This window comes from Haliotis rubra, unplaced genomic scaffold, assembly GCF_003918875.1.
Source record: "Haliotis rubra isolate DU_JTF1 unplaced genomic scaffold, ASM391887v1 Scf218, whole genome shotgun sequence".
Taxonomy (NCBI): domain Eukaryota; kingdom Metazoa; phylum Mollusca; class Gastropoda; order Lepetellida; family Haliotidae; genus Haliotis; species Haliotis rubra.
In genome coordinates, this window is record NW_025766203.1 from 1414929 (window position 1) to 1524343 (window position 109415).

Below are 109415 nucleotides of genomic sequence, written 5' to 3' on the forward strand. Positions count from 1 at the left end.
CTGTTATGGTTTAGAAATTACCGAGATAAAGGTCTTGTGAGTCCAGGTCTTGTAAGGTCTTGTAACCAGCAAAATAGAACACACACAAGTCTATGATATTCAATAATATACTGAATAAACAATAAACAAGGCTGCAATGAATGACAGTACAGACTGCCAATATAATACTACTGGAGCACAAATCTAAAATATTAACTCACCAAAGTCATGATATTTCTGGAAAACAGATGTACTGACTGTAGATTGTTGACAGCTGTTGAAAGTTCAATGTAGACGAGGCCTCTTGAAAGTTATGAAACGTCAATGTTAACAAACAGACGAGCGTAAATCCAAAGTAGTAGTAGTCCCCCTCTACATCTCAACAACCATCCCATTTCATATGCCTATTATACAGTTCCAGAGACGGAAAGAGTTCCTTCCGTTCCCCAACCCTAAACCTAAAAAACCCTAAATCTAACTTCAATTTTGAACTTCGATATATATTAATTTATAAATATTATTTGGGATAGGGGAACGGGAGGAACTCCTTACCCCAGAGACTTCCAGCACTTCCAGCCACGCTTCATTACGACCATTTTGATCACACTAGGATCATATAATAATTACTGGAATGAATCCCAATTTTCCGCCGAAAGCAACAACAACTTCAAAGAGGAGGTAACTCTAACTCCTAAGCCTACTCTTTTAACAGGTGAAATTATATAGCCCAAGTTCAAGATTTGAGTTCAAATCCATACTCAGCGTTTGAAACTTTTGTGACCCATAATTACTAAGAGTTAATTAATGTGACATTTTAATTAACAAAAACATATCCTCAGAACACAACAATGTTCGAAATAACTGCCTGCCCACCAGCTGGTTGTCATGGGGCCAGTAGAAAATATCACAAGCAAGCTCGTCTGGCTTGTTGATTTCTCTGTGCTTATTTCATATACATCGTCATAACTCGGTTCTTGGGGTCCATGGATGATCCCCCGCGTTATGAAAGACGAGCATTATACCTAACATGACACAAAGGCCAAGTAAAATCGTATTTTCCATTTGCATGCACTGCATACGTGCTATTTCGCGTATTGTGCCCACTCAAACCTAGGTCGTATCGTCGGGGGTGAACAAACAAACTTTGTAAATGATAATAGGAAACTTGCAATCAAAGATAACTAGACATGATTATTCAATTGTCGTTCCGGTTATGCTACCTGTTATGCAACTAATCCGGAATATCAATCAAATGTGCACACAAGTTTTGCTCCAGTCAACTGGTGATTCAGTTAAAAACGATCCAAAAATATTACTACAAAGAATTTCTGTTCCATTATCAGAATGTTTTAAATCTTAGTCGGTTATTTTAACAGGGATAATAAATATTGCTATAGTCTTAGTATAAAGTATTTTTACGTACATATTTAACATAATGACACAGACACAGGCTTAGCACTTTGGGTACGCAGGTGGAGACATTTTACGTATGGAATAGATTGACAAGTCACCGTTGACTTCCAACGGTACGTGCCACTTTGAGCGCAAGACCAAAATGTTGGCAATTAATTGTCAAATATGACTTCAATGAGTAACAAGGCAGGTCTCTGGGTCCATGGATCACGATATGTTAATCAGTTCGTGAATGCTGAGAATAATGTGAAATTGGTGCTATAGGAGCGAAAAGCGGACACTTATGAACTTTGAACACGCATGTAAATCCTGGTTACCGGGCCTCTCATAATATAGAGGCCCTCTTTATTAACTAATGAGAGGCCCCGGGAACCAGGATGGCGCATGGAATGAGGCAAAATGAGGCAGTGTTTACTCGCGTAGCTGTACCTGAACATTACCCCGTGAAGGTTGACGGTTGCTTTTATCCATTGTTTCTTCTTAGTCAGGTAATTAAATTTCAGAGCTAATCAGTCAATTATGTATGTTCACTGTCGCGTCAATGAATCGCGTGGTAACTGTTATATCAGCAACAGATATTGAGCTTTTAAACCAGAACTGTTGTATACCCAGTGCAGACTATGTTACGCTATAATCATAGAATCACTCGTAAAATCCTGACATAATCTTATAGAAAAGATGGGATGTTCTGATGGTGTCAACTTTGTATGATCTCCAACCTTTGGTGTCGGTATTTTAATCTGATAAACACCAGATTATATTACTCAGACCAAATTGCCACAATAAGTAATCCAAGCCAGACACTTTACAGTCAGGAAAAAACAAATGCAGAGAACTACCAATTGGAATTGTCATTTTTCAGGTTCGCCATAATTCACAATGGAATTCACAAATGGAACTTCAAAACTCTCTGGAAGAAAACAAAGACAAAATGTTATATCAACAATGTTTACTGTTGAGATTATACATTGTCATGAGAAGTCGCCTAATTACACTTCACTTCTCTGATTAAATATTAAATGAAAATAATTTCGTACCCATGAAACACACAATCCCCGGAGATGCTAGAGTACACACAATTCCGGAAAAAAGCAGAATCTCGCATGTAGTGTACCCCACCCAACTGTTAGTACAAAGTACACGATGGAAGAGGGACCCATTCATGTCCCACATCTCCTGGAGTTGCAGTGCTTTTGTCACAAGGAGTCGCGTGATGATGTCATGGCAACAACGTCGTGAAGGATGTCGAGGCTCGCTTGACACTGGTTCCCACAGGGGTTCGAATCACTGTTTGGACAATAATTTTATTTTAAAAAATCTAGATTTTTGCAATCGTATATTGTTTTATATGTTATGAGTAACTTATATTTCAAAATTGAAAGAATTCGGTGAAGAAATGGATTTTTAGAAAATTACCCCCGCTACACTCATTACAAAAAATACACCTTGTGTGAAATATAAGTTACTCATAACATATAAAAACAACATACGGTTGCAAAAATCTAGATTTTTTTTTTTAAATTATTATCCAAACAGGGATTCGAACGCCTGAGCTGGTTCCACACACACCAGGCAACGCCGTGCACCAAAATGTCATCGGACCATGTCGATGTGTTTTAATTTCGTCACCGGGCGGTGGGGAAGCCTATTGGTTAAAGCCGTCTCTCGTCACGCCGAAGACCCGGGTTCGATTCCCCACATGGGCACAATGTGTGAAGCCCATTTCTGGTGTCCCCCGCCGGAATATTGCTAAAAGCGGCGTAAAACCATCATCACTCACACTCACTTCGGTGATCCTCCAATTCGTGGAATATCACATTGTCATGTAATCCTGAGCATTTTCCGACGATGAATTATGTCTGCCATGACTGGCATGAGCGACCCTTCAAAACGTTAACCACACCTTCCACGTCGACGCCATGCCTGACACCTCTTCCCAAGCCGTCGACATCCACGTCAGTTGTAATTGTCGGGGACCCTATTATGTAGTGCAAATAATTTGGCGAGTACTCTATTTCATGGCTTCAATCTTATGCAGCCTACAGTTGTAGTGGAAACGTACGTTCCAACCTTAAAGACATAAAACACTTCAACACATACCCAGCGACACAGATGCTAACATCAACGTCATAACGTCATCCACCCTTGAAGATCCGGGTTAGAATTGATCTTCAGTAACCTATGCTTGTCGTAAGAGGCGACTAACGGGATCGGGTGGTCAGGCTCGCTGACTTGGTTAACACATGTCATCATATCCCTAACTGCGTAGATCGATGCTCATGCTGTTCATCATTGGATTGTCCGGTCCAGATCCCCGCCGTGCAGCTGGACTATTGCTGAGTGCGGCGTAAAACTAAACTCACTTACTCACTCACTCATAACTACACTTGTTGAACGTTTAGTGTCGCTGATTAAACTGAACCAAATTTATGAAAACATAACTTCCACCTCCTGTTGCTTGAGATCGTGGGAAATGCTCACTGCCCACTGCAGTGTCTGCCACACAACATAGCTTTGCCATGATCTGTCCCAACGTAAAACTATCGGACGCAAGCATTCAGGACTAAGTAACACTTTATTATACTGCATATGCTATTAATAACAATCAACGTACTTATAACACGCTGGCCTTTATACACTCGGTGCATACTTTAACGCTATTACTACAGCATGATAACTCACCAACATAAATGGGGAAATGATCGGAATGTCCACATAACGACCAAATTATTGAACAACGATTCTTTCTGTCCGATAATACAGAGGGTAGATGGCTTCTGTATTACATTATTCATACAATTCTAACCAATAAATAATTATTTCATTACAAATTAATTCTATTTTAGAATGATCAATTTTTACATACTGCAATGTTTGCATGTTCCGGTATTACACGAATGCATACATGTAAATCCGTTTTAGCATGACCAATTGAAAAATAATTGTGACTTAGTTAAAACTAGACCCCCAATTGGTCGTCCTTGGTTTTAACGAAAGACGAATCGACATTTTAAGCTTGATATTCTTAATAACAAAAGAATATGGATTGTATACTCCAGAAAGCTATCAAAGATTCAAGTAACTCAAATCAAAACTTTATATACGAGATACATAAATATAAAACATATTCTTCTTTGCAAATATATGACTTTTTGGTTGTCCCGCCACAAAATCCTTACATAATTTTATCATTAGAATACCTTTAACAGATGACAAGATTACCCGGGCATACGATCCATGCATGTATATTGATATAAGATAAAATGAACTGAACCCATAAAACAGAAATAAAGTGGACAAGGAAATTACTCCTGGCAATGGAATAGTGGGCACTTGACTCTTATTCTCAGTCTCCCTAGGAGTATACATACAGGGTAGAGCAAACGTTATTGTATTTAGGCATGTTACTGCTATCCCCAGGTAAACAAGAGCAAAATGTACAAGTGGTTGCTTGGTTGATAAGTAGCTTAGTTTGGGGGCCCATCTTGATGTTACTGAGTGGGTGAGTTTGGTTTTACGCCGCTTTTAGCAATATACCAGCTATATCACGGCGGGGGACACCAGAAATGGGCTTCACACATTGTACCCATGGTCTTCGGCGAACCCGGGTCTTCGGCGTGACGAGCGAACGCTTTAACCACTAGGCTACTCTACCGCCCCCTTGATGTTACTGATTTCAGTTGGCAGACACTATTCTGTAAACCGAGTGAAATATTCTGAAAACAGAAATGTACTCTATTGGTTGATGACAAAAGACTTGCGATGTTCGGGATACATGTATATACTCACCGCCAAAAGAAATGCGAATAGTGTGAAATCATGATACTAACCTTTTTCACAAATACAACGGTAACTCGAAACAATCTGTGTTTATTTTCCACATGACATGAAAATCCAATAAATTAATATGGAAACTACATAACGCTTGACTTTAGGGGTTGCCGTTTTTAGGGAAACAAATGTTAGCGTCAATAACGGGTGTGACCTCCTTTGGCATTTCTTGAGAATATTTCGCTCATATGACGACGTGCATGCGTGTGTATGTGTATGTACGGCTGCTTGTACTAGCCCAGACTTAAGCTGGTTTTATAGTGCTAGCCCACTGAGATACCATGCCGCAGTGAAGCATTAATGCCCCACTCAGACACATTATACTGACTCCGAGCCGATCAGTCCTTGTTGTACCCAGTAATGCCGAGCGCCAGGCAGGGACCAACAAGTACCATATTTTAACGTCTTTTTGTCTGACGCGGTCGGGGATCGAACCCGCGACCTTCCTCTCTCCGGGCGGACGCTCTAACCACTACACCACGGAGGCGATCCCCAATGCTGTTGAAGAGACGTCGAATGAACCTCCTGGGAATGTTGTTGCGTCAACAACACTCTGTTGAAGTTGACGTACTCGCTGTTGGTAAATTTGTCTTTCCATCTCATCTCAGAGATGTTCAATAGGATTCAAATCCGGGCTTAGAGCTGGCCAATCCATGGTCTGGTTGTTGTTGTTCTGCTGGAATGACTGCGTCAGTCTGGTTGTGTGCGGTCTCGCGTTGTCTTGCTGAAAAAACAAGATGACCCCTTTGAGCAAAAAACGGACGAATTACTGTCTCAACACTTCGTCGATGTAGCGCTGCGCAGCAACACCCCTACCACGACCTTGCCCATTGTTCTGAAAGATTGCATGTTGAAAATCACGTCCCCAGCTTATGGCACCCTAAAACATGCGGTATCGATACAAAAGTGACTTTCATCTGAGAAGACGATGTTCTGCCACTATCATTGGCGCCATGCTCCGATGGACTGCTGTGTCTTTGCGAGGATCAAAGATTTTAAAAAATATTGTTTTTGAGATGACTCCCGACACAAAATCCTTCATAGTACAATACATCATGACATGTATGGTACTGTGAAGCATTTCGAGTCGGGGGTCACCTCAAATTTATATATATATATATTTTTAAACTAACTTAGACAGGATTGATTTCATGATCTAATAACACGTGTGTCATAGTACAGGCGACATTACAGTAATCATTGTATGCGAGGACCCTGTTGTTTTCGTAGAGAGAGAGACCACTTAGAAAGCATGAAATATTCAATTTATGTGTCTAGTACATTTTGTACAATGTGAGAAAGCAAGAAGAAAGGTCATTATTACGCATATGTAAAAAATGTTTCGAAACAGTAAACGTCATCTCTTTGAAAAAAATAGCAGTCCTTTGTAAAAACTTGATTGAGTTTGTGTTGCGTTGTTGTTGTTTTTGCATTTAGTGACGGCTTGGTTGTTTTCAGAACTGTTTTTATCACTTACAGTCTAAAGATACACCACTTAATTTATCCTGCCTACTGAACGTTCTTTAGTCTTTAGTTGCAAAGCAGTACAAGTCAAGCACATCCTCCTTAACTGGTATCCACGTGGACATTTGGTGTTCATAATGTCAACCACTTGTTTGCCTGACGCAGTCTCGATAACGCACAGCAGCCGGTAGTGAGACAGCTGATATTTCTGATCGGGTTGTTAACCATCCACTCTCTGAGCAAGTCTTTAGATAATCCCCATACCTTTACTCATGATGGGTATGACAAAACACGCACCCTCTACAGCACAGACACATATATAGTGACAAAATCTTATACTTCCATTTTCCGCCCTCTCCCAAGGGCAGAACGGACCTCAGACAGACAATGCCATATCACTGCCAGTTGTGTGTCTGTTATGTTGTATTCGCAGTGCATCGTTGTGTCTCAAAGTCAGACAGAAACTTCAGATAATGGGGTTATTTCATTCACTCTGATTATGTGGATTTCACCCAACTGAAATACGTCTCAGACCCGTATCCTGCCAGACTTTCACGAAAGACCCGCCGTGGTTGACAGAATTATTAACAAGCTAAAGTATTGTTATAATTTAAATGAGCACATTCGATAGTACTGTTTTATGCCAGTCTCATATGTAAATGAGGAAGATAGGGTGTTAGGAACAGAGGGGAGTAGTATGGGGACACCATAAACATGGTCTTCACATAATACCCATGTGTGGAATCGAACCTGGGTCCTCGACGTGACGAGCAATCTCTTTAACCACTAGGATACCCAACTGTCCCCAGAAAGGGTATATACCTTAAGCAAAATGTTTAAAGTAATGAAATACGTATTTCACAACATTTTCAAGATTCGTCGATAAAAACGACATCCATGTGATTTGAATATAATTCACGAGAAAGTGAATAAGCAATTCCTTTCTAAAATATCAATATAGCCTTCAGCTGTGCCTAGTGTCTTTTACAAGTATATATTTTAGTTTGTGTCTGTTGACAACCTACTTACTTCATACTTTGACGACACGCCATGAAATCTGCAAAGGCAAACGTTATACACTAAAAAGAAATTTCTTTCAAGAGGGCTTCAGTTTAGTTTTATTCGATTCAAATTACCTGATGATATTTTAAGTATTATTCTCCTACTGTTACTATTTAAAAGAACTATTTGTAACTGAACAGTCGTACCAATGGTGTGAAATATTTCCGTTATGTCAACAAGGATCAGTTCCTGACATATCAGACCATCAATGAATTCCCGAAAAATTCCAAAGCTTAATATTTCTATTTCTCAACGCATGACTACCTCCATAAATTATAGTTTTATTGTTTCAGGAACATATCAACGTTCTTCAGACCGTTTAAATAGAATTTATCACAGAAGCAAACAAAACTTAGACCCACCCGAGGCCATATTTCTGAACTCTTGCAACTAGATCTGGTTGCAAATATGATAAACACTTTCTGACAGAAACACACGTGCATTTTGCTGTCATCCACCTCTACACGGTGCGCAGAACACCATACGAAATGCTTCATCGTTGGCTTATCTCGTGACGAGTACACAATAACATCACCACAACGCCTTTGATGCCTGCGTAATGGCAGACACCCCTTGGCACCTTCGTGTCGTTATCAGAGATTCCCACCCATGTCTGGAGATCTTCTGTATGTAATACTACATTGTATAAGGGGCATTGTCGCATTCTTGTGTTTTCGCACTCATGGCTTTTATAAACATTAAACAAATGAAAGTTGTTCGAAGACGTGTGTTGTGTCCTGTTTTCGCACATGCTACGTTTTGACTGTTTACGGCAAGTCGACAACGTGATGACGTGAGAACATGAGAACGCGAAGTTGTCCCTTACAGTATTCCATATTTCTTGGAACAGTGATGCCTGAGACTGGAAAACGTTTTTAGATAAATGTGTTTATCATCAAATTTCTGTTCTTTTATCTTAAAAAGACATAAACAATCCAGATGAATTAACTTTGAGGTGTAAGTGTGTAATTTGTTTGGTACAGGTGTAAACATCCCATCTGGTCATGCAGCAGATTACAACCGATGTTTAATAGTCTTCCATAAAGAGATACCTCCCACTTTCGTTCTTCCTGCTATCTTAAAAGTGTATACACTTTTCCCAGTAGCATATCCCTCTCTTAGGGTCAAGCGAAGCTTGTTACCTTGGCAGAATTGTCCAATTGGCATGTCAGGATCCTGTTATCGTGGGTTCGAATCCCATATTTTTTCTTATGGTCTCTGGATTGTTTGTTATATCCATGATGTTTCATTTCAACAGAGAGGTGAATATGAACACATTCTTCGGCTTACCCTTTCTCACTATCATAACGCATTGTTATATATTTATAATTCCTTTCAAAGCAGGGTTAAATCGAACTGACTCTCTGTCACCAGTTCTTCTTTGCACGTAATAATGAGAAATCTCAGAATAAAAGGTTAGAATTATCAAATATCAATGAAACATGCACACAACAAGAGCATGGTCGTTTGTTGGAGCGTTGATGGCAATTAAGGTTCCAGCTTTTGCCATATATTAACAAACCTTCTTGTTCAAGTTATTTTCTTTAATGCTGTTAACGTGTGCGGAGGCAACATATAAATTGATTGTGTGTGATTTTATGCCGTACCTAGCAATAATCCGCCCATAGCACATTGCTTCACAATGTTGGTAATTAATTCCGGAACATGCAAACTAGTGATTCATACTCCCACAATTGATCCACACTTTGAGGCTTCGATGCCTCTTAATGTTTCCTGGTCAAGCCGCTCACCAATCATCATGAACCAATTCTCATTTACACAATTTAGCAGAGCCTTTATTATAAGAAAGTTATTTATATCCTGGAATTACAACATCGAAAACACAGGTTGGAACCAATTACCTCTGAGTCATGTTCTTGTAGCGGAAATATCGGTGTTATTAAAATTATGTAATAGCAGGACATTGATCAATAAAAGCAGTCTGAACGTAAATTTTATACACACATATATATTGTATATATGTAATAGAGGAATGAGGCTTCTATCAAGAAAGTGTATATTAACAAAGATAAGAGCATTTAAATTGTTTATTGATTGAAGCTGTAGTTTACGTAGTGGGCAATCATGTAAGTCGTTTTGGTAGTCCCATGTAACTTTAATTGTTCCAACAATACTTACCAATATTTGGTGATCTCGGTGATGCATAACTGATTGTGCAATTTCTTATGCAGATCATGCATCATTTTTATCATCTTAAACCTGTTGTCTGAATACACATATACGTACAAGAACATTCCCATACAACCTATATTCACAACACGCACTAACAATTTACACATCCCCTCGAGTGTTTAACCCAAGAATGAACAAACACACCTCAAATTCCAGAAAATGCAATCCGGCCCATTACGCCATACTGGCAACTTGTGTCTCCCGTACAGCGGAGGAGGCCCCACAGAAAGGTGATTTGCAATATGTCTGATTGAGGATAATTGGCCTTCAGAACGTGCCGAGAATGTGAGCGTTTGACGTGCAGGCTCGGCATAATTGCTTGTGCAACCTCTGTTGATGGATGAATCCCAGCTCAGAAACTGAAACTTTCAGGTGTCATTATACCGACAGGCAATCTCTGTAGGATTTGGTGTAGAGAGTGTGGACAAATTGGAGTATACCTCAAGTATTCCTCAGCTGTGATATGTAAGTATTTATATATATGTATGGCACTAGGTCAGGAGTGCTTGGATGTGCCAACGATCGTGTCCATATATATGTAGACCATAGGCGTTTCATTAGAAGTGTGTATGTGCGCGTTGTCATTTCATATCTTTGGATGCATCCCACCAATGCCGATTTCATGCTGAAAGTTTAAAAACTAGGTAACCCTATCTGTTCGCTTTATCCGATGTTAGCTATACCATCAACATTAGCATCGGTTATGAAGCAACTGTATTGGATTTGCTGTAAGTATGAACAGCTTCAAAATTCACAGGGAAATATATTTAATTTGATAAGCATTTGATGTTGCATACGTGTTTATCATTGATTTCGAGAGGTTTGAATGTAATTGTTGTGCTGAAGGTGTTGTATTGAGGTCTGTTTTATTATGGTAGAGGTTAAGATATGTAGGTGTATTATTCCGATACATAAGCACTGATTATGGTTCTAAATATAACATGCATACATCCCTGACGTTTAGGTGAGCATACATTTCCGCTTTGATTGATTTCAAACATGCATATCCCATGTCGTTAGTTATGTGGTAACGTGATCATAGAAATGGCGTTAATTGTTAATCGGCCACTTAGGGACGAATACAGGAAAGATCCACTTTATATCCGTCCAGTTTTAATTTAAAGAAACTTGGTTACAATTAATAGAGAATTTATTTACCTTTGAAAATCCGGGTTAGAATAATTATTGGTCTTCAGCAACCCATGCTTCTCGTAGTCGACTATCGGGATCGGGGTTGGATGTGGGTGTGGGTGTGTGTGTGTGCGGGGGGGGGGGGAGGCTTGCGACTTGGTTGACACACTTCCTTGTATCCCAGTTGCAGAGGTGGATGCTTATGCTGCTGATCATTGGATTGTCTGGTCCAGACTTGTTTATTTACAGGCAGCAGCCATATTCCTCGAATATTGCTTAGTTTTGATTTTAGAACACACATTTATTGGCAATATTTGCTTATACTATTTTTATTCGAACATGATCAATACGTTGATCACTGGATTGTCTTGGCCAGACTCCATTTGTACAAACCTGCCGCCATAAGGCTGGAATATTCCTGAGTAAACTAAACTCTCTCCCTCCCTCCTCCTCTCCCTCCTCGCCCCTCTCCTCTCTCTCTCTCTCTCTCTCTTCTCTCTCTCTCTCTCTCTCTCTCTCTCTCTCTCTCTCTCTCTCTCTCTCTCTCTCTCTCTCTCACACACACAATGCTTTGAAGAGTTTTCGAACTGTAACACTGTGTGTCGGCTTGATTTGGGAGGAATTGAAGAAGTGTGAGGACGGGAGGGATACATTATCTAGAAACAGAACTGAATGGGATTTGAACGTTCATAGCTTTCTGACTCGCATAAATAATGCAATTCAGCACAACTTGTCCATTGTTGGATATCATACTGTGTGGATGGTACGAAATTGCAACAGCTGGGCCTTTATTGAGCAATTGTATGAAACACTCGCTCTGGAAATCACTTAAACCTTAGCATAGTCTTTTCTCGTATCGTTTTTGTTTGCCCATATTTATTCATGCATGTGTACAGCCGTGCATGTATTTGCTTGAGAAATAAAAATCGAACCTCTGCCTGCATATTACCACTTTTGACAATGAGACATTCGTTCCACTTTACGTCACAAGTAGTGCACCAATACCGCTCTTAACCACAAGATATCTCCGTTCCATGTTAACACAACAACGTGCGGCAAACCCGATACCCTGACGCCAGTCCTCTTAAATATTTACCAGGAAATGATACCTAAGGATCAAACAACGATCGTTATAGGGATCTGAACATTCTGTTTTTTGAAAAGCCTTACTGGAAAATATCAATTAATGCAGGAAGGGTAAGCAACATTTTGCCCAATGTAATGTAAAAAGTATTATCGATACAAATGTTGAAATACGTTGAGTCGAGATCAAACGTTGCCATCTATTGTTTTCCGACATGGCTTCATTTATTCCATGATGTTGAACACAGCTCTGTTTTCATAAATATTTAAGCTTTAAATTGAATTTGTCGATATTTATCTCCACTTTGGTACTTGGCGCTCATGATATTTTCACGGAACTTAGACAGGATTGAATCTTTATCTTATAACATGTGTGTCATAGAACAGGCGACATTGCAGTAATCATTGTATGCGAGGACCGTGTTGTTTTCGTAGAGAGAGACTACTTAAAAGGCATGAAATATTCATTTTTTGTGTCTAGCACATTTTGTACAATGTGAGAAAGCAAGAAGAAAGGTCATTATTACATATGTAAAAAATGTTTCGAAACAGTAAATGTCATCTCTTTGACAAAATGGCAGTCCTTCGTAAAAACTTTATTGAGTTTGTGTTGCGTTGTTTTTGTTGCATTTACTGACGTGTTCCTGCTGCATCGATTATTTTAGTTGACGCAATTAAAGAAGAAGAAGAGAAGAAGAAACTTAGTTTATTACCGTGTCACATATTTACCAGACATAAAAATATATTTCACTGGCAAGTTGTAGAAAATATCCGGCCTATTCAGGCCTACGAGACACGATTATACATTAAAATTGCGTAAAATATATAAAGTGTAAAATTCATAAAATAATTGGCAATATTACCAAGATTATGATACATAAAATACAAAATAACTGCACAGAACAATTGCACCTTGTGGATAACTAAAGCATTTTATCAATATTATTATTGTTATTACCTTGACTGAATGCAATTACGAACGATGTTTAAGACGACGTTCATGCATATTGAAAACCCCTACGGCTAAAGCGTTACAGTTAATAGTATCTTTCATTATAGCAATGAAGAGGTCTGAGACAGATAATGGTGACAGTGAATTATTATAAAGCTTCTTAACCATATCAGCACGGATAGCTGTATTGAGGTTACATTTCATCAGAAAGTGAAATTCATCTTCAATCCTCATCCTCAATAAAGAGACGGCTTGGCTGCTTTCATAACTGTTTTTATCACTTACAGTCTAAAGATACACCAGTTAATTTATGCTGCTTACTGAACGTCCTTTAGACTTTAGTTGTAACTAAGTACAAATCAAGCACATCCTCCTTAACGTGTATCCACGTGGATATTAGGTGTTCATTATGTCAACCACTTGTTTGCATGTACCAGTCTCGATTACGCAGCCCGTAGTGAGACAGCTGATATTTCTGATATGGTTGTTAAACATTCACTCACTAAGTAGGTAAGAATGCCACATGGGCCCCGTTCAACAAAGCGATCGTAGCGCTAAGATGATCGTAACTCCCATACTTTAACATACACCTACGACAGTCGTAGTGCTAAGATGATCGTAACTCCCATACTTTAACATACATTTACGACTGTCGTAGCTACGATCTGTTTTGTAAACTAAACGCACTCACTCACTCTTAAATCTTACACTTCCATTCTCTGCGTTAGCCACCCTCCCCTTCTGTCCCATGGAGGCGGATCTCAGACAGGCAAGGCCATATCAATGCCAATTGTGTGTCTGGCATGTTATATTCACTGTGCACCATTGTGTCTCAAAGTCAGACAGAAACTGCAGATAAAGGGGTTAGTTCATTGAACTTCATTCACTCTGATTATGTGGATTTTACCCAACTAAACAACGTCTCAGACCCGTATCTTGTCAGGCTTTCACGAAAGACCCGCCGTGGTTGACAGAATTATTAACAAGCTAATGTATTCTTATCAGTTAAAATGCCCACAATTTAAAGTACTCTTTTATACCAGTCTCATGTGTAAATGGAGGAAGATAGGGGATCGGTACTCGGTCCGCTTCTTTTCATAGCATACACGACCGATGTTGCAGACGTAATTGACAAACATGGCATTTGCCATCATTCGTTTGCAGATGACACCCAACTTCAGAAAAACTCAACTCCCAAGGACTTTCACACTGGTCTTCATAAAATAACAGACTGTACTAAAGATGTCAAGTCATGGATGACAAACAACTTGCTAAAGTTAAATGATGACAAAACTGAGGTGATGGTTGTTGGATCCAGGCAAATGCAAATACGAATTACCACTAGTACTGTTCTGGTAGCAGATGCAGAGATACAACCAGTGGACTCTGTTAAAGACCTTGGAGTTACACTTGACTCACACCTGGCGATGGACACTCATGTAAATCAACTCTGCAGAATATGCTTCTTTCATCTACGAGCCATTGGCAGAATACGTCATGTCATCAGTCGTGATGCAGCACACAGTCTGGTCCAGGGACTTGTTATATCAAGAATTGATTACTGTAATAGCCTCCTTTTTGGTATTTCTCAGAAGCTGCTATCAAAATTGCAAAATGTCCAAAATACAGCCTCCCGAATCATAAGCAGAACTTCAAAGCGCTACCACATAACACCTGTCATGAAAAACCTCCACTGGCTGCCTGTTAAATCAAGAATTGACTTTAAAATATTGTGTTTTGTTTACAAATGCCTCAATGGCAAAGGCCCAGAATACTTGAAAGAACTTCTTACCCCATACACTCCAGAAAGACAGATCCGTTCTCAGAATCTGAACCTTCTCTCTGTGCCTCGGTTCAAACTGCAAACTTTTTGGAAGGAAATCTTTTGCCTGCTCTGCCCCTCTACTCTGGAACTCTCTCCCTATCACAATTAAGTAAGCAGTTGACTTTAATTCCTTCAAACGACTTCTCAAGACTCATCTGTTTTCACTGCATTATGACTAACTACTAGTCCCTCATTGTGTATATGTATATTATCCACCCACTTTGTTCGCGCTTTGAGCATGGGCCTTGTGCATGGAAAAGGCGCATAATAAGTTCACATTTATTATTATTATTATAGGGCGTTAGGAACAGAGGGAGGGAGTAGTGTGGGGGGACACCAGAAACATGGTCTTCACATAGTACCCATGTGTGGAATCAAACAAGGGTCCTCGACGTGAAGCACAATATCTTTAACCTCTAGGATACCCCATCACCCACTACACCCCCCAAGGGTCTACACATTTAGCAAAATCTTTACATGAATGAAAATACACGTGTCACAACAAGTTTTACATTTTCAAGATTCATGTTAAAATCGACATCCATTAAATTTGAAAATAATTCACTTCAAATGTAATTGTAATTGCTTTCTAAAATAATCGATATAGCCTTCAACTGTGCTTAACATTCTATTACAAGTGTATATTTTAGTTTGTGTTTTTGGACAACTTAACACACGCCATGAAATCTACAAAGACAAACGTTAAAGACTACAAAGACATTTGCTTTCAAGAGGGCTTCATTTTAGCTTAATTCATTTTATTACTTCATAATACTTTAATACTTAAAGTATTATGAAGTAATAAAATGCTAATCCTACTATTACCATTTAAAAGAACTATTTGTAACTGAACAGTTGTACCAAGTCACCGCACACTGATCTGGCATGGTGTGAAATATTTCCGTTATGTCAACAAGGATCAGTTCCTGACATATCAGACCATCAACAAATTCCCGAAAAATTCCAAAGCTTAATATTTCTATTTCTCAACGCATGGGTACCTTCATAAATAATAGTTTTATTGTTTCAGAAACATATCAGCGTTTTTCAGACCGTTTAAATAGAATTTATCACAGAAGCAAACAAAACTTAGACCCGCCCGAGGCCATATTTCTGAACTCTTGCAATTAGATCTGGTTGCAAATAAGATAAGCACTTCCTGACAGAAAGACATAGGCATTTTGCTGTCATCCACCTCTACGTGGTGTGCGGAACACCATACGCGTCATCGTTGGCTTATCTCGTGACAAGTACACAATAACATCACCACAACGCCTTTGATGCCTGCACAATGGCAGACACCCCTTGGCACCTTCGTGTCGTTATCAGAGATTCCCACCCATGTCTAGAGATGTTCTGTATGTAATACTATAAGGGGCATTGTCGCATTCTTGTGTTTTCGCACTCATGGCTTTTATAAACATTAAACAAATGTAAGTTGTTTGAAGACATGTGTTGTATCCTGTTTTCGCACATCCTACGTTTTGACTGTTTACAACAAGTCGACAACGTGATGACGTAAGAACGTGAGAACGCGAAGTTGTTCCTTACAGTATTCCATATTTCTTGGAACAGAAATGCCTGAGATTGCAGAAAGTTTTTAGATAAATGTGTTTATCATCAAATTTCTGTTCTTTTATCTTAAAAAGACATAAACAATCCAGATGAATTAACTTTGAGGTGTTAGTGTGTGATTTATTTGGTACAGGTGTAAACATCCCATCTGGTCATGCAGCAGATTACAACCGATGTTTAATAGTCTTCCATAAAGAGATACCTCCCACTTTTGTTCTTCCCAGTAGCATATCCCTCTCTTAAGGTTAAGCGAAGCTTGTTACCTTGGCAGATTTGTCCAATTGGCATGTCAGGATCCTGTTATTGTGGGTTCGAATCCCATATTTTTTTCTTATGGTCTCTGGATTGTTTGTTATATCCGTGATGTTTCATCTCAACACAGTGGTGAATATGAACACATTCTTCGGCTTACCCTTTCTCAATATCATAACGCATTGTTATATATTTATAATTCCTTTCAAAGCAGGGTTAAACCAAAATGACTCTCTGGTAACCAGTTTTTCTTTGCACGTAATAATGAGAGATCGCAGAATAAAAGAATAGAATTATCAAATATCAATGACACGTGCACACAACAAGAACATGGTCGTTTGTTGGAGCGTTGATGGCAATGAAGGTTCCAGCTTTTCCCATACATTAACAAACCTTCTTGTTCAAGTTATTTTCTTTAATTCTGTTAACGTGTGCGGAGGCAACATATAGATTGATTGTGTGTGATTTTATGCCGTACCTAGCAATAATCCGCCCATAGCACACCGCTTTACAATGTTGGTAATTAATTCCGGAACATGCAAACTAGTGATTCATACTCCCACAATTGATCCACACTTTGAGGCTTCGATGCCTCTTAATGTTTTCTGGTCAAGCCGCTCACCAATCATACTCATCGTTCAATTATATTGGTGAACCAGTTCTCATTTACACAATTTAGCAGAGCCTTTATTATAAGAAATCTATTTATATCCTGGAATTACAACATCGAAAACACATGTTAAAACAGATTACCTCTGACTCATGTTCTTGTAGCCGTGTTGTTAAAATTATGTAATAGCAGGATATTGATCAATAAAAGCAGTCTGAACGTAAATTCTATACACACATATGTATCTTGTATGCAATAGAGGAACGAGGCTTCTATCAAGAAATTGTATATTAACAAAGATAAGAGCATTTAATTTGTTTATTGATTGAAGCTGTAGTTTACGTAGTGGGCCAGTCATGTAAGTCGTTTTGGTAGTCTCATGTAACTTTAATTGTTCCCTCAATACTTACCAATATTTGGTTCCCGGTGATCCATAACTGATTGTGCAATTTCTTATGCAGATCATGCATCATTTTTATCATCTTAAACCTGTTGTCTGAATACACATATACGTACAGGAACATTCCCATACAACCTATATTCACAACACGCACTAACAATTTACACATCCCCTCGAGTGTTTAACCCAAGTATGAACAAACACACCTCCAATGCCAGAAAATGCAATCCGGCCCATTACGCCATGCTGGCAACGTACAGCGGAGGAGGCCCCACAGAAAGGTGATTTGCAATATGTCTGATTGAGGATAATTGGCCTTCAGAACGTGCCGAGAATGTGAGCGTTTGACGTGCAGGCTCGGCATAATTGCTTGTGCAACCTCTGTTGATGGAGGAATCCCAGCTCAGAAACTGAAACTTTCAGGTGTCATTATACCGACAGGCAACCACTGTAGGATTTGGTGTAGAGAGAGTGGACAAATTGGAGTATACCTCAAGTATTCCTCAGCTGTGATATGTAAGTATTTATATATATGTATGGCACCAGGTCAGGAGTGCTTGGGTGTGCCAACGATATATGTAGACCATAGGCGTTTCATTAGATGTCGTTATGTGGGTTTGGCCATTTCATATCTTAGAATGCATCCCACCAATGCTGATATCATGCTGAAATTAGGTTGACTTTATCTGTTCGCTTTATTCGATGTTAGCTATAACATCAACATTAGCATCGGTTATGGAGCAAATGCATTGGATTTGCTGTAAGTATGAACAGCTTCAAAGTTTCACAGCGAAATATACTTAATTGGATGAGCATTTATTGTTGCATACGTGTTTATCATTGATTTCGAGAGGTTTGAATATATCGTTGTGCTGAAGGTATTGTAATGGGTTTAAAACATGAAGGTGTATTATTCCGATAGATAAGCACTGATTATGGTTCTAATTATAACATGCATACACCCCTGACGTTTAGGTGAGCATATATTTCCGCTTTGATTGTTTTCAAACATGCATATTTCCATGTCGTTTTTTATGTGGTAACGTGATCATAGAAATGGAGTTAATTGCTAATCGGTTACTTAGGGATGAATATAGGAAAGGTCCACATTATATCTGTCCAGTTTTAATCAAAAGATACCTGTAAAGGTCATGGTTCCAAGTAATAGAAAAAAACATGCAGAATTAGAATAATTATTGGCCTTCAGCAACCCATGCTTGTTGTAATAGTCGACTAACGGGATCGGGTGGTGAGGCTCGATGACTGGGTTGACACATGACATCATATCTTAGTTGCATAGATGGATGCTTATGCTGCTGATCATTGGACTTTCCCTAACATGACTTTGATATTGTCCTACAATAGTATACCATAGTTTTGATATTATAATGCATATACTGACAATATTTGCTTAGGTTAACTTATATTCGAACATGATCAATCTGTAGACGAGCTGGTGAGTGGGCTCATGTTCATGATGTTGATCACTGGATTGTCTGGTCCACACTCGTCCAGACTGCCGCCATGTACCTGGAATACTGCTGAGTGAAGCGTGAAACTAAACACACACAGCCACACACAGCCACACACACACACACACACACACACACACACACACACACACACACAGAGAGAGAGACAGACACACACACACACACACACACACACACACTCCAATGCTTTGAACAGTATTTCAGCTGTAACACTTTGTGTCGGCTTGATGTGGGAGGAATTAAAGAAGTGTGAGCACGGAAGGGATGAATTATGTAGAAACATTACCGAATGGGATTTGAACGTTCACAGGTTTCTGACTCGCATAAGTAATGCAACTCAGCACAACTTGTCCATTGTTGCTTATCATTGTGTGTTGATGGTTCGAAATTTGCAACAGTTGTGCCTATATTAAGCAGCTGTATGAAACCCTCGCTCTGGAAATCAGTACAACCTTAACATGGTCTTTTCTTTTGCCGGTGAGTACTTACTCCAACTTTTCAAGCAGCAAGGCCATCCTACCACTAACGTCAGTGTCATGCAGCAATGACACCAACTGCATTCTCAAAGAGGACACCGACTGAAACCTCCTGGAGGCAGGACACCCTGACAACAAGCATATGCTCCACCGTCACCGTCACCGACAACTTCTGACTCCGGGGACCCGTGAACATCCGGGTTAGAATTGGTCTTCAGCAAGCCATGCTTGTCATAAGAGGCGACTAACGGGATCGGGTGGTCAGACTCGTGGACTTGGTTGACATATGCCATAGTATCCCAGTTGCCTAGATCGATGCTCATGCTGTTGATCACTGGATTGTCTGATCCAGACTTCATTATTTACAGACCGCCGCCATGTAGCGTTCAACAACAAACAAACAAATAAAATTTAAATTCATTAAATGATCTAAAGAGTGAGTGAGTGAGTTTAGTTTTACGCCGCACTCAGCAATATTTCAGCTATATGGCGACGGTCTGTAAATAATCGAGTCCAGTGATCAACAGCATGAGCATCGACCTGGGCAATTAGGAACCGATGACATGTGTCAACCAAGCCAGCGAGCCTGACCACCAGATCCCCCTACTTGCCTCTTACGACAAGCATGGGTTACTGAAGGTTCATTCTAATCCGGACCTTCACCGGTTATGATCTAAAGACATATCGCTTTAAATGTTGCATTATAAATTTTCATTCTATTTATGAAAACTATCTCTAACTTGGCTCTGATACTGCCTACAATAGCATTCCATAGTTTTATATTTTAGAACACATATATTGACAAAATATACTAAGGTATCTTAAACTCGAACTGTAGAAGAGTTGGTGAGTGGGCTCATGCTCATGATGTTGATCACTGGATTGTCTGGTCCAGACTCGATGGCATCCATAAATAATGCAATTCAGCACAACTTGTCTATAGCTGCTTATTATAGTGGGTTGATGGTACGAAATTGCAACAGCTGGGTCTATATTGAGCAGTTGTATGAAACACTCGCACTGGAAATCACTAAAACCTTAAAATAGTCCTTTCTCGTATCGTTTTTGTTTGCCCATATTTATACATGCATGTGTACAGCCGTGCATATATTTGCTTAAGAAATAAAAATCGAACCTCTGCCTGCATGTTACCAATTTTGACAATGAGACATTCGTTCCACTTTACGTCACAAGTAGTGCACAATACCACTCTTTACCACAAGCTGTCTCTCTTCCATGTTAACATGACAACGCGCGGCAAACACGACACCCTGACGTCAGTCCTCTTAAATATTTACCAGGAAATGATACCAAGGATCAAACAACGATCGTGATAGGGATCTGAACATTTTGTTTTTGGAAAAAGCCTTACTGGAAAATATCAATTAATGCAGGAAGGGTAAGCAACATTTTGCCCAATGTAATATAAAAAGCATTATCGATACAAATGTTGAAATACGTTGAGTCGAGATCAAACGTTGCCATCTATTGTTTTCCGATATGGCTTCATTTATTCCATGATGTTGAACACAACTCTGTTTTCATAAATATTTAAGCTTTAAATTGAATTTGTCGATATTTGTCTCCACGTTGGTTCTTGGCGCTCATGATATTTTCACGGAACTTAGACAGAATTGATTTCTTGATCTAATAACACGTGTGTCATAGAACAGGCGACATTACAGTAATCATTGTATGCGAGGACCGTGTTGTTTTCGTAGAGAGAGACTACTTAAAAGGCATGAACTATTCATTTTATGTGTCTGGCACATTTTGTACAATGTGAGAGAGCAAGAAGAAAGGTCATTATTACGCATATGTAAAAAAATGTTTCGAAACAGTAAACGTCATCTCTTTGACAAAATGGCAGTCCTTTGTAAAAACTTGATTGAGTTTGTGTTGCGTTGTTGTTGATTTTGCATTTAGTGACGGCTTGGTTGTTTTCAGAACTGTTTTTATCACTTGCAGTCTAAAGATACACCACTTAATTTATCCTGCCTACTGAACGTTCTTTAGTCTTTAGTTGCAAAGCAGTACAAGTCAAGCACATCCTCCTTAACTGGTATCCACGTGGACATTTGGTGTTCATAATGTCAACCACTTGTTTGCCTGACGCAGTCTCGATAACGCACAGCAGCCGGTAGTGAGACAGCTGATATTTCTGATCGGGTTGTTAACCATCCACTCTCTGAGCAAGTCTTTAGATAATCCCCATACCTTTACTCATGACGGGTATGACAAAACACGCACCCTCTACAGCACAGACACATATATAGTGACATAAAGCATCTTAAATCTGATACTTCCATTTCCTGCCCTCTCCCTAGGACAGAACGGATCTCAGACAGACAATGCCATATAAATGCCAGTTGTGTGTCTGTTATGTTGTATTCGCAGTGCATCGTTGTGTCTCAAAGTCAGACAGAAACTTCAGATAATGGGGTTATTTCATTCACTCTGATTATGTGGATTTCACCCAACTGAAATACGTCTCAGACCCGTATCCTGTCAGGCTTTCACGAAAGACCCGCCGCGGTTGACAGAATTATTAACAAGCTAAAGCATTGTTATAATTTAAATGAGCACATTCGATAGTACTGTTTTATGCCAGTCTCATATGTAAATGAGGAAGATAGGGTGTTAGGAACAGAGGGGAGTAGTATGAGGGACACCAGAAACATGGTCTTCACATAATACCCATGTGTGGAATCGAACCTGGGTCCTCGACGTGACGAGCAATCTCTTTAACCACTAGGACACCCAACCGTCCCCAGAAAGGGTATATATCTTAAGCAAACTGTTTAAAGTAATGAAATACGTTATAATTTAAATGAGCACATTCGATAGTACTGTTTTATGCCAGTCTCATATGTAAATGAGGAAGATAGGGTGTAAGGAACAGGAAAATGTTTAAAGTAATGAAATACGTATGTCACAACATTTTCAAGATTCGTCGATAAAATCGACATCCATGTGATTTGAATATAATTCAAGACAAAGTGAATAAGCAATTCCTTTCTAAAATGTCGATATAGCCTTCAGATGTGCCTATCATTCTTTTACAAGTGTATATTTTAGTTTGTGTTTGTTGACAACCTACCTACTTCATACTTGAAATCTGCAAAGGCAAACGTTAAACACTACAAAGAAATTTGCTTTCAAGGGGGCTTCAGTTTAGTTTTATTTGATTCAAAGTACCTGATGATACTCTAAGCATTATTCTCCTACTGTTACCATTTAAAAGAACCATTTGTAACTGAACAGACGTACCAAGTCACCGGACACTGATTTAGCATGGTGTGAAATATTTCCGTTATGTCAACAAGGATCAGTTCCTGACATATCAGACCATCAATAAATTCCTGAAAAATTCCAAAGCTTAATATTTCTATTTCACAACGCATGACTACCTCCATAAATAATAGTTTTATTGTTTCAGAAACATATCAACGTTTTTCAGACCGTTTAAATAGAATTTATCAAAGAAGCAAACAAAACTTAGACCCGCCCGAGGCCATATTTCTGAACTCTTGCAATTAGATCTGGTTGCAAATAAGATAAGCACTTCCTGACAGAAAGACATAGGCATTTTGCTGTCATCCACCTTTACACGGTGTGCAGAACACCATACGAAACGCTTCATCGTTGGCATATCTCGTGACAAGTACACAATAACATAACCACAACGCCTTTGATGTCTGCGTAATGGCAGACACCCCTTGGCACCTTCGTGTCGTTATCAGAGATTCCCACCCATGTCTGGAGATGTTCTGTATGTAATACTATAAGGGGCATTGTCGCATTCTTGTGTTTTCGCACTCATGGCTTTTATAAACATTAAACAAATGAAAGTTGTTTGAAGACGTGTTTTTGTCCTGTTTTCGCACATCCTACGTTTTGACTGTTTACGGCAAGTCGACAACGTGATGACGTAAGAACGTGAGAACGCGACGTTGTCCCTTACAGTATTCCATATTTCTTGGAACAGAGATGCCTGAGATTGGAGAACGTTTTTAGATAAATGTGTTTATCATCAAATTTCTGTTCTTTTATCTTCAAAAGACATAAACCATCCAGATGAATTAACTTTGAGGTGTGAGTGTGTAATTGTCTTTGGTAATGGTGTAAACATCCCATCTGGTCATGCAGCAGATTACAACCGATGTTTAATAGTCTTCAATAAAGAGATACCTCCCACTTTTCTTATTCCTGCTATCTTAAAAGTGTATACACTTTTCCCAGTAGCATATCCCTCTCTTAGGGTCAAGCGCAGCTAAGTTACCTTGACAGAATGTACCCAATTGGCATGTCAGGATCCTGTTATCGTGGGTTCGAATCCCATAGTTTTTCTTATGGTCTCTGGATTGTTTGTTATATCCGTGATGTTCTTAATTTCAACACAGTGGTGAATATGAACACATTCTTCGGCTTACCCTTTCTCACTATCATAACGCATTGTTATATATTTATAATTCCTTTCAAAGCAGGGTTAAATCGAACTGACTCTCCGTCGCCATGTTTTCTTTGCACGTAATAATGAGAAATCGCAGAATTAAAGGTTAGAATTATCAAAATATCAATGACACGTGCACACAACAAGAACATGGTCGTTTGTTGGAGCGTTGATGGCAATGAAGGTTCCAGCTTTTCCCATACATTAACAAACCTTCCTGTTCAAGTTATTTTCTTTAATTCTGTTAACGTGTGCCAAGGCAACATATAAATTGATTGTGTGTGATTTTATGCCGTACCTAGCAATAATCCGCCCATAGCACACCGCTTCACAATGTTGGTAATTAATTCCGGAACATGCAAACTAGTGATTCATACTCCCACAATTGATCCACACTTTGAGGCTTCGATGCCTCTTAATGTTTTCTGGTCAAGCCGCTCACCAATCATACTCATCGTTCAGTTATATTGGTGAACCAATTCTCATTTACACAATTTAGCAGAGCCTTTTTTGTAAGAAAGCTATTTATATCCTGGAATTACAACATCGAAAACACAGGTTGAAACCAATTATCTCTGAGTCATGTTCTTGTAGCGGAAATATCGGTGTTATTAAAATTATGTAATAGCAGGACATTGATCAATAAAAGCAGTCTGAACGTAAATTTTATACACACATATATATTGTAAATATGTAATAGAGGAACGAGGCTTCTATCAAGAAAGTGTATATTAACAAAGATAAGAGCATTTAATTTGTTTATAGATTGAAGCTGTAGTTTACGTAGTGGGCCAGTCATGTAAGTCGTTTTGGTAGTCCCATGTAACTTTAATTGTTACAACAATACTTACCAATATTTGGTTCCCGGTGATGCATAACTGATTGTGCAATTTCTTATGCAGATCATGCATCATTTTTATCATCTTAAAACTGTTTTCTGAATACACATATACGTACAGGAACATTCCGATACAACCTATATTCACAACACGCACGAACAATTTACACATCCCCTCGAGTGTTTAGCCCAAATATGAACAAACACAGCTCCAATGCCAGAAAATGCAATCCGGCCCATTACGCCATACTGGCAACTTGTGTCTCCCGTACAGCGGAGGAGGCCCCACAGAAAGGTGATTTGCAATATGTCTGATTGAGGATAATTGGCCTTCAAGAACGTGCCGAGAATGTGAGCGTTTGACGTGCAGGCTCGGCATAATTGCTTGTGCAACCTCTGTTGATGGATGAATCCAAGCTCAGGAACTGAAACTTTAAGGTGTCATTATACCGACAGGCAATCCCTGTAGGATTTGGTGTAGAGAGTGTGGACAAATTGGAGTATACCTCAAGTATTTCTCAGCTGTAATATGTAAGTATTTATATATATGTATGGCACTAGGTCAGGAGTGTTTGGATGTGCCAACGATCGTGTCCATATATATGTAGACCATAGGCGTTTCATTAGATGTCGTTATGTGGGTTTGGCCGTTTCATATCTTAGAATGCATCCCACCAATGCTGATATCATGCTGAATTTTAAAAATATAGGTTGACTTTATCTGTACCTGTTCGCTTTATGCGATGTTAGCTATAACATCAACATTAGCATCGGTTATGGAGCAACTGCATTCGATGAACGTCATTTAATGCAATACTGAGCTTCACTGACATTGACATTGGCTTATCTAAGCCCTCGTGGGTGTGGTGCTTGCAAGTCAAGATGGTAATTGGATGGAATCTTGGATGAGATCAAACTGTGAATCACGGGAAAGAACACAACGAACAGTTTGACATCTTAGAGCAATTGCGCAACCATGCCCATTTCATGTTGACGGGATAATTTCATATAAACAATGCTAGTAAATATTCAAATTACAGATAACAAAATGTCAGATGGTTTTCAGTCATCACATGGTGATCTTTTAGTTTGTGAGATGTGTTGTTTATATGCTACATGAACTTTAAAACTTTTACAGGCAACGCCAAACTGTCATCATCTCGGCTGGGGTGCTTCGACAATAATGTCAAGTGGTGCATGGGACAACAAATCATAAATTCCTATTTGAACTAAAATGTAGTTTGAAATAAAACGATTTTCCCGACAGAGAGTAGTATATCATCAGTGGCATAACAGATGCTGATGAAATCTTTAGTAGGATATGTGCACATAAAAATGATAAAGAGAAGTAATTTGTACATAAAAGCTTAATTTCCCTATTTCGATGTGCATTTTAACCTGTTCTTCCACGTCGCTGAGAGATTTGATTTATGAAATCTATAGCTCAAAATGCGTGGGCGTATTTCAGTTATTAGGAATATCACATTTTAACAACCGTAAATGTTGACCTGGGCGGCAAATGCTGCATTTTGTAACGATTGCTGTATGATTAATTGCCCTTATATCTTGACAGCAAAATGACATGCATTATCTACAGAAAAAAGTAAATACCAGCATATCAGCTGACTGCACAGAATACTCGGATCTTGTTGGTTTGTTGTTTTATACCTCCCTCAGCATAAGAATCGATACACACGATTGGGATACGATGACATGTGTCAACCAAGTCAGCGAGCCTGTCCACCCGATCCCGTTAGTCGCTTCTTACAAGTATGGGTTGCTGGAGACCATTTCTAACCATGGTATTGACGGGTCCCCGGAGTCAGAATCTGGGTCACTCCGATCCTGAACAATCACCAGTATAGCAAACTGAGGTCAGCATTATGGCATAACGGCTGACAGGATTGCATACCTTAGTTGCTAGGATCCGCTCACCGTTGTATTTCAGGTGTGTCCTTTATGATCCTTGGTTTGTAGTCGTTATGCCCGACTCACACATTTAACAAAGACGATGAATGTTTACGTGTTGAATCATTTGGGTTATATTCCAATATCCCAGCTAACAATTTTACGTTGTCACAACGTTCTGCTTTCGTTGTTGCAACGTTATTCTGTGGATTCACATTTACGTTGTCACATCGTTGTGGCCTGACATTGTGATACGTCATTTTTACGTCGCCACAAGGTAACGTTATGTGATGCTAACGTATTTACGTTGTCTTAACGCTTTATGTAACGTAAATAGTTGAATAGTTGTCCCAGCAGTGAACAGTACATAAGAAACAAAGTAAACTTTCACTTCAATATTTATTCGTCAATTTGCACGTTGTTTTGGTCGTATATTTTCTGAAGCTGTATCTGAATAGTGAAGAAAGAATCTCAAAGTGAAAAGTTTACAGAAAAATCTATCGTGACAAGTTGTGAGGTGAGGTGAGGTGAAATTGGGTTTCACGTCGTGCTTGAGAATATTTCGCTCATATGACGACGTGCATGCGTGTGTATGTGTAGGTGCGGCTGCTTGTACTAACCCAGACTTAAGCTGGTTTTATAGTGCTAGCCCACTGAGATACCATGCCGCAGTGAAGCATGAATACCCCACTCAGACACATTATACTGACTCCGAGCCGACCAGTCCTTGTTGTTCCCATTAATGCCGAGCGCCAGGCAGGGACCAACAAGTACCATATTTTAACGTCTTTCGGTATGACGCGGTCGGGGGTTGAACCCGCGACCTTCCGCTCTCCGGGCGGACGCTCTAACCACTACACCACGGAGGCGGTCCGTGACAAGTTGTATGAAACGTTGTTATAACGTTTCGAGGAGCCCAAAGTATAACGTTTCCTCAACGTAAAGTTGCACCGTTGTTATCACGTTGTGACATAACGTTAAAAACATACGTAATACTAACGTTGTGTCATGACGTTATCAATCTAAAACGTTGTGTGTTGCTGGGATGAAGCCAACAAGCTGTTATGCTTGTGGATGCTCGCAGTCACACCAGGAATTACTACATATCACAGCGTGAACAAGTACACTGATTATTAAGTTTCACATTATTTATGTGTATTTATAATCATTAACAACTAGTTTTGGTAATCTATAGTCAACAATGCAGGGAACAATATCGTTACCAGGTAACACCTAAAGCCTAAGCTGAAAATATTGCTCCAACCCAGCAGATGAACCTGGAATGACACGGCCACAGTTACCGACAGTGTCTGTTGTACTTCCTGCAGGTTTAACCGATATAATTGGATCTAAACATGTACCTCTCTAGATATATAATCGACATTCATAAAAACAATCTCTGTTTGAGTTTTGAGGGCGGTGGGGTAGCCTAGTGGTGTAAGCGTCACGCAGAAGACACGGGTTCGATTCCCAACATGGGTACAATGTGTGAAACCCATTTCTGGTGCCCCCGCCGTGATATTGCTGGAATATTGCTAAAAGCGGCGTAAAACTAAACTCACTTACACTGTTTGAGTTTAGATCTTCTGTTTTTGTTTGCCTCTGAGAAATGTGTTTAAAATCAAATGTATTTGCGAGATGATCGATATAATTGTGTTCAAGAACTTTAAATTGGTTGTCTCATACTGTTTCCCCATAACCAATCCAATTACAGTTATTAGAGATATAAATGGTAATGAATATTTACGCAATGGAGTCAGAACCCCTATTACCTCTGATAATAAACTTCACCGTAGAGCTCTCAACAAACATACCACTAACTAAAACTTCATGTCATGTGACTTTGTCTGTGTCACGTGATACAAAAGTAGACGCATTCCTGCTTGATTGACGTCCGTGAATGACCCGCAGCCTGCGAGAGAGGAGAGTCAATCCTGGCTTTAATCATTATAAGCCTGCCAGCATTGCACTCCCGGGATGCCATCCGTTATATGCAATATGCGAGAGCTGGTATATTACATTTAGTGAGATGAACTGGACGGAATCACCCCATGCTGTGAGTATGATCTGTTTGACATTCAGAAACCTTGTAAACTTTACCAGCTGTTATTTGTTGAGGATGGCAAGAAGCAACAGTCACGCTTGACGGACCGTTTCCTTCGGAAATGCTGCGTCTCTCATGCATGCCGTAAGAATCGATGTCGTCTTGTCATTTCCAGGTAAAATGTATGTATATTGCATAGAGGGCGAGCACCTGGGCTCGAATGAGCATACGTAGTGTTTTAATGTTTCTACAGTGCAATCAGGCAAGCGAAACCAGTGTATGAATGCGTCATCAGTGAGGTATATATCTAATATGGTATTTTTAGTATTGATTCATTTTTCCTGTATCATGTGCCATACTATTTGCCAAAACACAGGACTCAGTCTCGTGTAAACAAATGACATAAAAGTATCATTGGCTTCATCAGGAATCAGATGGCGTGTAAGTATGTTCGTAAATATTTGACAATAATCTTTTTTTATAAAAGTGCATATTTTAAAACACTATGAAGTTTCTTCAAAACAATTACATAGTAATAACGCCTTCCAATTTTTTTTTATAAACAGCCTATTTAATTTTGGGCGACTTTATAGTTTTAGTTTCATCGAAACATCAAAATAGTAATAACTCCTGGCTAAATATTCATAAATTGCATTTTAAATCTTGAACGACGTAATAGATTGACGTAATAATTTGCATTCAAACCTTTGCTACTATACGAACGATGATAATCTACAAACTGTTCCCATAACTACAATCTTATGCAATATGCATCTGTTGGATATATCTATTGCTCAGGATTATTCCAGGCCGTTTATTGTGGTAGACACCAACAAGACCAACAATCTCTACGCTCTGCCGAAGATATTCAATACTCTCCATCACGCAATGTGATGAAGTTAGTCCCCTCCATCCCAAACAAAACACTCCCTTATGGAAGTGGCCCAACGAACCAATAGAAACAGTGTTGACAGAGTAAAACGATATGTGCATACCATGTTTCAGATATATGAATGATGTGTCCAATCAATATGGCCCTGTTACACGATCAGTAGATTGTATAGAACATGTCAATCGCACACAAATACTGGACACAAATCATATTAAGTCATCCAGATCTAGTTTACATCCATTGTGTAAAACGCAATGAAGTATGCATACCATTTTGTCTTGTAACAGTCAAGGAAACAATTCAATCTAAAAAGCATTATTTCATGAGCGAGATCGTCTCCACATGATATGGCGACACTTAACGGTACCTGGATATTGTGATATATGACAACAGTTGAAGTGCCAGTTGTGTAACGTAATCCTGCTATAGGCACTGCCTCTATTCACTATTCTCAAACGCTAGGCGCTATGCTGTTTTCCTACTGTGTAGCATTAAATATAGATGCACGTGTTCAGTTTGTTTGGGGCTAACGAGTCCATGTGGAACTTGCTTCTGTAGATTGTCCTCGTTTTTGCTCCCTTCTGATGTGTAGAGCCAGAGTTGCATGGCCTCGGTCGGAGCACAGACTTTTTTGTTCTTTGGAATATACAGGTGTAGACATGACTATTTGGCGATTTTGATATTCTGTCGGATCGTTATTTACAGAGAGCCAAACCATTTGGCTTCTAAACACGTCGTTTTTGTAAATATCGACTTCATGCTTCCACGTTTGGAATGTCCAAGGAATGACAAGGATCGTTTGACAATTTGTATCTCTCAAACCGTGGTCTTCAACTTGAGAGACAGTCTCCAACCAATTGGCTACCCAGCTCATTTTTACCTATATATACTGAGAGAAACAAATAAAGGATCACAGGAAACTGCAAGCGTTTCCAGTTTTCTGAATGGCACTGTGGTGAAAAGTGGAAAATAATAAAGGAATTTCCTGTAATCTTTTATTTGTTTCTCTCAGTATATTACATATTGTGTCATGGTATATACTAAAAGGCCATTAGGGTAGGCCTCAACGTTTATATTCGTTCTAAACCACAAGATCGATTGCTGCAATTGATGGTATGTCTGGAGCAATTTCTGGTTTCTGCTAACGCGATATTGCTGGGATATCTCAACACTAGTTAAAACTATATTTACTAATTAATTGGGTTGCTTTGAATGAACTAAATCATTATGTTTCCGTTCCAATCTATGTTATAATTCGAAATTGGTTCTTCTTTTCATCATAGCCAGTCTGGAAGATGTCAGATAATGACATTTTGAGGAATCTTCAAACAATACCATAAAAAATAGTGATATAATATCATTACCCGATTTCTTAATTTCCACAAGCATAAATAAAAAGTTCGGAACTGATTATGAGGAACTGAAGATAACCAGAACATTCATATTGATCTCTTGACACTATCCAATGCAATTTGACGCCAATCCCATTTCCAATGAATACACGCGTATTATCGCTCCCTTGGGACGTGGATCCAGTCCTTATTACAGCTGTTTTCAGAGTGATGCTGTAAATTTTATGAATAATAAATGCATAATATATTTTCGTTGGGTAATTTAGAATTGATTTATCTTTCCGGTTTTAGTACCGTGAAATGACTTGAAGGTAATCTCTAAAGTTTGATTACTTTTAGCCTTGAACTCTTGGCAGCAAGTAACTTTTGGTATGTTTGGAATACGATTTCTCTTTCGAAGCAATTTCGATCCTTGATGTGAATCACAGGATTGTCTAGTCCACACCGCTGTCACTTAGCAGGCATGCTGCTGAGTGCGATGTGAAAGAGTGAGTTGAGTGAGTGAGTGAGTTATGTTTTACGCTGCACTCAGCAATATTCCAGCTTTATGGCGGCGGTCTGTAAATAATCGAGTCTGGACCAGACAATCCAGTGATCAACAGCATGAGCATCGATCTGCGCAACTGGGAACCGATGACATGTCAACCAAGTCAGCGACCTGATCACGTTAGTCGCCTCTTACGACAAGCATGGGTAACTGAAGATCAATATTCTATCCCTGACCTTCACGGGTGCGGTGTGAAAGAACAAATAAACAATACAATCGACGGAGAGATAAATTATAAACTAATATGCCAATTTACTGTATTGTCATATAGGTGCAGAGTTGCTGAATGCAGCCTTAGACAAAACAATTTCAACAAACAAATCGAATCAATTTGGTAACAGTAACGTGAAACTATAACCAATATACGAGTTGTTTGTACAGTACTTAATCCTTTTTTGTTACGTGTTTAACGCAGGAGTTCATCTGAATATTCCTTTTTAATTGACTGAAAACGTCCTATAATGCTAAAAATGTCTGTTTTGACACCACAGTTGCATTGTCGCAGTTGCATTGTCACAACGGCGTTCTTGAGTTTTCCAAAATGTTCATTGATATGTGTTTCTCGAATAGAGCATCTTGTTGATCTGCTTTGCACACACTTTGACGTTTATTACAGCAGATTCCCAGACACATTGTTGATCTAGTTTGCTATATTGTGTATGCTGTCGTGGACAGCCTCGTGATGATCGTGTGAGCAGTGCCTTTCTTAGAACACATTGTGTATTCTGTTGTGAACAGTCTCATGATGATCGTGTAAGCAGTGCCTTTCCTAGAACACATTGTGTATTCTGTTGTGAACAGTCTCATGATGATCGTGTAAGCAAAGCCTTTCCTGGAACACATTATGTATTCTGTTGTGGACAGTCTCATGATGATCGTGTAAGCAATGCTTTTCCTAGAACACATTGTGTATTCTGTTGTGGACAGTCTCATGATGATCGTTCCTAGCAATGTGTATTTTGTGGACTAGAACACATTATGTATTCTGTTGTGGACAGTCTCATGATGATCGTATAAGCAATGCCTTTCCTAGAACACATTGTGTGGATTCTGTTGTGGTGTAAGCAGTCTCATTGTGTATTCTGATGACCGTGTAAGCAAAGCCTTTCCTGGAACACATTGTGTATTCTGTTGTGAACAGTCTCATGATGATCGTGTAAGCAATTACTTTCCTAGAACACATTGTGTATTCTGTTGTGGACAGTCTCATGATGATCGTGTAAGCAATTACTTTCCTAGAACACATTACGTATTCTGTTGTGGACAGTCTCATGATGATCGTGTAAGCAATGCCTTTCCTAGAACACATTGTGTATTCTGTTGTGGGCAGTCTCATGATGATCGTGTAAGCAATGCCTTTCCCTAGAACACATTGTGTATTCTGTTGTGGACAGTCTCATGATGATCGTGTAAGCAATGCCTTTCCTAGAACACATTGTGTATGTATTCTGTTGTGGACAGTCTCATGATGATCGTGATAAGCAATGCCTTTCCTAGAACACATTGTGTATTCTGTTGTGGACAGTCTCATGATGATCGTATAAGCAATGCCTTTCCTAGAACACATTGTGTATTCTGTTGTGGACAGTCTCATGATGATCGTGTAAGCAATGCCTTTCCTAGAACACATTGTGTATTCTGTTGTGGACAGTCTCATGATGATCGTGTAAGCAATGCCTTTCCTAGAACACATTATGTATTCTGTTGTGGACAGTCTGTTGTGGACATGATGATCGTGTAAGCAATGCCTTTCCTAGAACATTGAACACATTGATCGTATTCCTAGAACACATTGTGTATTCTGTCTCACAGTGATCTGATCGTGTAAGCAATGCCTTTCCTAGAACACATTGTGTATTCTGTTGTGGACAGTCTCATGATGATCGTGTAAGCAATGCCTTTCCTAGAACACATTTGTGTATTCTGTTGTGGACAGTCTCATGATGATCGTGTAAGCAATGCCTTTCCTAGAACACATTATGTATTCTGTTGTGGACAGTCTCATGATGATCGTGTAAGCAAAGCCTTTCCTAGAACACATTGTGTATTCTGTTGTGGACAGTCTCATGATGATCGTGTAAGCAATGCCTTTCCTAGAACACATTGTGTATTCTGTTGTGGACAGTCTCATGATGATCGTGTAAGCAATGCCTTTCCTAGAACACATTGTGTATTCTGTTGTGGACAGTCTCATGATGATCGTATAAGCAGTGCCTTTCCTAGAAGCAGTGCCTTTCCCTGGAACACATTATGTATTCTGTTGTGGACAGTCTCATGATGATCGTGTAAGCAATGCCTTTCCCTAGAACACATTGTGTATTCTGTTGTGGACAGTCTCATGATGATCGTGTAAGCAATGCCTTTCCTAGAACACATTGTGTATTCTGTTGTGGACAGTCTCATGATGATCGTGTAAGCAATGCCTTTCCTAGAACACATTGTGTATTCTGTTGTGGACAGTCTCATGATGATCGTGTGAGCAGTGCCTTTCCTAGAACACATTGTGTATTCTGTTGTGGACAGTCTCATGATGATCGTGTAAGCAATGCCTTTCCTAGAACACATTGTGTATTCTGTTGTGGACAGTCTCATGATGATCGTGTAAGCAATGCCTTTCCTAGAACACATTGTGTATTCTGTTGTGGACAGTCTCATGATGATCGTGTAAGCAGTGCCTTTCCTAGAACACATTGTGTATTCTGTTGTGGACAGTCCTCATGATGATCGTGTAAGCAATGCCTTTCCTAGAACACATTGTGTATTAGAACATAGGAGTTCATGACTGTTCATCATATATTTCCTGTTATAGATCATACATGTTATCTGTTTTGCAGACACTTTGCTGTTCGTAGCAGCCGTTTCGTGTGCGAGTAAGTGATGTTTATCGGTTTTATTGATGTGCGTTTTAGCTGTTACCTGTACAAGAACAATACGTTGGCTCGCGTTATCAGTAGCTGTCTTTCACACTTATAATAGGTGAGGTGAAGTTGGGTTTAACATCGTGCTTGAGAATATTTCGCTTATATGACGACGTGCATGCATGTGTATGTGTATGTGCGGCTGCTTGTATTAACCCAGATTTAAGCTGGTTTTTATAGTGCTAGCCCACTGAGATACCATGCTGCAGTGAAGCATGAATACCCCACTCAGACACATTATACTGACTCCGAGCCGACCAGTCCTTGTTGTACCCATTAATGCCGAGCGCCATACAGGGACCAACAAGTACCATATTTTAACGTCTTTTGGTATGACGCAGCCGGGGATCGAACCCGCGACCTTCCGCTCTCCGGGCGGACGCTGTTACCACTACACCACGGAGGTGGTCACACTTATATTAAATGTCTTATGATAATGCACACGTAAAGGTCAACATAGTCATATAATATATTCACAACATATATACCTATATATGTACAGTTGCTGGCCATAAGTGAGTCATCATTAGTGAAATGTCCATAGACTTACATGTTAATTAACTGTTACAAGAATAATTTTCATAAATTTAATAGAAGTCATTTCGTTTTGATATTTTGCAAACATCTTTGAAATCATCTTCAGCTACGTGTACATAATTTCCTTTCATCTTTCCGTTGATTAGTTATCGAGTGACACCTGATTAAGCACCATAGGTACATACAACTTTTAATCTATCCCATAGACAGCCATGTTAACACTGACTGGTATGTCTAATATGTGTTGTTTAAACATAGTAGCAGTTTTCTTAATAATCATCGGAAAATTGAATGGAAATTATGTGTACGCAGCTGAGATGATTTCCCAGCTGGTAGGTAAGCACTAAAAGCAATTCGACCGAAACTACATTTATGAAAATTATTCTTGTAAGAGTTAATTAACATGTATGATGACTCACTTATTGCCAGCTACTGTACCTAATACTCAATGAACTTCAATATAATACAAACCTGTTTAAAAGTAAACCTACTCAAATTCAACTGAATTCAACCATAGCATGAAAACGAGTTGCAGTCTAAAGACATGTAAATGTTTCTTGAATAAAAGCCACGTAACATAAGGTTTATTGTGTCATTGAAGCGCTTTCCGTATGCCAAATACGACCATGCAATGAAAATCAATATCCTGAATGAATATTTCTTCATCCTGCCCTGCTATGTATAACCCAGCACTGAAGGAGTATGACAAGGGAGCGGTTCTCGTTAGCACATATTTTTATCTTCCATCCTAACAATTCGTCAAACGTCAAATTATTTTCTCTTCAAATTAAACGATATAATATGGCAATATTCTTCTCAAGATTGCAGTCGTTTTAAATCAGTGTTTGTGTATGTATATAAGCTACAGCTATGACGTAACAACATTCGTTTTTCGTGTAATGGATGTCTACTTTCATACTTTCATGGTAATAGTTTCATGGTAATACAGCTATAAATGGGATGTATAACAATGTAAATGTACAAACTAGCTGCATTGAAACACTAAAAAGTATTTAAATATTTATGAACTGATGAAAGATTGGAACTCCTGAGTCCTCTGATTAAAAGGGACATCGTGGTGGGTAATATACAAAAGCAAAGGTCAGTGTACTTGCATACATGTTTCCTATATTTATGACTTTTGTGTATTTATTGAATATCATCCATAGGGTCTTAAAACGTTGATATTCATATGTTATAAGTTCAACTGTTATCTACTTCGTGCAGTTTGATCCAGTAGAGTGCGTAGAACGTTTTTTTCCTGGGAGCTGAGATAATTATTTGACACATTCCGCAAACGCAGGCGTCTCGCAGATAAGCGTTAGCCTTTCACTACAGCAGTCAGTGTTTACTCGAAACAGCTAAGTGATACGAATGAGATCAATCTGGTTGAACTGGGTACTGACCTTCCCCGCCCTTGATAATGCTGACAGAAGTCATTGCATATATCTTTTGTAATTATATTCAGCCACAGTGACATTTCCACAGTTTGTCTCACAGGAAGGATTATGGTAAGCTGTATGAACTATTTCTCGTTTCACCAACATCTCCCTGAATGGGCCTGAGACCCACACAGACTCTTCCTGTCACATCGATACACCAATGGCAATGACGACTGCGACCTGCAGGGAAAACAGGGATACTTCACTATCCCTGACATGTGTTAACAGTAGGGCAAAAGAATATTCCCTAAACTCAGAACGAGTGTTAAAGGTAGCGCGAGACATGATCACACCCACATTCCTGGAAGAGATCACCCAAACACTCTAGACGAGTGCTAACGCGAGGAAAAGGTAACTTGGCCTAAACATTCCTGTTGGGTGTTACGGGTGCTGTAACACACAAGATCTCCCAAAAGTTGTTGACAAGTGCTAACGGGAAGGCAAGATAACATGGCCTAAACATTCCTGTTGAATGTTACGGGTGCTGTAACACACAAGATCTCCCAAACTCTCTAGTAACGGGACAAGATAACATGGCCTAAACATTCCTGTTGATCTCACACAAGATCTCCCAAACTCTCTGAACGAGTGCTAACGGGAAGGCAAGATAACATGGCCTAAACATTCCTGTTGAACGGGTGCTGTAACACACAATATCTCCTCTTTGACAAGTGCTAACGGGAAGGCAAGATAACATGGCTGTTGAACGGGTGCTGTAACACACAAGATCTCTCTAAACTCTCTAGACGAGTGCTAACGGGAAGGCAAGATAACATGGCCTAAACATTCCTGTTGAATGTGTTACGGGTGCTGTAATAAAGGGACAAGATCTCCTAAAAATTCCTGTTGAGTGTTCGAGTGCTAACGGGAAGGCAAGATAACATGGCCTAAACATTCCTGTTGAATGTTACGATCTCCCAAACTCTCTAGACGAGTGGTAACGGGAAGGCAAGATGCTGTAACACACAATATCTCACAAACTCTCTTGACAAGTGCTAACGGGAAGGCAAGATAACATGGCCTAAACATTCCTGTTGGGTGTTACGGGTGCTGTAACACACAAGATCTCCCAAACTCTCTAGACGAGTGCTAACGGGAAGGCAAGATAACATGGCCTAAACATTCCTGTTGAATGTTACGGGTGCTGTAATACACAAGATCTCTCAAACTCTCTAGACGAGTGCTAACGGGAAGGCAAGATAACATGGCCTAAACATTCCTGTTGAGTGTTACGGGTGCTGTAACACACAAGATTTCACAAACTCTCACGACGAGTGTTAACGGGAAGGCAAGATAACAAAGCCCAAACATTCCTGACGAGCGTCACCCATGCTGCAAGACAAGATCTCCCAAACACTCTTGACAACATGACAACAGATTACTTGAATTTTCTAGAGAATACAAAGCAACTAACTGAATGCATGTCCATGATTTATTAATCGACACTCGATAATAAATCGTGGTTGCATGCTGGGCTCCATCCCGATGCTATTTCTCATATTTACCTTCAGGCTCAAGGCAGATTATATCTTGCATAATAGAATGCATACATCAAGGCCATATATCATCGAAATACCGCTGCAGCGAGTCATCGCACACCAGAACCTATCCCCAATGCTCTACTACATTTGGCAGATTGTATTGTCGATGTCATGCCACCAGTCATTATTATAAAGTGCACTGCAGCAAGAGGCGGTTATACATGACTAATGACGAGCAGTGGCCATGTAAAGTACAAACCTTGACGGTAAAGCCCACCGGTTGTGTTTGCGATTGCAAATGGACCTTTGACCTTAGGATTTTACCAGTATGTTTGATCTCTCATTAATAATACACCGGCATGAGAATGTATGGAATCGTTGGTGTACTCCGGGCATAGACATTTACTGAACGACATACAAGGCAGCCTAATTGAGCTGGTTCTGTAACCCGGTAATGTCAGACAATATTCTGTCCAGTGTGTACAGTTCAACTCAAACAGGAGAATAATTCCAAACTTTGGCACAATCTAATCAAAGTTTGCTGATTTTGCAATCTGGTGAGATTAATTGCGAATATTTAAAAGTACAAAAATGTAAAAAAGGAATGTTTCACATCGTCGTTCCGGTCATGTCCAATCCAGTGGATAAATGGTTCTTTTACCGGGTTCGGTATTTTGCCATGACATATTTTTCTTGCAATTTTAAATTTTACTTCTTGCTGTGGAGCCTCCACTTTTAACGGCAATTTGCCATATAAGGAAATAAGAATCAGAATCATCACTTCCGGTGGTTCTCCGACACTAAGATGACACGCATGTCTATCGCTGTAAAACCTCATTTGGTTTCCCTAAAATCAAACTCCTCACAACAATATATTAACATGAGATACTGGGATGCACAGGGAATACGTTTTGTATGACACATTCTTGTTAATCTTGAATGATATTTTGAAAATAATCACAAATTTGATAATGACTGACACATCCGTTATATACTCAATAAAATTCAACGTTTTTCGATAATATATGCATTATGTATTTATGTAAACCTGGGTCATAAAATGCTCCCGTTGGGACCTAAACGCGGCCAATATATTCTTTATAAGTATATAATGTCCCATTAATCATAGGGAAATTGATCGTAATTGTTCTTATCTTGAATTCAGTGAGATCATGAGATTACTGCTACTTTGTTCCAGAGCGCAGTCGTTTTCAAAACAATATTTTTATTGATTGAATTGATTCCAGTGACGAAATGCTCATACTGTAATTTGGCTGTGATTGAATAACACGTTTTTCTGCAAGTGAAAAACGCGTTCTGCTACTTCCTGTGGCGCTGTGACCTATGGAACTCAAGGTATGCAGTTAATATCATAGGTCTAACTGCCCTCGTTGCTGACCTAGTCGTCTAGGCGCGGCAGTTCGATGTGAATAGTCGCGGCCTATTGGCGTGCTAGAAACCTATGATCATGGGTTCATATTCGAGTTGACTTGGTAGCTGTACTCGCGGGTAAATTGTTTAAATATGCTCTTCAAAAAAAGAAACTATACATGTCGTTTTGGAGTTTACTTACTGAGTGCATATAACAGATTCAAACATGATATTATTGCTCAATTACGGCAAAAATAATTCCATAATGATAATGGAAAAAAGCCTTTCCACATTCGAAAGAAATTGAAATGAGATTCGATTGTACAATTCCGAATAAAAAACGACAATATGTTTATGAATCACTATCAGCTAATGATGATACCAGGTGAGCGTATCCTGCCCGACCCGAGACAACTATCATACACAAACGATAAGGCTAGTCAACTGTTCGACTGAATAAAACATGGGATTGTATGGTACTGCAGCAAACATCAGACATTATTCTGTCAATGATGCGTCAAATTTGGAAAGGTACCCTGCATGTCTATAAACCCAATTGAAAGGTTTACTGAGGCCTTGAATGTTTTAACCTTGATCGAACAACTTCTGAGCAAGAGTCATATGTCTCGCTTTCACATCTTGATTAACAAAGATTAAATGTACCTCAAAAGACGTGAAATGTAAACACCAAAGGCTGGAACTGTTGGAATATTGCTCGACATGAAGGGAAAGTTGACTATTGGAATGTTGAAGTCATCCCTCTTGTCATGCAGCCTTATTGTTTCGTATCATTATTGCTAATATTGCCGCAGATAAGCTAAGTTGGGGGAGAGTGTATCCCTTTGGCGACAACACCCTCTTTTTGTCCAGTATTTTTGTCACTCTCAATCTTTTTTTACCCGTAAAGGTCCGGGTTAGAACATTGATCTTCAGTAACCCATGCTTGTCGCAAGAGGCGACTAACGGGATTGGATGGTCAGGCTCACTGACTTGGTTGACAGATGTCATCGGTTCCCAATTGCGCATATCGATGCTCATGCTGTTGATCACTGGATTGTCTGGTCCCGACTCGAATATTTACAGACCGCTGCCATATAGCTGGAATATTGCTGAGTGCAGCGTAAAACTAAACTCACTGACTCACTCAATCTTTATGTATAGATCTAAATATGAAAGGCGGTCCCACTTGTCTCCCTTATTTCAAGTTCAGGTGGGTATAACATATGTTATATTTGGGATTACACAATGTTACATTTGACAACTTTCTAAATGACATTGTGTATTCAGGTGGGCAAATCAGACGACGAGAATTGGATATTTGCCTGTTACTGAAAGATTGAATGCTTAGTTTAGTTTCTAGTACCATTCTGACCTTCATCATAAACATGTGTAACCGCTGTCAAATACATCTGGCAACCACCACAAACACACGCAAAGGCATGTCAAGGTTCAGTAGGAAATTCCATCTCATCTCTCACGAACGGTTCATATTTGGAAATGGGATTTTAACCTATTATTGTGGATTTTGTCACATTTGCCTCTCTACATAGCAACATGCTGTGCCTCCGACCAAAAAGCAACATTATAACAACGAAACGTCTTTTTTCATAAAAAATTAATGCACGCAGTTTACAGCCTGTTTCACACGGGAATATACAATGTTGATTGGGTAATTAGGCCAGTTTACATGAGCTTCGGCCTACACTTATGCCCATTACATGAACTAAGGTTGATCTCTGCAAGACCTTACCAATGTAATTTACTCATTGTAAAGGCACATTAACACCAAGCATAGCCACATAAACGATGTATTTCTTATCGGACAAGCGGTCTAGAACTTGTGTTCATAATAACATGCTATGCATGTAAAGTTTCCGATGGTTCTGAGTTGCAGTTTGGAAGGCAGTCCAAAGCGAGTTCTTAAAATGCGTCTCTGCAGTTCCACGCCGTCCAGACTATGTACAATATATAACTTACTAAAAGAGGCCTTTTCCATATTTCACGCATTAGGAGTGAGGGTGCTTACTTTTACGGAGCACACAGCAATATTCCAGCTGTATGGCGGCGATCTGTAAATAATCGAGTCTGGACCAGACAATCCAGTGATCAACAGCATGATTATCGATCTACCCAATTGGGATGCGATGACATCTGTCAACCAAGTCAGCGAGTCTGACCACCCGATCCCGTTAGTCGCATCCTACTACAAACATGGGTTGCTGAAGATCAATTCAAACCCGGATCTTCACGGGTGGACGTATTAGGGACATACAATATGTATATGTGATTCCCGAGTTTGGACCGCCTCCGTGGTGTAGTGGTTAGAGCGTCCGCCCGGAGAGCGGAAGGTCGCGGGTTCGATCCCCGACCGCGTCATACCAAAAGACGTTAAAATATGGTACTTGTTGGTCCCTGCCTGGCGCTCGGCATTAATGGGTACAACAAGGACTGGTCGGCTCGGAGTCAGTATAATGTGTCTGAGTGGGGTATTCATGCTTCACTGCGGCATGGTATCTCAGTGGGCTAGCACTATAAAACCAGCTTAAGCCTGGGCTATTACAAGCAGCCACACCTACACATACTTACGCATGCACGTCGGCATATGAGCGAAATATTCTCAAGCACGACGTTAAACCCAATTTCACCTCACCCCACCTCACCCGAGTTTGACTTCCACCATGTACTCCCGTGGTTTTTGTTCAGTTGAACAGCAGTACTGCCTTTGTATAAGTGTGTGATAAGTGATATCGAGGGGGAAGGATGCACTCACCTTTTCGAAGAGTGAGTGAGTGAGTGAGTTTAGATTTACGCCGCACTCAGCAATATTCCAGCTATATGGCGGCGGTCTGTAAATAATCCAGTCTGGACCAGACAATCCAGTGATCAACAGCATGAACATCGATCTGCGCAAATGGGATTCGATGACATGTGTCAACCAAGTCAGCGAGCCTGACCACCCGATCCCGTTAGTGGCCTCTTACGACAAGCCGCGCGATACATTAGACGCCGTTCCCGGCCAGCATGACTTGGGACTGGGATTGTAAACTTTCATCCAATCAATACATGAGTGTATGGGTTGGTTTTTAATGCTCCTAGTTTGTTTGAGAAATCTCTCAAAATCAAACTCCAGTGTTAATGTGAATGTGAATGTGTAGGACAATGACGAGGTATTCATATACAATTAATATACATAGATTCACTCCAGCTGTGGACTCAATGCACACCTTCTCACGCTTGTAAACACAGAAAATGGAAAATAATTGCACAGATACAAGCAGTACTTAAAACGCGTTACATCATCGATGAACGAAATTTTGCCACGAATGCAAGCATCTTCCGAAAGAGCCTCCAAATTAAATAGATTCCAAATAGATCCCAGTCTACAAGGCTATCAGTGAGTACTTTTAACCATTTCACCCGATGAAGTCTTTACTAACGAACTAACGTGGAGTGGAATGTTAAATATCAAGGAGCAAGTATGGTAATGACGTCAGTAGTCAGATCGTGTACACTGTGTAGTTGTTGAAGATGAGGTATTGTCTGACACTGCTGAAGCCGAGATACATCAATGTCGCTATCAGGTCGCCTTAACCCGATAGCTGTAAATACGGTCCAATTTACAAAGCATTTCACATTTGATTTGGTTATTTATTAAACAAATAGTTGGTCACGAATACCAAATTGGTACGATCATTCTCGTCTTTTGATGGCATTACTTTTTTCAATATGAACGCCAACGGAAACGCAAAAAAGCATGTTTTACGTATTTGCCTCAAGATGGCCCGGGTCTTTATTCCAATGAAGGAAAAGTCCAATTACTTCGGATTCTGTACAACATATTCATATTGATTTTTCATGTAAATTGGTTTGTAATTATATATCGCCATAATCTTAGATATTATGTCATTTTCAATGTAGCCATTAGTTGGCATTTTACGTTTAATTAATTTTTTGTATAAACAACATATGACGCATTTATGTATTCATTTATTAATCGATTTGACGTTATACCGTCAACAAAGATTGGAGTGAAATTACTGAGATGAAATTTTCGAATGATGGAACAATTTGCTAGTGTATGTTTTTTTCAATTGAGCGCCAGACAGCGCGAAGTTGACGTGAACATTTTGCTTTCATTGTAAGCAAATACTTTTGAATGATTGTGTCGACTGTAAAGAGAGATTCTTTGAAAACATACGGGTATCATTAATTAGATTCATATTAATTAATTTCTCTGACGCCTGCTGATACCTCCTATGGTGTCGTCTCATTATTTAGCTAAGGCAGAGAATATGACAATATTTATGTAACTTACAGAAATAGATTAATTGTAATGTGTTTTGGAAGTCGTTTTATTGAAGAAATAGACGTGTACTGTTTTCTACAACAACAAGGGTTTCCGAGCATGAAGATATTAAATCCTTCGGGTTCCGATTTTAGTTTATGCATGTTTTTAACTGAACTTTTACAAATTATTTTAACCATATTCAGCAGGGGTCATGGTTGGACAATATGGAACTGAAGTAATTCTTGACATAATTCATTATAAAAGTCTTAGATATTTATACGAACAAGCATGCAGCAGAAGATGATTCATTTAGAAAAGGGGTTCTCACCTTCAGGATAAGGTCTTTAAGAATTTAAATACTATGTACACACTTAGGAACAAAAGTTGACAACGAGTTAGTACAATGACGGCCTGCTTGCTCTACCTTTCTACTCAGTTTGGCACATTACTGATCTCCTGGACAGTAATATAATCTTTGCAAAGGCAAAATATCATGTGTCTATTTTCAAAAACACAACTAAATGTATCAGATACTCTCAAGAAGATTTCAGTTGGTGTCGAGATACAAAATTACCTCCATATTTGCCTACTTACGGACGTATTCAAAACATAAATGAGGACTGAGGACACACGGCAGTCCTGGACCATAATTGTTGAATATTTTATTTTTTCAAACAAAACCAAATCTAGATTATATAACATGTTGTGTGGTCAACATCAACGCTGTTAGAACTAAATAGTTTATTAAACGATTTCTAGGCACAAGCTAGGGAACAAATTCGGGGATTATAACTCGGTGACCCTACACACAGAGCCAGAGGTGGGGGTCAATTTGGGTCTGACGTTGCGGTACAAGATTGCTGAACATGAAAAGCGTGTGCGTGTGTGCGTGCGTGTGCATGCGTGTGTTTGTGGACGCTTCTACTTGTTAAGACTAACGCCGGCCGAGGACAGGACATGATAGGATAGGATAGGATAGGATAGGATAGGATAGGATAGGATAGGATAGGATAGGATAGGATAGGATAGGATAGGATAGGATAGGATAGGATAGGATAGGATAGTAATAGTTTAATGCCTATTCAGGAAAATGTGTTAGAAGTCTACATCAGCAGAGCTACTGACACATCAGAGAGATACAAAACATGATTACATAAATTCATTGCATTTGTTTAAAAGAGATATGGTACTTGGAATAACGGATGTACGGGTTCTCTAAGTGTTCACAATTGGAACTTGTTGTGGCGGCCTGAGGGGTTGAGGTTGTATTGCGAATTTAAGTAGTGAGTACGGTCAGATATAATTTTGACAGCTTGATTCACGATTTGCCGCCCATATATTGAGGATACACATTCAAATATGACTCCAGCGATTTTACTTGCAGTGTTAAAAAGTTTAGATTTTAGATGAACTGGGAGAGACCCGTACCAACAATGGAAGGGAAATGTTAAAATACTCTGAATAAATGCTGCATAAAATGATGGCATCACAGATGGAATAGTATTAAAAGATCTCAGTTTACTCATGAGATGAAGACGTTGCTTACACTTGTTGTATAGGGCTTCAGTGTTAGAATGTTACCTTCCTAACATGGATACCCGAGCGCCAGGCAAGGTATCAACAAGTAACATCTTTTAATTTGTTCGGGGACTGAACTATCGGCGTTTCGCTCTCCGACGGATATCCTACCCCTAAGACCAAGAACCCGGTCTGAATATATCAAAGGTGGCCCTCACACACATTATTTTGACATTTGAAAGGTACAATTGTATTGCTATTTGTATCATTCAAAAGTATCAGCCTAGCATACATATATAGTATGGCCAGAAATATTGAGAATTTTAGGAATATGTTTAATTGGATTTCTAGTATAAACAACCTTGACCAGCTATCAAGTGTTTGGTTTTATCAAGAGAGACAACTCCGTTAATCCTTTTTCATTTGTTTGTGAAGAGTTATCCCACTTTGTTTACTTGCTAGCAGACGACATTTTCAGTGATCCTCAGTATGGATGATTTAGAGAGAAGGAAATTGATTTTAGAGTATTATAACAAGGACATCAGATCACCTAAAGTGATTTCAAGTAGAACAGGCATCCCTTTGTCCACTGTTTATCGTGTTTTGAAAAATATTGCAAATGGATATGGCACTGAGCACCAGGGAGGCGCAGGTAGGCCCAGAAAATTGACTGTCGGTGACAGGAGGCGGCTTGGTATTCTTGTTTCTAAAAACAAACGAAGGGGTTTAGAAAACTTAAGGCTGGATATGATTGATAGAGGAACTGTGGCTGTCTGTAAGGAGACAATTAGAACTGAGCTGCATGCAATGGGTTGGCAGAAAAGTCGAGGAATTCCATCACCGATCATGAAACCTGAAGAAAAGGAGCGAAGGTTGAACTGGTGCTTACAGCATAGAAATTTTAACTGGGACAATGTAATTTTCTCAGATGAAAGTTCTGTGTGGCTGTTTCCTAATACACTGAAATTCTGGACCAAACAAACTGAAAAACCTTTGTATCAGCGCCGAAAGTACAGTCCGAAATCTAACGTGTGGGGTGGCATATCTGTGTTAGGGGCAACGCCCTGTGTATTTGAAGGGAATATGAACAGTGAGCGGTACACATATATTCTCGAGGGACATTTACTTCCATCTGCTCACGTGTTCTATGGAACTTTTGGATTTTCCAGCAGGACAACGACCCAAAACATCGTTCAAAGCATTCACAGGCCTGGTTTCGCACCCAAAATATGACATTATTAGATTGGCCGAAGCTATAGCCCTGACCTAAATCCAATAGAAAATGTTTGGGGACTTATGAAGGAAAGTGTCAATAAGAAAAATCTGACAAATATTGCTGAAATGAAAGAAGAGGTGGTCCGATATTGGGACAGCATGGACCACGACTTTCTAACTTCTTTGGTCAGTAGTATGCCCCGCCGCATTGAAGCCTGCATTGCTGCCCATGGTGACTTGACAAAATACTAACTGTTCACCTGTCTTTGAATCTGGAGTTATGTTCTGCTAATATTCACATTTAATACGTGAGTAATGAGTGAAAAAAACAAATACAATCTTTAAATTCTCAATAATTTCTGGTTGTACTGTACATGTACTCACAGATATGACCAAAGGTAAAGCCGAAACATGCCTACATAATTATAATGTATTAGTCAAAGTAAAATGGAACCTTTTATGCCAGTTAGTGCTTGTGTCAATCAAAGCTAAAATAGCATGATTACTTTAAATATCATTTAATTGCATCCGGTGAAAGTTAAATGCAACATGCTATCTTTCCTTATATGTGAATTACTGGAATTTTACTAGATGTTATCATAGCTTTTCATGTTCCCTGCTACAGTATTGCTCAATTGGAAATATACCCAAATCTCTGTAATGTCAGCATTTGAAGCTCCTTACAGCGAGAAGTCGCTGTAATGGAGCCTAAACGTATTTGACTGGCAATACGACGACAAAGGGTCGCGTCTAAATCCCGTTTGTTGTCAAATTGAGGTAAATGGTAAATAAGGTAGTTAGATATATGAATTGTGGGATTATTCCTTAGGGAATATACTTTGACGTCTGTGGGTTGGTCTGACAGAGGGAACACCGTGTTATGATATACCTAGAGGTGTAAGCCGGATACGGATTATATTAGTCGCATTTGAAATGAGATATACATTGCCCGCTAAAAGGAGACAAAACGAGCAATACTGCCACATCTGTCAGTTAACTGTATCAGTTAAAAGTAAACTATGATCACTTGCCCTGATATTGTATCATGTCAAAGTACATAGGAGCTCGCTTACCCTGTAAATGATACATCTGAAAGTAGAACTGTACTTCGTTTACACTGAAAATGATTCAGTTGAAAGTAGAACTGTACTTCGTTTAAACTGTAATTGTATCAGCTGAAAGTACAATTGTTCCTCGTCACCCCGTAATTGTTGGAAGCACAATGGTACTTCGTTAAGGTTTAAACTGTATCCGTTTGTCATTTCATTGCAGCAGTTGCACGTCAAACATGACATCTTTTCCACTGAAATCTGATCAGCTGGAAGAATAAGAGAACCAGTTTTCATTCAGCTGCATCACTTGCAAATGGAAGAAACCATTTTAACACTGAACGTGTATCAGTTGAAACTGAGTAACGACCTCATTTTCCATCTTACTGTGTAAGTGGAAAGTACCATAGGCCATCATGTGCTTAGTAAGGGAATTTGATTGAAAACAATATTAATGTGCCCATTCACTTCAATGAATTAACCCCTTCCCCATGGACATTCCGCAGTGATTAATGTCTGTCTAAATGCAACACTGACAGATGTGTCCAGATACTGAAAGGAATTGACTGATGTCTCACAGGACGTCCAGGACGCCGTCGTCGTCATAGGAGGGATCATCTGATATCCCAGTGACGTCTCTGTACAACCCTACAACAGATACCATGCAGACAGTATTGTCCTCTGTAATCATTCATTGACTCTTTGTTTGCACATTGGCCTCACCATGAAATATGGATTTGTACAGACATCACAATGAGCAAATAAATTTGATATTTTTCGTACCATGCATATACATAACGTATCTTCTAGTGGCTCTTCAGCGTGTTCCTGATAGGAATTGTTGATTATCTAAACACTAACTCATTGTGCCCAAGGTACGCTGCTTTCAACACAGCCATCAGTGGAATGTAGATTAAACGAGAGTGTGACATTATCTGCCTGATCCACGTTATACTCTTCCTCACGGTGTATATGCTAACATTCTGTATGGGTCTAATCTCCATGTCTGCGAAGAATTCTGCGATAAAACACTCGCATTTCCATCACCACATTTCTCATAACATAAATACTCGCCTTCATTTAAGCATCGTCGGGTCGGCTGGAGCAAGGACAATCGTTGTTTAACTAACCCTTTTCATAATAGCCATATGACCCAGCGAAAATGATATTTTTTACAGTTGCTATCCTAATTCTTTAAGGTAATAATCTTTGTCAACAACGGTTCTGGTTATCCTGGCACGTTCTCCAGATGCCCCTCAAACAGAACCGCTTCTCTGAAGTATATATTAGGTTTAGTACAAACTCATTGAGACAAGGCATTAACTGGAACTAATTTCTTCAAATGATAAATTTAATCCAGAGAAAGTATGGCACCATCTCATTCCATTTTCAACACAAGCTTGATAGCGACACATGGTTTGATAAATAGCTGTGGGGGTGTTAGGATGTAAACAGACTTTGCGTGTGCAATACGATCAAAACACTGATTTGTATGCATCATATTAAAGCTATCATTGTGTATTTGAATGAACAACTTGATAATTAGACAAATCTCATTTGCATGAGAGCCACAAAACTTTCCCTGGTCAACTAGAGTGAAATGTCCAGTCTCCAACGTTCCCAACATGTCTGATTATTCACAGGAGGCACATGCCAGCTGGTTGATGCACGTGACAATTAAATTATCTTTCAAATTTGGTTTCCGAGATTGTTTTGGCATCTGTTTTGAAGCAATATAAGCAGACAATGTTAAAAAGTGACAGGGTGTTGAAGTGAATGGTGTATTCTGATATCTGTGGAATGATCCAGGGTTTTACCTACGTCATTGTTCAACCAGGGCAAAGTGTCCTGTATTGTTTCTATCCGACTTTCTTGTATCAGTGGTGCTTAAAATAGATCAAATAAAATTAACTGTTCCAGCTGGTCACACGATCCTCATTGAATCGATAGCATTTATCGATGCTCGTAGTATCGATCACCGGGTTATCTGGCAAAAGTACACTAAACGCCATAAGAAACGTTACCCTCCTACCTTTATGAATTACCGAAAAACAATCAAAGATATGTTAGAAGGTATTAGTTTACAAGAAAGCTTAACAACACAGCTTTATGCAAATCACGAAAACAAATTCTCAAATGCATTCATATCTAGGTTAAATGCATCTTTTTCAGAAGAGTTAAATTGTCCTATATTCGGCCATGCCGAAATAAACCAATAACAGTGATTTTGATGTCCAAAAGAAAGGTTGAAATAAACTTCTGCTTTTGGACAAAGATAAACCATTTAAAGTCACCATTTTTCAACTATTAAAACAAGAAACAACTGTTGTAGAGTGTGTAAAATGGTAAAATGATCATACCTATGATTCCAGTCTTTTAAAACATTTTCTGCAGATTTGCATTAGTGAAAACAAGTAAAACGTGTCTTTGATATTGTGAAAAAATGTTTAGGAACATCTAAAATTATCTTTGCTAACATGTTTGCTTGCAAAGTAATATTTTTCCTTTTTCTGTTTACACATAGCAATATCAATCGCCAAAATGCAGCAATATTCAAGCAGTACTTGCATCCATTTTACATGTAGCATGATTCTATAGGGTATGAAGAGAACCTAGAATAGATGATATGATACACAAGTACGAGAAATATGCCACGATTAACAGCTGCAGATTGGGTCGTCAACGCCCTCGGATGCCACCGTATCACGGTTATAAGACTTGTTCGGGATTCAGACAGACTGGGGTCACCGTAGACAGACCGAGAAGTGGACGTCCACGCATCACAACGCCAGCTGAAGATAGGTACCTCCGTCATTAAGGAAGGATGGTAACGTTTCTTTTGGCGTTTAGTGTAACTAGCTAAGTGCGTCGTAAAACTATATGTCAGCGTTATTCATACGGAGGCAGTGCGGCGGAAAACAATATGTCAGCGTTATTCATACGGAGGCAGTGCGGCGTAAAACTATGTGTCAGCGTTATTCATTGCGGGACATTGTTGTATTTGTATTACATAGTTTCTCTTAAGATCGAGCAGTGGTCAGTGGTGGTCAACGTTTCGGAGTATATCCTTACTCCTTCATCGGGTTATGGACGTCATCCTTGACACATTGGCTACGATTCAAAGTTAACTTCTTTTTATGAGGGCTACGAGCGTTTCGAGAGGTATATGGCCCTTCTTTAGAGCTAACATTTCTCCAAACGTTTCATCAGGTTATGGACGTCAACTTCTTTTTATGCCCTAAGTATATGTTTATCTTCAATGAGTTATGGATGTCAACGAACATTTCTTAAGCCCATTCTTACTCCTTCATCGGGTTATGATGTCAACTTTTTATTATGAGGAATTCTTACGCTACGAGCGTATCCTTACTCCTTCATCAGGTTATGGATGTCAACTTCTATTATGAGGGAAGATTTCGGAGTATATCCTTACTGCTTCATCGGGTTATTTGGAGTCAAGTTCTTTATATCCAGAATATTCCAATCGCAGTCCTTACTCCTTCAGATCAGGTTATGGATGTCAACTTCTTTATTATGAGGAATACAACATTTCACATTCCGTACTCCAAGAGGAGGTTATGGATGTCAACTTGTGTGAGGATACATCAAGTTACTTTCACTCCTTCATACTTATGGATCCAAGTTCTATATTTGGATGCTTCCGTTTCAAATATTTCATCAGGTTATGGATGTCAACTTCTTTATTATGAGGGATACACATGTTGGAGTATATCCTTACTCCTTCATCGGGTTATGGATGTCAACGTCTTTATTATGAGGAACACAACGTTTCGAAGTACAGTATATCCTTACTCCTTACTCCGGATCCTTCATCGGGTTATGGATGTCAACTTCTTTATTATGAGGAATACAACATTTCGGAGTATATCCTTACTCCTTCATCAGGTTATGGATGTCAACTTCTTTATTATGAGGGATACACATGTTGGAGTATATCCTTACTCCTTCATAGGGTTATGGATGTCAACCTCTTTATTATGAGGAACACAACGTTTCAGAGTATAACCTTACTCCTTCATCAGGTCAGTGAAGGAAAGAAAAAGTTGTGTTCCTCATAATAACGAAGTTCACATCAATAAAATCCCTCTTCCTTCACCGAAGGTGTCACGAAGTAAATATTAACAACAATGTATATTGCTATTATCACTGCCTTTATATTTTATTTCCACCGAATTAGCAATCATCACATAAAACAAACTGAAACATTTTACCATTGTATTTGTCGTAGGGGAAAATATTGTAGCTCTATTCTGCAACATGAAGCCTGTGTTACAAGACAACATCATCTCCATTAGGGAACGTTCATAATTATGGGAAGGGGGAGTGATGATGGTTTTAGTGGGGGCACCCATTTTGTTCTGGGGAGGTAGGGTCGTCAGCCACTTTGTACACATGTACTAGGGCGTCAGCAGTTACATACAAAACAAATTATGCTTAATAATTATGGAGTGTGTGTCATTTGTACATAGCACGCAGGGGGTCACTTACTCTGTACATAAATATTAGGGAGGGTCATTCATACTGTACATGCTTCGCCATAAACATCATCATCATCACACACACACACACTCTCTCTCTCTCTGAGGCGTGGTCGTCTCTCTCTCTCTCTCTCTCTCTCTCTCTCTCTCTCTCTCTCTCTCTGTCATACTCTCTCTCTCTCTCTCTCTCTCTCTCTCTCACACACACACACACACACACACACACACAGAGCAGACACTCCTTGCTTTAAGTTGTGAATGGTCCCTTCTTTAGTCCTTTAGTTTGTCAGGTATTTCCAAGTTTGAATAAGGTAGTATTTGTAGCATATCCTTTAGAGACCTGACAAAACAGCCGCGGACGAGTCACCTACACATGTAACAATGGCCATGTTAGATTATTAGTGCCACAATGGCAAGTAGGGAGGATAGCAGTATTTAAACATCAGTAGGTTTTTGGTGAACGGTCGCTGACCCCAAACTATTCACTCTCTCATCACCTCTCCCCTCCGCTTCCCCAACCTCATCCTTTCAAATCCAGAAGTGACTCGTTTTCAATTAGGACGATGGCGTATGTTATGTTTGTATAATGTATGCAGCCATGTACAGAGAGAATATTGATGAGGATCGATATCGATTTAGCCAATAGACAGATGAATACGATATCCAGAGTATTGTCCGTACTGGGCTCATGGAATGTATTCTGAGGTCATGTAACCTATCTGGCATATGTATTTCCATGGCTGCATGAATAAAAACATGATACTCGTCATTCAGAATATCATTTTCACTGCTTAAATCCACGTAAAATTATCCGTTTTATGACCGAAATATTAATGACTTGTGGATTTGTTCTTTTTTGTCAATATTCGCTCAAATAATTCTGTGCATAGAATATTTGATTATTTGTAATACCTATAGCCTACCTATAAGTCATAAGCATGTACACTGTAAGAACCTATAGATTTTGAGTGTGCCCCAGTCATAACATATGGTTAGCAAGACTGCTAACCATATGTTCTTCTTTGTATGTTTGACTTCCTTTGAGACCGAACCTAATGCCACTAATGCCATCTGAACTAATCACAAACAATATGATACATGTCGATTTCAAAACTGAAATAAAAAATTAATTTGTACACAGTGTGAAATCATCAAACAACAAAGGAATGCTTTTGAATTGACAACTGTACTATCAAACAAATCAGTACGAATTACAGCAAAATAATTTCAGTAGCAATGCATAATAGTGTGTGAGTGAGTGAGTGAGTATGGTTTTACGCCGCTTTAAGCAATATTCCAGCAATAACACGGCGGGGGACACCAAATATGGGCTTCACACATTGTACAAATGTCTTCAGCTTGACAAGCGAACGCTTCAACCAGTAGGCTACCCCACCGGCCCCAATGCACAATAGAGGAGCTGTACAAAAACAATGGCACTGCAAGTAAGCAGCAACAGTCGTCAAACTTCCAAAACAGGCCAAGACTAGATATCCAGGGTCAAAAAGATGATCTTCACCCCACCGCTGGTCTCTGCAAAATGAAATGTGAGAGTTACGCACTTGCACACTTATATAGTCTTAACCAGTATATCATACACCAAATGAAAGTATGAACATGAATACCAAATCGATCACATTCCCCTAAGTCTGCAGTGTTTGTAACTCTTGTCAGTCACATAATCTATTGCTGGAACTGTAAAGGGAATACGAAGGGTGGCTGAAAGTTCTTAGTCTGACTATGATGGGCTGCTTACAAGGAGTTGGTTGCTAATTAGTCTTACAGACATACTGTCCGACCAGGTCCACATTTATCTGCCAACGTCTCTGGATGTCAGATTGCCACGGATATAGAAGGATTCTTCTTGGTGATGCAAAGAGTTCTCCAAACAAGAAATGACTTCATCATTTGCAGTTGCTGGGTTGTTCTTTCTTTACATTTTGGGTGGAAGTTAAATCTGACGATGTCAAACCTGGTAAATGCTAGGGATATTCACTGGGTATAAAACCACAGTCATGCCTCGAATCCATGGAAAGTACAGATTTATGTAAAGGTGTATTGTCCTGGGTTGCCCCCACACCTGTAATGATTCTTAAACGACGTTTATCCTTCAAGCATAAACATGGCCATTAACAGTCTAATCTTTCAGTAGGTAGTCCATCAGTAGAATTCCATTGAAATGCCAGAAACCCGAAGCAGCCAGATGGAACATACTTTGTTTTCTTCGGAATAGATATAACATGTTCCCACTGTTTTTGATTGCTGGTTACAAATCCCTCAACAAAAGCAGCTGGGTCTGCTTCGAAATGACGTACATTTTCACGAGTGATGATGAACCTGGAGTCATTCTGATCAGGGGCCAAATGCCTTGATCCCCTGTTCATTCCTCGGAATGTCATTAACTCTTACACGAAAGATGCCTTCTGCATTGGCTATGTGACGTAGAAAGTTCACGGCTACGCATTGATAAATCAGGCAATACCTGACAACAAACCTCCTCAGAAAACTTAATTACATTTACTGTTGTGTATGAACTAGTGATACAGATCTAGCATACAGGCAGCTAGCAGAAATCAGCCTGCAGTGCCAATATGTTCAATGTTCACACAGTGGTTGATTAGCAAACTGCATTGTCCAGTTACAAACATACCCAAACAGAGTGACGATAGGATACGTTCCGGGAGTCACATGTCAACGACAACAGTACAAGAACGATTGATGCAAAATTCTCTTCGAGCTAACGGACACTCAAATTGCTGCAAGCCTTCATCATGCTACTTAGGTGAGGTGAGGTGAAATTGGGTTTTACGTCGTGCTTGAGAACATTTTGCTCACATGACGACGTGCATGCGTGTGTATGTGTATGTGTGGCTGCTTGTACTAGCCCAGACTTAAGCTGGTTTTATAGTGCTAGCTCACTGAGATACCATACCGCAGTGAAGCATGAATACCCAACTCAGACACATTATACTGACTCCGAGACGACCAGTCCTTGTTGTACCCATTAATGCCGAGCGCCAGGCAGGGACCAACAAGTACCATATTTTAACGTCTTTTGGTATGACGCGGTCGGGTTTCGAACCCGCGACCTTCCGCTCTCCGGGCGGACGCTCTAACCACTACACCACGGAGGCGGTCTCATGCTACTTAAGTACCATTAGGAGTCGTGTACATGCAGTGCATTTCCATATTGCCAGCATATGTCAACTGAACACAACATCTAAACTGAGGTAATCGCCCCTGGTAATGTGTCATTGTGTTACAGCTTGTTGTCAGATTAGTCTCGATTCACTTTGCACTTTCTTCTGAGGCGTGGTCGTGTCAGGCGACAAGGAAATGAATTAAATGAATATCATGATTAATCCAATGTCAACATGAGACCTCATTATAAATTTGATAGTTGACCGGTTATGATGGGCCTAGGGCCGTGTAGGGCCGGCCACACAGTTGGCACCACGTCTGTACGGGTTGCTGTTGGATTAAGTCCTTTCAGTTGCGTTGGGATACCTAATTTTGTCCTGTTCCATTCACCAACAGAAATTACCAGGTCACTTTGATACATGACCATTGATACAGAAATATGCATTCTTCGTAGCAAAGATCAGAACTTTTCAAACACCCACGTAATCTATATGGAACCATTTTGGATTCTAATCAAGCGATAACACAAACATACGCACATGCATTGGGTACATTTCGACGGGATTGTTATCTTTACAATTACACGGTAAGTAAATATGCATATCCATTGTTAACAGATACTTGTTTTCTGTGTGAACGCCATGGCACCACCACAACACAAGGGCTGAAATCTAATCAGCAAATCCTTTGTACTGCTCCTGCTATGATTCAGTCCGTTCTCCACATGATTTATTCACGGATTTCCATTGTTTTACAAATCAGTTTTTCACTAAGTAAACTATTGCAACTGTCAAATTGCGTTGGTTATTTATGTTTGACTTTTACACAGAAGTAATGCCTCGTGAATTGTTAAATATGTTTTGAGAGTCACTGAGGAACCAGCGAAGCCCAAGACCCCGAAGCATCCGACATTGACGTAGATGATGTCCCCTGATGGCAGACCGCTGTACCCACATCAATGTTCGTTGTTGTTTCATCCTGAATTTACATCAGCCAAGGGAGGATTTCCTTGTGGTAGGATTTGCATACTGCCATCGGCTATTTAGCAGGATCACTTGATGATAAGTGGTGCCTGTCCGACACCAAGAACTGACGTAGGACAATATATTACAACAGCATACCAGTATTTCGCAAAGATGTAGTTCCACTAATATTTAGTAATAGCATCATTTTGAAGATGGTACTTATAAATGGGCTATCAGAGCAGCCATACATGTATTTCAACACGTGTTACAGCCTGCGACCTCGTTGTATCGGGTACTTGATATATCCGTAATCGGAAATAAAATTGTGAACTTATAAGACGTATTTTATTATGAAATCTGATTAACATGATTCTTAATAAACATATTTGTGACAAAAAATATCATTTCAAATTTGATAGCTTTTACGCGAGAGCCATTAGAAGAACGAAGCCGGTTAATCTTTACTAAGGGAAAACACTATCGTATCGCAGTATTGCTATTTTCTTACCATGGCACACGGTACAAGCAAATGACAATGTCAAACGTCTGAACGAATCTAAATAGTTTTAATATTAAAATCATTTAGAAATGTCATTAAGAGTAATATCATCATGTTTTAACCAAAACATCTGAAACTTCTATTCATATGGATACAAGGTAACAATAACGTAGCAAAATATTTTGTTGCCGCCTTAAAACGTGCCATAAAATTTGCTGCCGTATGCAGGGTGTAGTTGCACAATACGTCACTTCCTGTTATAGTTTTACGACAGAAAATATGCAATTGACTTATAGTTGTCGCAGGATTATTCTTGACGAAGTAAGTTTTGATTCTTGCAGGATGCAATGGCGGTAAGGGTAATGCTTTTTCCTGAATGTTCCTGAAGTTACTGCAAAGATAAATACTTTAATATTTCTACGATTGGACATGACATTCCAATGAAGAAATAAATGTCTTTATCAAGGGCGATGATTTTTTTACGTGATTTGCATATGTGAACAGCCGATGCAGTCCGTGTCCGAGTTTATAGGCCACACGCAAAGTCATTCTCACGATGAACACATTGACAAAGTGAAACCGGTTAGAAAACATTATATCTGTACCAAGGATCTTCAGACTTTGTGTGTGTGTGTGTGTGTGTGTGTGTGTGTGTGTGTGTGTGTGTGTGTGTGTGTGTGTGTGTGTGTGTGTGTGTGTGTGTGTGTGTGTGTGTGTGTGTTTTATTCGCGTACAGATTTTGTCCACAGTCTCCTCTGCAAAGTTTCACAATCAATGTGACCAGATTTAATGTCTGTATAGGGCTTGTAAGTCTCTCGAGACGCTGCTTCCGGTACCTAGCTGGTTCACGGCTTCCTATGCGTGCGCCAACTTGCGACATGCGAGACGGGGCCCAGCCTACTTCCGGTACCAGACTTTCGGTGACAAGCGTTCTTGTTCCAAATTGCGCGACCGCCAAATATGACTCTACCAGACCGAACCAAGTGTACAACCATGCTTGGTTGTCACAGGTGTTGTCAGTCGTAATAGTTGACTAATCTGGGGATGGTAAGATCGGAAATTTGTTATTTCTGCAGGGATTATTGGTTCCATACTGTCAACAGACAGCCATGAGACCATTCGAAAAGGTATGAAACGTTGTTTGTTACCGGAAGTACTAAGGTCTCGCGAAGTGACATGACCTTCTTACGGGCTGTATTCGTGAACGTTGCTGTTAGAACTGGGGACCCATGAAGATCAGGATTGGAATTGGTCTTATGGTCAGGCTCCGTTGACACATGTCATCGTATCCCAAATGCGTAGATCTATGCTCATGCTGCTGATCACTGAATTGTCTGGTACTCGATTACTTCCAGACCGCTGCCATAAAGCTGTAATATTGCTCAACCAACAAACAAAGTTAGAACTGGGCCTATCTTTGCACATAATGCTGGCTTGCAATACATGTCATTCATTGAAACCAAAACTAACGATCTTCACATCACCACTGTCGGTTCTCGACGAGATAACAATCTTGACATCATCACACTGTCAGTTCTCGACGAGATAATTATCCCTGCCAGGGAGTGCGTAATTTAGTCAGATCCCGTGCAAAGGTTCAGACTGGATGAACTTTAATCCTATTTTAAACCCCTGAAATGTCAAACATGCATGTCGATGTTTACACTTCCTGTTTGCTTTTGAGCTACATCGTATTGTGGCAGTAAAGGGTAGGAGCAATTAGTTTTGTTACTTTCGTACAAAAGTGAATGAAGAAGGGACGACATTGCACTTGTTTGCATTGTTTGGATGTGGCAGACATTTCGTCTTCGATTTTGTTGCGTAAGTACAATGGAACGAAATATTGATATCAGTAAACTGATATTTGGCCATCGTGATGCCGGTCTATTACGTCCATGTCCTTGCCAACGCGAAGGTACGTGTCGACTGGGGAATTAGCTCATGTTTAAGATGAAGTGTACGTACAATACGTTGACAAGACGAACGTTAAGTTCAAACTTCTTTAGTTACATGACAAACAAATGCGCAAGACATAAATGAGTTGAGCGGAGTACCTGCTCAACCCCAGGGTGTTTCCTACGAGCGGCATTATCCTGCTCACGGACGTCCTGCACAGACAGTCGGAATACCAGACTCTTGACAATATAGATGCGAGCATATATATACAGTTTTTGACAACAATGGACAGGTGACGATTCAACAATGGACAGATAGAAAAACAATAGCACTTCCTTGACCAGTTGATATGATGGCAGACACGGCCAAGGTGGATGACCAATTAGGGCAATAATTGTCATATACAATAATTAATGACAGTGACAGAGTGGTACAGGGTGGCTGACAAGACAATATACACTGAGGTAGTGATAAGGATTCAGATTGCAGATTGAATAATTACAATTAAGGCACACATGGCTTGGACACATAGTTTTTGGTCTTTTTCAATATTTGGAGGATGGCTGTCCTGAATTAGGCACTATAACATCCTTTAAGTTTACAAATTTAACAAAACCTCTAGGCCCTCAGGAATTCTTTTACTATCGGACTCTTAGTAGAAAACTATAAATACACTTTTATAAGTTTTGATCTTCATGTCATAGATTTTTTTATAATTTGTAGATCGTGTTAATACGACTGTAACCGAAATGTCCATTGTTGACGTTTTGAAAAATCTGTAAAATGTCTTTTTTTAAAACAATAAAAATTATTTTAAAAATAAATACATGACTCGGTACTGTGTTCGTGAGGCATAACTGAGACATAATCGTGAGCCTTTAATGTCCTATCAAATCTGGTATATTCATTTGGCTGGAAAAAGACATAGTTGTATTAGAAATGAATCTTTGTTTTTTAAATCCTTCATTGCTACCTTGAAATATATATTTCTCGTTTTGAAGATATGTTGCCAGAATGAAAAACCAACCAAATGAAGGTATGAGCAAAAGGCTACCACTACTTACAGCATGGACTGATGATTCTTCAACATGTACAATGTATGACCTTGGTGTAGTAATTTAAGAATGTACCTACTCATGTGAATAAAAATAGTGGGGGAAAAATCTGTTATAGTGTCGCAGCGTCATGTCTATATACCATCTGTGATTTATCATCAGTGCACTGTAAATTAAACGAGTGAGTATGTGTGTTTGATTAATGCCGTTTCACGGATTGTCACCTATATGTGGAGGACAGTTCGAGGTGGCGCCGATCACCAGCACATGTGGCCATGGAATGTACGTTTAGATCACCGTATTGCGTATCGTCAACATTGAATACGTCTTTTCAAAATCAGCCTTTGGCATGTTTGAATATTGAGTCCATGAACGACATGACAGCAGAACTTCAGATTGTGAAGTTGATGATGGGGAACATTATTTAATCATGAACACTACATCCCCCGAGTATAATTACACTGTTATAGCCTTTATTGTGTAAAATATGTCATTGATTTCTCTCAATGTAAACTTCGTTCTTGCAGGGCAACGTCTTGTGAAGAAAGGAACTTAATGTGGCTGAAAGAAATTGGCAACTGTAGGAACTGGTTGTGAAGAAACTCGGTGAATATTGTTTGGTGACTGTGTGTTCTTGTATGTGCATTATCGTGTGTGTGAAGTCAGATGATACATACACACAGAAGCATTAAATGAAGACAAACGTTTCAGGAATGTTGTAGAAGACATTCGTCGGATGCATGTACAATCAATGAGCAGCACTGATGATGATGGAGGAGTATCAGATTGATGGAAAGAAATATACACATTGCCTTGGATACTGTCAGTGAACCAATGAAAAGGTTTGAAATGGTTGCATTTCCGGTGCTACTTACCTGGTAATTCTGTGTCTCTTGGAATAAACGTTTAATACAGACCATTCGCACAACAGTCTGATAAAACTTTTACAATGTGTGATTCTCCCGGAAGGCCTATAATGGAGGACGTCTCCAAAGCGTCACCGTCTATCAGGAGTGTTGAAAACAACACGTACATGCCTCCCCCAGTTGTTCTCGAGATACGGAGATCGGACAGAATGAAGAAAAACTTAATCAGCTTCGCGAAAAAGTTCCTAGTCTTCATGGTCTCGCAGGTAGGTCTGACCTGCTTGGTTATAGGGTATTCTATCATGGGAGGGTTCATCTTCATGAAGTTAGAAGCTGAACAAGAAATACAGAATAAAGTGGAAGTGGGATTTACGAGACAATTCTATGTAAAGAGGCTATGGGATGTCACTCAAAATCTGAACATTCTCTTTGAGGCCAACTGGTCGGCAAGTGCGGATGAAATTTTCCAGGATTTTCAGCAAAATATTTACAAGACTGTGAGAGAGACGGGCTGGGATGGCACTGAGACGGAAGAAGCTTCAGAGTGGACTTATGCAGGGGCGCTGCTTTACTCCGTTACTGTTATCACAACTATAGGTAAGTTATCAAAGGGGATCTAGACCCAGACTGGATATCTGGCAATGGCATCGGACTTTGATTCAAGTCTCTTAACATGCTTTGTTTGTCAGCCAGCTCAATGTTGTTGACAGTAAATGATAACAATAATTACAATGACAAATTGTCTTGGTTTCCTTTATTGTATTTATGAAAATGTCTATAATGGCTGAAAATGAACATCATTGGAATATGTTCGAGACTACTGGCCGCAACCCATCTTTCCTGTTGATCTTGTTTCTTTACATTGTGTACAGAATGAATGATTGTTTAGTTGACGTAGGGATATTTGTTGATGGCAAGTAAATATAGAAGTCACATGTGATGTTCTCCGACTTTAGGTATTTCAGGACACTGTGTAGGGGGAAGGGGTGCCTTGGAGGCGAGCGGCAATACAAATCTGAAAATTAACATATGGTCGTGTCTTTGTGTAAACTGGAAATAGGAAACAAACATGCTATAACCAGACAAACAACTTCTGCATTGAATTATTGCCAACTGCCTAAGTCTAGATCCAATTAAATCAGAATACAGACCTGGGATACCTCGCTAATAATAGACAAGATACGGTTAATACTGGACTATATCTATTTGGTAAAAGAGTGAAACTCTAAAGTATATCCTGCTTTCACGTAAGGCAATATTCACTTGCCACAGTCAACACTGCAGTGGCCATTGTAAATATACTATCCCAAAAACGCATAGGCATTTTGTATTTTTAAAAATCTATAAATTACCTATTGTGTTCAAACAATCGTCAAAATATGTAACAAAAGTGTTGATAACATGATTTTACACAATTGTACAAGTCAAAAATTGACTTTACCTGAAAATGTTGATGAGATTTCTTACAAGGACAAAAAAGGCATCGCCACAACGTAACAGAAATCACCTTCCAGATGAAATTGCGCAGCAAAGAGCATGCACTGTCTGGCTATAAAAATCCAGATTACTTTCGGAAATCAACATTCGTTTTGAAGAAGTTTCAAGGTCAAATCACTTCGCCACGTCTTGACGCTGCGACACGGAACATCGCCATTGAAAGAACGCACGCTGGACATTATCAATCTTCTGTTGCCAGGCGTCTGAATGTTAGTCTGAGCACGATATCACGGCTTTGCAGCTCGTTACAACCAAACAAGTATAACAAATGACCGTCCCCGTACAGGCAGACCTCGAGTCACCACTGTAGCCCAAGATCGGTACATCCGGGTACTACATTTGTGTGATCGTACTGTAACGGATGAGAGCACAGCAGCCAGGGTGTCTCGACTTCGGACGATATCCGGTCAAACGGTACGGAACAGGTTGAGAGAGATTGGACTGAGAGCCAGGAGACCCAACGTCGGGACCGTGCTACGTCGTCGCCATCGCGCTCAACATCTCCGTTAACTAAAATTATCCACTTGGTTGTATAGTCATTACCTTATTCTAAACTGATGTAAAAACTCATGTACTAAACGCTATTTGTGGACGAGTTGTACATGTTTGAAAATACAACATTTTCGCAACAGATTTCTGGGTTATGCGTTTCTTTTTGGAATAGTATACATAAAATGTGGATGAAAGCATTGACAATGTGAAATACATTTGGTGGACCTTCAACATTGCTTTTGCGAAGTTGTTTGTTTCCGTAAAATCCAGGCTGTGTTATCACATTTTCGAAGCTGATCGGTTATATGACGGAAACGAAACAAATGGTTCTTGCTACAAATACTTAGCAAGGGATGCAGAGGATCTTATAATAGTTTATCAAATGATAGGGCCATAGGTAGCACGGTGACTTATGTGTTGATCACGTAAATCCTGATACGATTCAATTTGTCCCTGTAAACAATTAGTGTCATTTTACAAATTATAAATCCGGAGGGACCTTGGTTGAATGTGGCCATAGTGTTTTACCATACTTGGATCATTAAACCACACTCAGAAATATTCCAGGTATGTCCAGGCAGCTTGTAGATTACATGTATATAGTTTTAACCAGACTCCACGGGTTGACAGCCGTTGGGGCACGATTACAAATCAACCAGAACCCGAACCACATCGTCCTGTGTATTAGGCGACTCCTACGGAATGCGTATATTTCTAGGAACCTATTTTGTACCAGAATACAGACAGACTAAATCAGTTCACTCACTCCTCGTATTGCTCTGCATGTAGCTTTCCCTGAATCAATGCTTCAGAGCTTGCGTGTATTCAAATAATTATACTTACACCCACATCTTATTTTACCCATCAATGATCTCTAGTCTGGAGGAGATGCATATCTCGAGGTTCTTCTTTCATGCTAAACATTGAATGATAGATTTAGAAAAATAACACATAAAATTTTGTTCCCCGAATCGTCTTAACTATAACTCTTTGAACACGTATTCGTCCACTATGTCAAGGAGCTCCGTTCTCCATCTGACACGATATGCCCTTTGATGTCTCAGAATGGTCGGCTGAAATCAGCCAAAAATGTTATCATAACTATGAATAAAGATGAACCTCACTGAAAAGGTCTAGTTTGAGTTCATCTCAACAATTTTACATGCAAACGAGATTTGGAGTCAGCGATAGGTGTATATCATGTACAATGCATTGCAATATTGCTGTCTAATGTGTGATTGATGTGCACAAGTTTTACAATTTGCATGGCTCGACAGAATTGGTTTATTGCCCTTATACATCTCCGTTTGTGTCTGAAATATAATGCCCACGACCATGGAAGATAAAACTGCTTCATTCATACATGATGCTAAATACATTATCTTGCTAAACCACAATTTCATTGTAATTCAGTGGACGCAGTACGAATTTGTTACATATCGCGAAACAGGACGTAGAAAGAAGATTCACAACGAATACCATCTTCGCTGATCCAGGGATTTCCATATTTCCATCCTATTCAACACCCTGGACCCCCTTGAAAATCAAAACTTCGTTTCGGACGAGACGTCACGATATTCAATATATCTGTTATGTATGAGCGAGGGAAATGCTAATTATTCAAAGCTTTCTAAACAAAGTTTTGTTCTAAGTAATCTGATCATAATACCTGCATGATACCCTGAGTTAATGGGAAAACGATGATTTCCCGTTGTTGTGTCATGACCATTCTCCCGGAGCAATTGGTTGGACCCTACATCTTAAACCAAGCTGAGAAGAACGCACATGCAAGGCATTGATTATAAAAGACAGTCACATTCCCTTCCTTGTGCATGTCAAAATGTAACAGTTCCGTATGAGAGAGGAAAGTAGATAGTGCGTCTTTTAAAGTTATGATAGAAGAAGGGCGAGCTCTTTGTATGCTTTCCAAATCAAACTACATGTGCCCCGTGTCAAGCCTTAATGTGTAAGTGTCATTCTCATTTACGTTTACCCTGACCTTGCATACAACGACGATCTGAACTAATAAGGTTTTAGTGCGGTCGATATACAGATATTATTATAGGAATATTTATACAATCGCATAATAATCATTTTTCAGTTACAAAAGATATCCATGGAACCTTTTCACTGGATTTTGTATTCCCGTTTAATGGATACTCTATTCCGCTCTCTTTCATTTCATTCATTTCTCCCCTCTCTCTCCCTCTCCCCCTCTCTCCTGCCTCTCCCTCTCTCACTCTTCCTCTTCCTCTAAACTGTCACTCTTCCTCTATACGGCTATACTGTCTTATGCTCTCTCTCTCTCTCTCTCTCTCTCTCTCTCTCTCTCTCTCTACTCTATTAGGGAGGGTCATTCATACTCTCTCTCTCTCTCATCACACTCTCTCTCTCTCTCTCTCACTCTCCTCTCATACACTCTCTCTAGTGTACTTTCTCTCTCTCTCTCTCTCTCTCTCTCTCTCTCCACATGGTGCAAACGCATGCCCCGCGGGCAGCAATCAAAAAGTTATTATGTTCCGTTCTTAATCAACTGAGTGATTTTATGCCGACTGATGAGAATAACCGCGGGTGACAATGCGAACTGACAATTAGTCATATTGGCGACAATTTACTATAATGACCGACTCATTCATTGTCCTGTCACGTGATATAAATTCCATCATAGTTATCAGACACAGCATCAGCCCTCTACACCCGGTCGTAACATTACATGGCCTAGAGTGAGTGAGTGAGTTTAGTTTTACGTCGCTTTCAGCAATATTCCAGCAATATCACGGCGGGGGACACCAGAAATGGTCTTCACACATTGTGCCCATGTTGGGAATCGAACCCGGGTCCTCGACATGACCAACGAACTCCTTAACTACAGGCTTCCCTACCGCTCCACATTGCCCAGATGTTTGGCAGATACATAACGTTTGTTAACACTATATCAGCGACATCTATGCCGTGTATATGTATATTTTATGGAAAACATTGTACAAGAGTTGCCTCCCTTTGGACGCCAGGAGCTGCAGTTGTGTAATTCGCTATACAGAGTTGCCTCCTTTGAGCACGCCAGGAACCGGTTCGTCCAGATCACGTTAAGTACTATGCGTTCCAGGGCCCTGTTCGTGAAAGCGATGGTAGCGCTAAGGTGATCGTAACTCCCATACTTTAACACAGACTTACGACTGTCGTAGCGCTAGGATCGCTTTGAGGAACGGAGCCCAGTACCATATCAGTGCTCGTGGGTTTTTAGGGTAAAGCGTCAGAGACCTGCATCACTTTCCTCCCAGATCAAGCTGGGTTAGAATTGGTCTGCTTCAAACCATGGTTATGGCGGCAGTCTGTAAATAATCAAGTCTGGACCAGACAACCCAGTGATCAACAGCAAGAGCATCGATCTACGCAATTGGGATACGATGACATGTGTCAACCAGGTCAGCGAGTATGACCACCCGATCCGGCTAGGCTTCTAACGACAGGCATGGGTTGCTGAAGATCAATTCTAACCCGGATCTTCACGGGTCCACCAGGTGAATGAAACTCTATACATGTGATAAGATAACAAGGGGAACCAGTAGTTACAACTACTGGTTCCCTTGTTATCTTCCCTTGTTATCTTCCCTTGTTATCTGTAATTAAAGTCGTGTCCATCAAAACAAAAGAAGTTGTCATCCATAAATTCTTGCCTATATTGAAACTGTTCTCTAACAACCACGCGGTTATATTTCTGTAATAATCATCATCACGACATTACACCCCGTGTCATCACGCCTATCAAACAAGGTGAGGTGAGGTGAAATTGGATTTTACGTCGTACTTGAGAATATTTCGCTCATATGACGACGTGCATGCGTGTGTATGTGTATGTGCGGGTGCTTGTACTAGCCCAGACTGAAGCTGGTTTTATAGTGCTAGCCCACTGACATACCATGCCGCAGTGAAGCATGAATACCCCACTCAGACACATTATACTGACTCCGAGCCGACCAGTCCTTGCTGTACCCATTAATGCCGAGCGCCAGGTAGGGACCAACAAGTACCATATTTTAACGTCTTTTGGTATGACGCGGTCGGGGATCGAACCCGCGACCTTCCGCTCTCCGGGCTGACGCTCTAACCACTACACCACGGAGGCAGTCCCTATCAAACAACACTACAGAGGCCTTCAGTGTGGTTTCAAAGCTAATGTTCATTCTTTTGAGCTTTCTGGTTTATCGACCAAAATCTGGAAAGATTTCCAAGAATAAGCCGGCGTCATTCTGTGAACGGAATGACACCTCCAATCTGAACCTCGAGTGTTTCATTTATTCATCAGCTCAGATTCATCATAACCATGTGTACACAATACAACTAGCGTGTAAACATTTGTACTAATATTGTACTAATGTATTAAACACTAGTGCTGGGTACGTCGATCAATTGCATATTGTCCTGTTGCAACAGCTAACAGCAAGGATTCTAATAGTATTTACGTTGAAAACACAATGACTGATGGCTTAAGTACACATCCCAACACAGACATCATCATGGAGTGTGTTGTTTCATGTGAAACAATACATCAGACCTATGAAATATATATGATGCAGTATGTGTGTATTGTCCTTGAAGCCACACATGACTGTGCAATACATTACAAGTAATTGACATGCATGCCAACAATTATGTACAAGAGGAATACTTAATACGTTTACCTCCCTTTTCCCAATGGAGTATATAACTGCAATGCAATGAAGTCGGGTTCAATCAGGTTTTCTTAACATGTGAATTATTTGACATTAACGTAGGTGAGATGAAATGGTGTTTAACGTCGCATGTTTCGCTCATATGACGACGTGCATGCGTTTGCATGTGTGGCTGGTTGTACTAGCCCAGACTTAAGCTGGTTTTATAGTGCTAGCTCACTGAGATACCATGCCGCAGTTAAGCATGAATGCCCCACTCAGACACATTATTCTGACTCCGAGCCGACCAGTCCTTGTTGTACCCATTAATGCCGAGCGCTAGGCAGGGACCAACAAGTACCATATTTTAACATCTTTTGGTATGACGCGGCCGGGGATCGAACCCGCGACCTTCCGCTCTGCGGGCAGACGCTGCAACCACTATACCACGGTGGCGGACCGATATTAACATAGGCGCTTGCGGGGTAATGACATAGGCGTCGACTAATTATCGGAATTAGCGCTGAAAGTAATGGATTTAAATGGGTCAATTCTTGAATAATTGAGCTGGAATTCGGTATAGTTTTCTCTGATGAGTGGGGGCGGTGGGGTAGCCTAGTGGTAAAGGGTTCGCATGTCACACCGAAAACCCGGGTTCGATACATTCGATACATACATTCAATATAGTTACCGTTATATAGTCATTAAAAGGACAATGATATGTCGGCAATGGGTCCACACTGTAAGGTGATCAACAAATCAGGTTGAGTATGTATTAATATTGCATCAAATCCACTATCTAAATTGTATGTGCACATTATTACCCATCAATGGATCACAACAGTATCCATGAGATTTTCATTCTCAACTCCCTGGGGATAATATAACCCAACATGCGTTCTGAGGTTTTGTAGGGGTTAATACTTGACACTGTCCCGGATACCCACTTAATGTTAAGTAGTATATTTCAAACAGAGATACTTGTCAAGTAGAAGTCACTTGATGAATAACTGAAATAGCATCATTATCTGAGGCGTGCTGTTTTTCCAAACGCTAATTACACAAGATAGTAAAACTGTAAAAAGTTAAAGTTAAACATTGCAGCACAACTAACTCGATCCTTCATCCAGACTGGGCGGTGGGGAAGCCTAGTGGTTAAAGCGTTCGCTCGTCACGCCGAAGGCACGGGTTCGATTCCCCACATGATTACAATGTGTGAAGCCCATTTCTGGTGTCCCCCCGCCGTGATATTGCTGGAATATTGCTAAAAGCGGCGTAAAATCAAATTCACTCACTCACTCACTCACTTCATCCAGACTCGTACTGACTGACTGACTGAGTTTAGTTTTACGCCGCTTTTAGCAATATTCCAGCAATATCACGGCGGGGGACTCCAGAAATGGGCTTAACACATTGTGCCCATGTGGGGAATCGAACCCGGGTCTTCGGCGTGACGAGCCAACGCTTTAACCTCTAGGCTACCCCACCGCCCCTCCAGACTCGTAACGCCGAAGACGCGGGTTCGATTTTCCACATGGTACAATGTGTGAAGCCTATTTCTGGTGTCCCCCGTCATGATGTTGTTGGAACATTACTAAAAGCGGCGTAAAACCCACTCACCCCCTGTTATTTGTCCAAAGCATACGAATCAATACGACCCAATACACACGCATACGATAACATGTTTTAATACTGCTCCAGTTTGCCGTTTCTCGACAACACAATTTACGCTTATCATAAGTCGTGATCATCCTTGGTAAAGCGCGACAGCAGTCATACCACGCTTGATCTACGTTTCACCTTACAAGACCGTCATGGTGAGAGCAAATCACCACGGGCGACTCGATACAGAAAACCACTTTTGGATTTCTATGTACCAGGCATCAGACAATGCTCCTCTAATTATTGAGCTTCTCAATTTACTTATTTGTATTTACAATCGTTTTCATCATTTGTCCCAACAAATATAGCTTAGGAAAACGTATTTACAAACGATGACACGTCGATTACAATGATAGATTACTCAATTAACCAATCTCCCAGAGGCGCTTCGGGCCGCCGATATTCTATACCAGCTACCCCTCCGTGAGGAGCGATACGTCACATTCGGGCTGACAGAAGCATTAACTCTGTGGTGGCAAGATTGAATCGCCTCCTGACAACTCAAATATTTATCAGAATTTAATTTCACTGGGTCGTATTAATACGCAAACATCACTTTATCACAGAGAAATGATTTTCTCTGTGACAAAAGTGGGAGTATCCGTTGCAGTCAACATGGGAAATGTGAAACCGGCTTGGTGTGAATCGCGAATCAAATCAGGCTGAATAGATTACAGTGTGGCATTTCAGAAAACATGGAAGTTTGGGCGAGTAAATTGGAGTAAACAAAGAGTGACATATCAAGGGAGGGACCCTTTCATCTCCTGGGAATGGCCCTGAATAATGATTTACATTGAAATGCATCGTATTAATATAGATAATTGGCATGTTCTTATGTTCCCAGTGAAAGCAAGGCGTGCCTTCTTGTGACCGTATATTTCAAGTTTGAGGGATGTGCACAAATATACTGAACCTCTAAAGATACTGATCTAGTTACCCACCTGGATATTGTAATCATTTTGCTGAGGTAAACATTTATTCTTTAACTTTAAACGATAGTGTCAGGGATATGTCCATACGTCGTATATAAAACAGAACATGGAAGTGTTGTTTGAGCAAAACCAAATGCAGTGGCTGGAGGTGAGGTGTCCATCAGCCACATTTTGGGACTTTTGGTCTGTCTGGTAGAAACAGAATCAGATAAACCTGGTATCAGATAAAAATAAGTACCTCATGTGAATATACTTTCACTCCGCTTTTGCAATATTCCAGCATTATCACTGCACTGGTAATCAGAAATGGGATCCTCGTATTGTACTAAGGTGAGCAATTTTACCAGGTTCCTCGAGGTGACGAACGGACAGTTTGATCACAAGGCTCCCTTTATGAGGACATTTCAACTCAGAGCTCATGTAATTAAAGGGGTTAAACGTATATTTGAGGCTGTTTGTGCTCTACAAAACATAGGCCGGTTCCCTAGTGCTAGTTCACTCACGTGACATGCCGCTTCTCCGCACTGACACCCCATTTATGCTCGTGTATACTTCGAACCGGCCAGACCTCGTTTTATCCGAGACAATCAAAATACCGATAATCTGCCCTCGGTAGAGGGTGGATACATGGAGATGCAGGGAGCCGCTGCAAGTGAGTGGGTGAGTGAGTGTGTTAGTGAATGAGTGACTGAGTGATTGAGTGTGAGTGAGGGCAGTGGGAGTGAATGTGTTAGTGAGTGACTGAGTGACTGAGTCAGTGTTAGTGATTGACTGAGTCAGTGTGTTAGTGAGTGAGTGACTGAGTGACTGAATCAGTGTTAGTGAATGAGTGAGTGTGTAAGTCAGTGAGTGAGTGAGGGACTGAGTGACTGAGGCTGTGATAGTGAGGGACTGAGTGAGTGAGTGTGTTAGTGTGTGAGGGACTGAGTGACTGAGTCAGTGTGAGTGACTGAGTGAGTGTGATAGTAAGTGACTGAGGGACTGAGTCAGTGTTAGTGAGGGACTGAGTGTGTGAGTGTGTTAGTGAGTGAGTGAGGGACTGAGTGTGTAAGTGAGTGAGTGAGTGTTAGTGAGGGACTGAGTGAGTGTGTTAGTGAGTGAGTGAGTGTTAGTGAGGGACTGAGTGAGTGTTAGTGAGTGAGTCAGTGTTAGTGAGTGAGTGAGTATGTTAGTGAGTGAGTCAGTGTTAGTGAGGGACTGAGTGAGTGTGTTAGTGAGTGAGTCAGTGTTAGTGAGGGACTGAGTGAGTATGTTAGTGAGTGAGTGAGTGTTAGTGAGGGACTGAGTGAGTGTGTTAGTGAGTGAGTGTGTTAGTGAGTGAGTGTGTTAGTGAGTGAGTGAGAGTGAGTGAGTGAGTGTGTTAGTGAGTGAGTGTGTTAGTGAGTGAGTCAGTCAGTGTTAGTGAGGGACTGAGTGAGTGAGTGTGTTAGTGAGTGAGTGAGTAAATCTGTCAGTGTTAGTGAGTGACTGAGTGAGTGAGTGTTTTAGTGAGTGAGTGAGTGCGTTAGTGAATGAGTCAGTGTGTTAGTGAGTGAGTCAGTGTAAGTGAGGGACTGAGTGAGTGAGAGTGTTAGTGAGTGAGTGAGTGAGTCAATGTTAGTGAGGGACTAAGTGAGTGAGTGTGTTATTGAGTGAGTAAGTGAGTCAGTGTTAGTGAGGGACTGAGTGAGTGAGTGTGTTATTGAGTGAGTAAGTGAGTCAGTGTGAGTGAGGGACTGAGTGAGTGAGTGTTTTAGTGAGTGAGTGAGTGTGTTAGTGAGTCAGTGAGTGTGTTAGTGAGTGAGCGAGTGAGTGAGTGAGTAACTGTGTGAGTGAGGGACTGAGTGACATCATCCCAGTTTTACCACTGCGTGTAGTGTAGGAGAAACGCCAGATATGATTCAAGTCTCAGACGTTTACCACATCGACGAAACCCACAAACATGACGATCGGCTCACAAACCTAGAAACATCATCAAGTCGAACTGGCATTCAAACTCACAACCCAAGGTTTCTAGCGCCCAAGTCCACTTTGTAACGGAAGACGCTACAGCTGACCCTCCTAATGCGAGTAAGGTTCAAATGTAACGCCAATTTCGTCGTTCTTGAGCGTAAATGCAAAATCATTACTCGTGGGATGATTAATGCACGTCCACGCTATCAATGTACAGATGTTTACACATGTCTGAAAAACCTGTCGGAGCCATTCAGAGTCCACCCTAATCCTTCTTGTGCGAGGTTATTGACATACGATACAGCTGTGTACAGTTTCACAGTCACAAACGTCAAATAACGTCTCTCAAGCAGAAACACACGTGAATGTCGGTATAGTCCAGTATACGTAGATTGTGACATCTCGTGGAGACACAATATAAATCTGACCCCAATCATCCAATTGCTGGCTTTGTCAGCGCTCTCAGTCTGACCCGATCATCATGATCAGACGCTGTGATGCTCATTCCGCCTCATCTGAACCCGATGGTGCACAATGCTTCTTTTGTATCTACCGGTCTGGTCTCCCACAGAGACTTCTTATCATATTCTGTTTTCATTATGTGAAAGTTGTGATAAAGGCTATTAGATGCCATTAGATGTCAAATAACTACACTGGGTCAACACATCCTGGGGAATATTTCATGCTACGTTTGCAACATTAGGTTTCGTCTTTCCAAGGCTTTTGGTTTCAGAAAGAGTTACTGTATCATTTGTCGAGTTTGCATTGTGTAACCTACATTTTGGCCTCATCCTTTGGGTGTGGACTCAGATAAGGTCTTTAGTTCAGCTGGACCTTCGTTCTGGGGAAATAATTGGGCCTCGTTGTTAAATGATTATTGAAACTTAAATCGCAGTACCATGCATCGAGACGGGTGTAGAACCGGATTAGAATTGGGCTTCAGTAGCCGATACTTAAGAGGCGACTAACGGGATCGGGTGGTCAGGCTCGCTGACTTGGTTGTCACGATCTACACAATTTGGATACCATGACATGTGTCAACCAAGTCAGCGAGCCTGACCACCCGATCCCCTTAGTCGCCTATGCCGACAAGCATGGGTTACTGAAGACCAATTCTAACCCGGATCTGGTTTACACCCTTCCCAATACAGCTGCATAATCGTTTTCGTTCCAAATACATACACGTTCATAACAATGTTTTCTTTCTTTTTTCAGGCTACGGACACCTGACCCCTCGTACTTTCTGGGGTCGCCTAGCAACCATAATATACGCCATAGTGGGGATTCCCCTTACTCTTCTCTGCCTCACCAACATTGGCACCTTCATGGCAAAGTGTTTTCGGTTCTTTTGGAAAAAGATCCCTCGGTGCCGATGCGAGAAAAGAAGCTACCAGGGGAGGATCCTTCATCGAAAGTCCGACCGAGGCAGAACAAGCTATACATACGGAAATGAAGAAACAGTGGACAGTGTTGTGGAGAGTCCACCCGAACAAAACAACACTCTTGTCAGAATACCAATTTTTGTGTGCCTATTGCTCCTCGCAGGGTATATATTCCTTGGAGCCATGTTGTTCACTCTGTGGGAGCCGGAATGGAACTATTTGGAAGGGTCGTACTTCTGTTTCATAACCCTGAGTACGATTGGGTTTGGAGACTATGTACCTGGATATCATCATGACTCGTGGCACAACCAAGCGAAACGCGTTTCATGTACCTTGTACCTTTTGTTCGGACTTGCTTTGATATCAATGTGCTTCGACCTGATCCAGTCTGAAGTTAGGGAAATATTCAAAGGCTTAGCCAGAGCAATGGGGATATCTAAATCTGGACCTGACAGGGTTTGAACAGAACCAGATCTTTACTTACTATTGTACTGGGACCACAGACAAATGGATTTGGATTGTACAAAGAAGTATTGTCTTGTAATTGTGTAGTGTTTGTGTAGGTATCAGACTGTTCTATGAGGTACGGCTCAACGTCTACCACAATACGTGGGTGAATAAAGAACACGGACATACTTGATCCAGGAATTCAATGCAAATCGTTGTGACCCATATTCAAGAACATTATTCCTGTTTTTAAGGTTACGCCATTGACCTTCGATGTCATTTCCTCACCAGGAAAATGGCAAGCAACTCTGAATGTTGATGAAGTAATTATGACCAAACATATATAGCATCGGATGTACTTAAGGTTAATTTGAAACAAATAATCTAATTTGCTTCATGTTGACCCGGTAGGTCAGCGATTTGTACAAGATGCAATGAAGTCGCACGAAATCATCGACTATAACGAACTCGACCCTGACACATACTTTCATGTTTTTAAACACTGCCCAGGTGACGAGGGAATATAGCTTGATCATAAACCTGAGCTACATTTATAACTGACTAAGGCATCCAATCATGATTTAATGCAGGTGGGTACAAATAACCAAATCTTCAAATTGCGATGTCAAAGTTCAAGGTTGATTCCGTTACCTATTTGTCTTCTGAAGGACAAAGGAATGTCCTGATATTGTGTCATAGCCTTATGGGAGATATCGAACTTAAAACTCGATATTTAAATCAGTAACGACGCATCATATACTGGACAAAAATATTTAGGGATATGTGTAAATTTTGAAATTATGAATAATGATCTATATATTCATTGATGCACTGACAAAACAGCTATCATTAAAATACAAATATCCCTAATTTATTTTGTCCAGTATATATACAGCGTATTGCAATAACCCCGGAGACACGTGGTGGACTTTGTTACAATGCAAGATCCGTTACAGTTGTAGTTTGGAAATATTTGTCCTCATAAGAATATATGGGTATGAGTGCTCCATTAAACATGAACCTTAACATGTACTTTTGTTAATATAACAATGGACAAAAAGAACATAAACAATAGCAATGCAACATTCAACTCATACTTCTCAACTGATACTCATGTGAAACGGTCCACCCCAACTCAACCCTATTCTACCCACGCTGTCTTTGTCTTTTATCCACGGTGATTCAGGTAGCCCGTAAATACTCGACTTAAATTAAGGTTCAAGATTCTGCCAAATTGTCCACCGTCGCCTCAGACTCGGCTGCAGCAAATTAAACGCTGATACGTTTGGTCGACATGCATCAGAAACCCCAGACTGCACACGTGGGTATCAATTTGAGGATGCAACTCAGTTTTTCTTTACTTTCCACAATACGACAATATCAGAAAGAGTATGTAATTTTATAGACATGGGAATGACCTGAAATCTATACGTCATGGCCATAGTTCAAAGCGAAACTGCATTTATCATATTTTTCCACAGACACCACTGTCTTAAAGAAACCTGACTCTATATATTCCGTTTGTGCAATTGAACATTATGCTTAGAACTATCTTGTAAAACGGATTACCAGCTGTGTCAACTCATTACCTGGAGAGGTATTTATATGACCAAGTTTCGCATTTTTACCGATCCAGATTTCTTTGGAACTAAACAAATACCATGTAATTAGATCTTCCGTGTGTTGTGAAACAAATGATGGACAGGCAAGACGATGAACCTTCAAACTCTATTTACACAGCCCAAATAGTTAAGTCGCCTGTGGGTACATTCAAATGTTTCATTTGATAATAGGGGGTATATGTCGAAAGTGTAAGAAGTTGTCAAATAGTTTACATCACAAACACAACGTTCTCACTCTGGTACTGATTGTTAGAACAATCACCTGGCTCACGGGATATGCACCGTGGGTACGAATTCTTAGTTCAATAGATTGACTTACAAGCTTCCAATTGCTAGTTCGATCAGTTGACTTACAAGCTACCAATTGTTGGTGCGATCAGTTGACTTACAAGCTACCAATTGTTAGTGCGATCAGTTGACTTACAAGCTACCAATTGTTGGTGCGATCAGTTGACTTACAAGCTACCAATTGTTGGTGCGATCAGTTGACTTACAAGCTACCAATTGTTAGTGCGATCAGTTGACTTACAAGCTACCAATTGTTGGTGCGATCAGTTGACGTACATGCTACCAATTGTTACAATAGATTGACTTACAAGCTACCAATTGTTAGTGCGATCAGTTGACTTAGATGCTACTAGTTATTACAATAGGTTCACGTACATGCTACCAATTGTTTCAATATATTGTCTTACAGTAAGGCTACCAATTGTTACAGTAGGTTGTCTTATTGTTGACTTACATGTTACCGTTTCTTACAGTTGGTGAATTGCATGTCACTTAAAATTATTGTTACCATAAGTTGTCTTACATGCTACCAATTGTGGGGATAAGGTTGCCAATTGTTCCAATCGATTGAGTTGCATACTCTCAATTTGGTGGAGTCAGTGCATGTGGTTGTCCACATAAAAAGCCCACCTATATAAGAATTTACATTGATAACATTTTACACATTATAATAACACAAGTTATACACGTTCCTGCAGTAAAACATAGAATAGAAGTACTTGTCCATAGTGGGGCGGTGGGGGTAGCCTAGTGGTAAAAGCGTTCGCTCGTCATGCCGAAGACCCGGGTTCGATTCCCCTCATGGGTACAATGTGTGAAGCCTATTTCTGGTGTCCCCCGCCGTGATATTGCTGGAATATTGCTAAAAGCGGCGTAAAACCAAACTCACTCACTCACTCAGGCATACGTTATCGGTGAACATGCGAACACCCAACGAGTAAATTCATTTAACCAACTTAGGCAATTACAAAATATGGGCATTGTGTGTATTTGAAGTGCCTGTCAGCTGTTGTGTGGCCGCTGTAGTTGATCACATCTTGTACGAATGCTACTTCACCATAGCATCCTGTGTTAGTCCGCTTGACGGCCCGTGTATATACGAGAGGTGGTGTTTCTTGTAGAACGTTCATAAGCACAATCTGTAATTGTTGAATTAAGCAGTGTAAATAGTTAAGTTGCACACAACAGAACCGGCATCAAATGGGGTGGTCACGTGTAATCCTGTGATGTCGCAGTTTGCTGTTGAGAGTTATTCCCCTTGGGTGACAGGATCCGCTGGCAGTGGGCTCGAGTCCTAGGTTTGCTCCTATTATGTGACATTGTGTGCATCATACCCATGTTTATGTAACGGCGAAATACGTCTACACCCTGCATCGCACTTGACTATTTAGCTGACTATTTAAATTCCCAAGTGAATTGTCACAATACACTGATACTGCAAGGTTTGAACCTGGTTTTCCATGATTTTTATGCCCATTTGTTCATGTCATACTAATATGCATCAAGCCGAACTTTCCTTCCACATCAAATATACATACAGTGATATAGCTGAAGTGCTATGCAAAGAGGCGTTGAACCAGGCTCACCAATTACAGTAGCAACTATAACGGTTAGCCCGACTTAATTATCACGAACGCTTCTGTACACATGCTCTGTTAGCGTGGAACATTGCCAGCTGTATTTGGACATGTAAAATATGTAATGTATCATAATTAATGGATGTGTTGCATAGACCCTAATAGAGATGAAAGTGATATCATGCTTGTGTACATGTGTAACAGTATTCTGCACTTTCATTCTTACTACCGGTCATATATACATATATACATGTATCATGCTCTTGTGGATGTTAATGTTTTAGGTGTTCTATTGCTACTTGTGAATCATAATATGCGTGTCAGTTTGTATTTTAATGAACCGTTGTGCATTTTGTATTTCATTCTTTTAATATGAGAGATGCAATGAATATAATTTCCCTTCAATAGATATGTGTGTGTATGAACTGAAACGCTTTTGAATATAAAATACATTGTTCATCTGGGAATCTTTGGTTTACGTGTTTGCCGGTACTCCGGTACTCCGATACTCTAGGAACTGTTTGCCGGTTGAGGAGAGAACACACCCATTCTCTGGGAATTCTTTGTCGGTTACGGAGAGAGCACTTTGATACACTAGGAACTGTTTACCGGTTACGCAGAGAACACTTTGTTATACTCTAGGAACTGTTTACCGGTTACGCAGAGAACACTTTGCTATACTCTAGGAACTGTTTACCGGTTACGCAGAGAACACTTTGTTATACTCTAGGAACTGTTTACCGGTTACGCAGAGAACACTTTGCTATACTCTAGGAACTGTTTACCGGTTACGCAGAGAACACTTTGTTATACTCTAGGAACTGTTTACCGGTTACGCAGAGAACACTTTGTTATACTCTAGGAACTGTTTACCGGTTACGCAGAGAACACTTTGTTATACTCTAGGAACTGTTTACCGGTTACGCAGAGAACACTTTATACTATACTCTAGGAACTGTTTACCGGTTACGCAGAGAACACTTTGTTATACTCTAGGAACTGTTTACCGGTTACGCAGAGAACACTTTGTTATACTCTAGGAACTGTTTACCGGTTACGCAGAGAACACTTTGTTATACTCTAGGAACTGTTTACCGGTTACGCAGAGAACACTTTGCTATACTCTAGGAACTGTTTAGGAACTGTTTACCGGTTACCGGTTAGAGAACACACTTGTTATACTCTAGGAACTGTTTACCGGTTACGCAGAGAACACTTTGTTATAACTTTGCTATACTCTAGGAACTGTTTACCGGTTACGCAGAGAACACTTTGTTATACTCTAGGAACTGTTTACCGGTTACGCAGAGAACACTTTGTTATACTCTAGGAACTGTTTACCGGTTACGCAGAGAACACTTTGCTATACTGTAGGAACTGTTTACCGGTTACGCAGAGAACACTTTGTTATACTCTAGGAACTGTTTACCGGTTACGCAGAGAACACTTTGTTATACTTTAGGAACTGTTTACCGGTTACGCAGAGAACACTCTGAACACTTGTTATACTCTAGGAACTGTTTACCGGTTACTCTTCGATACTCGGAACTGTTTGCCGGTTACGGTGAGAACACTCCGATACTCGAGGAACTGTTTTCTGGTTACCGAGAGAATACTCCGATACTCTAGAAACTGTTTGCCTGTTACGGAGAGAACACTCCGATACTCCAGGAACTGTGTTCCAGCTTCGGGCCGATGCAGGGTTGGACTTCTGTCTGTGTTGAACAATTCAGTAGCCTAAAACCTATGACCCAGATGCTGATCAGGTTTAACGGTGACTTGATCTGGAGACAGAGATGAAGTTGTCACAGTTAGATGTATGCGTGCTTGTGTGCGTGTTACCGTCTGACGAGAACACCTTTAATAAAGATCTCCTATTCCTAGTGAGTTCCTCACAAATCCCAGTTCCTGACTGCAGCTTCTACTTTTAACTGTGATTCTTTTAACCAAAGCAAAAAAGCTGGAACATGAGCAGTTGCAGTTCTATCAACTACCAAAAACCGTTCAGAAACACTAACGTCTTCAGTTAACATAAATGGGCGATACCAAACAAGTTGACCCATGATTTCCCCTATTACAACATTCATTCACGAAAGGTCACTTATTGTTAGCATCAGTCGCGTGGTTCAGTTTCGCCACCATGATGTAGTGGATAGGACGTCTGCTTGGAGAGTGGAAGGCGGTTCGAAACCATGTTCACCTCATACCAAAAGACACGAAAACATGGCATATATCGTTACCCTGTCTGACGCACGACACTAAGATCAAGGACCGGTCGGTTGATGCTCGACACTCAGGTTATAGATCAAGGACCGGTCGGTTGATGCTCGACTCTAGGGTTATTGATCAAGGACCGGTCGGTTGATGCTCGACACTAAGGTTATAGATCAAGGACCGGTCGGTTGATGCTCAACACTAAGGTTATAGATCAAGGACCGGTTGGTTGATGCTCGACACTCAGGTTATAGATCAAGGACCGGTTGGTTGATGCTCGACACTAAGGTTCAAGATCAAGGACCGGTCGGTTGATGCTCGACACTCAGGTTATAGATCAAGGACCGGTCGGTTGATGCTCGACACTAAGGTTATAGATCAAGGACCGGTCGGTTGATGCTCGACACTAAGGTTATAGATCAAGGACCGGTCGGTTGATGCTCGACACTAGGGTTATTGATCAAGGACCGGTCGGTTGATGCTCGACACTCAGGTTATAGATCAAGGACCGGTCGGTTGATGCTCGACACTAGGGTTATAGATCAAGGACCGGTCGGTTGATGCTCGACTCTAGGGTTATTGATCAAGGACCGGTCGGTTGATGCTCGACACTAAGGTTATAGATCAAGGACCGGTCGGTTGATGCTCGACACTAAGGTTATAGATCAAGGACCGGTCGGTTGATGCTCGACACTAGGTTATAGATCAAGGACCGGTCGGTTGATGCTCGACACTCAGGTTATAGATCAAGGACCGGTCGGTTGATGCTCGACATTATACAGGTTATAGATCAAGGACCGGTCGGTTGATGCTCGACACTAAGGTTATAGATCAAGGACCGGTTGGTTGATGCTCGACACTCAGATTATATATCAAGGACCGGTCTCGACACAAAGGTTCAAGATCAAGGACCGGTCGGTTGATGCTCAACACTCAGGTTATAGATCAAGGACCGGTCGGTTGATGCTCAACACTCAGGTTATAGATCAAGGACCGGTCGGTTGATGCTCGACACTAGGGTTATAGATCAAGGACCGGTCGGTTGATGCTCGACTCTAGGTTATAGATCAAGGATCGGTCGGTTGATGCTCGACATTCAGGTTATAGATCAAGGACCGGTCGGTTGATGCTCGACACTAAGGTTATAGACCAGTCGGTTGATGCTCGACACGGTTATAGATCGGTCGGTGATGCTCGACACTCAGGTTATAGATCAAGGACCGGTCGGTTGATGCTCGACACTAAGACAAGGACCGGTCGGTTGATGCTCGACACTCAGGTTATAGATCAAGGACCGGTCGGTTGATGCTCGGTTACATGCTCGACACTAAGGTTATAGATCAAGGACCGGTCGGTTGATGCTCGACACTCAGGTTATAGATCAAGGACCGGTCGGTTGATGCTCGACACTAAGGTTATAGATCAAGGACCGGTCGGTTGATGCTCGACACTAAGGTTAAAGATCAAGGACCGGTCGGTTGATGCTCGACACTAAGGTTATAGATCAAGGACCGGTCGGTTGATGCTCGACACTAGGGTTATAGATCAAGGACCGGTTGGTTGATGCTCGACACTAGGGTTATAGATCAAGGACCGGTCGGTTGATGCTCGACATTCAGGTTATAGATCAAGGACCGGTCGGTTGATGCTCGACACTAAGGTAATAGATCAAGGACCGGTCGGTTGATGCTCGACACAAAGGTTATAGATCAAGGACCGGTCGGTTGATGCTCGACACAAAGGTTATAGATCAAGGACCGGTCGGTTGATGCTCGACACTATGTTGTAGATCAAGGACCGGTCGGTTGATGCTCGACACTCAGGTTATAGATCAAGGACCGGTCGGTTGATGCTCAACGCTAGGGTTATAGATCAAGGACCGGTCTGTTGATGCTCAACACTAGGGTTATAGATCAAGGACCGGTTGGTTGATGCTCGACTCTAGGGTTATAGATCAAGGACCGGTAGGTTGATTCTCGACATTAAGGTTATAGATCAAGGACCGGTCGGTTGATGCTCGACACTCAGGTTATATATCAAGGACCCGTGGGTTCACATTCGGTTTTATGTGTTTGAAGTAGTTATCTATGTCACATTCACATTCGGTTTTATGTGTTTTAAGTAGGTATCTATGCCAAACTGCGACATTGTATCTCGGTGGGCTGGCACTCAAACCCGGCATTAGTCCGGATTACATAAAGTACACACGTGTATGCATCTCACACAGCACTGATCTTACTTCACCTTATGTTGAATTATCACTGGATTGTGTGGTCCAGACTCGATTATTTACAGACCGCCGTCATATAGCTGGAATATTGCTGTGTGTGGCGTAAAACTGAACTCACTCACTCACTCACTCACTCACTCACTCACTCACTCACTCACCACTCACTCACTCACTCACTCACTCACTCACTCACTCACTCACTGTTGAACAATGCTTTCACCGAGTTATATCTGTCACCCTGACGAAATCTGAGGGGTGGTGGGGTACCCTAGTTGTTAAAGCGTCGGATTGTCACACCGAAGTGCCGGGTTCAATTCCCCACATGTGTGTAGCCTAGTGGTTAAAACGTTCGCTCCTCACGCCGAAGACATGGGTTTGATTCCCCACATGGGTACAATATGTGAAGCTGTTGTCCCCTGCCATGATATTGCTGGAATATTGCTAAAAGCGGCGTAAAACCCAACTCACTCACTCACTCACTGACGAATTCTTCAAAATGATATGACGTCGTTTGTCTGCAAAATGAACTTACGTTCAAAAGAAAGTGCATATCTGGTGTTCTGTGATTATTCTGAACAAAACATGTAAATATTGGTGAAAGTGGTTTGATTGTATCACAAACATACGTGTTGCCACAGTTTCGTTTGAGTTCATTCATTCGTCAAAGAACTCTTTTACGACCGCTTCAACACGATCAGGCTCAACAACCAGTTATCGACGTCACACACTGCAGACCCTTGTGCAGGGTATAACGTGCGGTAGCATACACGTGGCAGGAGAAAGCCATTCATTCTCCAAACAAACAAACTGACACGTGTTCAGCAACACAATATATGAACATATAATTTTGACCTGTTTAAGATATTTGAGGTGGCATTTTTGGACCCGTTGGCATTTTTTTGAAGGCGTCGTACATGCTGTGCAGACTTGCGTCCCTTGAGTGCATGCCAAAAATCAATGGTCTGGTTTCGAATCGTTACACAACAAAACAAACTAATTCTTTGTTCACCGATCAACTTTGTAACTCTTGAACGAATGTAATGTCTAGTACTCCTGCAAAAGGAGGATGGATGTGTCCGCCTCCACAAGAGTGCGTGCGTGCGTCCGTGCGTGCGTGTGTGAAAAGATAAATATTACCCAATCACGGATTATTAGTGTTAGTATATATTATACTCCCATTGTACTCCCATCGCAAAAATGGGACGGTGGGGTAGGCTAGAGGTTAAAGCGTTCTCTCGTCACGCCGACGACCTGGGTTCGATTCCTTACATGGGTACAATGTGTAAAGTCCATTTCTGGTGTCCCCCGCCGTGATATTTGCTGGAATATTGCTAAAAGTGGCGTAAAACTAAACTCACTCACTTACGACTCCCATCAACTTTAAACGAAAGAGACGTTTATAGTCCGTTTGAGTTCAAATGAGAATGGCAAATGATTAAATAACTCGAAATTGGGATAAGTGCACAAAACATAAATAGCCACCTCTGTACCCAACAGGATCTGAAATCTGAAGTTTTTTGATCGATCAGCGCCTGACCAGCTGTGGTCAGCTCCCCTGGCTGTGCCGAGTTGCACATGAATCTGAGCTGGTTCCACCAGCCGCTTGTCACCCCTCGGTGTGAAGCGTGAAAAGAGCACACTATTACATGATGGTTTCTTAAACAGTTTTTTCCGCGATTGATCATAAAACGTCAGATCCTGTTGGGTACAGAGGTTTCAGGACCATGTGTCTTATTTATGCTTTGTGCTCTTATCCCTATTTCGAGATATTTAATCATTCATCAGTCTCATTAGCACTCGTGTTAAAGGGGGACGGATGACTCTTTCTCCACAATACACTCTTCACAAAACAACAGTGCTCTCAAGCAGTGTGCGAAATAGCCACTGGGCCGCTAGCCCATGGCTAGTAAAAATATCATCGGGCCAGTAAATCTCCACAGTCACTGGCACACTTTTAAATCATGCAAGATTGTGGCCTGATAAAAATGTTCATCATATTAGCAGCTTAATGATGAAACTGGAGAAATATTTTGTGGGCTACTAACTTTCAGGCATAGCTAGCCCGACTGGCTAGCAAAATGTGGAAACTATTTCGCACACTGCTCTCAAATATTAAAATATGATAATATCAATCTGAGTTATGTACGTGACATACGGTTGTTTGTTTAACAGAGACAGACCAGACTAGTCTGCAGTGTTTACATGCTATCACCACCAAGCTGTCACAAGTACATATATCAGTCATCGCAACTCATGTCCTTCTGATGTTGAGAGTGATGGATATGACCCGTGAAGATCCGGGTTAGAACTGGTCTTCAGCAACCCATGCTTGTCAAAAGAGAAGACTAACGGGATCGGGTGGTCAGGCTTGCTGACTTGGTTGACACATGTCATCGTATCCCAGTTGTGTAGATCGATGCTCATGCTGTTGATCACTGGGTTGTCTGGTCCAGATTTGATTATTTACAGACCGCCGCCATATAGCTGGAATACTGTTTGGTGCGGCGTTAAGCAACAACCAACCAACTAGCCAAGCCGAGTTAAGTTATAGCAAACGAGACGGACGTGACTTATTAATACGAACAACAACACGTCTGGCTCCGTGACGATATGATTTAAAGGCATTAGCACCACACTTCTCTTCATTCCCAAAAAATTACGTATTTAGATTAAGATATTAAATCAAAAAGTTCGAATGAATTAATGCATCGTTGCATGAAATCGACTCTCGCGTCCGTCACCCGCCGAACATTATTTCAAGCGAACCATATAGAGTAATGTCCCTTTGAACGCTCTTTACGAATATCCTTCGCACAATTTGTGACTGAAACCAGTTCGACAAACACCCACAACACTGCGTGCGACAGTACGGAGCAATAGTTTACATTCCATATGTGGCAAGTGTTTCTGTTTGGAAGCTGTTCACCTCGAAGTTTCAATTATCGATTTCAGGCAAGTCGTATGGGATAATAAGTCTTTTATTGCAGTGAGTGCAGATGCCCCAATATATATAATATAGGCCAAAGTATTGTCGAAAATGTGTCATTGTGCCTTTAAAGTGAAAACTATTTTCATAATCGCAAGAAATATTTACTAAATGCAATGTCCGTTGTGCGATGACGTAACATTTATCATGTTTATGATTAACATGTTCCCCGAAGTTCCGTCCGGGCTGTGACCTGCAAGTCCGGTTGATTCATATTGTGATGACTTTGGACGATTGTGATTAAGAAGGAACAAAATCATATCACAAGTTGAGTACATATGGTGCATCTGGTACTAAAGGTTGATCTAGGTCTAATTACTTACTGTATTCTGCACTATATAAAATTAGCATGTGACGTTAACAGAGACTAATGACATGCTATTGAGTTTGGCAAAGACACCATGAGCATTAAAGAGTGAGCGCGGATTTGTTTTATTTATTTATTTTATTTGTGTGTGTGTGTGTGTGTGTGTGTGTGTGTGTGTGTGTGTGTGTGTGTGTGTGTGTGTGTGTGTGTGTGTGTGTGTGTGTGTGTGTGTGTGTGTGTGTGTGTGTGTGTGTGTGTGTGTGTGTGTGTGTGTGTGACACGTACATGTTGGTCATCAACCTAGAAATTCCAACCATTTCTGGTGTTCGCGTCGTGATATTGCTGGAATGTTGCGATAAGCGGCCTAAAACCCGACTCTCTCACTCACCGACTTAGAAACATGATCATGGCGTCCTGGGATTCGAACCCACACTCTTAGGTTCATGTCGTGCCAACGTACGCAACTCTGAACGGTAATAATAATATTAATGTGTCCATTTATATAGCGCCAAACTCCACACTGGGTATGCTCATAGCGCTAACAATCAATAGCACAGCACATTATTACCCCGGATAACCCAAGCTGCCTGTTAGGCGCTAGAAGGTTATACCCACCGGGTACCCATTTTCCTGCTGGATGAACAGAGGCAATTTTGAACAAACTCACCTGCCTAAGGTGAGACCACATGTCTCATGTGCTTCGTGTTGAAGTCCTAGCAACTCTCAGGAGCCAAGCTGCCAAATTGGGTCACCCATCCAAGGGTATAACCATGACGGTATAGTGAGTCATCCGCGACCCCTTTCACAAACAAACCTAACGTTATCTCAAAATGACTCTAAAGAATCTTCTCTTCTCAAAACGCTATTATTTCTCTCTGTGTTTATAAGTGCGTATGTGTGTTTAAAACAATAATGTATGACATGAGTGAAGTTTCTTTTACGCCGCATTTAGCAGCATTCCAGCAATATCACGGCGAGGGACACCAGAAATGGGCTTCACAGATTGTACCAATGTGCCTAATCGAACCCTTAATGTTGGATGGTTGATGGTTTGTTGTTCATTCATCATAACGAGAAAATGTTCACCAAGAGGGACTGAGAACTATTTTATGATGGATATTAGATCACATGGTCAAGTCAAAGGTAGCTGTCTTTAACGCCGCACTCAGCAATATTCCAGCTATATGGCGGCGGTCTGTAAATAACCGAGTCTGGACTAGACAATCCAGTGATCAACAACATGAGCATCGATCTGCGCAATTGGGAACCGATGACATGTGTCAACCAAGTCAGTGAGCCTGACCAGATCCCGTTAGTCGCCTCTTACAACAAGCATGGATTACTGAAGGTTCATTCTAAACTAGACCTTCGCGGGTATCAAAGCTTTAAATCATAAGGAAGTAACATACATCACAACAGGTTGACATGGCAACAGGATGCAGGGTCATCTTCCTGCTGAGTCTCCTCCTTGTTTCAATGTATTCGTAGTAGCTGCATCCTTGATTCTGAGATGGTACGTCGGTGACTAATGAGGTGAACACACCAACAGCCTCTACATCCTCCTGGCTTGATGCAGCAGCCGTGATGCCGACGCGGGATGTGTATGTAGGTGGGAGAAACATGCTTTGGTCACGTAAGTCAGGTTAAGTGTCCAGTTCAGGATCTTTAGGCGTCAGGCTAGTCTCACAGTCCCTGAACCATATTACTGTCCCTACTGCCTAGCCCTCACCGCGATGCTGAAGCCCTAAATGAAGCAAGTCCAGATTTCCTCAGGTTCTGAATCTCTGGTCTTCTTGGGGTTCCTTTACAATTTAATTGGATTTGTTTGTTACTGTCAAAATTATATACATTCAGAGATTACATTCGTTAGTCTAGCGTCAGGCCTTCATGTGCACACGTTTTCTACAGTCGGAATTACAGACTAAGTTCAAATAAATATTATTAGTATTTTAGTAACTTAGTACATGCATAGCATAAATGTTTTGCTAAATTAGTAAAACTGTCACAGTTTGGCGATGTCAACACATTAAATTCACGGATGTTGGAAAGTAGAGTGTGAGTGAGTGAGTTTAGTTTTACGCCGCACTCAGCAATGCTCCAGCTACCTGGCGATGTAACTGTCTGTAAATAATCAAGTCTGGACTATAATATTATAGTCTGGAATATTGATCTTCAGTAACCCATGTTTGTCGTAAGAGCCGACTAACGGGATCGGGTGGTTAAGCTCGCTGACTTGGTTGACACATGTCATCGGTTCCCAATTGAGCAGATCGATGCTCATGTTGTTGATCACTGGGTTGTCTGGGCCAGATTCGATTATTTACAGACCGCCGCAATATAGCTGGAATATTTCTGAGTGCGGCGTAAAACTAAACTCGCTCGCTCGCTCACTCACTCACTCACTCACTCTAGCCTGAGACACCATGCCACAGTTTAACGTGAATACCCCACCCAGACTTGTATTTTGTTTCTGATCGGATTGGTCCTCGTTTTTACCCAGTTATACGGAGAGACGTATTTTGGTATGGTCGGAGCACCGACTCTCGTTCTCCATGCAAAAACTCCATATGTTAAACCATGGGGGCTTCTCAGAGGGAGGTTTCGACACACAGTCAGTGGTGTGTTTCTTTTACAAAAAACATCATGGTTCTGTTTAGGTTGCACAAAATATTTTTGCATGTTTTCTCCTTTCTTCGATTATGTGGTCCATTATTTTTACGTTATTTTAAGTTTATTCCAATTATTCATAAGATCGATTTTTTTCTGGTTGCTTTCATTTTTTTTCTGTCATTATTTTAAAGTGGCACCGTTAGGCCTTCCTTGTCTACAGGTAAAACTATACGTAGGGAGTTTCGTTATTCCAAAGTGCCACCGTTAGGCCTTCCTAGTCTACAGGTAAAACTATACATAGGGAGTTTCGTTATTTCAAAGTGCCACCGTTAGGCCTTCCTAGTCTACAGGTAAAACTATACGTAGGGAGTTTCGTTATTCCAAAGTGCCACCGTTAGGCCTTCCTAGTCTACAGGTAAAACTATACGTAGGGAGTTTCGTTATTTCAAAGTGGCACCGTTAGGCCTTCCTAGTCTGTAGGTAAAAACTATACGTAGGGAGCTTTGTTATTTCAAAGTGGCACCGTTTTCCTAGTCTATTTAAAAGTGGAGCCTCGTTATTTCAAAGCCTTAGGCCTTCCTAGTATTCTACAGGTAAAACTATACGTAGGGAGCCCTTTCGTTATTTCAAAGAAGCACCGTTAGGCCTTCCTAGTCTACAGGTAAAACGTATACGTAGGGAGTTTCGTTATTTCAAAGTGGCACCGTTAGGCCTTCCTAGTCTATAGGTAAAAACTATACGTAGGGAGTTTCGTTATTTCAAAGTGGCACCGTTAGGCCTTCCTAGTCTATAGGTAAAAACTATACGTAGGGAGTTTCGTTATTTCAAAGTGGCACCGTTAGGCATTCTATTCTGAAGGTAAAACTGTAGGTAGGGAGCCTCGTTATTTCAAAGTGGCACCGTTAGGCATTCTATTCTAAAGGTAAAACTATACGTAGGGAGCCTCGTTATTTCAAAGTGGCACCGTTAGGCATTCTATTCTGCAGGTAAAGCTATACGCAGGGAGTGTCGTTATAGCGAGTGTGTCTTATACCGAACAATGATACGTCTACACCCAATAATGTCACAGTTGGAAATGAATTATTGTCGTCGCCTTTGCATTGCGACAACGATTACGACAACTAGGTCGGAAGGATGCATTGTGGCTGTTGGTGCTGCCGTCTCACAGTGGTGATCTCTTAACCTCCTGAACCAAAACGTTCACAAGTTTCATAAACTGACAGACCATCTCACCATGGATCAATTCTGAAATACACCACAACATAAAATAAGTGTTATAGAAAATCTTAAACATCTAACGTCCGCAGCAAACAATGACATATGATGGTGTGAGTCATAGGTAATAGAGGTGGTGTGGAGGTCTAGCAGGGGTATATAGAGGTGGTGTGGAGGTCTAGCTGGGTATGTGGAGGTGGTGTGGAGGTTAAACTGGGTATATGGAGGTGGTGTGGAGGTTAAACTGGGTATATGGAGGTGGTGTGGAGGTTAAACTGGGTATATGGAGGTGGTGTGGAGGTTAGCTGGGTATATGGAGGTGGTGTGGAGGGTATATGGAGGTGGTGTGGGGTGGGTATATGGGACGTGGTGTGAGGTTAAAACTGGGTATATAGAGGTGGTGTGGAGGTCTAACTGGGTATATGGAGGTGGTGTGGAGGTTTAAACTGGGTATATGGAGGTGGTGTGGAGGTCTAAACTGGGTATGGAGGTGGTGGGAGTGGTGGGGAGGTGGTGGAGGTTAAACTGGGTATATGGAGGTGGTGTGGAGGTTAAACTGGGTATATGGAGGTGGTGTGGAGGTTAAACTGGGGTATATGGAGGTGGTGTGGAGGTTAAACTGGGTATATGCTGGGTATGTGGAGGTGGTGTGGAGGTTAAACTGGGTATATGGAGGTGGTGTGGAGGTTAAACTGGGTATATGGAGGTGGTGTGGAGGGTGGGAGGGACGGTGGTGTGAAGCTGCTGGGTATATGGAGGTGGTGTGGAGGTTAAACTGGGTATGGTGTGGAGGTTAGGTGGTGTGGAGGTTAAACTGGGTATATGGAGGTGGTGTGGAGGTTAAACTGGGTATATGGAGGTGGTGTGGAGGTTAAACTGGGTATATGGAGGTGGTGTGGAGGTTAAACTGGGTATATGGAGGTGGTGTGGAGGTTAAACTGGGTATATGGAGGTGGTGTGGAGGTTAAACTGGGTATATGGAGGTGGTGTGGAGGTTAAACTGGGTATATGGAGGTGGTGTGGAGGTTAAACTGGGTATATGGAGGTGGTGTGTGGAGGGTATATAGAGGTGGTGTGGAGGTTAAACTGGGTATATGGAGGTGGTGTGGAGGTTAAACTGGGTAGGTATATGGAGGTGGTGTGGAGGTTAAACTGGGTATATGGAGGTGGTGTGGAGGTTAAGCTGGGTATATGGAGGTGGTGTGGAGGTTAAACTGGGTATATGGAGGTGGTGTGGAGGTTAAACTGGGTATATGGAGGTGGTGTGGAGGTTAAACTGGGTATTAAACTGGGTATATGGGGTAGGTGGTGTGGAGGTTAAACTGGGTATATGGAGGTGGTGTGGAGGTTAAACTGGGTATATGGAGGTGGTGTGGAGGTTAAACTGGGTATATGGAGGTTGTGTGGAGGTTATACTGGGTATGTAGAGGTGGTGTGGAGGTTATGCTGGGATATTTGGAGGTGGTGTGGATTGGCTGCGTGCTGCTATGTGCCTGGATCTACACTGGGTAACAGAACTATACCAGCCATTACTCTATTACTTATCTGTTTATTACTTCTGCAGTTAGCTATCTGTCCTGACACCACATGCCAGAAAGTATTAGATGCATTTAACTTTATCACATCATACTGTATGTACTGCATGTATTTCTTCCACTACATGATGTTGCACACGACACTGCAGGCGACATATTCCGCCCGTTGCAACATTGTAACAAATATATGGTATATCGCCGAGCTGGTGACACTGACCAGTGGGTGTCACCAAGTGGGGAAGTCAAGGTCGTGACATGTGACGTCACGGTGGGCGGGACTTGAACAACAACACTTCTGAGAACAATGATAGTTCTTATCATTAAATTGTGTTAAGCATAACACTACATTAACTAGGAACATATGACGCATGCAGCCACTTCCCGCCAACACCACTATCATGCTCTCCGCCCAGGATGCACTGTGCAGGTCCGGCTGAGGGAGCCTGTATAAAACGCTTTGGGTATGCACACAATATATTCCCGACGATTTCAGCGAAATACTGACATCCACAGCATGAAGATAGCAGTAGTCATCCTCGTGTCCCTAGGTAAGTTGGATTTTATATCATTAGTAGTATGCAATCCTTAAAACAAACCCTAATGAGCAAGTGTGTTGGCTTGTTGTTTAACGCCGCACTCAGCAACATCTCGTAATATGACGGTGGTCGGTAAATAATCGAGTCTGGACCAGAAAATCCAGTGATCAGCATCATAAGCATACGATGACATGCGACAACCAACTTATCGAGGCTGACCACCCGATCCCATCTGTCGCCTCTATGACAAGCATCGGTTGCTGAAGACCAATTCTAATCCGGATCTTCACGGCTGGAGCAAACTGTAGACTAAAGATTGGTTGGTTGGTTGGTTTGTCGTTTAACGTCGCACTCAGTAATATTCCAGCTATATGGCGTCACTGTTTTCCTCTTCAGTCTACTGTCATTGCATCCCAACTTCGTAGATCGATGTTCATGCTCTTGATCACTGTATTGTCAGGCCCAGACTCGATTACTTACACACTGCCGCCATGTAGCTGGAATATTGTTGAGTGCGGCGTAAAACTAACTTCACTCACTCAAAGACAATTCTCAACCGGGTCTGGCATCTTGGCTGGTTGTTAATGCTGCTTAACGCGGCATCAGCTTTTCACAGAGCATACCTGTCAACTTGGCTGGAGACTCACGCTTTTATCACTTATGTCATGCTCTCACCACAAAACCGAAACTGATAAATCTCACGCCAAACTGGGTTCAGATGAAATCCGTTAAAAATTGTACAAATGGGTCTGAATACATCGTTTTCTAAAAACTGAATTTGCAATAATACGTTGGTTTCAGAGGGGCTTCAGGTTCGGCACTTGGCCCCCGGCATCAAGGTTTTATTACTCTAACTAAACACACAGAGCAATATTCCAGCTATATGGCGGTCTTGGAGCTGCAAGCTGAAGCAAGGTGTGTCATGTATGACTGATTCAACACATTTTTTATTGACAGCTATCCTAACTCCGGGCAACGCAACCTGGTCTTGGCGAAACTCACGTAAGTAGAAGTAGAAGTAACATATAATTATCTATCCATTGCATTCATAAACGAGATGTTTGTAATTATTTGGTCGGCATTCTAGATGTTAGTAACATACAACTTTATGGGTGACAACTTATTATTTATTGCATAGAGCGACGTTTCGATGTAGATTCTTACATCGTTACCAAGCTCGTTATTTAGCTTGATAACAATGTAAGAATCTACGTCAAAACGTCGTCCTATGCAATAAACAAGAAGTTGTCATCTATAAAGTTGTATGTTTCATTTGCGAGATGTTTGGCCCTGCGCCCTTATTCTCGAAACGTTCGTAGCCCAAAGAATTCGTAACTTTGATCGTAGCCAATGTGTTAAGAATGGGCTTAAGAAATTCGTAGGGCTACGAACGTTTCGAGAATAGCTAGCCTGGGTACCGATCCACAAAACGTTCGTAACATTACGACCTGTCGTAACTCTATTTATCACAGGTTTACGAATGTTGTAGCGCTACGATTTATCCATAAACCACTTTTATCGAATTGATATTATTTGGCGCTCTCATATGTATACCAAACCACGTTACTCTATATTCGTGATTAATGACATTTGTTCATCCGGGCGATATCAGCACTTACATTACGGAATATTTTGTATGAATGTCAACAGCTTCATCAATTGATGACGAATAGTAGTGTTTACTGTTCCAAAGGTAGCGGCCATTTCTAGTGCCATTACTTAGGGAGCAGTGTAAGCCAGTTTGCTGTAAGTCGTTCAAAACACCTTATTCTTTGTGGGGTAGCTAGTATAGTCCACGTTTGGGTTTGTAAGGGGTTTAGTGCCTTTTGTCAAACTGAGTCGCCCTGTATATGGTTGGGTTAAATACCAGATCTAAGTAAATCATACAATGTGAGCCTCTCTGTATTTGGTTAAGTTAAATACCACACCTAAGTAAATCATACAATGTGAGCCTCTCTGTGTTTGGTTAAGTTAAATACTACACCTAAGTAAATCATACAATGTGAGCCTCTCTGTATTTGGTTAAGTTAAATACCACACCTAAGTAAATCATACAATGTGAGCCTCTGTGTATTTGGTTAAGTTAAATACCAGATCTAAGTAAATCATACAATGTGAGCCTCTCTGTATTTGGTTAAGTTAAATACTACACCTAAGTAAATCATACAATGTGAGCCTCTCTGTATTTGGTTAAGTTAAATACCACACCTAAGGAAATTATACAATGTGAGCCTCTCTGTATTTGGTTAAGTTAAATACCACACCTAAGTAAATCATACAATGTGAGTCTTTTTGTATTTGGTAAAGTTAAATACCAAATCTAAGGAAATTATACAATGAAGTTCAATACCAGATCTGTCTAAATCATACAATGATGTTAAATACCAGATCTGTCTAAATCATAAAATAGTGTGAAATACTAGATCTATCTAAATCATAAAATGATGTTAAATACCAGATCTATCTAAATCATACAATGATGTTAAATACCAGATCTATCTAAATCATACAATGATGTTAAATACCAGATCTATCTAAATCATACAATGATGTTAAATACCAGATCTATCTAAATCATACAATGAAGTTAAATACCAGATCTATCTAAATCATACAATGATGTTAAATACAGATCTATCTAAATCATACAATGAAGTTAAATACCAGATCTATCTAAATCATACAATGATGTTAAATACCAGATCTATCTATATCATACATTTAGAGCCAGAGCAGAACATTGAGTGATGAGACATGAATCTGGCTTGCATGGACTGCTGACTGTCCAGTCCAGTTATCATCTGAGCTCCAGATTAATGCGAAAACGCGGAATGTTCTGAGCTTGAAATAATCCTCCACTTATCTAAAAGGCACTCGTGACCTTCTTTCTCGATCAGCAAGTTGTCATTATTTCTCTGCAGGGAGGAGAGCACAACAACGGCGATGTTTTCAACTGTTCTACCAGACACCTGCACGTTATAGTCATGGTATGTCCGGCTATGGTCATCAGATGTACCAATCCTTACTCAACCTACGACAGGGATTACAGATACCGGGTCATAGAACACCAGGTGCTCACTACAGGTTCAATACAGGAACTCCAGGACGTTGGGGTGGTCACGTTCCCGTGCCATCTACATAGCGCAACAACGGGAGATTTGTTGCCGGCTTTGTCCTCGACTACCAGGATGTTCGGCAACACACACTGCCTCATCTACACGCGCGACTTCTGCTACAACGACCAGATCTACCACAATGCCTCCAACCACCACACCGACTACACCTGCACCTACGACAGCAGCTACAACGACCAGACCCACCACACTGCCTCCAACCACCACACCGACTACACCTGCACCTACGACAGCAGCTACAACGACCAGACCTACCACAATGCCTACAACTAAGGCACATATTACATCTACCCGCGCGATTCAAACAACGACAACCGCAAAGCGAACTACGGCTCCAACCACACCTACTACCACCGTCTTCATTCTACCGACTAGGGGTTCTGCATAGAAATCTCACACGTCTTCTGAAATGATCTGAAATGGTTCCTGCCCTAGATTTAAGTGTGCCCAATGCACACGTAATGCAATGGCAGCTATGGACACTTAACGACTCTTTCCCAGACTGAAGCATAAAAGTAACCGAAAATATGTGCATAGTTTATACCACAGTAAGATTGGCCTCTCCCATCCCACTTATTTCCTGCGAACAATTGGGCACAGACCACTGGATAAAAGTGGGGAGGAGCTGGAGCGGGGGTGGGGGTGGGGTGGGGTGGGTGGGGTGGGTTGTGGGGTGTTTTGTTGTTCATAGCAAGAGCCGTGGCAATGTTTTGATTGGAATTGATTTGATGTGTAAATAAATGTGTCTATTTGCAATCATCAACTGGATTGATTTTCATATTTTTTTCATTTGTAACGGTAGTTCGGATATGTCTAGAAAAGGTTCATTTCAACAATTAAATACTAGAATCTGATCGGTTTGCGAGAGGGAAAATATTTTCCATGTCGCTTCCTCAAAGGCCGGGTTTCAATTTCTTGTTGCCGAATGAGAAGTCAATCAGAACAAATACTTATCTTTGCATGTCTGAAATGAACCGACGTATAACCCAATACATTTATACAAAGGGAGGAAACTCGGTTCTTTTGCGTCGCTGCTTACTGTGGGAAAAGCGGACCTTCGCCTGGATTTCGGACTGCATCAAAGTCGAGACAATGAATGCGCTGTCAACAAAATCCCGCGGCATGGTTTGCTGTACAGGCTGGCGGCTCAGGGTACATAATGGCACATACAAAGGGATACATGGAGGGCATACACAGGGTACATAGAGTCACACGCAGGGTACATAGAGGCACACACAGGGTACATCGAGGCACACACAGGGTATATACAGGCACACGCAGGGTACATAGAGACACACCTCAGGGTACATCGATGCAAACAAAAGGTACATAGAGTCACACACAGGGTACATTCAGTCACACACAGGGTACATAGAGACAGACACAGGGTACATGGAGTCACACACAGGGTACATGGAGTCACACACAGGGTACATAGAGGCACACAGGGATACATAGAGGCACACACAGTAAACATAGAGGCACAACAGGGTACATAGACGCAAACACAGGGTAAATAGAGGCACACAAAGGGTACACAGAGTCACACGCAAGGTACATAAAGGCATACACAGGGTACATAAAGTCACACACAGGGTACATAGAGGCACACACAGGGTACATAGAGGCACACACGGGGTAATAGAATCACATGCAGGGTACACAGAGAGACACACCTAGGGTACACAGGGACAGACACACAGGGTACATAGAGGTGCACACAGGGTACAGAGGAGGCACACACAGGGTACATGGAATCACACACAGGGTACATAGAGGCACACAAAGGGTACATAGAGACACACACAGGGTACATAGAGGCACACACAGGGTACATAGGGTACACGCAGGGGGACATAGAGCACACACATGGGGTACATAGAGTCACACACAGGGTACATTAGAGTCACACACATGGTACACAGAGGCACACACAGGGTACATAGAGGCACACACATGGTACATAGAGAGGCACACACAGGGCACATAAAAACACACAGGGTACACTCAGCACACACAGGGGTACAGGGCAACACCGAAACACATAGGGTACATATTCAGTCACACACACAGGGTACATAGGGCACACACAGGGTACATAGAGGCACCCACAGGGTACATTCAGTCAAACACTGGGTACATTGGGGTACACACACACAGGGGTGCATTCAGTCACACACAGGGTTACATAGAGGAACACACAGGGCACATAAAGACACACAAAGGTACATTCAGGCACACACAGGGTACATAGAGGCACACACAGGGTACATAGAGTCACACACAGGGTACATAGAGGCAAGCACAGGGTATACATAGAGGCACACACAGGGTACATTCAGTCAAACACATGGTACATAGAGGTATCACAGGGTTCATACAGTCACACGGAGGGTACATAGATGCACACACAGGGTACATAGAGTCACACACAGGGTACATGGATGCACACACAGGGTACATAGAGACACACGCAGAGGGTACATCAAGGCACACCCAAGGTACATAGAGGTACACATAGGGTACATTCAGTCACACACAGGGTACATAGAGGCACACACAGGATACATATAGGCACACACAGGTTACATAGAGGCACACACAAGCTACATTGAGTACCCTGCAGGGTGCATAGATTCACACACACATGGTACAGCGAGGGCACACGCAGGGTACATAGAGGCACATAAAGGGTACATATTGGCACACACACAGTACACAGAGGTACACACAGGGTACACAGACACACACATGGTACATAGATGCACATACAGTGTACATAAAGGCACATACAGGGTACATAGAGGCACACACAGGGTACATAGAGAGACACACACAGGGTACATGAGTGGAGGCACACAAAGGGTACATTGAGTGCCCTACAGGGGTACATATAGAGTCTCACATGGGCTACATATTCACACACAAGGGTCCATAGAGGAAAATACAGGATACATAGTCACACACGGGGTACATAAAAGCACACACACAGAGTACACACAGGGTCCATAGCGTAATCACAGATTGCATAGTCCAACACAGAGCACATAGAGTCACATGCAGAGTACATAGAAGCACACACATTGTACAGAGGCACACACAGGATACATAGAGGCACACATAGGTACATAGAGGGCACACACAGGGTACATAGAGTCACACACAGGGTACATAGAGGCACACACAGGGTACATAGAGCCACACACAGGATGTATAGCCACACACATGGACCCTGGGGTACTCTATGTACCTTAGTAGAGACACACACAGGGTATAGAGACACATATAGGGTACATAGAGGCACATATAGGGTACATAGAGCACACACATATGGATGCATAGAGGCACACGCAATGTACATAGAGGCACACATCAGGTGCATAGGAGGCACACACAGGGTACATAGAGGCACACACAGTGTACATAGAGGCACACATCAGGTGCATAGAGGCACACAGGGTACATAGAGACACACATATAGAAGTACATAGGAAGCACATATAGGGTACATAGAGGCACACACATATGATGCATAGAGGCACACACAATGTACATAGAGGCACACACAGTGTACATAGAGGCACACACATCGGGTGCATAGAGGCACACACAGGGTACATAGAGGCACACACAGTGTACATAGAGGCACACATCGGGTTGCATAGAGGGCACACACACACATAGGGGCATACACACACAGGGTACATAGAGGCACACACATAGGATGCATAGAGACACACAAAGGGTACATAGAGGTTCACAAAGGGTACATAGAGGCACACACAGGGTACATATAGAGCACACACAGGGTACATAGAGGCACACACATATGATGCATAGAGGCACACAAAGGGTACATAGAGGTTCACACAGGGTTCATAGAGGTACATAGAGTCACACAGGGTAGATGAAGATACACACAGGGTACACATAGAGGTTCACACAGGCATAAAGGTACATAGGGGCACACACAGGGTAGATGAAGATACACACAGGGTAAATATAGGTCACACGCAGGGTACAGAGAGACACAAACAGTGTACATCACTCCATGTACCCCTGAACATGGTTGACAACGTGCAGCAGGTTGCATTTAAAAGGTGTTCATCGGAAAAGCTGATCAGTGATTCCATTCCGCATTCGTGACCAACTCGTGTTAGTCCGGGACAAAGCCGAATGCCCCTCTGGGAGGATTTCATATTGGCGTAGGAACATCAGAACCACTTCAAACAAGAACGACAACTCAGTTCCAACAGTAATAAACATTACAGAAGCACTGAACTGCTGCTTTAAGAAGATTAAAAGATTATAATCCTGTTAAATAAATAAAATAATGAATAATGATGATCAATGATTTGAGTTATAGCATGAATAAGTGTACACGATGTCTACCAGTTGTCTGAACTTGCATGTAACCTTGCTGAAATACCCCAGATGGAATAATATTGCTGACAAAATATATAGGACTCTAAAAATGAAACGCTCAGACTAGAATATGCCCAGTGAAAGTGAAATGTAAGCACATTGATCAAGTTTAAAGATGATTAGCTATATATTGTCTGTTAGCTACTCATTGCTTTTTATATATAATTACATTCACTGAAAATGTCGGGAAGCGATCGTAGAATCTCCAAAACATGCCCGCAAATCGCTTGAAAACACTCAATTGGAAATAGGAGAGCCGGCATGCAAACAAACGCACATCTGTGTATTTGAATATCTCACTTACGGAAAGGGGCGAGTGGTGACGAATGACCATTCCTGTAACATTTAAGGGGACGCAACTCTGAGACAACTAAATCATCTGTGCCTTTGATAGTTCACTTTTCACAGCGGCGAATACACTTTCGCAGAGTAATTGAGGCACACGCTGTTGAGCAGTATTTCAGATATAACACAGCGTATCAGTTTGAGTAAGTCTTCATTTTATTTGTTTGTTTGTTGTTTAACGCCGCACTCAGCAATATTCCAGCTATATGGCGGCGGTCTGTAAATAATCGAGTCTGGACCAGACAACCCAGTGGTCAACATTATGAGCATCGATCTGCGCAACTGGGATACGATGACATGTGTCAACCAAGTCAGCGAGTCTGACCACCCAATCCTTAGACCTATTATAAGCACTTCACGGTGTTTTCCTGGATGGGAGATACGGGTGGTTAAGATTCAGGATGTGAAGTGACCTAACCGAGTAATTAAAGTGAGTGAGTATAGTTTTACCGCTTTTAGCAATATCCCAGCAATATCACGGCGGGGACAAGAGCTTCACACATTGTACCCATGTGGGGAATATAAACCCATGTCTTCGGCGTGAGGAGCGAACGCTTTAACCACCAGGCTACTCCACCGAGTAATAGAAGCCGCCCCTGTGTATACACTGACTTGAATGTATGGACATTGGTCCGCTCAATCTAACCTTAATTTGGGCATGGAGATTAATTAATCGTGAGCCATCGTACCCTGACGGCGTGGAATGTTGCTCAGGATATCAGTCACTGGTTTATCCGGTCCAGACGCGACCATTTTCAGTCAGTCGTCATACAGGTTTGTAGGTGAGTGAGTGAGTTGGGTTTTACACCGCTTTTAGCAATATTCCAGCAATATCACGACAAGGGACACCAGAAATGGGCTTCACACATATTACCAATGTGGAGAATCGAACCTGGGTCCTCGTCGTGACGAGCGGACGCTTTAACCACTAGGCTACCCCACCGACCCACTCCGGCATAGAACAAGAAACAAATGCTTGGAACTGTCAGAATAATGTTGAACGGCACTCAGTGCTGACTCTGTGAATGACAAACATTAAAAACAAACATATGAATGTGTTGGATGAACAATTTACTAATGTCACCAGATACAGAAAAAGTAATCTGAATTCACTACACGTTCACAAATATACATGAGTACATCTGTCTCCACATTGAATTACACATTCATTCTGATGATCTCACGTGTCTCAGTGACACGTGACCCACTGAAGAGCCCGTCTGCACGAGAAGTTGTGGTGCTCAATTCTGAAGGCGCTCCAATTGGGCCTACCTGACAACTCTCGGGAATCGATATTTCAGCACGGTTGGCAGTAAACTTAGGTTCAGTATTATTCGTTATAATACAAGTGTGTCCTAAATAGCCCGACGGTTGAATCAAGAGCATGTGGTAATGAGACTTTTAAAGGTATACAAAGAAACGCTTATTGTTGTGTCATCGTACCATACATGATATGAAGCTATATCGATTACCCACTTGAAAGTTGCTAATTTTAGACATCTGGGCTTACCCAGCAATCCTCGTGTAAGACTTTGGTAATTGCTGTGGTTGCGTAACAATTACGTCTCACGGGAAAAGGGATGGGGTCTATTCGAGAAGTGCTCCAGTCAAAGATGACTCAACACAAAAAGACAGTAATAATATGTATTGAAATAGAAGGTCTTGGTTTACAGAGTTGCAAGTTCCGACTGCACAGTCCAGGTGAAACCTAAAAAACAAGTTGGCTTGTTGTCACCTCGACAGTGCAGGCAGAAAGAGCCATTGTACAGATACAATTATGAAAATCAACAATAATCCGACTGATATATAGGATTTGACAATACTTATTAGGGGAAACAATATTTATTAAAGGCACATTAACTTTAAGGGCCAATGGGAAATATAAAATACATATATATATATACAAAGTGGGGCAATATTTATACCCAACACATTTGGAATATATGATACAGAAAACCGGCTTTAATTGATATACACAATAGCCACGACAGGACACCTGGCCTGTACGACACATGTGGCTAAGGGAAATGGGGTATGACTGCCTGTTGGATGATCATACTAGTCAATATGAGGCTAGCTCCAACAGAATGTCGATACACACAGTAGGTAAAACCTCTTGGGGCTACCCAGAATGAACACCCAATTATAGTAAAGTAAATTGATAATACATGTAATAAACGGATATTACATGATTTATATTACTACAATTTGTAGGTATATTATTGGCCATATAATACTAATACATTATATCATTATTGAATAAACTGTGACCTCTACTTTCTGCATCAAGTGGGGAAAAAATATGATTGATAAAAGTTGCATGGTAGTCAATGCTATGCCTGTTTAGCAACGTTTGATTGCGTAACGCCAGACGCAGAGAAGAATGAAAAAATAATCTTGTTCAAATCTAAACAGAAGTTTGAGATGACAGTAATAGTCAAATGCTGAATGATTATGCTGTGAATATGCTATTACCCATCAAGGAAGCACTTTACAGATATACTGGACAATGTAACATGAGATCATAGTAGGCTTTTTAGCTATGTTAAGATAAACATGAGCAGACGACGGACCTAATTTTTTTCTGCTACGAGGTTGCAGCCATTATGTAATGAAGCCGGACAGGAGCCGAAGAATGCCGAGGAGAGCCGAGACACAGCCAAGATTGTGTGCTGCTCAGTGGAGAGGTCAGCACTGGCCAGTGAGCATGATCGCCACTAATTGCTTCCAAAATGATACCGTGATACTCTTTAACTGAGCACATGGTTTAGAAACTGGGACAGCGATACAGCCACTTTTAATTTAGCAATAAAATGGCAAAGAGTTCTGTTGTTAATAGCAAATGTTGTAAATAAATGCAATTTTGAATTTAGCAATGAGCTAGAGACAATTTTGACAGGCAGGTCAAATAAGCAAATTAATGCTAAAACACACAAAGTACTTTACCAAAATGAATTTCTAGATGACAATCTATTACAATTAGTCGGAGACCGCTATATCGGTATATGGTCTCTGAATTAGTACATGTCATTTATTCTCTTGCCATCGAGTGCACGTTTGACAGTCACAGATGAGTGACCTTTTCGCCAGTTTGGCACAGCAAGAATAATTGATGACAGTGACCCAACACTTGTTTTAATTGTGATTTATCAAATTAAATAATGCATTAATTTAAAAGCGCAGATGATTACTTTTCCTGCCAACAAACATAACTATGCATTGGAATTTAATACAGAAGACCTAGTTGCAGTATGGAAGCAAACTGAGTTCTTACCTCAAAACAAGTTGGCTGGTTGTCACCTCGACAGTGCAGGCAGAAAGAGGAAGATTTCAGGCTTGGGGGTCCCACGCCCCTCTTGTCCCTGTCATGTGACAACATAGCCCATGGGATTGGCTAAAAGCTGTTGCTATGGAACCCATGGCACTAGTTGTGCCTTGAGCCCCAGAACCCTATTAGATAACTGGGTTAAGGGCAGGATATTGCCATTTTGTGCAGGACTAGGACAAAATATCCAGCCTTTACACTCGGAAAACTCGGATATTTTCTCACAAAATGGGTCGCAGAACAATGAAGCTGTCAAAGATAATGATAATGGATAGTATGTAGTAATTTAATGCACAGTTACTTAAAACAATGAGACGCCAACTTGATGTTAATTACTCACACATAATTTGTTTGACATAACAGTGATTACTAATAGGAAATGCCAGCGTGACCTCATTGTTTTGATCACGTGGCCTACCCCAACTTCCGGTAGGCAGAAAAGTGTCAACACAACAGCAGACAACGCATTAGCGAGAAGACGTTCTAGCATTATACGAATAAGATCCATTTCTCCTGCATAATTTATCGCTTACATTGGAATCTAAGTAACATGGTTGTGTCGTGCGTGGTAGTTGGTTGCACGAATAGATTTCAAAAAGGTTCAGGGCTTCTTGAAATTTCATCGAATTCCGACTGCCGATGAAAGAAGACGCAAGTGGTTTCCAAGCGATCAACCGCAAGAATTGGACGCCTGATCATGATGGTGATCGAGTTTGTGGAGTTCACTTTGCATCAGGTTTGAATATTTACATTTCTTTGGCCAACAACCCATAATTTTCATTGTTTCATTGTCATCGTGATAATCTTGTGATTCTGTAGATAGTACGTTGTGGCAAATGGGTTATGGCTTCATATATCAGTATGTACTGTGAACCATCAACAAGATAATGGGGAACCCAACAATGATATACGATAGTCACCTTTTTAATATTTATTTTAAAAACATGTTTTATTTTTCTAACATATCAAAATGTAATAATGTTGGTTTGATAGAACTGTCCAGTTTTCGATCAGAATATCTTTTTTATTTTTGATAAGCGTATGCCAAATGAGCTATATTTTTTGGAAATCTAGGTAAGATCCCTCACATTATTTTCTCTTTATATAAAATGTGTGATTTGCAGTTAAGATTTTGAATTTTATTTCCAGGATCTAAGCTAGAACCGAGATAGTAAATGTCCGTTGGGCCAAATGTTGGACCAACATTGGCCATCATTAGCCTACGTTGCTAGCCAATGTTGGCCCAACGAACATTGCTATCAGGAAGTGACCCAAGTGATCCAGACTATGTTCCACATGTCAACATGGGATATAAGACTGCATCCATGATGACACCTGAAGCGAGGAAAGATCGTTTTACAGGGCACAGATTGTGAGAAGATACCAAGAACAAACAAAGCCAAAGGGATAGCCAAGAAAGAAGTAATGCTTGCCTCAATTCTACTTGAGTTGTCACTCAATTCTTCCCCTCAATGAGCAGAGTGAACAAGGTGTTGAAGAAGAAGAAAAATCAGCCTGCACGAGGTATCTGAAAGTTCTATTTCATGAATGGAAATATTTATATAGGAAGCCATATTTTTAGTTCTTAATGTAGTATTTTCCATAAGGAAACCTGGAATGATTGATCAAAAATTATTATGTTGTTTATTATCAACTTGAATGTTCACTAATTATTTCATAGGTATTTTTCCAATATGTTATCAAACATGAAAAGAAGTGAACAAAAGGGACCCTTTATCATACATCCTCCTTTCACATAGTTGTATTTTTCTCACTTTGGGCGGTAAATAGTCATTTAATAATTCAATTTGTTTTCCTTTCTCTCAGACTTACATGACCCCTGCATTGAGCTTTGATCATGAAACTGAAAGCCGAAAAAGAGACAGCTGCTCACAGAGGTAGAAAACCTACAAGCTGAATTACAGGATACAAGACATCAGCTCAGAGCTTGTAGGTTCAGTGACCGATTTTGGAAGGAGACAAGAAGGATGGAAAGACATTGTTTTTTCACAGGTATCTCTAGTCATGCCAGCTTCTTGTGGTTAGTTCAGTTCTGTGCACATATACTTCCTGTCTCGATGACTCTAACTCCTGCCAGTGTGCTCATGTTGGTGCTGATGAAGCTACGTTTGAATCTAGTAGACCAGGACTTGGCCTACAGATTTGGAGTGTCAAGACAAACTGTGAATGATTTAATCAGTAATGACCATTCCACCACTTGCCCACAAATTATCATTCCTGATACATTGGCCTGAAAGTGACGATATATTAAGAAATATGCCCAAAGTGATCAAAACAATCTTACAGAAAGTGCAGGGCTCATTATATAGACTGTTGCGAAATATTTTATTGAGAGGCCTGGCACTTTCACTTGCACGAGCTTACAAGGACATGGTCCAACCATAAAGTCATAACACTATAAAGTTTCTGTTAGGAATTGCACCCCATGGAGCTGTCACCTTGTGTCAGAGAGCCTTTGGTGGAAGGGTTTCTGGACAAAGAATCATCACACAGCGCTCAGGGATTCCTTCAGCTTCTGGAACATGGGGATCTGATCCTGCTGATCGCGGGTTCCTTATTTCAGATGACCTTGCTGCATGTGGTGCGCAGCTTGCCATACCAGCATTTACACGGGGGGAAATCTCAGCTCAGCCCTAAAGAAATCGAAATTGGAAGGAGGGCTGTCACGGGCCGTAAATACATGTTGAGAGGGCTATAGAAAGAGTAAAAACTTCAAGATTCTGAGCACCACCCCAAGATCAACCTTGTGCCTCATTTTGACAATATTATGACTGTATGCAGTGCTCTGTCAAATCTTCATCAAAATTTGCTGTAGTGTAATCTTCGTTCATAAATACTTATTAAAGTTGTTTTGTCATGACTATGGAGCAATGGGAAATGTAATTTGTAAGCCAGTCAGTAAACAACAAGGCCCAATGTTCTTGATATCTATTCTGATTTAGTTTTTAAGATTTTAAATGAGATATTTGGTAACATATTGATTTCAGTAATTGTTTTTCAAATGTTCTTAAATTAACAACAAACACAGGATTAAGTATGGCAAATATAGTGTGTATTCTTCCCCATTTGAAACCAGTCTTCATTTTATGTACAGAGATCAAGCATGTTTGACACATAAAAACATTGCATTTGTCGAATGCATCTTGTGAAATGAACACATGTTATTTAATAGTACTGTCATACATCTTCCTACTGAAGATTGACATGTAGAAGTCTACTGAAAACAATACATTTTGTGTTGAAATGTTCGGAAATATACAAAAGACTATGATTGTCAATACAATGTGCTTGACAACATCTGAATGTTTTGTGATTGATACTGTGATGGCTTCTTCCTACAGAAGATTGACATGTAGAAGTCTCACTGAAAAACAATACATTTTGTGTTGACATGTTTGAAATATACAAAAAGAATATGATTGTCAATACAATTTCTTTGACATCATCTGAGTGTTTTTGTGATTGATAACACAATTGAATTAAACATTACAAATATAATAACAAAATGATATGAAGATACATAAATCAGTTTTTCCCTTTCTGGCCTGGTTTTTACATGACAGAATTTGTGTGTCGAGATGGCATGTCTCCACAATCAATTAATGACCGCATGGTCAGTAGGAGGGGACATTTTAGAAAAGTACATGCATATACACTTTGACATATATTTGTAACGCATAGTACCTATTGTGGAGACATACCTGCTAATCCATAACAAACTACGTCGAGCCATTTGGATGATAGTTAACTTTAAATGAAATTGGCCATGTTAATGAATGAAAATTTTGCTAAGAGGTTATGGCTAGCTGCACTTACACATACTTCTGAACAAATTTCTTATGTTCTGACCTAGAAGAGATTCCTTCTGAACATGTATGAAACTTTATCCCATGATACAACTTGGACAGTACCAAAGACCCTTTGGTTTCCTTCTTAATGTTATGACACATTTTATAATGGAGACCAAGTGTAACGAACAATTGGCTCCCCTCACGCATGAGATCATGCGACCATACTCCTCCTGCTGGCATAGGCACCATATCTGAATTACCAGTGTCTGTAACAACATCGGCTCAAACAAGGCTTTGCATTTTCTAAGTTTCCTTGAAAGCAATTTCCGGCAAAGATGTGTTTAAAGAAAATGTGTCACACTTTGCTATGAGAATTGAACAAAACTCATCATCCCTGGGCACACGGACTATTGTCATGTCCTTATTTGTAAAAATGACAAAGTCACAGTAGTTACATCATGCACATACATTTGAAGCTGCACTTGTGAGTAATATTTATGTCCTTTCTTGGGGTGTAAGTCCTTGTCAGGCAAAGGTCTTATCATTTACTGCTGTGGATATGTCATGGTCCCTGTGCTTGTATGGACACTTTATCTCTAAGCATCCATTACCCACAACACTTGCGCATAACAGTGCCATCACTTGATGCTGCCATGTAAGGTTTTGCAAACTTATCAGTAACCCCACTGTTCTACCACGCAAACTGAGGCATGCTGTGTTGTCATCTGATGTTTCGCATACTGTTTACGTGCTCTGGCCTCATTGTATCACTGCCCCAGGCAACTGCAGCTTTCTTGGGAGATGTCCTTTGTGTTATAGCCCATTACCTTCATGATGGTGTTGTTCTTTGGATCTGTGGTCTTCTTCATCACCAAGATATCATGAGCTTTGGTTCCGGTTATTCTTCCTTTTTCGGTGTTCAAACCAAAGAGGGCTAATAGCTTGGTTCTTGGTAACTTCCTCCAAGTTGCTAATCTGTGCCGGTTCGCACTGATAAGAGTTCCACTGCTCCTCACAAACAGACTCGAGATTTTCATCAGTGATTCTGTCCTCACACACAAGACTTGTAATTGTTGGGGAACAAGTAATGTCTCGCCATCTTCTTCAGCGCTGTCGGTTTCCTCTTCATCTAGTGGAGGAATACACTTAAAAGACAGCATTAGGGCATACACTTTCAACAGCCGATGTGTTTCAATATCAGGAAGTGGAGCTTTTCCTGTTCCTGGCATTGGTAGATGGAGTGTTTGCACCTTCCGACGACGATCAAACAGATGCTGAACCTCTACCACAGTGGGGTGGGCTGGAGCTGAAATAATAGATAGAGTGAGCAACTGTGTGTGTAGTTTTATTTGAACACTTCCCAGCCGATATGCCACCTCATTGCCAATATAAATATAACAACACTAATTGATAATGAATGTAAGTCCCCTCATTTCTTGGTCATATATAGCAAAATTACATGATACTCGGAAATACAGTAAGCTAAATATAAGTATATTATTTTTATATGAAAAAGTGAGAGCATTACTTCTTTCTGTAAGCAGCATTCCACTTGCATCGCTTCACTGGTGCAAGCTTTTGAGGTTAATCCGCCCTCACAGCTGCATCCAGCCTTGAACAGTAGAGGGCTGCCCTTCCTCCATCCTTTCCTTCTCACTATGCTCCCTTCCACTCCTTTCATGTCCTTATTCCTTCAAATCTATTTCCCTTCATATGAATCCATTCAAATATTTCAATCCACTATTATTCCATTTATTCCATTTTCCTTTCTCCACCACCACATTCATTCACTATCCCCTCCATTCCTTCCTTTCCTGCTATTCTAGGGCCGTCCATCTTCCATCCTTCCATTATTTGTCCATCCATTCCTCCGTCTCCTTTATATCCACATGTCCATTCCACCCCTCCATGTATTATCCTTATCCATTCCATCTATATCCATATTTCATCTTCCTTTTCGTCCATCCTTTCTTCCCTTTCTTTCTTCTTTCCTTCCTTTGCGGCTCCTCTCACCAGTCTTCCTTTCCGTCACTGCCTGTCCATTTCCATTGTTCTTTGATTCCATTATTTATCCGTGCCATTATTTCCGTTCCTTCCATGCTTTCACTGCCTTCCTTCCGTCCTTCCTCCATTTCCTTAAGTCTGTGCGTCTTCACACACACTGTGTGTCGTGCCATTTTTTCTTCCTGTGTGGTCCTTCCTTGTGGTCACTCTGTGTCTTTTTTCTTTTTTTATGCCTTCTCTCCCTCTCCGTCCATCCATCATGTCCATCCATGGAGTCCACCCACCCTCCGATCATGGGCCTCTCCTGATTCTCTTGGGATCAGCCATCACCCACCTGATCTGCCTTCCTAACCATTCCTGTCTGATCAATCTCCTGGCTTCCTGCCCACCATGCCTCTCAGACCACCCTCTTATCTGTTCCACCTGCCAGCCCGTCTACAACTAATTTCATGCCTCCTCAGCTTCATCAGCCTGCCTGTGATGGGATAGTTCACAAGATGGCTCTCATATGGCACTGGATCAAGATAGGGGTTGAGTTCCTACTTTTGGACAATTATAATATAAGCTGGGCATTACACCACACCATCACATACATGTCACTGGAATACTATTCAAAGACATTTAATCTCACTTTCTCACTGTGATTCAGTGAGGAGTCTAAGATAATGCTAGGGAGGAACTTATTGAATCTAGAATGTATAGTAATATGGAAGGATTAAAGGTCAACAAAACAAAGAAAACGTTCAGTCATTGCGTTACATCTGTCCATTGACACAAACCACTTCGAGTCTAAATGTGCCTCTTCAAGTGTGGGTGCATGTGTTTAGACGATCCGGGCTTTACCAACAGAGCTGGCAATCTATAGGTTCTCACCCAGGTATCCTTGAGAACAGTGCAGTTGATCAAGAGCAGGTGTGCACGCTAATGATGTTAGTATGTATTTATTAGTTGGGGTTTCAGGTATGTCTCCTTAGAAGCAGGTGTAAATGTGAATGTGGGGATGTTAAAAGATGTTTCAGTGTGCTGTATCTCATATTGTGACAGAGTGTGTAATGTTGTATAGGGGTGGGTGGTGGGATTTTACGCGCTTTTAGCTTGTCATTCCAGCAGCATCACAGCTTAAGGCTTCACTCATTGTACCCATGTGGGAATCGAACTCGCGTCAGATAGTATGGTAAAAAGTCGTGACGTGCCCTTTAGAGATTGAGGAAAAGGTTGAGGATGACGTCTGGGGTTAAGAAAAGGTCCAATACAAATTTAATGGAACAATGCATGAATGCATGAACAGCTGAGGAGCCAAAATCGTAATGGGACAATTCGTTCGCTGCTATTTGCATGTTTGGAACTTCACAAATGTGCATTGATTTGAAAATGTATTCACTCTGGGCAAGGAATGGTGCCTATCTTCTATACGGTGAGATTGCTTAGTACAGCCATAGTGTGCAAATCCTGAATACAGGAGCGTGTATTGATGATACCTTAATAACAGTGACGCATCATAAAGTAAACATCGACAGCCATTGAACCCATATAAATAAACTCTTAACATGTCTGACAAGTGATGTGTATTATATAACTGTATATAATACAACAGGAACGATGTGAATTATGGGGAGATCACTCTAATATTCGTTTCTTTTAGGATGTCTTTGCAGTTTAATGCCATAAATGCTATATTTGTTATAAGAATAATGAAATTTAAAACAATAATTATTTTCTGTCTGTTCAAAATCAGTTCCCA

General features: G+C 40.8%; 2 protein-coding genes across 4 annotated transcripts; both read left to right on the forward strand.

Annotated features, from left to right (window-relative positions):
• The first annotated feature begins 18228 nt into the window (after positions 1-18228).
• On the forward strand, positions 18229-76219 carry LOC124277105 (TWiK family of potassium channels protein 18-like). 3 transcript variants are annotated; one of them, XM_046712764.1, is made up of 3 exons: positions 18229-18286; positions 60175-61110; positions 72896-76219. In XM_046712764.1, exons 2-3 carry the CDS (start codon positions 60597-60599, stop codon positions 73522-73524), a joined length of 1143 nt encoding a protein of 380 aa, XP_046568720.1. In that variant the 5' UTR covers positions 18229-18286; positions 60175-60596; the 3' UTR covers positions 73525-76219. The 3 variants fall into 3 exon arrangements, with proteins under 3 accessions (XP_046568720.1, XP_046568719.1, XP_046568721.1); XM_046712763.1 differs by lacking the exon at positions 18229-18286 and adding an exon at positions 28821-28994; XM_046712765.1 differs by lacking the exon at positions 18229-18286 and adding an exon at positions 58457-58517.
• A 14214-nt stretch (positions 76220-90433) lies between these two features.
• On the forward strand, positions 90434-94402 carry LOC124277106. The gene is made up of 3 exons (XM_046712766.1): positions 90434-90641; positions 91587-91631; positions 93551-94402. Exon 3 carries the CDS (start codon positions 93614-93616, stop codon positions 94034-94036), a length of 423 nt encoding a protein of 140 aa, XP_046568722.1. The 5' UTR covers positions 90434-90641; positions 91587-91631; positions 93551-93613; the 3' UTR covers positions 94037-94402.
• Positions 94403-109415: the final 15013 nt, after the last annotated feature.

What these genes read in the sequence shown, in the direction of transcription:
- LOC124277106 (XM_046712766.1), top strand. Translation starts at nt 93,614, where the DNA reads ATGGTATGTCCGGCTATGGTCATCAGATGTACCAATCCTTACTCAACC.
- LOC124277105 (XM_046712764.1), top strand. Translation starts at nt 60,597, where the DNA reads ATGTGTGATTCTCCCGGAAGGCCTATAATGGAGGACGTCTCCAAAGCG. An exon ending in TACTGTTATCACAACTATAG is followed by an intron (nt 61,111 to 72,895) that starts GTAAGTTATCAA and finishes TTCTTTTTTCAG; the next exon opens with GCTACGGACACCTGACCCCT.